A 144,179-nucleotide genomic window follows, 5' to 3' on the forward strand; every position below is an offset into this window, starting at 1 on the left:
CTGGTAATAAAACCAGAAGGAAAACCAGTCCCTGACCTCAGGGAGCTTATGGTCTTCTGGAAAGGATGCAGTGTTGACACAGATAATTAAATGCAAAATCATTTGAAGAGGGAGACAACACTACTAACTCAAGAGAGGCTTTCTTTAGGAGGCTAGGTAAAGATTCCAAGAGATGACAGTGAGGGAAAGAATGTATTCCATCAGGAAATGGACAAGGCCAAAGCAGGGACCCAGGAGATGAAATAAATGGACAAAGTTTGGAGAGTAGCCAGTGATCCTACTTTGAATCTAGTGTATGTGATGAGGAACAATGTGAAAAAATTTAATAAAATAAATTAGAGCTAAATTTTGAAAAGACTTAAATGACAAGCTGAGAAGTTTGTATTTATACAAAAAGCAATAGGCAACCACTGAAAATTCTTAACTGTTATAGTGACATGGTAAGACATATACTTTTAGAAAGATAATTAAAGCAGCTTTTTTGAAAGATGATTAGAGAGGGGAAAGACTTGGGATAAGGAAATCAATTTGATGAGATAATAAATGTGAAAATGCTTTATAATTGAAGCGTTCTAGAAATATGACCTATATAGCTAGAGCTAGGTCAGAAAGATAGCATATACTTAGGTTAGACTCTTCCATTCATTTCCTCAGCCCTTTTCCTTCTTATCCACCTTGGCTATAGACTACTTCTCTCTGCCCACAATTGTGGTTCTTAGGCTCCCAGAGAGTCCCAAAGATGGAAGGGAGCTCAGAATTCAGCTAGGTCAACCTTTTCCCTGAAGAATAATTCCTTTTATAGCTTCTCTAAGTGGTTATCTAGTCTCCACTTAAATACCTCCAGCAGCAAATAACTCCTATGCCTCTTGAGGTAATCCATTACATTGTTGGAGGGCTCCAAATTTTAGAAAGTTTTCCCATTCTATGGATCCATATGTCTCCCAGTAACTTCCACCTCTTGTTCTTGGTTTTGTCCTTTGAGTCAAGCAAAATCACTAATGCTTCCCATGTATAACTGTCCTTCAATTACTTGAAAACAGCAGATCATGTTTCTTCTAAGCCTTTTCCTGAACTTTAAGCTAAATATTCCCAGTTCAACAATAGTATGTCTGGTCACCAAGCCTTCCACCATAGTTGCTGCCCCCTAGACACATAATTCTATTCATCATTGTCCTCCTTTGTATGTGAAGCCCAGAACTGAACACAGAGCTTCAGGTGTGATCTGGTGCCTGAGACAACATTTGCTTTCTTGACTGCCCCGTAACACTGGTGTTTCTATTGCTGCTAATGATTGTTTGGGCCTTACTCCTGCATGTCCATGGCCTGTTAGGTAACAGGCTATTTTTATGAGAGACATCTAAGTCTCTGATCAGGGCTCTTGAGTCAGGGACTGCTGAATGGATTGCTTCTTTCAGACTTACAAAGCCCCTTCAAAAATAGGAAAAACCCAAGAACAGATGCCACCCCCCCCAGTTGCACTGAGAATTTTCAACAGTTTAACAACTATTCTCTTCTAGTCTTCTACTCATCAAATTATTGGTGATATGCAAATAAAGAATGCTCCTCTAAGAAGGAAATGACATTTTCTCTCTAGTTTTATTAAAGAATGCCCTCTGGTGTTCAGTCTCTTAATAACTACAAAAGGAACAAGGCAGAGTGGAATAGAAGTACAAGGACCTCTTGAAAGGCTAGCTGAGAGGCAATCATAACCATCAATAAGCCATTAAGGTCCTCAGAACTTAAATTAATTCCACCAAGTTCTTAATCCATTCATTATTCTCTTATAGCATCCCTGACAAGGTCAGGGAGGGAGTCATCCAATCTCTGCTCTCCCACCTCCAGTGGAATTGAGCTCCAGGGAGCTCATGTCATTACTAGATTGCACTAAGCATTAGAAAATTCTTCCTTATTCGTGTATGTCCTATTCATTGATTATTGTTCTATTTTCTGAAGTCAAGCGGAAGCATAATTCCTGAAACAACACTTGGCAAAGTTGGGGAGTGGGATATGTTACTAAATGAGGCTGGAAGGTGGGAGGGATGAGGGTATACAGGAAGTAGATGATAGTTGTAAGGACAGGAGAAGATAGTAGGGATTAGAATAATAAAAGGCCCTTTCAAGGCAGTATGACAACCAGTATCACAGATTCATAGGTCTTAAAGATTGCCTTTTCCCTCAATGGCTCCCAAAGAAGGGGTATCTAGTGCCCTGTGTACTTAAGGCTACATGTATCTATTCTGACTCCAAAAGGCCAATACTTCCATCTTTCTTCCCAGGGCTTAGCACAGAAAACTCTCCTTGGAGCCTGCTGTAAAAAATTTGGCAATTATGACTGCCGCAGAGGCTCCCTAGACAAGTATGGAGGTCTTTTCTACAAGAAGCTTTCCAAGTCCCTCTTAATTTGAGTGCTGTTTCTTTGAAATTATCTCCAATTTATTGTCTGTATCTTCTCTGTATGTGGTTGTTTGCATGTTGTTTCCTCTATTAAATTGTAAGCTCTCTGAGAGCAAGGACTGTTTTTGCCTTTGGTATCTCTAGCACTAAATACGTGCCTGGCTTATAGTAGGTATATAGTAAATACAGTAAATGCTTTTTGAGTTTTCTTTTCCTTGCTCAAGATTCTTATGTTACCTAAAATTGTCTTGAGTTAAAGTCATATAAAGTGGGGCAAGGGGAGAAAGGGAAAGACTAAGCCAGTTTAAACATTTTTTACTTCAAGCTGGAAATGACTTGGGTATTAATTATTTCTGGCAGAATAGCCTTAAATTGCAGAATATAGTAATAGTATTAATATTTTTTCCTCAATATTCCTATGAACCCTGCATTCCAGCAAGATCTGTCTCCTTCCTCTTATCCATATTTCCAGACCTAGTCCAGGGAAGTATAGGCCTTTGTTCTGTCATTTTGTTTCCTCTGCCAAAGTCTTCCCCCTCACCAAATCCTGCCTATCATTCAAAGAATAGATCAAGGAAAAAGCTCACATTTCTGCAGCCCTTTAAGGTTTACAAAACATTTTCCTCACAACCCTGTGAGATATAGGTATGATTAATGAGGAAAAGGGACTCATCTGAGCGATCTTTAACTTTTCATGTTATAGCCGGTTAGGATTACAAGGTGATAACTCAGGTTGTCTAAACAATTCTCTAGCTCAGAGTTCACACCTTTAGGAGTCTACACCTTTAGACTTCTGAAAAGGAGCTTGCACATTTAAAGGAGTTTACACCTTTAAAAGTAGTTCTGAAAAGGAGTTTAACACAACCTTTAAAGGGAGCAAGTTCATTGGTTGAAGGAGTTCCCACAAGCCCTGAGTTCTCACATGCCCTTTCTCTGGGAGCATAAAAGAAGACAACATTGGGCCTGGACAAGCAGTCTGGATTGGGGAAGGACAAGAGCTTGAGGAGATTCAGAGCCAGAATTCAGGAAGAAGAGGATTCAAGATTCTACCTTCGCTCTGGCTGGAGGCTCCAGAAGCTTGCCAAGAAACCTGCTTACAGAGGAAAAGATTTTACAGAAAAGAGATCTCCTCCCAGAGGAGGATTATAATTGAAGAGACTATCAGAACATTACAATAGCCCACATACATATTTCCTCTGATCTATAGGCTTTTTTTTTTTTTTTTTTTTTTTTTTTTTTTTTTTGGTGGGGAGTGGGGAGGCAATTGAGATTAAGTAACTTGCCCAGAGTCACACAGCTAAGAAGTATTGTGTGGAAGGCCAGATTTAAACTCAGGTTCTCCTGATCCTGGGACTGGTGCTCTATTCACTGTGCCATCTAGCTGTTTCTCCATAGGCTTTTAGATTTAAAGCTTCAAGGAATCTAGAGGCCATCTAGTACAACTTCATTTCAGAGATAAGGAAATTGAGCTCACAGATGACATGCTCAGTTTCACACTGATGCACAGTGAGCAGAGCTGAGACTCCAACTCCAAAGCCAGCATTCCTCTCACTGTGCCTCTCTGCTTTGTTCATTGGGCACTACCAGAAATTGTTTCCTTCTCATGGATTCATCTGCTTGTGTCCCTAGTGAGACTGTAGGCTATCTGAGACTATAAACTGTCTTTTCCTATTGCCTTCCCCCATTGAGGGGGCAGTTAGGTGGCACAGTGGATAGAGCTCCAGGGTCTGGAATCCAGAAAACATCTTCCTGAGATCATATCTGGTCTCAGACACCTCTAGGTTGTAGAACTCTAGGAAAAATCACTTCACCCTATTTGCCTCAGTTTCCTCATCTGTAAAATGAGCTGGAGAAGGAAATGGCAAACTCTTCAGTATCTTTGCCAAGGAAACTCCAGATGGGGTTACAAAGAGTCAGATATGACTGAAGTGAACAACATATCCCCCGTGGAACTTGGCACAAGTTTGGGTCCCCAGAAAGGCAATGTTGGTCAGATTTCAGGTAAGATAGTATAGTCCAGTGGAATCTACATCATAGCCCTACCAAGGAAACTACATCGTGTTTGCCAAATACCTCTCACATACCCTCCCACCAACCTCACTCATACCAGGCAGGAAAAGCCAAGGAGTTCCAGAAAGTAAAATAAAAGTTCTCTTTTATTGTAAAAAAAAAATCCATTCACACCAGTCAGCATACACACTCCCACACGCCACATCCATTCCATCCCGAGGTAGACTCCCACAGATACACAGCAGTCAGTGCAAGATGCTCTGTGAAAGTCCCCAATTTTCTTCAACTCCAGAGACGTGACACGAAAAGGCAGTGGACCCTAGCGAGGGATGGGGAGGTGGGGGGCAGCCAGGGGCCTGAGTCCCCATCCCCACTCCGTCTCCCAGCTATATATATATATCTATATATATATATTTATCAGACATATATGAACAAATGTATGCGTGCACACCCACACTGACACCTCCATGCATGGGTGTGGCATTATCTCACAGAATACTGGGGCAGGCAGGCCTGGAGTAGGGTTGGGGGAATGGCGGGGAACTCTGGGGAACCACCAAGGTCTCAGAGCATTGGGCGGATGTGAAAACTATTGGTAGATCCCGTGTGGCCATTCCTGTCCCAAATGGGTATTCCAGACCCTGTCTTCATGAATGGGGCAGACCCCAGAAACTAAGGGCAGAGAGATAGGATTCAATATGAAAGACTATCGTTCTGACTTCTCGGACTCTTCAGGAATAGCTAGGAAGCAGGGATAGTGAGGTGAGCAACCCCCAGCTACCTATTCATCCCCAAGTCAGAAAGGCAAAGTTTTCATACCGATCATAGATTTGGGACCTCTGGGAGTGGCAGGCCATCTAGACTCCTGGCAGCTGTTGCCATGCACCCCAGGGCCAACCCTGTCCTTGGAGAGTAGGCCTCTAATGGACCTTGGTTTCTCAATGCCCTTCACCATGGCCCTGGAGGAATGATCTTGTTAGGGTCATGGATCATCTAAAAGTGTAGACCTTGTTAAGCTAAACTGGAGACCCAGGGCCAGTCCTGTCTGCCTTAATCACTGAGGAGAAAAAATAAAAAACTAGACAAGCCTTGCCTCCTCAGCTTGAATTCAAGACCAGTTTCTCCAACCCAGGCAGGATTCCTGGGCAACTGGCCCGTGCTCTCCTGGTTATGCAGGGGCTGGAGGCCGTCTCTGGAGCTGTCAGACATAGTACCCGCAGGGCCACCCGTATTCCCAGGGGAAATGCTGTGGCTCCTGAAGAGCTGTTTGGTTATCAACAGGAGGAGGGTCATGGTGACTTCTCTCCCATGTTCTCCCATGAGAAAGGAAGGAATGTGTCCAAAGGGCCAAGTCCCTTTCTCCCTTCCTGTCCTGTTCTTGTCCTCCTCTGTGGCCCTGCAACTAAAACATGACCTCCTCACAGCTGCCATAATCACTCTCTATCATGTCAGATCCCTCATAATGCAGTGGACGACCTGGTGGGCAGGGTACCACCTCACAGTCTGCATAGGAGGGCTGCGCCACACTGAGCCGTACGCTCACCCGTTTGTAGGCCCCCTCGGTGGGGTAGAGGGGACCCCCGGGCTGCAACAGATGAGAGGGGTAGTAGCTAATGGCTGTGTACTCATTGGGGCATGGACTATGTGGATGTTCCCTTGGGTCTGGGTTGGGGGGCGGCAGAGGCAGGAAATCCTCCAGGTTTTGGTTGCTGTATCTTGGTGGGATGGGGGCCCGCTTATTGGTTGACTCCAGTGGGAAGGGGAAGCCTCCATACAGGGTAGATGGCTCAGGTTCCACAGGCGGCGGTGGAGGGTGGGGTGAAGCTGGCAATGGGGCCTGGACCACCTCATAACGGGGATAATCCTGAAGCTCAGCTGGTGCATATGCAGGGGCCCAGAAGGTGGCTTCTGCTGGGTACACTGGAAGGAAAAGATGAGACATTCAGTTCAAAGCCCCCTCATACTTTTGTGTGACTAAGATAACCCAGATTTCCTCACTAACTTTGACTACTAAATGACCATGAAGGATGGGATGGAGGAGAAAGGTGAGGAGAGCACAGTAGAGAAGGGATAGATGCTTGTGAGAGTGTGTGCTGGGGAGTGCGGGGTTTGAGGGAGAAGGCAGGTGGGCCAGACAGCTTGAAGTTAATGAATCTACTTTAGGAAATCAGGGTTTGGAATAAGAAAGGACCACAGAACTAGAAAAAACTCACATTTAGTAGATGAGGAAACTGAGGCCCAAAGAGATTCCCTAAATCACAAAGATACCAAGGAACTGGCCAAAGATCTAGAGCTGGTCCAGCTCCATGCCACAGAGGCTGCCAGAGCAGCCAGGACAAGCACTCCCTGGAGGACCAGGGCCAGCCCAGTCTCCTGGCATACTTCCCTTTCTCTTCTCTATAGGAGTAAAGCTTTATAAGAACTATCTGAGCTAACTTTGGAGCAAAGGAAAGGAGAGTGAGAAAACTGCTGTCCTTCCCCCAGGCAGGGCAGGATAACAATGTTCTAGGAGGAGAGGTGGTAATCAAAACCACCATCATCACCACCACCACAGTGAGCAAATTCAACAAACCCTAGCAAGGAAAGCCAGAATTTTCCATCAGGCTTCTAGGAGGAAAAAAACCCTGCTCCCTTTTCCCCAACCCATAAATTATCACTATCTCATTTTGCATAGGAAATAGTAAGGGGCCAACGGGAAAAGGAACTCTCCAAGCCAATGAAGCTGCCAGACTCTTAGATAACTTCTCCCACTAGCTTCTGAGGCATAAATGTCCCCTCCCTTCCCCATGTTCCTCACCACCCCCTCACCACTCCCATTTTCCAAAGTCCCTGACCCAGACAGTAAAAAGTGGGTCAAGCTACTAACCCATCTCTTCTCCAGCCCAGGTGCTCTTAATGACAGACTCGTTGTCTGAGTTGGAAGGGGGTGCTGCAGGTGGAAGGTTGGGGGCCACGCTGCAGACAATCATGCTGCGCTGCCGCTGGCCAGGGCCAGGCCCGAAGGTGAGGAACTCGGGAGTCACGGAAGTCTTGTGTGCCTCAGGCCCCACACAGTCCAGGTTGTTGTGGGACCCACTGTCCAGAGGGTTGAGCTCAATAGGCATCGTCTGGGTGTCCACCCCAACACTTTTGGCAAAGAGGTCAGGGTCATCCTTGGCCACAGGTCTGTGAGTCTTATCTGGGTGGCAGTAGTAGCAAAGGACCATGAAGGCGATTATGATGACCACAATGCACGCTACTCCAACTGCTATTATCTTAATCTCTTGCTGTCCATAGCCCCACTCTTGGTGGGCCGTGGTCTGTGTCGTGGTCTCACAAGGCCCATTTGAACACTCAGCCATCTCCTCACACCTTGGGAGAAGGGAAAATGAGGTCAGGTTGGAAATTTTCTGCTTACTTTAGTGAGACCCCATACCCTCATCTTCTATGCACTGTGCTCTCAAAAGAAAGGCTACCTCCTCCATGAAGCCTCTCTGATCATTCCCAGAGTGAAGTGATCTCTCCTTCATCTGATTTCATTGGTATAGAATGTAGAAACTGATTTCATTAGTATCAGTGATTTCATGGAAAAGAGGAAGTTTTTCTGCCAATGTAAGGAAGGTGTCATCTTTTCTGCATTCTGTGGTCTTAGAGTATTGCCTAAAGTCCAGCTTCTATAACTTTGGGTCAAGACCACATATGGTGTCTCATTACCAAATGTAGGGGCCACAAAATTATGATTTATTATCAGTAAATGTTTGATTTGGATACCTATTTTATATACCTATATGCCCAAAATCATATAAAAATGTCTTAAGCAAAAAAGGGTTGCAAGAGAAAAAGTTTAAGGAGGCTGGCCTAAAATATTGAGTAAGATTAAGTGAGCTGTCCAGGGTCACACAGCCATTATGTGTCAGAAATAGGATTTGCACCCTTGTTTATAGAACAGTCATTTCAATTGTGTTGAACTCATGACTCAGGTGGGATTTCTTGGCAGATATACTGGAGTGGTTTGCCATTTTCTTCTCCAGTTCATTTTACAAATATGAAAACTGAAATAAACAGGGTACTTTGCCCAGAGTCACACAGCTAGTAAATGACTGAGATTGGATTTGAATTCATGAAGTCTCCCTGATTCCAACACTAGTGTTCTTATCCACACAGCTGTCCTTAAAGCTTTAATATTCTGCTTTTGCTTTCATGTTTTCTAAATCTCAGCACAATGCCAGGCACACAGTAATTACTCAGTGACTCCTTGTCCCAGGTCCCCCATCTAGATTTACAAGAATGCCAGTATTAAGTAGAACCTCATACATGCTATGTTCGCTTCTTTTTTTTTTTTTTTTCTATTTTTAATCTCTCCCATGGTTTTTCCCCTTTTGCTCTGGGTTTTCTCTCCCAGCATGATTCATAAAGCAATGTATTAAAATAAATAATTTGAGAGAGAGAGAGAAAGAGAAAGAGAGAGAAGAACCTCCACTCCTCAGAAGACCCGCCCCAGGAAACAGTTGCAAGTGCTCAGTAAACCACTCCTCAGAGATTGGCCAATTTGATGGATTTCCCTCATGCCTCCGACCTCATAGCAGATTCTTTCAACCCTCTAAGCTGCCCCTGGTGCAAGTCAAAGGATTCCTGTCCCCCTGCCCCTGCCCCAGGGAGTTACTTGAGAGAGAGAGAGAGAGAGAGAGGTATCTGATCCCACTGGACTTACCTGTCTCCTGTATATGGATAGAGGCAACTGCAAGAGGCTCCTCCAGCCTTGGGGACACAGTTTCCCCCATTCAGACATGATCTAGATTCACAGCTGCCTCCACTCAACTCACAATGAGCCCCAGAGAAAGATGCTGGACACATGCACTTGTAGCCTGTAGGAAAAGAAAAATAGTTCAATGGTCAAGAAACCCACGATTGTAAACCTTTCCAGGAGGCCTATATGTTGTCCATCCCAGTCAGACCCCCCTCTACATTTAGTTCATGGATCCATGTCCAGATGTACAATTTGTCTCATTCTTGCCCTGTCCCTGGCCTCTCTTACTTATAAGTGGAATTTTAGCTCTATCTAAACTTACACAAAATGATCTCTTTTCTCCTACATCTCTCCTGAGAATCAGGAAGATTCCCCTTCCTTCCCTCAAATCTGGCCACAGATTCTTACTGACTGGTTAAGTTACTTTGCCCTGATTATCTCAGTTTCCTGTCTCATCAGATCAGTATACTAAAATGGCACACTACCCCAGCATCTTTTCCAAGAAACCCCAAGTGGGGTCATAAAGAGTGAAGTGTGACTAAAAAATTATTGAATAATAACACTAGGAATTAGGGCACTCGGGTTCTTGTTTCTAATCCACTACTTGTTAGCTATCTGACACTGAGTGTGTCACTTCCCCTCTCTAGGCCTTAGTTTCCTATTTGTACAATAAGAGGGTCTGACTAGACCACAGGACCATGTATTTTTAGAAGTAGAAGGGAATTGAAAGGTCATTGAGTCCAACACTTTTTTTTTTTTTTTTTTTTTTACAAATGAGGGAATTGAGACTAAGAGAGATTTAAATGATATTTAAATCCATTTCTTTCTTAACTCTCTTCCAGCAAAGACTCTCTCTACTACACCAGGTCTCCTTATAACTTTGGTTCCTGCAGAGCCCCTTCCAGCTTTAACATTCTGTATTCTGTAATCTTTTAGGAGTCTTTCATAGGCCTTTTTACCAATTTGATAAAGGCTATTGATCCCTCCTTAGGATGATATTTTTAAATGAACAAAATAAAATGCATAGGTTTGCAAAACAAGACTTTATATTTGGATCCAGTTACCAAAATTTTTTTAAAAACAAGTTCATAGACCCTCACATGAAAAACTCTAGATTTAGGGGAAACCTGATATACTTAGGATACTGTATGTAAGTGAATCTTGCAAAGAGAGCAAGTCCTTACCTCCTCTGGAGGTCTCTGAGCACTGGCCACCATTAAGGCAGGGGTTCAGGCTGCAGACATTGCCCTGGGGGCAACACTGGGTAAGAGATACCCCCTTCAGAAATCCTGCTCTCTTCTTCTGGTTACTAGACAACAGTTCCAGTTCTTCTCTGTTGACCATGACGTCTTTCACACATCCTTGAAAAGCTTTGGAAATCTGCTGAGGCAGGTGAGGGCGAATATGGCCACCCAGAAAAATGTCTCCCCCAATCTGAGGGCTTCTACAATGCTCTGGGAGTACAGTGGAAGTATTGCCCTTGTTATCAATCTGCAGACGGATGGACATCCCTGTCACTTCCAACAGGACTAAATGCCACTCTTGGTCACTCACATAGAAAGTGGAAGAGAGGTTCCCTTGGAAACCACCCTGACAGTGGTACTCCAGATGTGGTATCCCATCAGCCAGCTGCAAAGTAAACCCAAAAAGCCATCAATGGAAGATCACAACAGTTGGTTCCACTGTCCAGTTTTGCAAATAGCTATCCAGTTAGAAGAGAGGAGACTATATGATTGCCTTTCTATACTTCCCTTGTACCGAAAGTAGAAGCTGGAAGGGAGATGACACATAGTAAGTGAATAATGCCTTTTAATTGAGGCTACAGGTTAAGCATAAATAGATGGTTTTTAAATCATCTTTTAATGGTTTTCAGAATTAATTTATATTCTGAATTTTGTATATAACAGAAATGAGAGCTTGTTTCTATGATCTTGTGTTTCATTCACTGGTGACATTACATTCATTTTATTGAGCTCCAGAAGATTATAATATTTCTATAGTAAAAGTATTAATTACTGGAAAAACTTTTAACCATTTATGCTGAAAAAAAAAACAGCATTTTTTATATGTAATTGAATGTATCCATTTAAAGTTGTTCAACCGCTATTATTATCTTAGGAAAGTAATATGGATAGAAAATTAAGAAGGCCTAGTACTGAATAAAAGAAGATAGGCTTGAACCACATTTGATAAATTACACAGTAATGGTCCCAAGCACCCTGATTCTGCAAAAGCCCAACTGATATGTCTCTGAATCATAAAACACCACAATTTCTAAATAATCAAAATTACAAGTAAACCAATGGGTGATAAAATGATATGTGATGAGTTGCACAGGTTTCAAGCATATTATGCATAAACAGCAGTCCAAAAAAAAAAAAGACATAATTATCCAGGACATATCAGAAAAGAAGGTAGCTAGGTTACAACAATGAAAGGCAAGAAGAGTTGGACAGTTCATGTTCCTAGGTTCACAGAGAAGGCCTCTAGTACAGTAAGTGGATTGTCTGGGGAGGATTTTATGGAAAGATATGGACCAGAACCAAACAGAATGAGAAGAGGGCAACAATTTGCAATCCGTACTGGAATAGGAAACTACTAACACTTTGGAAGTCACAAATTTCTTCAATGTAAAGTACTTTTATAACACTTCATAATTTTCAAAATACTCACACACATCATCTAATTTGATTCATACAACAGTCCTGGGAAAGAGGCAGGGTAGGGATTATTACAATTTTGCAGATGGGAAAGCTGAGGCCCAGAAAGAAGTGACAAGTCCAGAGTCACACAATAAATGATCAGCAAAGAAAATGATAGAATTCATGTGTCTTGATTCTTAATCTTCCACTGCACTATACTTCTTCCTAATATAATACAATCCTCCAAGAGTACAATAAGTGGTAGATTTCCTTTGTGCTTGAAGAGGACCAATAGTAAATGGTAAAGCCCTATCTATGTAAATGCAAACTCTTATTCTCGTTTGAATTCTTGAAGCACTGTTAGTCTTTGTGAAGGATTTATGAGAGGAACATGGACACAAATCATGCAAGGTAAGGAAGGTGGCAAGGTAGGTTGGTTGATATGTATATCAATGGAAGAAGCATGTGTCTTCAGGAGCTTTTGTCTTTGCTCTTTAGGCAAGAATGTCACACCTGAGACCATGAAAGAACTAGGTAAAACGGCACAGAATAGAGGAAGAGATAGTAATGGCTCTAGGAGATGAAAGGGGGGTGGGTGTTTTTTGGATCGAGAAGTCTTCCTGGAGGAAGTGACTTTGGAACTGAGCCTCAAAAGGTGGATAGAATTTAGATTGGCAAGGAGGAGGATCAAGAATACATCCAATAAAAAACATAAGAAACACAGTGAAAAAAGACATTACCATCAAGTAGGGAACTTTGTTACTCTCAGCCAGTTATATCTCCAAATGGGGTTAGTCATCAAGGGTTCAGATAATTGAAGAATAACAAAATTATTATCTCAACTTATTTCTCTTGTTATGGCACAGCACAAAGAACCCCAGCTAGGAGATAAAAGATCTCTGCTTAAGACTTAGCTGTTTATTCTTGAACATGTCACTTTATTTCTCTGGGCTTCATTTTCTTTCTCTGCATAATAAGATGGTTGAACAAGATAATATTGGAGCAACCTTCTAGCTCTTACACTCTATTCTAAGACTCCCTTCCACTTATGGCACTGAATTTTCTATTTTAAAGTCCCCTCTAACTCTCACACTCTATCCAGCTCTAACAGTGTTTATAAGATTCTCTTTGCCAGGAAGCAGAAAGCCAGACAGGACAGACCCCTCATCCACTGTATTCCCTCCCACCTCTCCCAAAGATTGACCCCTACCTCCAGGAAGGCCACCGTGGACCAGTTGAGGAAGAGCAATGAAGCATGAGGCTGCTGGGTTTTCATCTGGAGACGGACATGCCAGTTCTGGGCAAAAGGATGTTTGTACTGCACGGAGCTTTGACTGCCAAACCTGGCAGCTGTGTCTGCAACAACAAGCTTTGTTACCTTAATCCCAGTCAAGTGAATCAAGACTTTTCTTCTCTGTTCTCTGGGAAGTAGAGACCCCTGGAAGTTATAGGCTTTCTTGGGAGCTGGAGTTAGGACTTATATTAGAATTAGGGATAATCAAAGGCAAGGATCAAGGCTCAATGAGGGGCTTTTAATAGGATATTTCTTAGCAAGTCTTCAGGATCAGAGATAGGAATCAGGTAGGGGCCATGGTTAGAGAGAAGTAACCATTCTATAATGGCATTAAATTGTGGCCTTTTCCACAGGGGATAATCTGCCTACAGTCAATGCTACCACTTCTATTTCTATCTCTTTTTAGTCTCCTGCAAGTTAGCTTCTGTACTCATCCTTCTTAAACTCTATGCAGCATTGGACATGATATCCTTCCTAATCTAGAAACAGTACACTCTCCTGTTTATCCTCTTGCCTCATTAACCACTCTGTTTCCTTTGATGGTTCCTCATCTCCTTCCCAACCTCACAGAGAGGGATCTTCTCCAATGTTCTATCTTTGATCTTGTTCTTTTTCTTTACATTTGTTCCCAAGGTCATCTCATTCCCATGGATTCAATTTATATATATGGAGATAATTCCTAAAGCTATATCTCCAACCTTAAGCTCTTTCCCTAGAACTCCGGTACCATTGCCAGTTAGATACCTTCACTCAATCTATTGTCATTTAAAACTCAACATGTCCCAAATAGAACTATGCATCTTTCCCTCTTCTTAAATAACATTTCTATTTTTGCTTATGGTATACCACCCATCTTCCTAGCTACCCAGTTTATAATCTTGAAGTCATCATTGACCCCTTTTTATTTCTCATACCCCTCCCGATTTCACTCCCTTACAATATTCTCTTCATGCTAGAAATAGAAGATACAAAGATGCAATGTTAGTTTGAAATGCCAAACTCAGCAAGACTTTTAGATAGTAATGGGGGGCTAGAGTTCAGGAGAGAAACTAGGATGAAATATATTGATTTGGAAGTTGACTACACAAAGATTATTGAATCCATGGGAACAAATAAGATCACCAAGGAAACAAGTGAGAAATAGTAGGTCTGAGACACATACGAGGAAATAGATGATTCAACAAAGGAAACTGAGGAGGGATAGTCAAAGAATTAGGGGAAGAAGAAACTAGGAGAGAGAAGTGTGTTGTGGAAGCTAAGACAGGGAGAAAGAATATGTAGAAATGAGTGGGTGACAATGTCAGAAGCTGGCGAGAGGTCAAAAAAGAGAGGGGCTTAAATGGGCTTGAGCAGTTAAATAACTATTGGCAGCCTTGGTGAGAGCAGTTTCAGCAGAGTACCAGATTGTCATATTCTACATACATCTATTCTTGCTTTTGCACACACTGTTCCCTCTACTTGGAATGCCCTCCCATTCTTTGCCTTTTCTATTTCTGTTCATCCTTAAAAGCCCACCTTTACCAAAGTGGCCTTTTCTGATTCTCCCTTAAAGTAACCACTTTTCCTAACTTAGATCTCACTCAAAATACTGTTTTCTATACTTTTCTGATATATTGTTTTATTGTTATCTTTGTATTATGTATCATATCCCTCAGCTAAAACTTAAGCATGTATCAGGGCAGGGACTGTAAACTTTGTATCTCTAAGTATCCAGCATCTATCTCGGGACTTTATATGTAGTAGGAATTAATTCCATATCCATTCAGTTAAAATGGATTCAATTTAATCAATAAACTAAAATGCAGGTGCAACAACCTGGGACCTAAAGAGATTAAGATTAATGACTGTCTAGGATTTAATCCTGGGAAATTAGGACAATGTCAGTCTTGCCCCAAGGACAAGGAGGTTTCCTTACCATTGCAAGAGCAGTTCAGTTTCAGGCTATACTTAGGGGTCAAGATGCTAATTCTGGCTGTGCTGTAGGTAGACATGGCTCCTGAGTTCAGTTGAAGAGTCTCTGTGCAGATGTGTTCCTGACAACCTGGGCCCTGGCATAGCACCACAGGAGCTACTTTGGTCATGTGGATTCCCACGGAGTGTTCCATTTCTCTGGCCCTACGAGCAATGGAGTCTGCAAGGCTTCGGGGTTCATGGAAAGAGCCCAGAGCTTCCTCAAAGGCAAGGAGGAGGTCTATTCCCACTGCCTCCTCTGCAGGTTGCAGGCTCACAGGGTAGATGTGCTGACGCTCAAAACCCAGGACACTGCCCAGGAACCTCTGCAGGTTGCGCCAGTGGTCACCCACAAACTCCTCTGGGGAGAGATGGCGGAACTGCAATAGGACCGTGTGTGCCTGGGCTTCTGGGGCTGCGTGCCACACATGAACCTGGACTCCAGCAAAGGTCACAAAAGTCCCGTCACTGACACTGATGTTGAGGATATAGTGTCCATGGGGCAGCCCCTCGCTGGCAATGATCTTGCCATCAGCCATCCCCACTGAAAAGTAGCCACGGGTAGGCTTTTTGTCCATTAGTCTATATGTTAGTGTGTCATGAGGATCCCGGTCAGTAGCATGGATCTTCCCTACCACACCTCCCTGAAATGTTTGCTCCCCCGTGGTGATGAAGATCTCTAGAGGGAGGGCAGAAGGTGGATACTGGCTTTGCTCTGTGACTTGGGCATTGACAAATGTTGAAGAAGAGAGAGGAGGAACTCCGCTGTCTGATACCTGTCAAGGAAGACCATAATAATACTCATTAGTAATGCATCTGATAGATATAATGGCTTCAGAGAAACATGGGAAGATGTATATGGAAAAAATGCAGTGATATAACCAGAGCCAAGTAAACAATATGCACAATGCTTACAATGATATAAAGGGAGAGAGCAGCAAAACAACTAAAATTAGATGCTATTAAATGGCCAAATTTGTCCCAAAAGAACAGAAATAAAAACACAGCTTTCTCCTTTCTTTGGAGAGGTGGGAAACTATGGATATGCAACAGTGCAGAATATCAGACTTATTTGAAGTACTGGTTCATTTTGCTGAATTTTAAGAGTTCCTTTTCCCCCTCTTTATTGTTCGTTATTATAAGGAATGGTTCTCTGCGAGAGGAAGGGTCACATTTAGAAATATAAGAGATATAAATAGAAAATATATGAATAAAATTTTATTGACCATTTCAAGAAAAGAATAAATACTTCCTGAATATCCAAGTACTTTTGTTCTATGCTGGCCCAGACAAAGAGAAAATGTAGTCCCTGCTCTTATACAATCTCTCAGTGGTTTCTACTGAGATGACTTGTTTCTCCATCCACATTTGCAGTACACTAGCATGGGCCCAGCTTTGACTTCATTATCTTAGAGCTGCACATGCTTCTTTCTAGATCCAGAAATTTGAAATTCCATTTGCTGGCCACAACTTCCCTATCCATCTACCTCACCTATTTTCTCACACCTCACCCATATCACTTTCATTCCTATTTTTTCAGTCCATCTTAACAACTCTGATTTCATTTGTCTTCCTATTCAGAATTGGCCACATGTCCACCTAACCTTACTAGTTACTACATTTCTGAATATCTCCTTCTTCACACATCATCATCCAACTATCTCCTGTTCACATGCTATTGAGCATTGATTATCCATCTTTGAAAAAGGCTTTTCCTTGATCTTTCTATACTATCTCCCACTTTACTTTTACTGATATACTTCTTAAAATGTTATCTATGCTCTACTTCCATATTACTCACTCCTACCTCAATTCTTATAACTGACTTCCTTTAATTAAATGCCCCTCTGTAACATCATATTTGTTGATCACTTCTCCCATTAACTTCTCTCAACTTCAGAGATACCATAACACAACTCTCTTGGTTATCCACCTACTTCTAAATGCTCTTTTAATTTTCGTGGCTCTTCATATTCTTACTTTCTTAATGTGAATGCTTCTCAAGATTCTGGCCCTTTTTTCTCTATATTCTTTCTTCTATTTGCAATCTTGACCCATAATTTGCCTCTTTGCATCTCATTTTAGGGCCTCTCTAGCTACTACCCTAGAATTCTTTGCTTCCCTGACTTCCCTTCACCCAATCCCACCTTCCTGGTTCAACTACGATTATTGTGCAGGTGATTCATAAAATCTATATTCCCCAGCTCTGACTTTTCTTTCTCAGCTCAGGATCTGTATCTCCAGCCCCCTACTGGTCATCCTCATTTGTATCTTTCACCAGTACCTCTTTAATATATCTAGCAGCATTCTTACTCCCTCCCCACTGAAAACTGCTTTTGCTTCTAACTTTACTGTATCTATAAGTATAATCTCCATTCCCCAATTTCCCAGTTCATAATCTTAGGTTGTTTATCTTTTTCATTATATGGTGTCAATCATTTCATTTTTTTTCATATTTACACTTTACATTTATATTTACAGTCAGTCATTTCTAGACATATAACTTCTCTCTCCCGCTATTTCCCTGATCCATGATAGCCTTCATATTTGAGTCTTTGTTAGCACTTAATTTTTTCCTCTCAAATAAACTTATCATGTATTAATATATATTAGGTTTACTTGTATCTTCACTCAAATCCTTCTCTGACTTTTCATCTTGTGTCCAGAGAGAAGAAGCTATTGTGAACCTCCAAGTGAGGGAGGGATTTTGGGTCCTTAAACAATAAGACATATTACTATCTCTAGCTTTCCTTCTTCATCTCAAATTTCTTCCCATTCCCCAATAATAATAAAAAACAATTCTTGTAAGAAAAAATCAAACAAAATAAGAACACATAAATAAAAACATAATTAGGCAAGACAAATCTACATATTTGCCATAGTCTAAAATTTATATCTCATTGTGGACCTTGAGTCCAGTAACCCTGTGTTTGGAAGTGGAGAGCATGTTTCATGATTACTCTTTTACAGTTGGGATTGGATATTGTATTGATCAAAGTTCTTAAATCTTTCAAAGTTGTTTTTCCTTACATTGTGGTTGCCTAGTGCTTCTAATTTCTACTTTCTTTCCAGTTCAATTTATTTCACACAGCACAATCAGACTAATCTATTTTGTGTCACTTTTTGGCTCAAAAAAATTCAGTGACTTTCTATTTCTACCAAATAAAAGCTCTTAAGTTGCTTTGCCTTGCATTGGAAAACCTTCACAATCAAGAATTACTCTCATTTTTAGCCTTATCTCATATTATTACCCTCCAAACATTCAAGTCAAACTGTTCTCTGTTCTCTAAACATCTGGCATCTTCCTACCTCTGCATATTTTGCTCATGCTACTCCCAAAACCAAGTTTCCTCCCTGCCCTTTCTTGTTGAATTTGTATCCATTCTTTATTTTTTAAGTTTCCTTTTAACTTTATTTAATATTTTATTTTTCCCAATTACATGCAAAAACAATTTTTTTTTCAAATTTTGAGTTCCAACTGTTCTTCTTCCTGCCTCACACCCTTCATTGAAAAGCAAGCCATTAGACATAGGTTATACATGTGTAGTCATGCAAAACACATTTTCAAATAAGTCATTCTGTGAAAGAAAACACAGGCAAAAAATCCTAAGAAAAATAAAGAAAAAGTATCTTTGATCTGTATTCAGGCTCTACCAGTTATTTCACCGGAGATGGACAGCACCTTTCATCATAAGTTCTACATATTTGTCTTGGATCATAGCAGTATTGAGAATAACCCATTCTTTAAAGTCCAAATCAAATGCCATCTTCTCTTAGAAAGCATTCCCCGCTATTTCCCTGATCCATGATAGCCTTCATATTTTAGTCTTTGTTAGCATTTAATTTTTTCCTCTCAAATAAACTTATCATGTATTAATATATATTAGGTTTACTTGTATCTTCACTCAAGTCCTTCTCTGACGTTTCATCTTGTGTCCAGAGAGAAGAAGCTATTGTGAACCTCCAAGTGAGGGAGGGACTTTGGGTCCTTAAACAATAAGACGATTTTTGCTTCTCTCCTTGTGATGTCTATACTTTGCTACCCTTAGATATAAGATTGGAAATAGAATGACCTTGTAAGATTTGAAAAGTTGATGGTCTAGAGATCTGCAAATTGGAGTCCATGACAAAATAGTTCCTGCCAAGACAACAGCAAAGACCCAGCTTAGCATTTGATGGACCCCACAGCCAAGATGTCAGGATTTACAAAAAGTAGCAACTCTCCCAGCATCTGATAAAATGCAGCATCCAGAAATGATCTTTGAGGGGAAGAGGGAGAGAGTGTTTGAGAGCAGCTATTTTAAAGTAGTTGCTTATTCTTCACAGGAACTGATGTGCTATAAGGAGAAAATGTACTTTTTTCATTGCTGTATCTTCTTAATAAATATCCTTTTTAATAGCTAAAAATAAAAATTCTCTTCTGATGTCTTATCCCATGGAGATAACCTTGGTTTTTCAAAGGTTATGCTCTCAATGTAAGCTATGAAAGTTAAGCTGGAAAAGCTTTGGGTATGGGTATGTTGACTGACTGCATGTTTGTTTTCTTAGTTTAGCTAAGTTTGGAATCTCATCATCAAAATGACCATAGGATGGGAAAATTTTCAGCCTCAGCAACTCTTGAAGACCAATCATTAAATTGCAGAGGAGTTGTGATATACCTCAGTAAACCTACATTGTAAACTCACAGATCCTTTAAATATTGACATTAAAATATAGTTTTTATGTATGTCTTGTCTCATTACTGGATTGGAAACTCCAAGATGATAGGGTTGGCCTGGATGATACCTAAGTTCTCTTCCAAGTCTTCTAAGTTACTTTACTATACCTGAGTAGGTTACATAAGGATGACTGTATCCAGTTCTGAGGACTATGTTTACGTTTCACTAACAAATTGGGATGCATCAAGGAGAAGGGATATGACACAACACTATAAGGATGAGATGAAGAAACTGAGTATGCTTAGCCTGGAGAAGAGATAATTAAGGGAACATCATCCCTATTTCTACTTATATGAAGACCTGTCATGGGAAAGAGGGATTCCATTTTTCTAATCATAGAAAGCAAAAAGTAAGAGCATTAGGGGAGAATGTAGGGAAGCCGATTTTAACTTCATATCACTGACAATTAAATCTATTCAAAAAAGAAATGAGCTCCACTGGACATTAGGAAACAGTAAGGACTGTACACAGAACACACATATACACACACACCCCCTCAGGGGATTTTTACCTGAATCTGAAGCAAATACTGCTCTTTGAATCTTCGATTCAAAGCTGCTGCTGTCACTAGCCAACCATCCTCTGTGACCCGGAAGGCAGAACCATCATTGCCCTCAGTGATACGGAATGAATATGGTGGCCCATTCTTTGGGGAATCTCGGTCACTCAAGATCAGCTCCAGAACTCTGCTACCAAGTGGAGCACTCTCCTGAAATAGTAGGAAATGTGCAATTAAGAGAATGAGGGCTTATTTTTTGAGTCTCTCAGTTTCCATTTTTGGATACTAAGCCCTATCTCTTGACTGACCCCCATCATAAAGATACTGAAAAAGACAGTGAGTTTATGACTAGTAGAAGTTCAGAGTATTTTAAAATTAAATAATATAAAAATATAATCAATATTTATAAATATGTAGTTACTATGTAATAAACACACACATGATAACTCACTATATAATAACTCACCTTATGACATTACATTAATAATTCTAATAACTTTTACATGATAACTCACTATGTAATATAACTTATCTTATTACATAGTGTGATAAGTGCTTTATACTATCTTTATAGTTTAAAAAAATGATTTACTGCCAGTTGCCCAAGAAATGGGGGTTTAAAATAATAATGATGGCAGTAATATTCATATTGCATTTAAAGGTTCACAAAACTCTTTTACAAATATTAAGTTATTTAATCCTTGCAATAATCTTGCGCAATTCTATGGTATTATATGCTATTAGAGAGACTTGGAAATGTAAGATATAAGGAAAACTTGGAGTCTTACACATTATATTCTTAAAAGAACAATTAATAAAATTAATAATTATTCACAATAATATAATAATTAATACTAACAATTAATATAAAACTTGAAGGTACTTTAGAAGTCAAAATGTCTCCTGCCTCATTTTACAAGTAAGACCCAGAAAGGGTAATGACTCAGTAGAGGTTGTATAATGAGTAATTGGGGATTGGGGTGAGAGGGAGAGGTTAATACTTCAATCCAAGTTTTTTATCTCCCTGCTGAGGGCTCTTCTCCCATTGTCCCACCCTACCTCTTTATAGAATACTTTCATATTTATTATTTAATTTGATCATCATATTAGTTCTTAGGTCTTTGAAGTAGACACATTTTTATCCCCATTTTATAGATAAACTGGGATCCAGAGAGGGTCTTATAGCTAATAATTATCATGTGTGAGTTATTATATAGAAATTGCATAAAATAAGTAAGTAAGGGTTTAGGTGGTTGGAGGAATAAAAAAAACCACATACAACAGTTTCCCTTACAGGCATAAAGCTGATACAGGAACTGATTGGCACATTAATTGAGAAATCTACTTAACCAATGGGCATTAGACCAATCCTTTTCACAATGGCTTGTGTTGCCCATAGGTATTCACAAAACAAAAATCATACTCCTCATAAACTGTTGGAGCTGAAAACTCTACCTTAATCCCACATGATATATAGTAAAAAAATGTAACTGATTTCAGTCAAGTCAAAAGATCTGGGTTTGAATTCTCACTTTGATCCTTTCTAGCTGTGTGTTCCTGCCAGTTTTTTTCAACTTTCATGTGAAAGAGGAAGGTAATGACGACTAGCACACAGAGCGTAGGACTTTGAATTGGGAAGACCTGCATTCAAATTCTGTCTCAAATACTCACTAGCTGTGTGACCCTGGTCAATGCACTTAGCTTCTCTCAATCTTAGTTTCCTTGTCTATAAAATGGAAATAATAATAGCACAAGATTTTTGCAAGGATCAAATGGGGGTTTGAAAATATTATTTGCAAACATTTTTGTAAACCTAAAAGTGCTATATAAATATTAAATATCATTATTATGGTTGTTATTATTATTATCTCCCATCCCTTGGGCGACTGTGAGTAAATCAGTTTTTAAACTATATAGTCGAAAGCAATGGATTTGCAATCAGAAGACCTGGCTTCAAATTCTAGCTATGCTATTTACTAACTGTTTGAAAGTCTGCTACTGACACACTACATTCTCTCTGGGTCTTCCTTATTCATTTGTAAAATGATGAGGTTGGCTGAATTGAGACCTAAGATCTCTTCCAAAGCTAAATCCTACCCTATTAAACCTGGGCATCTAGGTAGTCCTAGTGCACAGAGCACTGAGACTGAAGTCAGAAAGACTCAGTTTCTTGAGTTCAAATTTGGCCTCAGATAATTACTAGCTATGTGATCCTGTGCTAATCACTTAACCCTATTTGCTTCAGTTTCTCATCCATAAAATGAACTGGAGAAGGAAATGACAAACCACTCCATTAATCTCTGCCAATAAAACCCCAAATGGGGTCATAAAGAATCAGATCCAATTGAAAGTACAACAAAAACATCTGGGCAGGTCATATCTGGATGATTGTATCCAGTGCTGAGGACCAAATTTCTTGTTTGTGGATGAGATATCTGGGATTAAATGACTTGTCAGAGCTGGAAAATATTAAGTGTCTGAGCTGGATTTGAACTCAAGTCCTGCTGACTTCAAGACTAGTGCTTTAGCCACTGTGCCATCTAGCTGACCCTGAAGGCCACCTTTTACTGGCAAACTGGGATATGTCAAGAGGAGATTGGATAGACTGATGAAGGGATATGACATCAATAAGACAAAGGAACTGGATATGTTTAGCCTTAAGAGGAGAAAACTTAAGGAGAACATTATCTCTGTATTCAGTTTTCTGAAGACCTGTCATTTGAAGAAAGGATTCTATTTATTTTTACTCTAGAAGGCAAAAGTAGGAGAATGCAGGAAGGAGGCAGAAATCAGCTTCATATACTCTCAGATCTGTCCAAAAGACATATGGGCTTTACTAGGACATTAGGGACCAGTAATAAACTTCCACTTTTGGAGTTATTTATAAGAGGGCCTTGCCTGGGCATATTGAAGATATTATAAGAGGTTAATTCCTGTGTCAGGTGAGAAAGGGTGAGAAGAGATGACTTCAGAGAAACTTTCCAGATCTGTGATCCTGTGATTCTATCAGGAGATGAGATGGTTGGGGTCCTGGAATCAGGCTAACTCAGAGGTTCATCCTTACCTGGACCACAATGCTGTAATTGAGTTGGAAGAAGCGTGGGGGATTATCATTGACATCAGCCACTTGTACATCCACTTCCACATCCTGGCATAGTGACGGCTGTCCACTGTCTGTGGCTCGAAGTGTCAGGGAATAGCTAGAAGTCTGGCCCAATGGAGGTATAAGATAAGGAGTATTAGCAGGGGGATAAGATGCCCTGCCAAATGCTCATTCTCCCCTCTCTCTCTATCTCTCTGTCTGTTTTTCTCTCTTTCTCTCTCTCTCTGTGTCTCTCTTTCTCTTCTTTTTTCTTCCCTATCTGTATTTGTTTTTCTTTCTGTCTTTGTTAATCTCTCCTTTTTTCTGTTTCTCTTTTCTTCTCTCTCTTTCTCTGTCTATTACTTTCTCTCTGTTATCTGTCTTTCTTTCCTTTTCTCTCTCTTTCTGTCTCTCTGTCTCTTTCTGTGTCTGTCTGTTTCTCAGGTACAATTGAGAGATTGGGGGCCAACTTCTGGGAGTTTAATATTGGGTAGACTCCTGGAACTGAAATCTGGAAAATGGGGTTTTATATGGTAATTGCATCAAAGGACAGAGCTCCGTAGATATTATGCAGTTTATCCTCTTGTGTTCCCATTACCCTTCTAAAAGGCATGATGATGAATTGAGTGTGGCTATGATTTACCATTGTTCAAAGAGTAAGGACATTGTACTTGGTCTAGATACTTTTATAGCTTAGCTCTAGATGTGTGATGTTAATTCCTCTTTTTCAATTTCCCCAAGGGATTTATTCCGCTGTGTAACTTACCTCCTCCCAGTCCAAATGCTTGGCAATTTGGAGCTCTCCCTTCTTAGGATGGATGGTAAAGTGGCCCAGTTGGTCCCCTGCCACCAGGCTGTAGGTAATGGCACTGTTTAGGGGTCCATCCCCATCAGTTGCTGATACCTGTAAGAAGGAAATGACCTTCTGCGATGGAAGAGACTGACCACTTATCACTGCCTCAATTTCCTCAACTGTAAGATGGGACTCATAACAGCACTTACTTCATAGAGTTTTTGTGAGTATAGAATGAAAAAATATTTGTAAAGCACTTAAAAAGTTCCGGTAGATTAATAGGCACTATATGCTGCTTATTCTCTTCCTTTTTCCCTTTTCTCAAGACTGCCATAAAAGTTGGGCTAGTTTTTCCTTAAAAGAAAGGAAGGTTGTTCCTGAAACGTGATTGGTTCAGTGTTCTATGCTTCAATCCTTTGGCATGGCTTCCTGGCCACATAGGACATAAAAAAGCACTCCCAGGGAAGCTGGTGTCCTTCAGATTTGATAGTGGTTCCATGATAGTGTGAGTCAACACAACTTTCCATGTGGAGAAGAAAAGGACAGATTCTACTTAAATCAGTGCTGTATCCTTGATGGGGATCCCCACCACTCTATGGCTAAATAAATACTCTTTTGTTATTAGTCACATGGTCTACAAGTGGCTCATTTCAGTCCTGAGCATGAAGTACTAAATAGGCCTGAGTCAGGCCCATTCTACAGATGTGGGCTTCCTAGCATGATGCTGCACTGAACTACACTGTATTCTTTTATTAGAAAAGAGTTTTATCAGAAGGAGAAACAGCTAAAGGAACATATATAATCAACTTTTAAAAAGCATTAATAAAATATTTTAAAGGAAGAAAAGTCAATGTAATATCAATTTATTTTCCTTTATATAAATGAAAATGACATAACTGGTTCTTTCTGTATATACTGTTCTTAGCCTGGTTACATGTGTTCAAATGCATACACATTTAAGAAAAGAGCTGATGTTTATATAATACAATTATCAGGTGAAAAATATTTTGTTGTCTCTAGGTACTGAGACTACTAGATAACATAGCGCTGGTACAATGGAAAGAAACCAGTGGACAATAAGACAGAAGGCCTGGGTTCGAGTTCTAGATCCATTCACTGCTGGACCTTTGGCTATGAGCAAGTCACACTTAATCTCTTGCAGCCTTAGTTTCTTCATCTGTGAAGTAGGGATACTAATTGCCCAAACAGAAGTATTTGTATAGTACTTTAAGATTTACAAAATGCTTTAATGTGTCTCATTTGTCTCATTTGACGAAACAATGCCGTGTGGTTGACATGTTTTTAACAGATGAGGAAAATGGGTTTGAGAGAAGATGTGACTTGCCTAGGGTCATATGTTTCTGCCCCAAGTAAGAGAAGTTACCATCATCCTTCTTTGTCTAGTCTCCCTTTTTTTCCTTTCCCCCACAAAGCATCACCACTCTTAGTCTCTTAGCTCACTCCTTGGTGCTTTGGACTACAGAGTCAAGTTGCTATTGACTGGGCCAGTGCAAAGAGAGCACCCAACTTTATGCTACCATGTGGTGCTAGATGCTGACCAGACATGAGACGTGCCATCTATACCAGCTCCTGTCTACTTTCTCCTAATCAAAGGTTAGGGTCCTTTTGCTTTTTTTCTCAGGTTCTCCTTGTCCTCTGATATGCTAATCCACATGGAGGTGTTAATGACTGACACAAGGAGGGAATCTGGCTCTACACTAGTAGGACCTAGGTAAAGGTCTGGAGGAGAGGATTGGGGGAGGGGGGCTTACCGTGAGGATGGTCTCTCCCACAGCAGCATCTTCCTTAACCTCCACACTATACAGATCCTGGAGAAATTTGGGTGGATGATCATTGACATCAGTAATGTTGACTATAACCATGGTTCCATCATTGAGGGATGGAGAACTCTTTCGGATGCATTCAATGGACAGATAGTACTCTTGGCTAGTTTCAAAATCCAGACTCCCATTGACATATAAGATCCCTGTTTGGGGGCAAGGGGAGACCAGGATAATGAGACAAATGGAATTATGCAGAAGCAAGAGAGTGATTCACCTCTGAGGATCAGATCAGCAACCTCTAGATGCAAAGATGGCATAGTAGGTCATTCTAACCATTTTTTAGCTGGCTTCAGTTAAGCTGGTCTAAATATAGATGTTCCAGTCCCAACTTAGAAGACCTTCAGAGAGTGTTTCTACATTTTACAGATAAAATGGCTGTGAGGCTCTTATATACATCTTCTCTTAACTCCTCCAAAGGGAAGGATTTCCTCAAAGGCTTTTAACATGTGGGCAAAATCCTTCCATCTGCTCTCTCTGTCTTGCTACGTGATTAAGCCACATCTTTTTCCAGTCATGCATCTCTTGGATAACATTTTTCCCTTTTCACAGGATTCACCTCAAAAGGCACTTAATTTATTTTTAACAATAATAGCTTTTTGTTTTTCAAAATATATGCAAAGATAGTTTTCAACATTCACCCTTACAAAAGCCTGCGTTCCAAATTTTTCTCCCTTCCTTCTCTCCATCTCTCTCCTCTGGATAGCAAGTAATCCAACATAGATTGAACATGTGCAATTCTTCTAAACATGTTTCTGTCTTTATCATGTTGTACAAGAAAAATCAGATCAAAAGAGAAAAAAATGAGAAAGAAAAAATGCAAGTAAACAAGAAAAAAAGTGAAAGTACTATATTGGGATCCACATTCGGTCTCCATAGGTTTCTCTCTGGATGTGGATGGCTCTTTCCATCACAAGTCTATTAGTCTATTATTGCCTTGAATCACTGCATGTTGAAAAGAGCCAAGTCCATTATAGCTGATCATTACATAATTGGATAATATTCTTAATGCACTCTCCTATATACCCATTGTCATTTTGGTGATAAACAGCCTATTTGTGTTCTCCATACATCTCTCCATTGTCTTACTCTAGGACACAGAAAATATTCAACACATCTATATCAAATCCCCCCAGCTTCAGCTAAAACCTCATGAGGAATGGAAAACAGGCAGCACATTATAACAAAGAGAATCCAGACATGGAATTGGAAGAGACCTGGATGGGTTTAAGTCACTAATTAGCTATGAGATCTTGACCAAGCCCATGAGGAACCTCAGTTTCTTCATCTGTAATGTAGAAAATAATGTTTGCACTACTTCCAGCTCAGGCTATACTGAAGGACAATTTTTTGTAAATATTAAAAGGGACTTTCTTATGTGTTCTTTTGTCTACCATGTCACCTCTCTTATACACACTGGCTGTGTGAATGATTAAGAAACTTCCTAAGATTTGGCAGAAAAGGTAACCTGCACTGGGAGAGGAAGTCTCCTCAACAGAAGATATCTAAACCACTGAAATCTCAAACCAGTTTCTCTCAATCTATATGAATGTGTTTTTATGATTATAACTCTTTTTAAAAATAGTATTTTATTTTTCCAAATACATGCAAAGATAGTTTTCAATATTTATCTTTGTAAAACTTTGTTTTCTAAATTTTTCTCCTTTTCTTCTTCCTTTCTCCCTCCCCAAGACAGCAAGCAATATAATGTAAATTAAACAGTGCAATTCTTCTAAACATATTTCCATATTTGTGTAACTCAGGCATTTATTAGCTGAATGATCCTGGCTAAATCATTATTTATTCAATTTTCTCAACAATAAAATGGAGATTTAAAAAATCTACCCCCCACAATTGTTTTGAGGATGAAGTTAAATAATAATTGTCATGTGCTTAGCATAGGGTCTGGAACATAATGAGAGCTATATAAATGTTAGTTATTATCATTATTTTTTAATAACCCTCTCTCTAAAGTAATGGGAATCTAAGGTAATAACTACAAATTTTAATAACTGATTTCCTTGTAGACAGTAGTCAATTGTCCCTAGTTCAATTTTGGTTAAGTTCAGTGTATACTCACAGGTTAAGAGGACCTTAAGTTACATAGATGGAAGACTAGTATCCAGAGCAGAAGAGATGATAGTCCTGCTCACCATCTGGATGATTACACCACATTTTAGGAAGGACATTGACAAATGGGAATTCATCCAGAGGAAGATGGTGAAGGGTTTCAGGATAATATCATATGGGAATGTGAAGGAAGAACAAGGGCTCATAGAGAAAATATGAGATCTCTCCCCTCAATTCTTTTGCAGTGGAATATTATTGTTCTATAAGAAATGATAAGCAGGCTAATTTCAGAAAAGCTTGGAAAGACTTACATAAACTGATGCTGTGAGGTGAGCAGAACCAAGAGCAACAAAATTATGTGATGATCAACTATACTTTCTTTGCTCTTTGCAAAATGAGGTGATTCAAGGCAATTCTAATAGACTTGTGATGGAAAGACCCACGCACATCTAGAGAAACTATAAAGACAGAATGTGGATCAAAGCATAGAATTTTAACTTTTTGTTGTTGTTTGCTTGGTTTTTTCCTTGTTTTTTTCCTTTTGATTTTTCTTGTGCAGCATGATGAATATGGAAATATGTTTAGAAAAATTGCACGTGTTTAATCTATAGCAGATTGCTTGTACTTTGGTGGGGATATTACATAAGGTTATGTAAAGGTGAATGTTGAAATCTATCATCTTTGCATGTATTTTAAAAAATAAAATACTATTTAAAATTATGATTTCCCCATATCTGGAAGTCATTAAGCAGAAGCTATATAGTAACTTTTCAGGATGTTATAAAGGAAATTCCTGCCTCAGTATGGGCTGGACTAGAACCTCTAAGGTCTCTAAAATTCTGAAATTCCAGAATTCTTTACAAGATGAAGGTCATAAAGTATGAAATGATGGGGGAATGGATGAGAAAACAAAGGCTGTTCTTGGAAACAGGAAGAATAATTCAAGGAATAGTTCAAAAGATAAATATGAATAGCTGAGCCACTCAGTAATAAGAACATTTAAATCAATATCAAAGGACTTATGAAGGAAATGCTTTCTACCTTCAGAGAAAGAACTGATATTTGAAAATATGTGTTATATGGTTCCATATATATTAAATATCAAAATATATCAAATGTTGACTTTCTCTAATATGGAGTAGGGAGAAAGGAAAGAAGATAATTCAGGACCCAACATGCTACAGAAAGTAATATTAATAAAATTTAAAAAAACAAACATGACAAAAAAAATGTCATGAGAGAGGACTATATTGTAGAATCTTACTTTGGGTAAGGAGGAACTAGAGAAGAGAAATTGTGGAAAGATTTCCAGATGAAAGATTCAGTGAAGCAATTACTAGAAATGAGTTTGTACCAAAATCCCAGGCAAAAAAGAAAGGCAATTAACCCAATACTAGAGATTAAGAGAAATATTAACAGGGAAGGGTTGGGGCTGAGAATTAGACATATGTCCAGGTACACAAAGCTGGACTCTGTGACTATGTGAATGACTGTGCTTTATAGAATGTCAGAACTAGAAAACATGTTAGGCCAAAAGAGTCAAAGCTATTCTGATCTTTTCATGTTACAGATGGATGTTCAGGAACATTTTGAGCATAATGTGAATTTTGAGTCTCCTTCCCCAGAAACAGCAAGAATGCAGAAAATTACACACTTCACAAAATAACTCTTGTCTATGATCCTTCCAAGACTCACATCCACAAGCATACTTTGAGCCTTTGTCAAGGTAAAATTTCACATTGACTATCTTCTATTGCAGGAGAAGCTGGGATGCTAGAGGAGCTAATCACTCCCTCACTCCTACCTTCTTTTCTGCCTTGACCTCCCATATGCGCAGAATTTCAGCCTGCCCAGAATGCTTGTAGACAGGCTGAAGAGCACCTGGAGGCTACAGATGTGATCACTATTTATTATACTTATTTCTTAACTATTTAGCATGTATAAAACTATGCTGCCATTTTATTAGGTTCTTTTTTATGTGTGTCCTATGCCTTGTGCTGCAATTTCATTTTTTCTTATCAGCCCTATGTTTTTTATTGGATGATTTTGTATAGTGCACTCCTATGGGGGAATGCATATGTTGTGTTAGAACACCTCAAGAATCCTCTTCATGTTAATATAGCATCTAAACTTTAAAGGGATGGTGGAGACAGATTGTACTCACCAGGAAACAGTCCAAAGAAGAAAAAAAAACCCTAATTTCTCTGATGTGGGGACAACATTAATAATAATAGCATATATACATATATGCCATATACATTTATATATAGTTATACATGCAAACATATGTATATAAGATTATAGTTATACATATAAACACATATTTAAGGTATATATATGTATGTGTATGTGTTTATATATTGTACATATAGTATATATGGGACATATATATATATACATGATATATATGCACACAACGTATATATGTAGGTATATCACCCACATGCATGTGTATACATGCACACATACATACACCTCACATATCCGTGTGCATGTATGTAGATATATATATCTGTGTGTGTGTGTGTGTGTATATGTGTGTGTGTATTTGCCCCCTTAAGGTTTTTTAATTGCTTTACATATATTATCCCATTGGATGCACATTGGTGAACATGAGAACCTTCTGTTTGGGGGTTCTCAGAGTGACCACCCTGCTTTCTATAGAGGGGACATTTGCTGCCAAATCTGGTCTAGAAGTTTAGAATGTTAATTCATATCCTTAGAATCACAGAATAATAGAATGGTAAGCTCTACAAAGAACCTTCTATTCCAACTTTCTCTCTTGACAGTGGAAGAAACTGGGGTCCAAGGAAATTCAATTAATTGCCTGAATTTTCACATTGAGCCAGCAGAAGAATTGGCATTAGAACTCAGGCCTCTGCATTTCCCGATCCTTCGTTCTTTCCAGTCTTTTCCAGACTGTCATCCCCAGCAGGAGTAAAAAGGTGAAAGGTACAGTGGAGGTGGAGGGTATCTGGGCAATATTCATATGAAAAGAACATGTCTAACGGTACCAGAGTGATGGTTTAAGTAGCTTTGCAAAAAAAGACCTTGAGACGGAGCAGATTGTGAGCCTCTTCAGGAACTATTTCTTTGTTTTGTCTCCGGTGATATTTAGCACTGCTTTTACACAGCAGTAGATTCTTGGGTGTTTGTTGAACTACTGACAATCTTCAGTGTGGGGGGTGGAAGGGGGTTGTGTGGGGTGGACCACAGAAAAGAGGTTATGACATTCAACTTCAAAGTGGAGGGGTGAGGAGAGGCCCAGCTGCAGGAGAGGAAGAAGAGTCTTGGTGCCCCTAAAGAAGGGGCACAGGAAGAAGCCAAGAGTCAGACTTCAGTGATGTACTGCTAGGTGCTAGTGTTCATTTTCCCCAGGCCCTCATCCTTAGCGCTTGAACCCTGTTCCTCTGAGGGAGACTAACAGGAAAGAGTTAATAGATCACTGTACCCAGTCCCTCCCACCCCCAAATGTGGGCAGAAGGCTTCTCAGTTACTTTATTGTTCTAACTTGTTCCTCCACACTCAGCCCTCAAGGCTCTCTCTGTTCCCAGAAGATTCTATAACTAAGAAAGCATCCAGGGCTGCCAAGAAGATGTCCCAAGTCTACAAAAGATCTACCTCCTTTTCTCTTCTCTCAAGATCCCAGGAATCTCTTCTCTTTCTTCCTTCATTCCAAATCCCTTTTCCTCACCCTTTTCAGGATAAGAAACCTAACATGAAGCCAAGGGACCATCTATTTTCTTAGGGAGCCAGTTAAACCTCTGTGGCCTGGAGCCCAGCCTCTCTTTCCCCACAAAATAGCTTCACACCTTCCTCCCAAGGATAGTGGCTGTGGCACTAGGGGAGCACGAATACTATATTTAGAGATAAGAGGATCTGTATTTGAATTCTGATAGTCACTACCTATGTGAGACACGGGAGGGTATTTACCTCTCAGGGACTCATTTTTTTCATCAGCAAAATAGGGGACTGGGATAAATCTTCTCTAAAGTCTCTTGCTGCTCTAAATCTGTGTTCCTATAATTAAGGAAATCCATGCTGTGCCCAAATCCTTACTTGAATGAGACCTGCAGATACCTGCATTTATTGTGAAATGCTCTATACTTCTTGAAACCTCTTCAAAGTTACCTGGCAATTTCTACCTATCATCTCCTTTTCCCCAATCTATCTCTTATTTTCACCTTTCTCCAAGCACATTTGTCTTCACTTCCTTATGCTCATTTCCTTGTTGTTCTGATTACAAAGTCTTATCAGTGCTGAGCAAAATAGCACTGGAGGGGTTAGGAAGAGGGAGTGCCTAGTTTATGAAGACAGACTACCTTAAAGGAAAACCCCAGACCATCATAAAAGAAAACAACAACCAAGTAAGATACTCTCTCATCTCTGCAGAGAAGATGATCAGTAAAATGGAATGGTTGAGAAATGCTAATCTTGGAATGGAGAAGAAATCAGATTTCCTTCCACCACACCTATATGTAGCTGGAATTTCTTTCCTTTCCCTCATCTCTCTCTTGACCTTCCCCCCCTCTATTTTTCCTCTTTTTGTTCCACTGCCTTTGGTCTTCCTTCCCCCCATCCACCTCTAACTCCCTTCTTTTTTGCCTTTCCTTCATCCCTCCCCCTTTTCCTCTTTTTCTTCTCCCTTTATTTCTCCTCTTCCTCTTTTTCTCCTCTTCTCTCTAGGTCAGTGGATAACAAGAGATCATCAGACCCAGAGAAGACTTATAGATCATCTAATACAAATTGCTGATTTGCAGGGGAAGAAAATGAAGAAGCAGGTTGACCAAAATCTCACATTGAGTTAGAAGAAGAGCTCAGGATGAAAAGAAAGCCTCTTGATTCTCAGTCTGTTTTTTTCACGTCCCTGCCATAGAAAATTGAGCCCTCAATGGGATGAAATCTCTAAATTTCTATTAAGTGCTCCCATCCTAGTGTCTCACCTGTGTGGTAATCCAGTCGGAATTTCTCCTGCTCATTCCCACTGACAATCTGGTAACCTGTCTTCTCCGCACCTTCACGGGTGAGCGGTCCTAAATGGAGGACCTCAGTGCCCGGACGAGCATCTTCAGGGACCTGCACGCTATGCTCAGTGCTCAAGAACACAGGCAGGTAGTCAGCCAGATCCACCACAGAAACTGTGACTGTGCCCAGGGTGGACAGCGGGGTTGGGGTCCCCTGATCTGAAGCCCTGACTGTCAATTCCAGGACCTCTTGTTGCCTTGCCCGCAGTGGTTTCTCCAGACGGATCACCCCTGTAGTGGCTTCTATGGAAAAGTGACCATCAGCTGAGCCCACCAGGGAATAGGACACCTGGGCATTAACACCTGTTGGGAAGAAAATGATATTTACATCAGATGCCTAAGCTTGGCCTTCCAGGCCCTCTGTGAAAGATACATTTTTCCAGGTTCAAAGAATGGAAGAGATTCTTATTTATGTAGTGACTATATGAATAATAGAATCTTAAGAGTTGAAAGTGACCTCAAAAGTCATCTGGATCGACTCCTGTTTGAACCACAAATCTCCTCTAAAGGATCCCAACTAAGTGATTTTTGAATCTGAAGATTTCCAGTAGGGGCAGCTAGGATGCACAATAGACTAGGATGCACAATAGACCAGCCATAGACTCAGGAGAACCTGAATTCAAATCCAACAGCAGACATTTAAAATTTATTAGCTGTGTGATACTGGGTAAGTCACTTAACTTAGTTGTCTCATCAAAATTAAATAAATTCTCTGAACAGTGAAAATTGTCAAGAAGTTTTTGCCATATTGAACCAAAAATTATTCTTCTCCTAACTTTCACCCCGTAGTCTTATTTCTGCTAATGAGTATTTGAGCAGAGCAGATTTAATCTCTTTCTGGAATAGAAGCCTTTTAAATATCCCCAAAAGTCACACTACAGTGAGTTTCAGAGAGGCAGAATTCGAACCCAGATTCTCCAGATTCCAAGGCTGGCTTCTCTATTCACTATTCTACACTGCCTTGCTGGTATAGGCAGGTTTTTTTTAATTGTTCAGTTGTTTTAGTTGTGTCCAGCTCTTCATGATTCTATTTGGGGTTTTCTTAGCAAAGATACTGGAGAGTTTTGTTGTTGTTGTTGTTGCCATTTCCATCTCTCCAACTCATTGGACATATGAGGAAATCGAGGTAAATAGGATTATGTGACCTGCCCAAGGTCATACAGCCAGCAAGTGTCTGAGGTCAGGTTTGAACTAGGATTGCAAACCCAGCACTCTGTGCATTATGGTGCCACTTAGCTATCCTGGTATGACATACTGAGGAACAAAGAAAAACTCAGAGATAGACTGGGAATTCAACTATACTATCCCTCTTCTTTCTGGATTATTTCTTCATACAATCAAAGCTCTTCTTCCCTCTACCCTGCCCCCCACCAGATGCCTGCCATTTCCTCCTTTTCATTACTCCCCACTAAGGTCCCTCTCTTCCAAGTCAATCTGCTCGTTATCTCCCATACTAGGCTTACTAGTTCCTGTCCCCTTGCCTTTGCACTAGCTAGGTCCCCTATTATAATGCTTTCACCCTTCTACTCTGATAATCCACACCTCTCTTCCAAAATCTAGCACTTATCTCCTCTGGGAAGCCTTTCTAGACTAATCCTATTTATTTCCTCTATCATTCCTTTCTTTACAGCCCATTTGCAATATGTTCTCAGGTTGTAGAACACTTTTTCCACTTGTAGGTAAGCTGTTAAGGTAATGTGTATGTACACTTGTATCTGTCTTTTCTCAAATATTACTGTGACCTTCTTGAAGGAAGGGACTCATTTTGTTGGCGTCTATTTAGCACAGTGCCAAGTAGTACAACTTCAGGCTCTTCTCTCTACTTGTCCAGAGCTTTAATAACACAATTAAATGATTCAACTATCACCTGGTCCTTTGAATAAAGGATAAGCCTGCTACTTGTTCATGTTGTATTTAAGTTGTCTAAATGTAAGTCTTTGGTTGTTCTTAGAGATTGGGACCAAAGGTCTGCTCCAAAGGAGCAAACCCACAGTCGCATTTACACTTACCTTCATCTGGATCTCGAGCAAAAACAACAGCTACGGGAGTCTTCACAGTGGTATTGTCAAAGACAGCCACAGAGCAATGGTTGGGGAAGAATCTGGGTGCATTATCATTCACATCCTCTACCCGGATAATTGCATCTGCTTGACATGACCGGCCTCCTCCATCTGTGGCCTTGGCCACCAGATGGTACACATCCTTCTCCTCACGGTCCAGAGGCATGAGAGTGGTCAGCTCCCCTAGCAGGCAAAATGAGAACTGGTGAGCTTTCCCAGTAACCAACAGCACTTGTTTAGGAAAATAGAGGAAATAATAATCATCCCTATTGGTCTTTATATAGAATAGATAGGACTAGCTGCAAGCTCAAGTATCTTGCCTTTGGGGAATAGGCCTGGATCACTTTAAGAACATCATTCTCCTTCCACTTTCAAGACTCTGCTGGCCCACCTTAAAGCAATATATAAAGGTCAATTATCATCACATTATATGTGATGATGATTATAAATAACTAAGTCCTTTGATCTTCAAATACAGAACTCAAGAGATTTCTAAAAAGGTAAAAAGAAATCTTGAGAACTATACTTCTGCCATAAAAATATGTAAACAACGTATGTATAATTTGTCCTAGAAACTAGAGGTGGAAAGGAAATTATATCATAAAAAAGGGTAAAGTGGTGGTACTACATCTCATGAAGAGGCAAAAGTAACCTATTATATCTGAGAGAAAGAAAGGAGGGAACAACAGTTCATGCAAGCATGAACTGTTGGTTCAGTATTATTATGCATAAAGAAGATGAGAAAATATAAATTCAGGTCATAGAGTGAAATTTTTTTTTTTATTTTGGACATGGCCAATTCAAGAATTAGTTTTACTTGACATATATACATATATATATATACATATATATGCATATATATGTATATATATATATATATATATATATATATATATATAAAATGAAGGTTTTGTATTCTTTTTTAGGAAAAGGGATGAGAAGGAAATAAAATTTTGTTACTGAAAAAACTAAATAAAATTTTTAAAAAATAAGTTACTAAGCTCCAACTGAGAAAATAGCAGCAAAGAAAGGTTAAGTTATTTAGTCTAGATAGCAAGCCCATGGGGAAGAAGGGAAGAAGGGAAGAGATATCTTCCTGTTCTGATAATAGAACGTTAGAGCTAGTGAGGAACATGGAGGTCACCTAGTGCACAGAATCAGAAATTGGAAGTTGGGAAGGCCTATAGCAGTCACTGAAGTCAATCACTTCATCTTATAGATAAGGAAATTGAAACCAAGTGAACTTATGTAATTTGTGGAGGGCCACAGTTAGTAATTTGAACCCAAATCTTCCTGGAGCCAGATTCAGCACTCTACTCATTATATTCATCTCATTTGATAGATGAGAAAATCGAGGCACAGAAAGATGATCTAGCCTGTCTGAGGTGATAAAGCTAGTAATTGGCAAAGTTTAAGACTAATGTTCTTCCTGCTACCTCACATCATAAGAATTTGAAATCAATCCTTGTTGCCTTCTGGTTTATCATAAAATCAAACAATTCTGGGTTATCTGAGCCAAAAGGGAATTTAAAAATGATCTAGTCCAATTTTTAAATTTTATCTGGTAGGAAACTGGGACTAAAAGGGATAAATTGAATCATCACAAAGCACATAGTGAGTTATTTATTGATAATACCTATCCATGCCCTTCCTGGCCTTCAGGATCATTTCAAATACCATTTTTTTCCATGGAGATTTTCCTTACTATTCCAGGATGCATTTACCTCTGCCTCCACTGCATCCTATCTCGATTTCCTCATCTGTAAAATAGCTGGAGAAAGAAATGTCTTTGCCAAGAAAACCCTAAATGGGGTCACAGAGCATCAGACAAGACTGAAACAACAACAAAAAAGCAACAAAGGCACTGATTCTTACTGAACATAAAATCCATACCAACTTGCTCTTAATGTTATCTTTGTCTATCTTATACTATTAGGCAGATTGGTGGGTGCAGTGAATATTGATAAGCAAGAAGAACTGAATTAAAATCTGACCTCAGACAAGCTCCATGATATTAGGCAAGTCACAAATTTTGCCTTAGTTTTCTCATTTGTAAAAATGAGGATAATAAAGAATGCCTACCTCAAAGAATTGTTATGAGAATCAAATGAGATAATATTTGTAAGATGTTTTTAGCATAGTGCCCAAATATAAAAATACTAGTATTTATCATAATAATTTGTCATTAACACATTCTTTGTTCATGTGCATTTCTCATCTGCCCAATTCAATAAATATTTATTAAGGACCTACTACATGATTCTGCATTGTTTTGGTTTCTAAGGTTAGGTTGAAAGTAGAAAACCAAAGTTTAGATAAGATAGTTTTTGCAAGGACTTCATGGTCTAAATAAGAATATAAGGTAATGCATGTAAATGTGCAATGTGCTAATCTAAAAGTGCTATGGAAATGAAAACTCTATTTATGCTTATTATCATCACTATATCTACATCAAGGGATAGAATCTCTATAATAGTAGTTCCCTATAATAATAAAACCATATTTCTAGGTAAAATTTTTTGTTACAATTAATTATAATGAAAAAATATTATGTGGCAACTGTATAAGGTAGCAAAGTAACACAAAGAATACAGTGCTGGAATTGAAGTCAAGAAGACCTAAGTTTGAATCTGTGCTCAAATACTGATTAGCTGTTTGATCCTAGGGAAGTCACTTAACCATTCAACTTCATTTATCCTCATCTGTTAAATGGGCTGACAAGGCTGTTGTGGGGATCAAATTAAATAATATGTGGAAAATTCTTTGCAAACTTGAAAATGCCATGAAAATGCTAGTTCTTCTCTCTACAATTATTAATATACAAAAAGTAGAAGCAAAGAAAGATTGTAACTGCCTGGGGTGGCAGTAAGCAGGGAGGTCAAGGATACTCAGAAAGAAGAGCTAACATTTGAGATGAGCTCTAGAAGGATGGAGAGGATATCATGAGGTTGGGGAAAAGAAGAAGTGTCAAGACAGGCATTTTAAAAGTAAGGTCTAATATGAATAAAGGTACAAAGATGACAAAAGTAGAGGAATTTATTGGGGAAAAATTAGTAGTGTGTGATTCTGAGTAGAGAGCAGAATGAGAACACTGTAAATAGTAACAGCAACATGTGCGATAATCAACTTTGAAAGATTTAGTCCTTCTCAGCATACAATGATCCAAGACAATTCCAAAACAGTCGTAATGGAAAATGCTATCCACTTCCAGAAAAAGAACGATGGCATTTGAATTGTTTGTTTTCCTGGGGTTTTTCCCTTTTGTTCTGATTCTCCTTTCATAATATGACTAATGTGGAAATATATTTTAATGTAATTGTACATGTATAATTTATATTAGATTACTTTCTGTCTTGAGGAGGAAGAGGAGAAGGAAATATTGAAAACTATTTTTACATGTAATTGGAGTAAAAAAAATACTAGGAAGTGGAGAAAATAAAGTTTGCAAATTGTAAAGCATTAAAGAAAAAGAAAGGAAAAATAAGTAGTGTGGTTTTCTGGGAATATAGATGGATGAAGTTAATGAAATAAGTCCAGAAAGGTAGGATGGTAACAGATATGAAGAGCCTTGAATGCCAAACAAAAGACTCTGAACTTTACTTGGTAGACAATAGGAAACCGCTGATCAGAGGAGTAATAAGACCAAATCTGGACATATATCTAGGACACAACTATTTAAAAGCAGTGAATCTTATTTTCCTTTTCTATTTTCCATGAAAGCCTCAAATAGTATGTGTTCAATAAGTTTTGGTTCAGATCACTTCCCTCGAAGACAATGATCTTACCTGTATAAGGATCCAGCTTGAACTCATCAGCACCAGGACCATGAAGAGAATATGTGACCTGAGCATTAACACCAGCATCCAGGTCTGTCGCAGTAACTTGCAAAATAAAGTGTCCTGGGAGCATATCTTCTGGAACTTTGCTAGAGTAGAGAATCTGGAATAGAGACAGAGAAAAAGGAGGAAGAAGAGGATAGAGAAAAAGAGAAAAATAAAGGAGAAAATACAAGAGGAGAGAAAGCAGAGAAGAAAGAGAAGAGGGAAAGAAAGAAAAAATATTTTAATGGGAGAGAAGAGAAAGAAGGGGAGTAAGGAAAGAGAAAGAAAAAGAGAAGAAGGAAAGGAGATAAAAAAGAAAGATGAGAGAGAAGGAAAAGAAAGGGATGAGAAATAAAAAAAGGAGAGAAAAAGAGGAAAAATAGAAGAACAGAGAAAAGAGCAAAGAAAAGAGGATAATGACAAAGGTAGAAATGGAGAAAGAGGAGACAGAAAGACAGAGATGATGAGAGATACAGAGGATAAAGAAGAGGAGAAATAGAGAATAAGGATCAATTCAGAGAAAGAGAAATGAGAGAGAGAGAGAGAAACAGAGACAGAGAGAGAGAGAGAGAAAGAAACAGAGAAGAGAGAGAGAAAGAGACAGAGAAGAGAGAGAGAAAGAGACAAAGAGAGAGAGAGAGACAGAGACAGAGACAGAGACAGAGACAGAGAGAGAGACTTTCATTACTGGCTCAGCCATTATGTCATGATGAACACATGACAGAATGCTCTGTCCAAGCATGGGGAACACCCTCCAACCTACCCCACAAAAGGCCCTTTGAGAGCTGGAGAGAGGAAGGGAATATAGGCAGTACCTATAAGGTAGAGATGGAGATGGTATTGAACTATACTTCATGGGAGTAGGAATAAAGAAATTCCAAACCAAGCAATACCCCTCCCCCTCATCTTTCTACCCTGTAGTTAATCTCTCCGCCCACCCCATCCTCACTATTTGAGAAACTCACTTGCTCAGGTCTATAGCTTTCTCTAGGTCTGGTCCTCAATAGTGCCAATATGGCAAAGCCAAACACTTGGCTGGCTGCACCTGAGTTCGTTCTCACTGAACACTAGGAATTGGCAATGCCCAGAGAGATGCAGGTGACATCAGTATGGGATGAGGGCCAGACTTGGGCAGAGCCCAATTTTCTCTTGGACATCAGCCCCTTGGCACACATAGCCTGCCAGCCAGGCTCCTCTCCCATCTGGTAGGCATTGGGTGGGCACAAGGTGGACACCACCACTGCCTCTACATGCCCTGTGGTTGGCAACTCCACGCCCAATAGGCTAGAGGTAGAGGCTGTTCATCAACAATAGCTCAACAAATAAATCAACAAGTCCATGGGGCCTCCTTTCCCAAAGGAAAGATTGGATGTCTTCCCCAGGTTCCATTCCCTTATACCCAAAAAATATTGTGTTTGTTTTTCCTGGGGATGGCTGAATGGGTGGCCTTGGAATCTCCCCACCCTCCAGTCACAAAATGCCCCAAATACAGGGAGCAGGTGAGACACTCAAAACAAGGCAAGGATGGAGGACTTATTTAACATTTAACATTCCTCTTTCAGGTTTGAAAGTTTAGGCACCGGAGTCAGGATTCTGAGAGGTGCAATATAGATAAATGGTTTGACCAATAGAAAGCTGGATAGGATCTGGGCTAGTACTACAAAGAAGGTCCTCACTCCTCATTACCCCTGCTACCATTATCCAAGTATCCTCTCCAGTCCCCAGGTATGTCCCTAAATCTAGTTGATGAACAGGGAAGTAGCTTTAGTTTGTTCATGGGCAAAGGAGCCAACAAATAAGGCCTCTGGACAACTAATCCAGCAGATGGGTAACGAAGGAGAGACTCCAGAGAGTATAAAAGGCCACGATAATTTTCCAAAGATCTCCAAATGCCAAGATGGCCCATTAGGTCTGATGAGAACAAGGAATAATAGGAGAAAGATTGAGTGATAACTAGCCTCTAAGGAAGAGAAGGCCTAGCTACTTGTTTTGTTCTTCCTTTTTATATTCCTTCCCCTTCTATTTTACCTTCTTTCATTCTTGTCACACTCTTTTTCCTCCCCCCTTCCCCCTCTCTTCCCTTCTCCTTTACCTTCTCCTCTCAGTTTTTCCTCTCCTTAGTACCCTTTTTCCTTTTTTCCATCCTATCCTTTTGCCTTTCTCTCTTTTCTCTCCTGCTCTAGCTCTTTTTCTCTCTCTCCATTTCTTCTTCTCTATTGTCATTTTCTCCTTCTCTTCTTCCTTTCTCTCTCACTCTATTTTCTCTTCTGCATTTTCTGCTCTTGTCCTCCCTCTTTTCTATCCATTACAATCACAAAACCTCTACATTGGAAAGGACCCATCTAATATGTATCTGAACAAAAATCCTCTTCATAGTATTTGTATCCAGAAGAAAATTCACTTCATCTGTTCCAGCAGTTCTCAAAAGTGTGGGCTTTGAACCACTAAGGTCCTCCAAGACTCTTTCAAAACTACTTTCATAATAATACTAAGACATTATTTGCTTATTAAAATACTCCTTTTTCCAACTGCATTTCCGTGTAAGGCCAGATATTCTTTATACATATCACACAATCAATGCAGAAGCAGCATGAGAATCTGTCTTCTATAAAGCCAAATATTAAAGATATGCAAAAATATGTAAAACAATGCCACTTCCCCCTCATTAAATTTTTTTGGTTCATGAAAAAAATAATTATTTTTCATTAAAAACATACTTATGTTAATATGTAGTGGGTTTATTAGCTATTTTTAAATGAGTTAATACATATTTTAAATTATCAGCTTTGTTTTCTAATACAGTAAATATCAAAATGTAATTCACATAAATAAAAGCTCTTTGGGATCCTCAGTAATTTTTAAGAGTATAATAAGGGGCAGTGGATAGAACATTGGCCCTGGAGTAAAAAGGACCAAGTTCAAAGCAAGCCTCAGGTACTGTGGGATCTTGGGCAAGTCACTTAACCCTAATTTCTCCTTCCCCCACCTCCATCCCAGCAAAGAGTGTAATGGGTTCCTGACACCAAAATTAGACCCACTGCTCTAGACAAAATCATATGCTGCAACTTTTCCCTTATATTCAGTCAAAACATCTCTAGGATCCCACCTGTTAGTTCTAGTTCTGCTCTTTGGCATCAAGCAGAATGATTCTTATTCCTCTTCTTCCTGAAAGCCCTCCAAAAACTTGAAGACAACTGTCATGTCTTCCTTTACTCCTAATGTCAAGTTTTCTCTTCTCCAGAGTATTCTCAGTTTCCTCAATCTACTTTTTTATGTTTTAGTGTCCAAATCTCTTACCATTTTGCTGTAATCATCCTGGTCATCTTTTTCTACATCCATTCCAATTGGTCAATTTCCTTCCTAACATGTGGTAACAGAACTAAACACCAAGGTATGATATGGCCAGGGTGGAGAGCAGGAGGCTGATTTGTTCAGGACAAATCACTTGCTCTGGAGAATTTTTTTTTAATGTGTTAACATTTTGGTTACGATGTCATTTTGTTTGGGCTTGTTCTTTGGTAGCATGCTCACAACTTTTCCACATGAATTACTGTTTACCCACACCTTCCTGATCTTGCAGTGATCTAATGATCTATACAATTGATTTTTTAAACCAAAGTGAGGATCTAAAATTTCCCTCTATTAAATTTCATCTTTTAACATGGATTGAATGTAAATCAAAACATGCTTTTTCCTCTCCCGTGGTTTTTCCCTTTTGTTCGATTTTTCTCTTCCAACATGATTCATAAAGATATGTATTAAAATTAACATACATGTATAACCAGAAAAATAAAACAATGAAGCAAATTTTTTTCATCCTTTTAGATCTGATCCATCATTTTAGGCTGCTGAGATATTTTTGAACCAGAGGTGTTATCCAGCATGTTATCAACTCTCCCAGCTACCTACAAATTGGGTAATCCTAATGACATCTTAGTCTCCCATCCAACTCATTGATAAAAATAAAAAATAGAACACAGCTTGGCGCTCTTACTAGAGTACAATTTCTTCCCTACTCCTATTCCTTCTTCTCCTATTTTATTTTCCCATCAGTTCTCATATCCCCTTAGACCCCCTCTGCCCATTTCCTCTTCCATCTGGAGATTCTCACCTGTGTGCACTGTGGGCTGTTGTCATTGATGTCTAGGACAAACACCTCCACAGGGATGGAGGCTTGGAACTTGCCATCAGATGCTGTCACTTTGAGCAAATACTTAGCAATGTGTTCTCGATCCAGGATCTTCTTGGTGGAGATCTTCCACTCATCTGCAGTCTGGCTAATGTCAAACTGGCCCAGGGGATCTCCCTCTGGAGAGACAAGACAGGACCTCATGAGCTAGGTGACAGTGTTTAGTGGGGGAAGAAAGGAAAGCTATACCCTCACTTTATGAAGGTGGCCAATTGCTCAGTGCTATTTTTAGGGTTATATCACCATGCCTAAACTTCTACTATTAGATTTTTATTCATTTGGGTCTAAAAGTCTTTTCCAGCTTCAAGAATTTCTATTCAATATTATTGTTCTGTAAGAAATGACCAACAGGATGATTTCAGAAAGGCCTGGAGAGACTTACATGAACTGATGGTGAGTGTAATGAGCAGGACCCAGGAGATCATTGGATACTTCAACAACAATACTATATGATGATCAATTCTGATGGACGTGGCCCTCTTCAACAATGAGATAAACCAAATCAGTTCCAATAGAGCAGTAATGAACTGAACCAGCTACACCCAGTGAAAGAACTCTGGGAGATGACTATGAACCACCACATAGAATTCCCAATCTCTCTATTTCTGTCTGCCTGCATTTTGGATTTCCTTCACAAGTTAATTTTACATTATTTCAAAGTCCAATTCTTTTTGTACAGCAAAACAACTCTTTGGACATGGATACATATATTGTATTTAATTTATACTCTAACATATTTAACATGTATTGGTATCGGGGGAAGGGGGAAGGAGGGGAAAAATTAGAACAAAAGGTTTGGCAACTGTCAATGTTGTAAAATTACCTATGCATATATCTGGTAAATAAAAATTAAATAAAAAAAAAGAATTTCTATTTGAAACTAAGGGGAAAAAGGAAATTATTCATCTAAATACCCTTAATATCCAGAATAATCAAAGTGGAATAATGGAAAGAATCCAAATTGATTGAGTTCAAATATCACCTACAAAGCTTACTATGTGACTTTGGACAAATCAACTTCTGTGAACCTGTTCCCTTGTCTTTAAAATAAGGAGTTGGATGAGATGGCTTCTGAGGTTTCTTCCAGCTTTAGATCTATGTGTTCTGGGACTTTTTTCTCAGTTACCATGTAGCTAAAATTATAACAAGGACCAGAGACATTCACTCAGGTTAATTTTCATCACTTTCTATACTATGGCTGGCTACTATGACAAACAGATTCCTGCTAATTGGAGGGCTCAAGAGAAGGCCAAGTTTCTAACCAGGGACCTTCCCCTTCTTCTAAATACAAACTTCTCTGCCCTGTTCTTTGTCTAATCTTGGAGATGGATTTGAAGAGTGTGAATTCCAAATCAGATAGAAGGCTGTATCATATCAAATTAATGGAGACAGGAGTGAAGTAGCCTTAAGTCATAGGTCTAGATAGAGCCAAGTTGGTCTGAGGTTTCCTAAGCATTGAATATGCTCTCTTTCTTCAAAACCTATATAATGGTGGGAAGAAGTAGGAGGAGACTAAGAAGAATATCTTCAGGTCATGTTTGGTGATAGGCCAGGGCTGGTTGGATATCTCCTACTGCTCAGGAGATTGGAGTTATACAGTGGGAGAAGCATGTGCTTAGGGTAATGGAAAGGTATTTTAACTGAGGCAGCGTGGTGCAGTGGTGTAGAAAATGTCATGATCTGGGAATTCAGGAAAACTTAGTGTGAGTCAGAATCACTAATTCACCATGTGACCTTAGGGTAAATCAGTCCCCTTACTGGGACTCAGTTTCTTTATATCAATGAGGGTACAAAGAGAGGATTGTGGGAACTAAATGTGGATCACAACCTAGTATTTTCACTTTTTGTTGTTGTATGTTTGCATTTTGTTTTTTTTTTCCTAATTTTTTCCCCTTTTTGATCTGATTTTTCTTGTGCAGCGTGATGTTGTTTATTTAACATAATGAATTATTTGCCATCTAGGGGAGAAGGTGGAGGGAAGGGAGGAAAAAAAATTTGGAACACAAGGTTTTGTAAGGGTGAATGTGGAAAATTATCCATGTATGTGTTTTGAAAATAAAAAAGAGTGGGGATAATAATGTCCCTTTTGACTTGTGTAAGTGTTATAAGGATAAATGAGACCATGAATTTAAAAAACTATACATATCATGCAACAGAAAATTCTACTGTAAGAGACTGTTGTTTAAATCTTAAAGCTTTTCTATGATGTTGATTAAGTATATGACTAGTCTTTTGCTAGAATACTGAAGAAGATATGGATCCTGAGGACTTATTTTATGAGACAGAAAAATCTCTAGGAATTCAGAAATAAGAAGGACCTAAAAAGGGCAGGAGGAAGAGAAAAGGAACAAATTAGAGAGTGGAGAAAAGTGGAAGTAGAAGAGAAACAGGATAGCAAGTAGAAGAAACATCATAAGTAAAAACAGTAATGACTATGAGGGTGAGAAGTGGGGATGTGCTGTGTATATAGGATCTGTCCTAACTAGAATGAAGCAAAGTGCTCTTACTTCCATTAACTGATTAGTTCCTCAGTTGTACTCCTGTAAAAAAAATCTCCAGGGTAGAGATCAGTTTCCTATTTTACAGCAGAATAAAGTGAGGCTCAGAGACTTGCCCACCAAGGTCCCATTATGAAGTAGTAGCAATAGTAGGACTAGAACCCTGTCACCTCTCTCCTAACCCAAGGCTCTCTCCACCATACTGCTCTATAATCAAGCTAGCTAGGCCTGAACCACACTTACCTGTGATGTAACAGGTGACCTGCCTGTTCTGCTCTGAAATATCTGCATCCAGAGTCCTTAAGGTGACAACATGTTCTCCAGGATCACCATTCTCGATCACTGACCCTTTGTAGACATCTGAGGCAAACTGAGGGGCATTGTCATTCTCATCTGTGATTGTGACTTCCACCAAAGCTTGGGAAGACAGCTGAATGGTCCGGCCATGATCTGAGGCCACCACATAAAATCTATAGGTCTCCTGCATTTCACAGTCCAGTTCCTGAAGTGTGGTTATCCAGCCATTCTCACTGTTGATGGCAAAGAGCTCAGCAGCAGCATTTCCCTGTTCAAAAGCCAGGCTATATGTTACCTCACCATTAACACCTGTGTCCTGGTCATTGGCAGTTACCTGTATGACTGTGGTTCCCACTGGCATGTTCTCTGTGAGGAAGGCTTTGTATGGATCAGCTTCAAAGACAGGCTTATTATCATTGACATCTTTCACTTGGATGTTGACAGAAGCCAAGGTGATTAAGCCAGTCTCCTTATGGGAACAATTAGCCATCACATCAATCTGGTACCATTTTGTTGTCTCATAATCAATAGGCTTCCTCACTTTCAGAGCTCCTGTTTCCTGGTCCAAGGAGAAGATGCCATCTTTATTACTTTCAGGAGTTCTACCTTTCACCAGACTATAGATGATAGGATCTTCAGCAACTGCTTTAACTAGCCCAACCTCAGAACCCTCAGGAAGATCTTCAGATACTGAGAAAGTATATGAAGGCTCAGAAAATTTGGGCAAAGTTACTTCATTAGGAACTACTTGAAGCCTTACTGGAATAAGGGAGTCCCAGTGAGGAGGCCCACCATCTTGGGCTTTGATTTTAAAGTTAAATGCTTGATTTTCCAACCCAACCAGGCTCTCTTTGACCTTGACTACACCAGTAGCTGAATTGACCTCAATGACTTCCTCACCCAAGTCTTCCATTGAGTCCACTGAGTAGGTGACATCTGCATTAGCACCCTCATCTGCATCGTACGCCAGCACTTGAATGACTGGGGAGCCCTTGCTGACATTGGACTGGATGGACACAGTGTAATCAGAGGCTTTGAACTGTGGCGGGTTATCATTTTCATCTGTGAGGATGGTCTTCACAGAGCAGAAAGCCACTTTGCCCCCACCATCCCGGGCCATGACTTTAATGGGCATGAGTTTTTCTGTTGCATTTTCTCGATCTAGTTTCTGAAGAGTAGTTATCTGGCCCCTGGAGTTGATGGAGAACTTTTCGCTAGCCAGTTTGTTGATGATGGTATAATCTATGGTGCCATAGGGCCCATCATCGGGGTCAACAGCCAATAGCTCAATCACTTTAGTTCCTATTTCAGCATTTTCTGCTAATTCAACCTCATAGATGTTCTGACGAAACTCTGGGCTGTACTTGTTGGCGTTCGTGGTGTTGATGTACACTGGGACAGCAGTCCTGAAGACCCCATCTGAAGCAGCCACCCTCAGGCGGTAAGCAGGATCCAGGTGCTTCCTGCAGAAGTTAAACATGGAAATAATTCCAGATGTACGATTGATAATAAAGTGCCGGTCCTCGTTGCCTGAGAGAATCAGATACTCCAATCGGGTGGTGTCCCCACTGTCAGGATCCAGAGCCTGAACTTTAATCACCAGGTGTCCACAGCTCGCCAGCTCACTTACATTGGCTTCATACTGAGGTTGTCTGAAAGCAGGTGGGTTGTCATTGACATCTGATACGTTCACAATGACAAGAGCTTCTGCACTCAGTGGAGGCAGCCCATCGTCCACAGCTCTTACCTTCACATGGAATTGTTGCTGGGTTTCATAATCTAGCTCCTGAGCTGTGGACATCTCCCCTGTGCTTTTATCAATCTGGAAGAATGAAGAATCCTCAGATTCATCCTCCACAATCGAGTAAGAGACATCCTTGTTTCGACCGGAGTCCTGATCAGAAGCCAAAAGTTTGATCACAGGGGTCTGAGCGGGTAAACCCTCTGAGACCAAAGCAGTGTAGACTAACTGGGTGAAAACAGGAGGGTTATCATTGATATCTTCTACCTGGACTTCCACTGTAGCTTCAGAGAAGGACCCCAAAGCTGTGTCAGTAGCTCTGACAGTAAATATGTGCTTGGTCTGGGATTCATAGTCCAATGGACCTGTCACAGTCAGTACACCAGTCTTGAAGTCAGCAGTAAACAGCGTCAATGACTCTTCTTCCATGATGTTATAGATCAGCCGTAGTCCCTCTGGACTTCGAGCCTGGGTGTGAAGGATGGGAGTATAGAGTGCAATGTTCTCAGGTATTTGGACTTTATAATGAAGACTCTGGAACAGTGGGTTGGATTTATTCCTCACTGTGACAAGCACATTTTCCTCAGCCTGGAGGGAAGGATTACCTCCATCCCGAGCAATGACTCTCAGGGTATATTTATTTAAGGCTTGATAATCAAAAGGTTTCTTGAGTGAAATGTCTCCAAGATAGGGATCAATCCAGAAATACACATAATCCTCTGCAAATGCATAAGTGATGGCCCCATTGTCTCCCAAGTCCAGGTCTGTGGCAGACACCTGGAAAAGGACATCTCCTGGTTCTGTACCATCTTGAATAGCTGTATAATATGGCAAATGCTTGAATTCAGGGGGATTGTCATTGACATCTTCAACAGAGACCTTAACTGTAGCTTGAGCCACCCTTGGAGGATGTCGATCATCCCTTACTTTCACAGCCACTTCATAGGTGTCCTGCAGCTCACGATCAAAAGCCACGCCCTTTGTTTGAAGTACACCCACTGACTGGATCATTCCAAACATGTCTGTTCCATTTAAGACAGAGAAAGAGAGGGTATCATTGAACTGACTGCCATTAACCCCCAGAATGATCAAAGCCTTCGTGTCCAAGGAATTCTCTTTGACAGTTACCATGTAGACATCACTGGCAAATTTTAATGCAGTAACAGGAGCTTCAGTCAAGTTAATTTTCACCACGGAGATATCATGATATAAGCCATCAAAAGCCTTCACAGTGAGGTCACAAGAATGACCTAGAAGGGCCACATTCACCACAGAGATGAGACCAGTGACTGGGTGAAGGAAAACAGCATCATTGGCATTTCCAGCAATGATGCTATAAGTCACCTTTGAGTCAGCATCAACGGCTTGAACTTGGAGGAGCTCCATCCCTGGATGGACCGGCAACAAGACCGTCACCTCATATATAGCTTTTGAAAATACTGGAGGAGAATCGTTCACATCTTTCACATGGATTGTGACCCTGGCAGGCTTGGAGGCAAATAAGATGGGGTTTCCTTGATCATGAACATGAATGCTGAAGTTGAAAGAGGAGATATGTTCATAATCCATCTCCGTCACAGTGGTGAGAGTCCCCATGCTGGGATCAATTCTGAAAAACTTCAAGGCTTCCCGCTCTAGAATCTCATAGACCAACAAGGCATTGGTGTCTGTATCAGCATCAGTTGCACGAACTACAAGAGGATGGTTGTATTCATCCAGAATCATGCTGTGGATTGGAGCAGCTTCACTGATATAGCCTACGAAAGAAGAATTTATGAAAACGGGAGTATTGTCATTTTCATCAATTATGTATACAAGCACCATGACATCAGCAAAGGCTCCTGCCATGTTGCTCCCACGGATTTTTAGCTGGTAAGAGGAGACCTTTTCATGGTCTAGATTCTTCTGTGTAGAAATGAGGCCAGAATAGGAGTTTATGGAAAAAACACCATCTTTGTTTCCTTCTCTCATCTCATAGGTAACTTCAGAGGTACTAACAGCTGAGACTAGGAGGAGAGGAGAGCCAATGGCAACTGATTCAGGGATCTCTGCAAAATACTCAGCCATGGAGAAGACAGGGGCACTGTAGTCAGAAGGGTGGATGTGAATTGTCACTGTGGCCATGTCATGCAGTGGGGGGGACCCTTGGTCTTCAGCCCTCACTGTTAGCATGTATTGGTCTTGTGGCATCAGGTCAAATTTTTGAGCCACTGTGATGATTCCCAGGTGAGGGTCAATATTGAAGAAACTCTCGCTGTTCCCTGAAACAAAAGATAAGACCACATGAAATTTATTGTACCTCCAAAAGGTACTTCTCTTTACAGAGGATGCCATAAGTAAACTGGGCCACTAAAGCATTCCCAGGTCCAGTCAATATTCTGAGTCTTTCCCAGTTTCATAAGTCTGTATCACAAGACTCCGCCCCCTCCCCCCCAAAAGAAATGTCCTTTACGTGGCTGCTTTCATGCCTTTGATGAAAACTGTTTCCTATTCCTAGAATGTCTTTCTCCCTCTTCCTATCATTTCTGGCTGGAGATGATGAGTATTTCTATCATGGCCCAGCTCAAGGGACATCCTGCTTCAGGATACCTTTCATATTTCTTATATGTATTATTCATATTCTAATTTATATTACATTTATCTGTAAACACTCTTTTTTCTACTTATAAGACTGAAACCCTAAGAAACCTAAGTATTTTTCCATTCAAATCAATATGGTGTAATTTAATTTTATATATATTTGCTAAGTATTATGTACAGAGTATTGTAGCTCAATGAGACTGTTAGGGAGTATAATGGATACAGCATTGTATGACATGAGTTCAAATCTAGCCTTAGGTATTTACTAACTGTGTGATCCTGAGCAAGTCACTTAAACTTTATTTACCTCAGTTTCTTCAACAGTAAAAATGGAGGTAATAATAGCACTTACTTCCCAAGATTGATGTGAAGATCAAATAAAGTATTTGTAAAGCATGTTAGTTCAATAACTGGTATGTAGGAGGTGCTATATATGTGCTTATTTCCTTTCTGTTTCCCTTTCCTATACTGGATGGTAGGAGAAATACAAAGTTTAGTAGAAAGGCAGGACACAAACCTAATATAACCATCATACACACATTTGATAGTGTCTGTCATATGTAGAATAGGATGTGATAAGGGCTTTGAGGAGGTAAAAAAGGCAAAAAATTATGTGAAGTTCAAGGAGAAAAGGTTGCTAACCAATGAGGAGGAAAAGAAGGTGGATATTCTAAGCAGAGTAGTATTATAAACAAGGGTAGAAAATGGGAAAGGCCAGAGTATATCTGAGATAGAGCCACTGACTTTGCTTCGATAATGGGATGAATGGAGAAAAGATATATGAAGTCATACTGGAAATGTCAAGTGCCACTAACTTATAGAAGACCTTGAATGCCATATAAGGAATTTGAACTTCCCATGCCTGGTATAATTTCCTGCATGAAATTGGTATTTAATAATAGTTCCTTAATTAACTAATTAATATTGAAAAACCAAGGCTGTCATGAATCTTTACCGGAAAGAAAAGAAACTTATTAGTATGAAAATCACGATAACATTAGCCTTTCAAAGGAAGGGATTAAGCATTTATATATTGTCTACTATGTGCTAGGCAATGTGCTAAATACTTTATAAATATTATTTCATTTAATTCTCACAACAATCCTGAGAGATAAGTGCTGATGTTATTCTCACTTTACTATTAAAGAAAGTGAGGCAAACAGAAGTTAAGTGATTTTGCCCAGAATCACACAGCTGAGAAGTATCTGAAACTAGATTTGACTTAGTTATTCCTGATTCCAAGCCAAGTGCTCTATCCACGGCATTATCCTGTTGCCTCAGTGATACCTACCATTGAAAGAACTCCAATGTACATATGTGTATATGCATGTTTTATGTCTATATTTTATACTTACATTTCAAATACTTCAAGAATCTGTGATTCTATGACTGACGGTGTGGTATTCTCTCTTTATCAAGGTAGCCCATAATTTTTCTGAACTAATATTGAATTATCCCTTAAGATAACTGATACAATGTTGTCAGCAGACCTATATTCATGCCTTCCAGGTGTTTTGGCACCTACTAGACCTTGTGTTCCCCTGAAATAACTTTCAAGAGCTCAAGGAGGTTGCAATGCCACAAGATGGTGGTGGAAGAGGATTTCAATATTTATGTAAACCTGTGCCTATCTTAATATTTCAAGAATTTGTGATTTTATTTTGTAAGAGTATTAATTTAAGTCCCTATGGGTATCAAAGACTGCCTTAGTGTTGTAATTTACTATTGGCTCAGACATGTACTGAGTTGCTCAATTCTGGCTTTAATACCCATGGCTCCCTTTTGCTTAAGGTAATTCTAAACTTGCTTCCAAGTCTAAGATTCTAAAGCAAGCATTTAGCTAGTTAACCAGTGATCCATCCACTTATAAACCTTCTACTAAGCTGCTCACCTGCCTGGAGAGAGTACTGAACTTGGCCATTAAATCCTCGGTCGACATCCAGAGCTCTGACCTGCAACAGCTCTGTGCCCAGAGAAGCTGTGCTGGAAGTAGTTGTCTCATAGTGGAGTTGGGTGAAGCTAGGTGGGTGGAGATTACGATCTTCTATTTGTATAGTCACCCATACAAAATTCCTCTTGATAGGTATTTCTTGATCCCGAACCTATGAGTCCAAAATAAGAGGGTCAGATTAATAGCAAGCAGCATGAGGAAAATTTCTTTCTGCTGGGCCACAAGAAAAGCAGGGAAATTAAAAAGGCTTTCTCTCTGAAAAGATATAAATAGACAACTGAAAGTGTATATTACTAGAGAGAAAGGTCAAAGTCTGGATAGAATCTACTTATAAGAGCTTGTGATGCAAAGTGTTTTAAGTAGTTCTTCAGGCAGCAACGAACAAATCTTAAAGAGACTAAAAAATACATAGTGATTTAGAGCTATTACAACTAGGTAAAACTTGGATTAAATTAAGCAGTGATTGATAACAGTGAGAGGTTGGTGACAAAAGCCCTTATTTGTTCCCTAGAATTTTATTTTTTATTCCTTTAAAGTTTACTCTAATTATTGTACTATACTTCTCTGCTCATATAATTTTTCTGCTTAGAAATCTTCAGTAGCTCACCATTGACTAAGTACTTTTTCCTAATGTTCAAGGCCCTTTATAATTTGCCTTCAGCCTCTTTCTTTTTGAACCTCCATATTTTGCTCACTTTGACATATTCTACAGTCCATCATAGCCTATATGCAGAAGCATAATACCACAATGCTGAGACTGGATGGGGGGGTTACTTCCAGAAAAGGAACAATGACATGAGCTAGCCTCTAGGGTAGGGGTACCTCAAAGTCAGATTACATTTGAAATACTGGGAAGGCCCTTGATGCAGAAAGAACCCCAGCAAGGAAAAATAAGGGCATATTTGAATCTGGATTATTTTTTTTCTCCTCTTTCCTAGATCCCTCATCTCATTTATATTTTTATCACAATTTCCCCAATCTGTCCCCTGGAGGAAAGGAACAGATAGGCAATATGGCATAATACAGCAATTTTCAGCATGTGAATTGAAGACCTCTTAAGGGTCCCCAGGTTCCTTTCAGGGGTCCATAAGATCAACACTATTTTCATAATGCTAAGATATTTTAGTTTCTGATACAATAAATATTGATAGATATAGCTTACATAAACTAAACCTAGTTGGGAGTGTCCTCAATAATTTTAAGGCGTATAAATGGATTCTGAAATAAAAAAATTTAAGAATCATTGATGTATGGGAAAAATACTGGCTTTGGGGTTGAAATCAAGCTCTGCTATGAATTATCTATTTGAACGTGGGCAAAATACTAGCATTCTCTGGGTCTCAGTGTTTTCATTTGTAAAATAAATGACTTCTAGATGACTTCCAAGGTCCCTTCTAGGCAGTTGGATGGCTAAGTGGATAGAGCACTGGGCCTGTAGTCAGGAAGACCTGAATTCCTTTTTTTTTTTAAATTGTATTTCATTTTTTCCAAATACATGTAAATTTAGTTTTCAACATCTGTTTTTTAAGACTTTGTATTCCAAGGAAGACTTGAATTCAAATTTAGCCTGAGACACTTAGTAAGCTGTGTTACCCTGGACAATACACACCACCAATCTGTTTGCCTTACTCTACTATAGAAAGGAATGCAAACTGCTCCAGTGTCTTTGTCAAGAAAACCCCATGGACAATATTGGTGTGATATGGTCCACAGGGTCATGAAGAGTCACACATGACTGAACAATAAAGATCCCTCTTAGTTCTAAATCCTATGAGACCTATGAAAAAGTCTCTCCTCATTCAAGACTCAGTTCAGGTGTCAAGCATTCCCTGTTTCTCCCAGCTAGAAGTGACCTCTCAGACTTCTCAGAGCACTGTCCTGGGCCCTCCCCGCTGTACTCCTAAAACTGCATCTGATTTGTGCACATGCCTCAGCCCTTTATTAGACTGAAGGCAGGATCTAGTCTTTATTTAAAACAGTGCCATGTACACTTCATTAATGTTGCCTAAATGTTATTTTTATAAATATGCTAATTAATGGTTATTACAGAGGCAGTAGGGTGTAGCAGACAAGAGAGTCAGCCTCAGTCCAGGAGAACATGACTATAAGTTTCACCTTTGACACATTCTGGCCATGTGAACCTGGGCAAAGGTGAACCTCTTGGACTATTCTCAAAGAAGATTTCTTAGTAGGTGCTCACCTCCTTTGATAGAGGATGATTCTTCATTCACGAGTTTCCTCTACCAGTGAAACCAGATGGCTAGTCACCCTCCATCACCTCTCCCTATGCCCAGCTGCTTTACTAATTCTGTTTTTATATAAAAAGCTGTCAACACAGTATAAAGATGTAAAAATAATACATCTGATAAGAAAAGGACCAAATAAGAAAAGGATAAGAAATGCAAACAAATTGTTGCTAGCATTATTTTAATAAGAGTTATTATATTACTATTTTCATACTAAAATGGAAAAGTTTAGTTTTTATAATTTTACTTGATATTTACCTCATTCTTTGCTTGCTTCTTTGCAAAAATATTAATATTTAAGAATAAAATTTAATTTTAAAAAGTTGAAATGTGTTTCAATATTTGGTTATTGCCTACCTTGTCGTGATTTGTCCAAATTATAATTATGATGACTTAAAAAATAGTGGAAAATTTGTCCTTATATATGTTAATCTATACAATGACAGCAAACATTAAAACATTTTAGAATCCCTAAAGTCTTTTTCTCTCTTCTTCAATTGGGAAGTTCCTGGTGGGGGCTAAAGCTGACTCTACTTCACTTGACATAAACAATAGTAGATGACAATAATAGCTAGCATAAGAGATAGCACACTGGGCCTGGAGTCAGGAGGACCTGAGCTCAAATCTGGCCTCAGATACATACTCAGCTATATGATTCTGGGCAAGTCACTTAACCCTGATTGCCTCAAAAATAAATAATAAATACAACCTTGAATTTATGTGGCATTTTAAAGTTTGCAAAGAACCTTACAAATATAACCTCAATGATTCTCAAAACAACGCCAGAAGATAGGTGTTATTATTCCTATTTTACAGATAAAAACTGTTCAGTGGTTAAGTGACTTGCCCAGAGTCACATAGTATCTGAAGCTGGATTTGAACAGAGTTCAAAATTAAAGGCCACCAAAAATTAAAGGTCACTATTCCAAGACTCACTGCCTTGAACTGAGCCTGGTTCAGGGCCCTGGGCTCAATTGTTGCAGTTTCTATTATTCACCTGAAAGGATGAAGAAAGAAAAATTAACTGTGGGACAGAAGACTCAGGCTTCCACTCTTCTCCATCACTAATTCATCATTTCACTTTTATTTGCCTCAAGTTCTCATTATTAATTTAAAGACAATTGTACTTTTCTTCCTATTGAGGTTGCAATAGGATTAATATAAAGGATTATATATATATAATAGGATTAATATAAAGAGAAAAGAGATGTGAAAACAGCAAGGGATAAAGAGGTTCAGCAAAATAATGGATCATATTGTTATTACAGTTATTACTATTATTAGGAAACACATACTTCGAGGCTCCCTTCGAGGCACATTGAAATAAACATATCCTTAAATGAATGAATGACCACTTTCCCAGAGGACTTACCATGACAGTCAGTACGTGGCGGCTAAGCCCTGAGTCTAGGTCCAGTTTTCCCACAGTCACTAGAGAGCCACTGCTGGGATCAAGCTGGAAAAGCTTGGAACTGCGGGCATCCACACTTCCCTGGATTGTGTAGACAAGATTCTTGCCCTTATCTTGGTCTGTGGCTTGGACTCGGAGGAGCTCCAACCCTGGAGGAGTGTCCTGGGGTACCTTCACCTCGTACTGAGCTTCCAGGAACTGAGGTCTGTGCTGGTTGATGCTGATCAGGTGTATAAAGACCTAGGAAATTTAAGGAGGGGCAAAAATAGAAACAAATACACATTAAAGAATCTTGGGAGCCAAAAGAAACTTTAGACAATTTCTATCCCAACCTTCCAGCTGATGGAGGAATCTCCCTGCAGGATCCCTGGCAGGTTAGGTTGGCCCTCTCAGCTCTGCCTGAAGATCTTGAAAGGTGGGCATCTCTACCTCTCACAGGAACCTATTTTGCTATTCAGTGCCTCTGTTATAAAGTGCTTTCTTAAATTAAATTGAAAACTGCCTCCAAGCAATATACATGCATTGGTCATAGTTTTGTCCACTACAGACATCCAGGATAAGCCAAGTTCCTTATGAGTTAGATATCTACCTGGCCCCAATACTAGCACTATCTTGGTAGTCTCATAATGATAATATCTCCAACAGCTACCCTCGGTGTAGATAATATTATAATTTATTCACCTAGAAGCAAGCAGTTGAACTAGATCACCCCTTGAGGAATGCTTGTTCAATTGGGGGACTCCATCATTAGGCACATTCTTCCCCATGCTGACACTCCCCTTGCTCCCGCCAAGTCTTATTCTGGGAATTTCCATCTGTGGCCACAAAGTTGTTATAGCTGTGGATTCTAGCCTAGTGAGTCACTCCCACAATCCCCACACTGCAGTGGCACAGAATCTCTGCCCATAGACAGGTGGAAAAGTGGGGCCTGAGCTACAGGTTGGAGGAGGGGCAGGGTCAACCAGTAGCCTTGCTCCTCCTAAGTTTTCCACTGCCATATACTGTTTCTGTTTCTATTTGCCTTCCCATTAGTGCCACCTCCCCTTTGGGAGTTCAGGATCCTCATACTTTCTCCTGTCTCCTGATCAAATCCTGATCAAAACACACGCATGGACAATTCTTCAACGTTAGTCCTTGCAAAACTCTGTGTTCCAATTTCCACCCCCTTCCCCCACGCCCTCCCCTAGATGACAAGTAGTCCATTATATGTTAAATATGGTAGAAATATATATTAAATCCAATATATGCATACATATTTATACAATTATCATGTTGCACAAGAGAAAAAGTGAAGCAAAAGAAAATGCAAGAAAACAACAACAAAAAAGAGTAAAAATGCTATGCTGTAAACCACACTCAGTTCTCATAGTCCTCTCTCTCTGGGTGTAGCTGACTCTCTTCATCACTGAACAATTGGAACTGGTTTGAACCATCTCATTGTTAAGAAGAGAGCCACATTCACCAGAATTGATCATTGTATGGTCTTCTTGTTGACATGTATAATTATCTCCAACTCCGCTCATTTTACTTAGCATCAGTTCATGTAAGTCTCTCCAGGCCTTTACGAAATCCTCCTGCTAGCCATTTCTTACAGAAAAATATTCCATAATATTCATATACCATAATGTATTCAGCCATTCTCCAGTTGATGGTCATCCATTCAGTTTCTAATTTCTAGCCACCGCAAAAAGGGCCAGAAACATTCTTGCACATACAGATCCCTTTTCCCTCTCCTCAGTATTTCTCTGGGATATAAGCCTAATAGTAGCACTGCTAGATCAAAGGGTATGCACAGTTGATAACTTTTTGGGCATAGTTCCAAATCGCTCTCCAGAACGGCTGGATCCATTCACAATTCCACCAACAATGTATCAGTGTCCCAGTTTTCCCACATGCCCTCCAACATTCATCATTATCTTTTCCTGTCATCTTAGCCAATCTGAGAGGTGTATAGTGGTATCTCAGAGTTGTCTTAATTTGCATTTCTCTGATTAATAGTGATTTAGAGCACCTTTTCATATGACTAGAAATAGTTTCAATTTCTTCAGATCAAACCCTATTCTCAAGAAAACTTCTTGTGAAATCAGAAAATGTCAGAGAAGGAAAAGATGTCAGAGATCAACAAATTCAATCCCTGCTCAAGCAGAAATTTACTCTACAATATGATTGTTTCCATTCTATCCCAACTTTCCAGCTGATAGAGGAATCTCCCTGCAGCATTCCTGGCAGGTTGGCCCTCTCAGCTCTGCCTGAAGACCTTGAAAGATGGGCATCTCTACCTATCACAGGAACCTATTTTGCTGTTCAGTGCCTCTGTTATAATGTGCTTCCTTAAATTGAATTGAAAACTGCCTCCAAGCAATGTACATGCATTGGTCATAATTTTGTCCACTAGAGCCATCCAGGATAAGAAATGGGAATAGTCAATGTTGGAAACTTTATGGGAAGATGGATACACCAGGACATTGTTGATGAAGCTGCTAATTAGTGTAATGTTTTTGGAAACCAATTTGGAATTATACAAATAAAGTAACTAATATGACCACAATTTTGGACCTAGATATTCCCCTTAGTAGGTTTATGCCCATGGAGGCTTTTGATAAGAAAATCTCTATATATACCAAAATATTTATAGTAGCATTTTTGGGAAGACCAAAGAATTGGAAACAACACAAATATCTATTGATTATAAAGGGGCTACACTTGAACGTAATGGAAAATTACTATTCTATAAGAAACAATAAATATGATGTAGATAGAGACTTATGAAAAGATTTACATAAACATTAGGTAGAATGTTAATAAAAGGAATATGGCCTCCAGATTATCAAAAACATCCAGATCTAAACATCCAAGAATAAATACTGCTAGACAAGAGATAATGACTCAAACACCTGATCAGGTAGAGGACGCTATGAAATTTCAAAAGAACATGGGGACCACAGCAGAATTCTCCCAAATGGCCCAAGAAAGAAATATAAATCAAGAAAACAAAGTTTGGGGCCTGCAGAGTATAAATTTGGCAATTAAGATGGCACTATTGTACATAGAGTGATAGGCATAGAGTTGGGAAGACTCAGTTTCCTGGGTTTGACTTCAGACACTTAATAGATACACTACTACTAGTATGATCCTGGGCAAGTCAATCCCATTGGATCTCAGTTTCCTCATTGGTAGAATTAAGGGACTGGACTTTATAATAGACTCTTGGGCTCCTTCCAGGTCTAAATCTCTAATCTGTGATGCTATTAGTATTTTACTACTTCCTCCCTCACTTTCTTCTTCCTCCTTTTCCTCTTTTCTCTAATTTCTTCTCATTTTATTCCTACTGATTTTATTCTTCATCCTTTTTCTTTTCTCTAACTGTCCATTGGATATTTAAAACTGGATATCCTATAGCATCTGCCCAGAACTAAGCTCGTTAGTTTTCTCCCCAAATATCTTTCCCTTTCCAAACTTCTCTATTACTTTAAAGGATAGTATCATCACCTTCCCAGTCTTCTAAGTTCACAATCTGGTATCACCCTTAACTCTTCATGCTCTCTCACTCTCCATATCCAAACTGTTGTCAAGCCCTATCAATTTTACCTTTGCAACATCTCTCAAATATTTTCTCTTTTCTACTCTGACACTTGCCACCACTTTGATGCAGGCCTTTATTACCTAATAGCTGGACTATGCAATAGCCTCCAAGGTTTAACATAGTGCTTAACACAGAGTTGTCATTTAATATGTTACTCATAGATTATTGGTTGCCATGCAATAAGTTTCTCCCATTGTGGACTATATTCCACTCAGCTGTTGAAATGATCTGCTAAAATACAGTTCTGACACAGTCTGGCCATCCCTCTTTACATAATAAATTCTAGTGATTTTCTACCATTTACGGGATCAAATATAAAATGCTCTGTTTGCTATTTGAAACCCTTGATATTATGTCCCTGGACTTTCCTTCACCTCCAATGTATCCACTCTAGCTCAGTAGAGCCTGAGACTCTTAATCTCAGGGTCGTGGGTTCGAGCCCCATGTTGGTCGCCAAAATGTAAAGTTCTTGAATTGTGAGGGTCTAGTCGTCTGCTCAATTATAATCCTTCTCTGGTAGGAGATCTGTAAAATCTTTTCCTCTGTGTGCAGGTTTCTTGGGAGCTCTGACTCTCCTCCAGCTCTTGTCCTTCATGTTGGCTCACCCATAGACTGTGAGCTTCTTGAGAGCTAAGACTTTTACCTTTCTCTGTATCCCCAGAGCTTAGTTCACTGCCTGGCACATAGAAGGCACTTGAATTTATTGACTGATCCTCACTTTTCTTCTTCATAGTCCTGGTTTTTCTTCCTTCATCTGTTCCATCTTCATTTAATCAATATTAATTTAGCACCTTCTTACTAAGAAGTTTTTTTTTTGTTTTGTTTTGTTTTGTTTTGTTTTTGTTTTTGCTAAAAAGGTTTATTTCTTTCAAGAGAAATCATAGGTTATGCACTAGGATCCCTCTCCTCACTGTTTTCAATTGGAAAAGTGCTAAGTTGCTTGCTGATTTGGGTGTCATTTGTATTTGATTTGCATAGTCTTAACTTATCAAAACCCACAATAATACCCATAGTCCAAATTTTAGTAAATTAGTAAAGACCTGAAGCAGGATCAGAACTCCAAATCCATATTTTATCCACTGCAATATGGGAGGAAGAAGATTGATGGAGGGAAGGGAGGAGGAGGAACAAGAGGTATCAAAGGGAGAGGGGGGAAAAAAGAGGAGAAAAGAGGGGAGAAGAGGAGATGATTGAGAAGAAGAAGACAGGATGAGAAGGAAGATGGGATGAGGGAGGAAAGAGTGATAGAAAGGATTACTCAGTTCTGCCTGTTAAGTGACCTGGCCAGCTCTTACCTGGGTGGTGATAGTGCGGGAGCCATCCGTCACCTCTACTGTCAGATTATAGCTTGCCTTCCTCCTGGAGTCCAAATGTCTGGCAATGACCATGCTGCCTGTGGTCATCTCAATGTCAAAATCCATGTCTTCATCACCACCTAGGTGTAAGGATAGAGTGGGGAGTGAGACAGAAATAAGATCTATGGGCTTTTAGTCAAGGAAGAGTAAGGTTCTTCACTACCACAAGACTTCTGCCAACAAGCCCCCAAGGGTGTGTCTATTTGTGTTTGTGTATATGTGTGTACATGTGTGTGTGTGTGTTTTGTTGTAAAGATGTGGAAGTAGTAAAGAAAAGGAGGGCAGACATTTAGGAAACAATCTTTGATAGGGATTCTTGGTGCCCCCAAGGAGGCATTATAACACTTAAGTAACCTTCCCAAGAGTCCAGAAAGCCACAAGTTTATAAAACTGCTAGTTTGTACAACCCTGTCCAAATGAGGCTGAAATAATGGGACAGGGAGATGGCAACCCCACTGAAATCCCTTGGGAATGAGAGAGACAAGTCCCTTCCTCTCAAACTGCAAATTTATACAATATCTCAGCTGAACCTAGAATGGGGTAGAAAATAATAGCTCCAAGAAGTATGAGATTAGTCTGTATAAAAGAGGCCCAGATCCCACCTTACCAGAGATGTTGAACCACAACAGGCCTGGGGGATCCTCAACACTGACCATGCCCACCATGTGGTTCACAGGATCAGTCTCCATGGCAGCAAAGTTGTAGTGGGGTTCATCAAAAACCCAGAACTTTCCTGAAGGGCTGGGTCGAGGGATCCACTCTATATGAAGTCTGACACTGGAGAAGCGTGGGGGCTGCCCATTGTCTACTGCCTGGATCTGCAAATCGAATCATTCATTAATCAACAAATGTTTACTAAAGCCCCAATTATATACCAGATGTGAAGGATATGAGTCCAAAGAGTAGAAAAATCCCTAATTGAAAGGAGCTCACATTCTAATTGGGGAGACAACAAGGCCATGTAAAAACATAAATAACAAATAGAAAAAATATATACAAGTTGGTTGAGGAGAAAGGACACTTGGAAGGAGTAGGGATCCACAAAGGCAGGCTTCTTGCAGAAGATGGTGCAAAAGTTGTTATCTTAAAGAAAAAGGGGTTCTCTGTGAGACAGAGGGAAGGAGTGTGTTCCAAGCATGTGGCACAACCCAGGCAAAGACACAGAGATAGAGTGTCAGTGGTCAGTGTGGTTGTAAAGTACAAGAAGGGGAGTAATGTTCATTAAGGCTAGAAAGTTAGGTGGTTTAGGCTTAATAAAGGAGTTTAAGGTTTTCTTTTGCTTTGCCTTGTTTTGTTTTCCCTATAGGCAAGAGGAAACTGCTAGAAATGGTTGTGTATGAAAGAGAAAAAACAAAGGAAGCTACTGGGAAAATTTTGTAACTAATAATGGAGATGGGGGGGAGGGACTCCTGAACTCCTCAGAGAGGGCAAGAGCCCTTATGACTCTGTCTAATCCTGGCACCAAAGACCCCTGGTTTTTCTGTACCACAGTTTCCTTTTCAGTAACATGCGACCAATCATAAATTAAATGGATCATTATTCTCCACAAGAATATCAAAACAGCTGAAAGAACCAGGTATATGCAATACCCCTAAATCTTTAATATCATATTTACTTTTATTGGGATCTTTGGTCCTTTAATTCCTTTCTGTTTTCCCAGTCTATCAAGACTGATTTGATCTTACTCTCCTCTATAACCAGTTTTTACCCCATTGTCAGCTATTTCAATAAGGTCTCCTCTTCCATCCTTGAATCTCTTGTCCTTAAGCTTCCTGCCTTATTCACTTCTTATCTTCAAATCTGAGAAATTCCTACACACGATCTCTCTCAAAGTGAGGAATATTGATGGAGTCATTCATAAAATGTTACTTGCCTAACCCATACAAATGGACGTTGTCTAATCTCAACTAGTCTCCCATTGTTGTACAATTATATTTTTCTTTCATCCCGTATTGGTTTTATTATACTTCTACTCCAGAGATTCAAAACATTCTCTTCCTCCCCAAGTCTCCTAAAACTCCACATTTCATTCCTTTCTCCTTAAAATATTCAGCAGAATACTTCAATAAATACTCTACTAATGCTAAAACATCTGAAATTGTCTTCAACTTGCTTTCTTTCCATCTCATAACTCGAGTTCTTAATTCTTTCTCTCCTATCAAGTCTCAGAGGCTATGGTCAAGAATTATAGGCTAGAAGGTACCTCAGACGCCATTCTAGCCCAATTCTCTCATTTTGCAGGCCCTGAAGGATGAAAGCCACTTGTTGAAGATTACACATGTAGGGAGTGGAAGAAGTGGAATTTGAACTCAGTTCTAAGATGGCATTAGAAATTCTTTCCATTGTATCATATTAGTATCCCCTGAAGCATCCTCCCTCTTGCCTATTCTGTGACCTTCCTTAATCAAGCATCCTTTCTCCTCCGAATCTTTAATCTCTTCCTTTTTTCTAGTTACTTTTTCTCAAGTATCAAACATCTTTGGGTCTCCCCATCCTAAAATCATCTTCTTCTGATAGGTCCTTTAAGCAAAGGTGTTAAACACATAGCCCACAACACTCATGAGTTCAGTCTGAACCAGGTTAAAATATAAGTCCTAATTGATTGTTATGTCCAGGTGTATTTATACAAAAATAAATATGTAAATATGATTTTCTAAGTCAGTATTCAGTCCACAGGAAACTTTATGTGCAGTTTAGCAGCTCCCATTTCTATTTTAATTTTACTCCACTGCTTTAAGCTATTATCCTATTTCTCTCTTCACCTTCATTGTCAGATTTCTAAAAAGAGTAGTCTATACTTGTTGCTGTTTTCTTTCCACACCACCCATTCATTTCTCAACATCTGCAGTCTGGCAAATGTCCCAACTGTCCTGTGGAAGCTGCTTTTCTTCAATCATCAATGACATTCCTGAAGGCATTCTTCTGCCCTGGTTTTCTTTTACTTCTCTTCAGCATTCAGCACTTAGAATCACTCTTCCTTCTTGATATACTCTCTTTTATTGGTTTCAGAAACAGCATATCCTCATGGTTCTCCTCCTCTCACTGCTCACATTTTCTTTTGCTGGCTCCTCATATTGCTTCTACACCTGGGTGTAAATTCCTCCAAGGTTTACTTCTTGGCTCTTCTCTCCGTATAATCCTTTCTTTGGTGATCTCATCCACTCCCATAGATTCAATTATCACCTCAATGTAAATGATTCTCAAATGCATAACATAACTCTAATCCAGAACATTCCCCTGAGCTCAATTTCCATAATTCTACCTGGCCTGCAAAAAAATCTCCACCTGTATTTTCCACTGACACCTTAAGCTATTATTGCAAATGAAACTTAACATCCCACCAAAAACTTGCTCTTTCTCCCATGCTCCTTATTTCTGTTTATGCATCTGTCTATGGAATCACCTAAGCTCAAAACCTTGGAGCTGTCTTTGGTTCTTGTCTAACTTTCACCCAAACAGCCAATCAGCTATCATATAACTGACATTCTAACTAGAGGGTGTAACTCCATACCATCTCCCACATTCATACCTTCCTTTCTACTTCCATTACAATCTATCTCCTAATCTGACTTTCTGACTCTACTTCTCCTCGCTTATTCTTCACTCTGCTGTCAGAATAATCTTTCTAATACACAACTCTGAAAATGTTACTCATTCACATGTTTCCAAAGGCTCTCAACTTCCTACAGAAAAAAACATAGCCTTTTAACTAACAATCAACAATAATAATAGTTGGAACTTAGATAAAATAACTTACATGTGTATCTTTTTTGATCCTCATAAAAACTCTGGGAAGTTGTTGCTATCAATATTTCCCTTTTACAGTTGAAAGAAAACAAGGCTTAGAAGTTTAATTGATTTTCCCATGGTCAAACAGTTAGCTAGTCTGAAGTTAGATTCAAGTTTTCCTAACTTCAAGTCCAGATCTCTATGCACCATCTAATAGATGTTCAGTAGATATTTTAAACTAAACATATCCAAAACGGAACTCATTATTTCCCCCCAAACCATCTCAATTTCTATCTTCCCTATTACTACAGAAAGCAACAACACCCTCTCAGTTCTTCAGGCTGGCAACCTAGATGCCATTCTTAATTCTTTCCCCTGTCTCTATCCAAGCTATTGCCAAGTCTGTCGATTTCACCTTTGCCATCTCTTGAATATTCTGCATACACACTTCTCACCTCCAGTACCACTCTCAATCCAATATCAGGATTATTGCAGTAGCCTGCTAGTGGCTTGCCTGCCTCATTTCTTCCTACTCCAACCCATTCTCCATTCAGTCACTAAAGTGATTTTCCTAAAGTGCAGGCCTGACTGTATCACCTCCTACTCCACAAACACCAATGGTCCCCTATCACCTCCAAGATCAAACAAAAAATCCTATGATTGGCATTCAGAATCTTTCATAATCTATCCCTCACCACATACTCTTTTTTCAGTCTTGTTATATCTTATTCCTCTCACCACATACTCTAATTCAGTGACGTTGGTCCCCTAGCTATTTCATGAACAAGACACTACATTTCTTGTTTCAGAGATTTTCATTCCCTATACTTGGAATGCTCTCCCTCTTCATTCCCACCTGCTAACTTCTTTGGCTTCCTTTAAACCCCAATTAAAATCCCATCTTCTACATGAAGTCCTTCCTAATCCTCTTAATTCCAGTGCTGTTATTTTCTCTTTATCTTGTATATGGTTTGTTTGCATGTATATTTTGCATATTGTCTCCTCCATTAGATTGAGAGTGGGTATGTCTTTTGCCTCTTTCTGTATACCCAAATTAGTATAGTATCTGAGTAGGCACATAATAAATGTTTACTGACCAACTATTCATGCACTACCTAGTTCTTTTTTTTTTTTTTAAGATGTAACTTTTTGATCTTAAAAAAAAAAAAATCTTTATTTATTTTTTTAATTTTTAAAAATTTAATATTTTTCTCCAGTTCCATTCAAAACATTTTTTATATTTGTTTTTAATTTTTTTTGTGTGTGTTCTAGGGTATCTCCATTATCCCCACTCAAAATTAAGAAACCACTTTATTATCTAGCTCTTAATGCCCTCTACAATTAAGTTCCAAGCTCCAAGCTGTCTCACCTCTTATTATTTCCCTATCTGTACTTTACATTGCCTGCCACATAATAAATGTTTAAATGCTTGTTGTCTGACGACATTGCAACCAAACTAGACTATTTCTTTTCTCTCTCATTATCCTCTAGACCTGCTTCATTTAGTACCTTTATTCATTCAGTCCCCACCCCTTTTCTCTAGAATGGACTCTCCCTTATCTCTTTCTGTTGAAATCCCTTCCTTCAAGGCCCAAATTAGGTGCCACATATTCCATAATATGGGCAGCTAAGTAGTGCAATGGGATAGAATGCCTGATTAAAATCAAGAATACCAGAGTTCAAATCTAGACTCAGATATTTACTATCTGTGTGACCCTGTGCAAATTGCTTAATCCTGTTTGGTGCCATTTTCTTATCTGTAAAATGAGCTGGAGAAAGTTTACCTTTCTTTTCTGGATTTTTTTTTCCTTCATGATTTTCCCCTTTTGTTCTTACTTTTCTCTCCCAACATGATTCATTTTATATATATATATATATAAAGTTAATGTATATGTCCAAAAAATTAATAAAAAATGAGCTGGAGAAGGAAATGACAAAACCAATCTAATATCTTTGCCAAGAAAACTCCAAATGGGATTAAAAAGAGTCAGATATGATTAAAACAACTGAACAACTCTGTGAAAGCTTCCTAGACCCTTCTCAAGGAAAAAAGGCTCTCTACTTTTGTTTTTCCACCTCTCTTTGCTTAGTCTTTTCCTTTGTGCTTATTTCATGCTTCCTCATGTCTAGTTTATTTTTGAACATGTCCTTCCCACACTTATTACACCGTAAGTTCCTTGAGGGCATGATCTGTGGCATATCTGTCTTGATAAACCTAGCTCAAGGCCTTGCTTTTTCAGAAAGATTTGTTCAATGAAATCTGGGAGATCAAGTTCAACAACCAAAATTCTTTCACATCTAAAATTCGGCAGGAAAAACACTGTGGAAATTAAAAGGGTTCAGTTCAGGCTCCCTTCACCTATTTATCCAATCTTTCTGGGCTTCAGCTTTTCAATATAAAAAATAGGGACAAAGATACTCTCACCTCATCTTACTGCCTACCTATGAGAGTACTGGCAAACTAGTGGATAAGTCCAATTCTCACTAGTGGAATTTGGAGACACAGAAAGACATCCTATCCTGGATAGCCAAGGGTGACACTGGGAAATGAGGGTGAAGAGACCCTTCTAATAATCATGAGTGTAATTCTTTCTATCTTTCTTATCATATCTGGCATGGAAGGGATTAGACCTCTCTGAGTGCTAATCTCAAAGATCATCAAAGACCCTTACAACTGGAAACCAGCTACTCTAACTACTGCTAATTTTTAGGAAAGAAAATCAAAACCCAAATCTAGGATGAGATTTGACCATGACCACAAAGCAAATTAATCAAAAAATGAGCACTGGTATCCTAGTCTCAAGATTCTTAATGGAAGGCTGGGATGAAAGGTACATTCTGTGTTAAAGTTAGAGCCGGAAATAGCAGACTTCTTCACTTATCAGTGAACCCCAAGCTATGCTCCTCAAAGGTAGCTTTTATAAAGACATATGCATGTAACAGCAGTTCACTGAGAGCAGGATATGGAGAAGCTGGTCATAAATCACAAAAGACTGACATTTGAGTCTTGCTTCTGACACAAACTGTGTTTCCTTGGGAAGGTCATTCAACTCTTTTATACTCTTGGCAGTTCTCTAAGACTGAAAGTCAGATGGAAGGGGTTTACCTGTTTTGGGAACAGGATTTTACTCCTAGGATGTTTTCTAGAGTATTGTTATAAAATTCAAGTAGAAAACAAGGGTCACTAAATTGTAGTTAAGGATTCCTGGGAGCAATATATTAATTTAAAATATATTTGAATTATCTATCACATACATTAACATTATATATTTTCTATTGTAACTTTATTTTGTTAAATATTTCCCAATTATATTGCCTTTGGTTTCATGCCACATTTGGGAGTATTGTCACTGCATTTGACACTTCTGATTCAGGGCCAATTCTGAAGCTTCATGGGTCCTTGCTGTCTGGGCAGAGCATTTGACCCTTTTGCCCTGGACCAGTGAAATAGGGACTAGACCCTATTTCTAATTTTAATGATAAAAGGTCACATTATTTATATAGCATCCTATAATGTAGGCAGGGTAATATTATTATTTCCATTTTACAGATGAAGAAATTGAGGCTCAGATTTAAGTGATTTGCCAAATGTTATACAACTAATAGGTGACTGAGCCAGGATTTTTAACAATGAATAAGACCAATGGTCAACAAAGACAAACTTGTGAATCACATGTGGTTTTTTAAATACACTTAGACTAACCCAGTCTGTCTGGTATTTACCTTATTTGTAAATAGTTGTTTGCTTATTGTCTCCCCTAGTAGAAGGTGAACTTGAAAGCAAGAATTGTTTTTGTCTTTCTTTGTATCCCTAGAGCTGAACACAGTGTCTGGCATGTAGTAGGTGCTTAATAAATGTTAATTAATTGACATATATACTGCCTTTAGCCAAAATACCAGCTTGTTGATTCATTTTTTTAATTTAACAAATATGCTATAAGTTGCTAGCCTAGGCCCAGAGAACGAAATCCCTTTGCCAACAAGCACTGCCCAAAACACAAATTCTGATTTGGGCTTCCTCTCTACAGTCATCTCTCAACATTCAGCAACCATTTCCTGAGGGTTTATGGCTGAGTGCTTCCCTCCTCCCTCTTTCACCCCCATACCTATTCATCTCCCCAGGGCCATGTTCTCATAGCCTTTCTAGATAATAAACAGCTAATCTGTTCCACTTACTGTACAAACATGCCGACTAAAAAGGCAGCAGGAGTGCCTCATTGCCCCTTTTTTCACTTTCTAGATCAAAAAGGAGCTTCAATTGTATTAGACTAGAAAGGTCTGACTCCAACATTTACTAACTATGGGAATTTGGACAAATCATTTCCTTTCTTTTAAGTGTCAATAATTATTATTTGTTCCTACTATATCACTACAATCTCCAAAATAATATATTAAGTGCCAACTTGTATAAAGGAAATAAAATGACTAAGATGAACTAGTAGAAATGGAATCTGTATAAAATCTTTTGGATATTCATTAAGAAACTACTAAGTATAAAGTAGAATATGGCTCCTTTAAGAATATATTCTAATTTTTTTTTTAAAGAAAAAGGATACAAAAACATTTATAATAGTTCTTTCTGTGGGTGACTAAGAATTGGAAATTGAAGGGATACCCATCAATTAGTAAATGGATGAACAAATTAGAGTATGTGATAGTGATAGAATATTACTGTAATATAAGAAATGAGAAATACGGGATAGTTATTTGGCACAGTGGATAGAGCATCAGCTCTGAAGTCAGGAGGAATTAAGTTCAAATCTAATCTCAGATATTTAATACTTCCTAGCTGTGGGACTCTGGCAAGTCACTTAACCCCAATTGCCTCAGGAAAAAAAAAAAAAGAAAGAAAGAAAAAAAAAAAGGAAAGAAATGAGAAGGAGAATGATTTCAGAAAAACCTGGAAAAATTTACATGAACTGATACAAAGTAAAGTGAGCAGAACCAGAACATTGTACACAATAATAGCAATATTGTATGATGAAGATCTATAAATGACTTGGCTTTTTTCAGCAACATTATAATCCAAGATAATTTCAAAGGACTCATAATGAAAAAGGACTCACCTCTAGAAAAAGAAATGTCTGAATACAGACTGATGTGTACTATTTTCCCTTCCTTCTTTCTTTCAAGTCTTTTTCCACCAAAATAATAAGAAAAAGTTTGCTTACCATCTCAGGAAGAGGGAGGGGAGAAGAGGAGAGATAGAATTTGGAACTCAAAACTTAAAAAAGTAAAAATTATTTTTACATATAATTGGGGGGAATTAAAATATTATTTTGAAACAAGTATATTTTAAGAACATTTCACAAAATGGTTCTTTTCCAATAAAAATATATATGCTAATCCTGCCTTAACCCAAAGGAAGAAGTTTAAAAATGTAATTTCAGGTTTTGAGATACATTCAAAGAAAAATATTTGTGGGCTTTGGATTTAGTCTATGCACAAGATTCTTTTTCTCCCACTTTTAAAACTCTTTCAGATCTAATTGGCTAGGCTTCCCTCACCATCCCCCCTCAGGTGTTTCTTGTAGTTAGACTAAGATTAGAGTCTGTAATCATCTCTCCTATAACCAACCCTCCCACCTTCCTCTAACCTACCATTCCCCCTGTAACCACTCCCCATCTTCCTGCAGCCATCCCTCCTATCTTCTAGTCATCCCTTCTGTGAGCAGCTCTCTTGTCCTCTCACCGTGAGGATGTTGTACACGCCAGCAGGGAAGTTGACATTGGTAGACACCACTCCTGTCTCGGGGTCGATGGTGAAGGCCTCCTCATCATTCTCCTCAATGCTATAGGTCACTTGGCCATTAGAGCCTTCATCACGGTCTGAAGCCACTAGTCTGTACACAGGCCCTGGTGCAGTGGAGCTATGCCGCTCTGGGAGACGGATTTTGTAGCGTTTGTGGGAGAAAGTGGGTGAGTTATCATTGACATCCAAAATGCGCACTACTACTCTGGAAGTGGACTGCAGGTTTGGTTTGCCATTGTCTTGTACAGCTACCTGGAAGCAGAGAGTCATATAATTACTGAGTATTTGTGATTCAAAAATAGTAAGCTTAATCTTACTCAAATCTACAATCACTCTTTTTAACAACTTGCAACTAACTAGGAGGCACAGAATCAAAGACTCTCAGACATGCAAAGCGTCTTTGAGGTCACCAAGTAAAACCTTCCAGCTACCAAATGGATTCCCACTTCCACTTGAAAAATGGGGATCTCTAGGAGCAGCTAGTTGGTGCAGTGGATAGAATACCAGCCTTGAAGTCAGGAGGACCTGATTTCAAATCTCGTCTCAGACACTTCTCACTTCCTGGCTGTGTGACCCTGAGCAAGTCACTTAACCCCAATTGTCTCAGAAAAAAAAAAGGGGGGGGGGGAATCTCACTGTTTCATAGGGCAAACCATTCCATTGATAGATGGCTTCATTTTTAGGAAGTCCATCCCTTTATTGAGCCTCTCTGCTTTACTAGAAGAACTCCAGTGGACAGAAAACATGCTACTTTCTAACACAGTTCCAGGCTTTTCTTCTGTTGATTACCAATATATCCCTTCATATTTTGTCCCTCATTCTACTCTCCAGAGAATTTGGGTTCAAGTATTGGTTATATCTTACCTGTGTGACTTCAGGAAAGTCCCTTTACATCTGACCCTTAATTTTCTTATCTATAAAATGAGAGAGTTGGACTGAATGACCCCTAAGATTTACTAATGCTAGATTTACTATACTAAATATAATCTCTCTTCTAAATGAATTTTTTTTAACTTGAAGACAAATTATGTTCCTCCCTTATCCCAAATTTTCTCCAGTCAAATCATTACTAGTTCTTTTAACAGATTTTCACAAGGAATGATTTTCAATCTCTTCACCATTCATCACTTAGCATGGTGTGTAGTACATAATAGGTGCTTATTAATATTAAGCACTTGTTGAATTGGACATCCTGGCCACTCTACTCTAAATATCTTACACTTTTGTTGATGTCTTTTGTACAATGTAGCACCCACCCAAGAACTAAGCATACAACCCTCCCAATGTGTTCTGACTAAGAAAGAAGAAAATGATACTATAATGTCATTTATTTTGGATACTATATTTTCAATTCAAGCAGCCTTAAAAAAAATTAACTTTTTTGGCAGTCATATCATACAACTGACTGACTCAGTGTCCTTATAGCCAACTTACTATTTCTTGTATACCCACGATTACTAAAAACAAAAAACTGTTTTCTATAAATGAAGAAATGTATCAGTTGTAGCGTTACCACGCTCATTTTTCCTCCATTGGAGTCAATTTGCTCTTCTATGAAATATCCAGGTAGGACAAGATGACTTTCAAAGTCGTCTCCAAAGTGATATCCTATACTTAAGAATTTTCTAAAAGGGCAGACCAAAGGAGGAGTAGCTTATCTTTTTCTTTTTTGTCATCTCTTCAGTAGTCAGCTGCTAACTTTTTCCCATTTTTACAGTTTAGCTTTATTAATGTGCTTTGGTTTTATATTACAAACATTTACATATTATTTCCACTTTGTGAGCAATTTCTTGTAACAAAGTAAAACAGTAGAAACAGTGCTCTTATCTGAAAATGCATGCAACATGTCATCCCCACTTCTCTATTTTATTTAATTATTAAAAAGCTATCTTTTCTCCTTCCTACCCCCCCTCTACCCCACTGGAAAAAAAAAAAAGCAAATTTCTTGTAACAAGTATATATAATGTTAATTGCTCATGGATAGGGCAAGCCAGTATAATAAAAATGACATACTACTTATATTAATTTGCTTATCTGATGTTTTTTGAACTGTTTAGCTCCCCATCACTGTACATATTCAAGCAGATAGATAATTTATTTTGCTTTGGTAGCAGGTGTTTTGCTCATACAAGAGTTGAAATAGATGACCTTTGAGGTCCCTTCCAACTGCATGATTTTATGATTCTAGGAGACAGGGTGGTAGGGAGGAAAAAAATTCAACTTACTAAAGGGATCACAGAATATTTAAGGTCAAAGAAAAATATCATTATGGATAGAGAGGGAAAAGAAAATCAGTAGAGATTGAATGCGGATGGGGATATGCTTCCCTATCAAATTTTCCTCTCCCAGAGCCCCATTTATATATGTGGGCTTTCTTACCCTTCCAGGGCACCTGGTCTCAGTCCTTTCCCACTCCACTCTAGGGGCTGCTGAGGATCTAGCCTCATTTTGATGATTCAGGACCTGTATGACCCCACTCTGGTTCCAACAAGTCCTAGCTTGGCCCCTTTCACATCCCCTGGTGAATCCTACAAATCAATCCTACATAATTACTCTCCTGCTATTACCCACCTCGAGGATATGTTCAGCCTTGTTCTCACGATCCAGCTGCCGAGCTGTGGAGAGGAGACCTGGTAGGGAAGAGATGGGGAAAGAGAATAATCTTGTGAGCACTGGGACTCCCCAGGGACCTTTATAGAGGTACTGCTGAGGGACCAGACCAAGGTCTAATGTGGAATTCTACTGGTATGCTAGTGTTGGCAAGGAGTGGAGAAAAAAAAGAAGGAAAAGGGGGAAATGGGAAACTCCCCAAGGAGTCCTGATAATACCCAGGAGCATACATTTAAAAATCTATACTTTCTTTCCCTAAACAATACACCAAAAAGAAGGCAAATTGTTGAGATTGTGAATTCTGAACCAGAGAAAGGAGAAAATACCTCATGAACCACAGGGTGCAGAAGAAAGAGTTACTATATCTCTTTGGCTATACCCCACTGTTGAGGGGACCTTCATCAGCAGAGAAGGAATGAAGAGACCTGAAATTATGGATATGGCTACATATGTATATGAACTATATGTATTTCATGTATATATTTTGGTATGCATATGTATTTATATGCACAGATGCATATGCTTTGAAAGATCTCCAGAATTTGTTTTGATGAATATAAATATTTGTATTGTGCTTTGTTTTTCCTGATTTTGCAATGGATGGGAGAGGAGACGGAAGAAGGAAAGAATTTTGAATCAAAAATAATTTTTTAAAAATCTAAATTTTTAAAAAAAGATACCAAATTTCCTTAGTTCGAGACATCTCCCCCACTGGTACAGATTTCATTCTCAGTCTACCTCATTATTTTTATTGTTTTTCTGAATATGCTCCACTGAGAATCCTTCTAAGAAGATGGAAGTATTTCTTCATCTTGGTGTTTTAATGACCCAGGATTATTAGTTCAGCACTTGGTTATCAATCTGCTATCTCTCACAACATGAACTGTTCATCTCTGCATTCTTGATCCATTTCCAGTCAGAGATGGCATTGGCTTCTCCCAGGATATTATTTCTTCCTCCCATTTCCTAAGAACTATAGTTTCTCCTGGAGTGACTCAGTGGTACCAGTTCTTCTCAAAGCCCATCCAGACCTACCTTCATAGTCATGGCTCTGCCTCTTTGCATTGCACTGCTCCTTGTAATCCAACTAGAGACTCCAAGGCTCTCAGAAGATCTTTCTTGATCCCTAGAGTCAACTTGGTTCTCTGATTAAGGAACCTATTACACCTAACCATAATGGCATCTTTCTTCTTCCATTGTCCTCACTCTAGGTTTCCTTTCCTAATACTCAAGAATTTTTAGTTTTCATTCACTCAAAGCCAGAGGACTGAATTCTCTAGGCTTTAGTTACATGAAGAAAGACAATGCATAAGTTCAGAATGAACACACTAGGAGGTCATTAGAAATACATATATTAAAAATTCTACTTAATTTCAGATCATGCAACCCCAGACTTTCTAATGATCCTCTGTTAAAGGTTTCCTAGGCTTAGCCAAGAAATCTTGATTTCCTCTAGGCCAGGATTAAGCCACTGTGACAGATATATTTTCTCTTCTAAAATAAAATTAAGATTTACCCACCTAGGCTCTCAGAACCTCAGGTCATTAGTCCAATGACTAATTCTTCCAAATGAAGGCAGATGTTTAGCCACTCAAGAGGGTGTGTAGATCCACCCCAGATTTCTAAGCAAACCCTTATCTAACTAGAAATCTAACTGCAGCTGCCATACCTAGGGACAAAGGAGGAAATGCAAATGATAAAATCATTTTCAAAGCTATTTCCCATGACCTCTAAATCAAAATAATGCAATCTAACCCAGTTAACTTCTCAAAGTTCACAAAAGAAAGACAGTCCTATTCCTTACAAACTCTCAGTTTGTTCTATGGCCTAAGCCCAAAAGGATGTGGTCAGCTATTGAAAATCACTTGTGAAGGCCTACAAGTACTTGGTGGTCATTCTGCTCTTAAACATTTTATATTTATGAGAAACATACCTGTGAATAGGGAGTTGTTTCTATGCCTTCCTTCTTTTACAAATTTATTGATATTTTTTGCTTTGATATAGCAGAAAATCCCCAACAAGCAAACAAATCTCTGCCCCTCCCCAATCTATTCCCCAAAGGATTAAGAAGAGATATGTCTTTTGACTTCAATAATATGCTACTAATATTAACCATGCTATTCAATTAGAATACTGTTGCCTTTTAATACTGACTATATTTAAGTTATTTGGTTTTAGTAATCTTACTGGAGTATTGTTTTGTAATTTATTAAAAGCACTAATTATGATTTTTTCCATTAGTTAAGAATCTTCCTTCTTTGAGAGTTTTCAAATATCTAAGTGTCTTTAAAGTTTATTGTCTCCAACACAGATTTCTTCTGTAAGCAGGTCCAGACATTTCCTTCTAACTTAATCTTCTTAAATGTGTCCTAGTACGTTTGCATAATACTCCTTTATCAGTGCATAAATGTACTGTGTACTAGTACTGTCTAGGTACTCATACATTGCGTATATGGGGATGCATAAGCACATCACATGAATCTATCTTTTTACACACATATGTGGGTATCTCTGTGGATGTATGTATTTACAAGGTGTGACTATAAAGTTCAATGTTAGTTTCACATACATGTATATTGTACATGAATAAGGCAGCTAGGTGGCATAATGGATTGAGTACTGAATGTAGAGTCAGGAAAGCCTGAATTCAAATCCACCCTCAGAAACTAGCTATGTGACCCTAGGCAAATCATTTAATTGCTGTCTGACTCAGTTTCCTTATTTGTAAATTTTTTAAAATAGCATATACATTTCCTAAAATTGTTGTGAGAATCAAATGAGATAATATATATAAAGTGTTTAACATACCTAAAATTCCTATTTAATTTTAGTATATATGTATGTATATAGGAGATAGTAAATATGTGTATATGTATTTATATATACATATATATTTATATACATACATACATATATAACTTCAGATCATAGATTTAAAACTGGAAGGGACCCAAGAGACCATCTTGTCAAACCTTATTTTATAAATAAGGAAACTGAGGCTGAGAGGGGTGATGTCTTAAAGTCACATAGCTAGACATTTAATTGAGATGAGATTTGAACTTGAGGTGTTTGTGTCTCCATTATCTTCCACTTTATAGACTATGTCATTTAGCTTCTAATGATCTTAAGATCATAAAGTTTGGATGAGTTCTATGTATAGATTTCATGTACACATGGACAAACAGAGTTCATTAAGTATGACTAATCTTTTTTGTATTGAGGGAAAAAAGATGGGGCAGAATGCCCTCTGTTACCTCCAGCCTGAAAGTGCTGATTCTGTGAATAAATGAGCCTATTTCCTTATTTCTCCAACAGAACAGTGGCACAGACTGTACCACTTCTCTGTCCCTATCTCCAAGCGTGCTTTGTGTGCCTGGGTGTATTTAACTGTGAGTATGAATGTTAGTGCATGCATGTACTCGCTCAGGCAGCATCAGGCACCCAGGGTAAAGGCCCTAGGGAGGTTGGCTCAGTGCTTCCAATCCTGGCCTGTTTTCAATACAACCAGCCCAGGCAATTTGCAACCCCATTCAAATGCCCTCAGAGCAGCAAGGAAAACCTATAAAAGTGTTGAACTTGGGAAATGTTATCTTGGTCAGTGAAGAAAAGGGGAAAATATTAGGATATTTCTGGGCAATAGAGGCTGTCTGTCCTCCAGAGAGGCCTTTGACATAACTAAAGAATGTCTGTTTTGTATGGGGCTTGGAACTAGTTATTCCTGATTTCTGTTCCAACTCTGAGAGTCTATATTTGAAAAATTCTGGTATATAAGCAGTTCCTTTGATCCCAATCAGAGTTGATATTATTTCCCAAGACAGATGTAATAGAAATCATGGGAGGAAAACCATCCACTCATACCCATTTTTTTTTTAGTACAACTGACCTTAACTTCCCTTCTGAACAAAAGTGGTCCATGAACTTAAGAATGGTCAAGATAACCAATGACCCTATGGCTAAGGAAGGAGAAGTGAGCAGGAAGCAGGAATGTCAATTGTTCAACTACAAAATTTTTTTTTATTTTGTAGAGTCCAGAGTACTGAGAGTGGACAGGGAAGTATCAAGGATGAAAGGATTACAAGCTAAAAACAAAGGAAAATTCTCCCAGATGGACAATGATGATAACAGGGGTAAAGGTACTCAGTGAAAAATAATAATAGCTCAAATCAATATAGCAATATTAATTAATAGTAATTTATATTCATTATCTGCTGTTTTATATATACATCCCCACAGCAGTCCTATGCAGGAAATGCTATCATTAGCTCCATTTTACAGATGAAGAAACTGAGGCAGAGAGGTTAAGAAACTTGCCTATCCTTTATCTGCTAAGTCAAAAAATGTTAAAGTTCAATAAATGAGGAGCCAGACCTTGAAGGCTAAGTGTTGAAGCTGAAATTTATTTATATTTTAACATGGGAATCCTCTCATTCTTTCTGTCCTCAAGGCTGAGAGAGCCCACTACCACTACTGTGTTCAGTTTTGAGGGGCTTGTTCTCTCCATACTTGGGTCCTAAGTAAAGGAAGCAGTGGGAGAGGAAAAGTCCTGGTTCCCTGCCAGCCCCATGGGCTTGGGGTCACTGTTAGAGGAGGAGGAAGGAGTAAGGAAAAAGAAAAAAAATTATCAAGTTGAAACAGATCAGGCCCATTGTTCTCACTATCCTAACCAGCCCAGCCCATTTCTGAGCACAGGGGGAGGAGACAAGAGGAAGCTAGGGAAGCTGATAGAGGGATCATGGAAACTACACAATTATAGCCCAGCTTCACAGGGTGGTCACCTATGTCTCTATCCTTTCTTCTCTCCTTCACTTCCCACCTTTCTCTCTCTCTCTTTTTCCTACTCTCTCTCCCTTCATCTCCTCTGCCTAAATGTTTCTAGTCTTATATTTTGGTTATTTTATATACAGCTTATCTTCTCTTCTAGACCAAAGTTTTTTTTTAACATGGGATCCATGAATTTATACACACACACACACATGTATATATATATATAATTACTGCATTATAATTAGTATGCTTTGTAATCCTATGTATTTTATTTTACATGCTTAATATTATAGGAAGGGTCTGAATAGGCTTCATCCTACTGACAAAAACATCCATGTAAAAAACTAAATAAATAAATAAATAAATAAATATCTCCTGTCCTAGATCACGAGCTTCTCAAGGGAAAGAACCATGTCCAACCGATCTTTACATCCCCCTTACAACTGAGGACAGAGCTTATACATGGTATGTATTTGACATAAGCTTGATGGATAGTCAATAAAGAATTTTGAATCATTACGATGATAGGAAAGATGGATGGGAACACTTTCCTTTATGTTATCCCTAGGGGTAGGCAACGAATCTTACAATTCTATTCTTTGGTGGTATATTGGCTGATTCTATTGCATTTTAAACACATACCTCTTCTCACTTTAGTTGGGTGAAAAGAGGAAGACCTTTATCCTTCAGGGAGCTGTGCCAAATATCCCTGTCAGGGAACTGTTGACAATAAATAGAACCTGGCCCTGGAGGGAGCTAAGCATAATGATGAACAGTCTCTACTTCCACAGGTAAGAGAAATCTTCCCTCCAAGAGCAAAAAGAGGTATAGTCCAAGATTGGCAAGATACCTGGCAGACCCAAAAGAGCTTGACTCAAAATTAAGTTGATTATTTTTTCTTTCCAAAACTCACCTATCAAATTTTCTCATTTCTATCCATGGTGGCACTATTTACCCAGGTCTCTCATGTTCAAAACCTGTTTGTTTTTTTTGTTATCCTTTCTTCTTTTAAAGATCTAATATACAGGCAGTCACTAATCATAGTATTTCTATTTTTAAAGTATCTTCAACATTGATCTCCCCTGTATTGATCCTGTAATCATTCTGGCATGGGACCTTTTTTGACATCTGCCTTAACTACTGCAATAACCTCCTTTATAGATCTTGTTTTCTCAAGGTTTTCTTCCACTAACCCCTTTTTCAAGTCATCTTTCAAACTATTGCTAAAGTAATCTGGCTCATACATAGGTCTATTCATATGACTATTCTGCTTACAAATTGCCAGTGGCCTCCTTTTGCCAGTTGAGTAAAATTAAAATATTTTTTGCCAGGATAAAAAGATTGGTTGCTCACTTTCTACCAGTCTTTTCTTATTACTCAGGTTCCTCTAGAGCAGGGGTAAGGAACGGTATTATTTGTATAATCAGCCTCTGGAGATGTTGAGTTGAAAGTTAGGCACAACAGCCTCCCACTGCTTGAATTTTTAAATTGATTATTTTGCATGATCCTTAATATAAATGCAGTTACAAATATTCAAATGGTGCTTGGAAAAAAAATTTTCCCCATCTCTGCTCTAGAGGAAAACATTAAAAAAGGAAATTAATTTGATCCCTGAAATAGTTGAGTCGCTAGAAGAAAATGAAGAGAGTACTTCTGAGTTGTGCTTCCCTTTAGGAGGTAGCATGACATAAGAGAAAAATTTTGACTCTGTCACTTGCTATCTGTGTACTCATGGGCAGGGAAATTAATCTCAATGGACTTTGGTTTCCTCATCTTTGAAATGAGAAAGTTGAATAGGGTGACCTCTTCCCTGCCTTCTGTAAATTTATGCTTTTATGGTATAATCTTCTGATCTGTCACTTATTGACCAAGTAAAATTGGACAGGTCACATTTCAATAAGCCTCAGTTTCTTCATCTGTAAATGAAGGATAACATTTTTTAGCCCTCCTGTATAGAACTTTTTTGGGAAAGGGGACTTTGTAAAGTGCTAAAGAATTACTTATGAGTGATGATGGTGATCATGATGATGAAGAAAACCATACACACTGCTATCCTTGCTATGAGGACCAACATCACAAAGTTCTGAGTTGTCTCTAAAACCAAGGATAGATTACACTAAGCCATCCATACTCTTTAATCTATTTCTGTACTAACAATATCATGTGAAAAACCAGACTGAATGAAGCAAAAGCTGGAATTAAGGTTGCCAGGAAAAATATTAGCAGTCCCAAATATGCAGATAATACCATTATGATGGCATTAACTAAAGAATTAAGAAGCCTCTTGTTGAGGGCAAAAGAGATCATGTAAAAGCTGGCATGAAGCTTAACATCAAAAAAACTAAGATCTTGGCAACTGGTCACATCAGTTCCCGACAAATAAAGGGAGAAAAAATAGAAGAAATGTCAGATTTTATATTCTTGGGCTCAAAGATCATGGCAAATGGTGACTGCTGCCATGAAATTAAAGGATGCTACTTCGAAGGAAAGTGATGACAAATCTGGGCAGCATACTAATAAGCAGAGATAACATGGTATTTCCAGTACTAATTTATGGCTGTGAGAATTGAACATAATGTTTTTGAATTTTGGTGCTGGAGAAGACTTTTGAGCCCCTTAGACAGTAGAGATCAAATTAGTCAATATTTAAAGAAATTAATTCAGGCCCTTCAATGGAATGTCAAAGACTGAAATGGAAACTTAAATACTTTGGTCATGTAATGAGAAAACAGTACTCACTGTTAAGGACTTTGATGCTGGGAAAGATGGAAGGCAAAAGGAAAATGGGATAGCAGAAAATGAGATGGAGAGAATGTGATGAAAACAACAAACATGAATTTGAACAGGCTTCAAGAGATAGTGAAGGATAGAAGGGCCTAGTGTGCTATGGTTCATGAGATCACAAAGAACTGGACAAATCTGAGTAATAAGAACATATGCGAGCACTACTAATGGCCAGGACTGAGGGATAGTCTTTGGCTGGTTTTAGGGCTCAGTCTGAAACAAAGGTTAGGCTTTATTCTGAGATAAGAGATAGGGCTCAATCTTCAGTTCAGTGTAAGGAAACTTTATGACTTAGTCTGGGCTTAAGGCCTAAGCTCAGGCTAGGAAAAAGGTCATAGTCAGTCTGAGGCAAGGATCTGGTCTGATTCATTGGGTTTGGTCCCTTACTTCCATTTACATTTAGACAAGTTATTTAATTTTTCTGAATTCCCAAAGAGAACAAGGCAACGTATCATCTCACCCTCTCCAGGGAGGACGCACATCCTGAGGATCCCAAAGGTTTTAGCTAGGCTGGCAGATATGAGGCTAAATTTCTAGAATTCTTACCTGTCCAAGAGTTAATGACAAAGAATCCTAAATTATTTCCGCTGATGATATGGAATGTCAGCTTCCCTTTGGAGACACTGTCTGAATCCCAAGCATCCAGTTGAAGGACAGAAGTATTCATAGGGGCATCTTCTTTGACTGAAGGGTAGTAGACAGGCCTTGACATCTGGGGTGGATTGTCATTAGTATCCATGACTTCAATATAAACTTCAGTCACAGAGGAGAGGGGTACAGACCCCTTATCCACAGCCAATACTGTTAGCCAATAGTGTGGAATGAACTCTCTGTCCAGAGGCATCCTGGTCTGGATCATTCCTAGGAAACAAGTAAAATTCTTTAACTAGGGATATAGATTTGCATTAGCTGTCATGGAATCACAAAGCTAGGAGGGAACCTTAGATTAAAAAATGTCAGGATTGAAAGGCACCTTTGAATTGGAACATAGAATCTGCGAGAGCCTTTATGTGACAATGTCAGAACTGAAAGGGAACTTAGAATATAGAACATAAAATATTAGAGTGTGGGAGGGACCTCTGATCACACAACAACCGTGGGGAAGTAACTTGACAATGCCAGGCCTCCTAACTTCCAATTCAGAGTTTTTTCGACTATATTGTGATGCATACCTGTGTCCCGATCAATGCTGAAAGTGGCAAGGTCAGTACCATCACGCAAGAAGTACTGGATGACTCCATCCTGACCAAGGTCAACATCCTGGGCAGTGACTGACAGCACTAATGTTCCCGGGAGGCTGTTCTCCTCCACCTGGCCCTGGTATACAAAGGAGGCAAAGCGAGGAGGATGCAAGTTTTCATTCACATCCAGAACTGTTACTTGTACATGGCAAGATGCCCCACGGGCTATGGGTTTTCCACTATCACTAGCCCATAGACTCAAATTATACCAGGTTCTCTTTTCAAAGTCCAGCTCCCGTTCCAGGCTCAATGCTCCGGTTAGTGGATCCAGCCCAAAAGTTCCCTGAGCATCATCCATCAATGTATACTTCACTTCTCCCCCAGGACCCAGGTCTGGGTCAAAGGCCTCCAGAAAGGTTAGGACAGTCCCCAGGGGCAAATCCTCAGGAATCTTCACTTGACTCAGTTCTGGGATGCATTGGGGAGAATTGTCATTGACATCACTTAGCGTCACCACTAAGTTTGTGACAGAAAAGAGCTGAGGACCCACTTTTGCCTGGTCTCGTGCCTCTACCTTGAGCACATATTGAGGCTGTGACTCCCTATCCAAAGGCCCTGTGACCACCACTTCACCAGTGAGAGCATGAAGGGAAAACTGATCTGTGGGGTTCAACAGGGTGTAGCAGACTCTCCCATTGTCATCCTTGTCAGCATCTTCTGCTTTTAATTGTGCAATTGTAGTCCCCATTTCAGTATCCTCTCGGATTTCTACCTGATATCCACCAGTGGGGAATTTTGGAGTGTTATCATTCTCATCCCCAACATTCACTGCCAGCTGTTTCCAGGATGATTTCTGTGGAATGCCAAGGTCATAAACAGTCACATTGAGGATATAGAAACTGGTGGCCTCGTGATCCAAGGGAGCAGCCACCTTGAGCAGTCCTGTCTCCAATTCAACATCAAAACGGCTCTCTTCATTGCCCCCTGCAAGGACATAAACCAGTTTTCCATTGAAGCCAGTGTCAAGGTCAAAAGCAGCCAGATGTGCAACAGTGGTATTGATGGGGACTCCCTCCAAGATATCAATGGACTGAGGGAAGTGGTCCTCAAACTGAGGAGTGTAGTGGTTGATGTGATATGTGCTTAAGGAAGTAAACTCCTCAGAACTAGGTTCCTGGATCTGAGACCCAACAGAGTGGATGATGGTCTCTGTGAGATGCTTCAGCACACCTGTTTCTTCACATTGCACATGGACTGAAGAGCCAGAGGCCACAACAGTAACATTCAAAGATGTAGGTAAGGCGTAGTTATCCCCATCTGAAGCAGTGATTTCCAAGGAATAATGCTGACCAGGAGGAAGGTTTTTAAAGGAACGTTTGAGGGAAACCACTCCAGAAAAATGGTTCAGGTCAAAATACTCCAACTCATTGCCAGATATAATCTCATACCTCAAGTTCATAAGTTCATCCATGTCTATGGCCGAGAGGGTCACAACTGTCTCCCCCACCCGGAGGTCCCAAGGGACAGTACCACTGCAGTTGGCATTCTCAAACATTGGTTGGTTGTCATTTAGATTGTTGAGCATGAGTGAAATGGATACTTCACTCTCCCGGCGGAATGGGGATCCCCAGTCTGTTGCCCAGACCCGGAAAGTATAAAGTCTCTGCATGAGCTCATAGTCCATCAGCTTGGAAGTGGAGATGACTCCCAAATAAGGATCTATGGTGAAAGGGACAGTTCTTGGGCTAGTGATAGAGTAAGTGACAAAGCCATTCTCCCCATGGTCTTGATCTGTGGCAGTAACAGTTAGGACACTGGTCCCAGGGGGAAGATTTTCATCAAATGTGCCATGGTAAGAAGATTGAGAAAAGACAGGAGCATGATTGTTACAGTCAATGATGTCAATGACCACAATAGTGGAAGTCTGGCCCAAAGTAGTTCCAACATGAAGCTGGTATCTGGCTCTATCATGGAAATCCATTAACCTTGTAGTAGTTATCAGCCCAGTTCGAGAATTAATCTTAAACCCTGAGCTCTCTGAGGTAGACTTCAGAATGTATTGCAAACTTGGGAAGGTTGGAGTGACTTTAACTACCACAACACCAGTTCCTGGAGGAGAAACTTCACTGAGCTGGACTCTGTAAGTGGCCTTCTCAAACCTCGCTGAGGCTATTTTGGAAGGCGGTAAGTGGATGCCTCTGATTTGGGAATACAAAGGTGGTTTCCCTCCACCTTTGGCCTGAAGACTAAGGTTGAATCCATGGCGATATTCCAACCAATCAATATCTTTGATGGCTACTAATGTAAACTTGTTGCTCCTGCCATATGATTTGATTACTTTGAAATGTTTCCCTGGATCTCCATCCACAATGTTCACCACCTCAACCCCAGCCTCTGAGCCGTTCGCATCCACTGTGAGTGTAGCATAAGCATTGTCCTCAGTCTCATCCTGTGTTGTCACCACTACTGAAGAAATAGCTGGGGGCTTCTTGGGAGAGGGATCCACCTGGATGACCAGAGAGGCCAGGTTGCCAAAGCCATTGCCCTCAGAGATTTTCCGCATGCGGTCCACAGCCAGTACCTGAAGCTCATGTCTCCCCTTCCAGGTAGAATTGAGTTTTCGAGTCACAGTCACTACACCACTGGTGGGATGGACTGTGAACAGCTCTGACCGGGCATTGAAGGCATAATAGAAGTCAGCATTCTGGCCAAGGTCAGCATCAGTGGCACTTACCATGCAGATGGGACTTTTGAGAGGAGTGTCTTCAGGGATGGCAACTTTGTAAGATGGGGGAGAGAATAATGGCTTTAAGTCATTTTGATCTAAGATGTGGACCAGCACTTCAGTTGAAGCTTCATACCCCAAAGTCTGTTCTGTGGCTTGGATGACAAGTGTGTAGCTGTCACATACCTCCCGGTTCAGAATTGCTGTGTTGCCACTTTTGGTCCTTATCCTCAAAAAGCAGAAACTGCCCACCACATGCTCCTCTGTTTTAAATACATTAGCCAGATCTCCTGAGACAATGCGGTATCTCACCACCATCTGGGGTTCTGCCAAGTAGACACCCATCTTTCCAAGAGTCTCCACATAGGTCTTGGGAGCTGAATTCTCATAGATGGTGCCATTGTATATGGGCTGGGTGAAATGAAGGGATGATAGACTGGGACTTTCTTGGAGCCTCTCACAGGACAAGCAGTGAAGCAGGAGAAGCACAAAAGCCAACACTATGATGGCCATTGTGAGATATCACCTGAGTGGAAACAGAAATAGGTATGAGTTGATGGGAAAGAGCCCCAGTGGGAAAAGAAATTAGCATGAAATTAGGGGCAATAAAGAGAAAGAAAAATGTTAAAGATAAGAACATTCAATATCTGTCACTACAAAATCCATGTGAGCAACTTGGCTCTGCTGTCTACAGAATAAAATATAAAATCTCCAGCTTACCATTCAAAACCCTCCACAATCTACTTTTCATCCACCTGTTCAAATTTATCTCCCAAGTACTCTTCACGAACTTATCTCTGCTCAAGTAACACTGGACTACCCGGTGTTTCTCAGTCTTGATCTGCAATATCCTGCTTGTTTGACTTTGTAGAGAAGAATAACCATGGGAAACAACTGTATTCAACAACAACAGCATCTCAGTTTTTAATGAATCGAGATGTTATGTTCAACCAAACATTTATTTGCTAACTTAAAGTTTCTCTACTAAGGATCCCTTTTTGCCCAGGAAATTTACATACCTAAGAAAAGGTATGTCAAACAAGCATAAAAATCAAACATTTACTGACAACAAATCACAATTTTCTTATCCCTACATTAAGTTACAAGATCTCATATGGTGTCCAAACTATGGTTTAAGAAGCTGGATGCTAAACTATCAGAGGCCAGTAAGGATGCACTAAAGGGAAAAAGAAGAAACAAAGGAAAGAAGCAGGATTGAAGAGACCTGGATTTGAGTAAGGATTCTGTCATTTAATTATTATATGATTTTGGGCAAGTGTCCCTGCTTCTCTGAGTGTGTTTCCCCACCTCTGTAAAATGAAGGGGTTGAATTAATGTCTTCTGAACTTCTTTCAACCTGAGGCTACAATCCTGTGCATATACTCTCATATGCTTGTGTGTGGATATACTTAAAGCACGAAGATGCTTAAAATGCCTGCCTCCATCTTCAACTGATGAAATTCATCTTTTCCTCCAAGGTTCAATTCAAGTTGCCACTTCCTCCAGGAAACTTTCCCTGATCACCCAACTAAAAGAGATCTCCTCCTCCTCAGATTGTCCTCCACCCTTTATCTGAATCTCTTTTTCCCTCCTATCACTTTCTACCTGGTATCATACTTATTTGTGAAGATAGCTTTCCCCCCATATAATCTAATAAGCAACAGTGGCAAAGAATTGGAAAATGAGTAGATGCCCATCAATTGGGAAATCTCGATTTAAGTTATAGTTTATGAAAGTAATGGGATATTAGTGTTCTATTTTTTTAAAAAATAGGAATAGGCTGATTTTAGAAAAGCCTGCAAAGATTTACATGAACCAATGTTGAATAAAACAAGCAGAACCAGAGTTAGCTAGGTGGCGCAGTGGATAGAGCACTAGCCCTGAAGTTAGGAGGAGCTGAGTTCAAATCTGTTTCAGACACTTAATACTTCCTAACTTTGTGACCCTGGGCAAATCATTTAACCCCAATTGCCTCAGGGAAAAAACAGAATCTGAGAAACTTTGTACATAGCAACAAGTTTTATGATGCTCAAATATGATAGATTCTTCTCAATTCAAAACCGTCCCAATAAACTGGATGAAAAATGCCATCTGTATCCAAAGAGAGGCCAGGTTGAGATGTGGATCAATGCATACTATTTTCACCTTTTTTTTTTTTTTTTTTTTTTTTTTTTTTTTTGTTTCTCACTTTTAATTTCTTTTCCCCTTTTATTCAGATTTTTTTTCTCTTGACCTGACTCATATGGAACATGTAAAAAATGAATATACATGTATAGCCTAAAAAATTAAATTTAATTTTAAAAGGACAAAAAAATAAAGGAAGCAACTAGGTAGTAGTTGAGCTTTAAAAACAAAATAAAACAAACCTTTTGGATCTCCTGCTGTCTAGAAGAGGCTTGGCATATGGTGAGCATTTAATTAATATCTGTGGAACTAAATTCCTGAACAATGCCACTTAAATCTATTCCCCAAATAAAATCAAAGTCTAAAGGGAAACCTGGCACACACAAACAAGGCATAATTCTGGGGCTGGGAAATTTGGAAGCTATCCTGCTCCTGTCCCCAGGCAACACTACATCTAATCCTGGGTTGAAAAGTATTCAGGGACAGAGACTTTATCTTTCTTATATGCCCTCCACATCTAAATCTCTGAGATTCTTTCCTTCATTATAATTGTAAGGGGCATCCAACAAGGAATTCTAGTCCTGGATCTGTTGATTCCTCTCTGAAATCTGTGATAAGTCACAGTCTGAGCACCTAAAGCCTCATCTGTAAAAAGGAAATAAAAATATCTGCCCCACCAACCTTGCAGAGTTGCTGTGAGAATAAAATGTGATAACAAAATTATTTTGACAAAGTATTCCAGTATAAGGTGCCATTGTTATTATCTGGCCAAGGTCACACAACCAGTAAGTGACAGAACCAAGATTAGGATCTAGGTCTCCAGTCCTTGGCAATGAGTGTGAGAATAGGGCTAAATATCCCTGGGGCAGCTTCTCCCAAGGTATTTTCAATGGGAATCCCAGAGTGGGTGCTGCTTCTGAGTACAGTCTGACATTTATCCAGGTTGGCACAGAGTGGCCTTCCAGGTGTTAAATGCATTCCTGGGTAAAACAGGAAGGACTTGTTTCTCCAGGTGCCTCTTGTCTTCAGAGATCAGGAAGAGTTAAAACTTTCAGGGCAGAGGCATTGGAGAACCTCAGTTCCAGGAGGCTGCTGACAGTGACCATCTCCCCAAGAGTATACATAGAAAATAGGGGTGGGCATCAGGATAGAGACAGGCCTTCAAAGATGCTCTGGAGCCTGTGGCATAGCTGTATGTCTTATACACATTTTTCCCTGCCCCTCAACTACATACCACCACTGCCACCCCATATTAGTTCCTCTGAAAACCCGCAAAGGGACAAAGTCTATATTCATTATACCCCCTGCATGGCCCAAACTCAACTCACAGCAGCACTGGCTAATCTCTAGGTACCAGGACAGGAGGAGCCTCCCAATTGGAGTTACCGCTCCATCTCATGGAATGATGGAAGGAGATGATTCTTCCACTCATCAGGTTTTGGGGAATGAGGTCCTCAGCCTTTGGGCACCATCCCTCTGCTCCTCAAAATCTTAGGCACATGGTCCCCAGCTCAGAATGGAACTTGAGCCATGTTCAGCTGTTTCTAGAGTTCTTTACCTCCTTGGTATGCAGGAAATCTTCCCACTCACCCAGGTCAGCAGCCGTATAGGGCAGGCTTCAACAGGCTCAGCCTTCCAGTTGCTACTGCAGCAAACCGCTTTTCTGAGCAGTTCTTACCAGGATGGGGGTGTAAAGAGGCGGGGACAAATGAAAAAGGCTCAGTAGAAGATGGGAGGGGGCAAGACGCAGTGCTTGGGACTGCATCTGTGAATATTTATGTACTCCCCTTTAATAACTATGTCTAGGGCCATTGGAAGTAGGCAAAGAGGTATAGCTCTGACCCTCTCTCTGTATAACACATGGGGGCCACTAGCCCTCCATGATTAGAAGGTATCAAAGCAGGAAGCCTAGGGGAGCTCCAGGCTTATCTGACCCTTGGGCAAGGGATGGAGCCAGACTAGTGCCCTATGGTCAAAACTGAAGTTGGCAAATGGCCACCACAGCCATTAGCAACACAGGGAGGCAAAGCCCGCCTGGCGCAGCAACACGCAAAAGCTTGTCAAGGTTGTGCCTAAGGCTCAGTTTGCTTTTTAGACCCCAAAAGAAAGATGAGTGTAGATTAACACGTTTGCCTTTATGTAGGTTTGTAAGTATTTGTGTATGCACGTGTGGAGGTGTTTTATATGACCATATACATATATGTCAATGTAATCTATCTATAAACATGTGTAGCTGTAGGCTTTAAGAACATTCACATGTATATATGTGGAAATATATTCAAAGAATTATAGATTTGGAGATTGAAAAGCACTAATCTAACTCCTCTATTTTATAGATGGACCTTAGTGACCATAGTGACCTTAAGTGACAGAGTCAGTATTCAAATCCCATTGTCCCAAATGCTGATGCTTTCTACTGCACCTTCTCCTTGTCTTCAAAACATCCTTTTTGGCCTCTATTTGTTTAGCAAATAAATGTTTGATTAAACATAGCATCTCAATTTATTAAAATTTAGCTGAATGTGTTTGTTTCTCATGGCAATTCTCAGGCAGTAAGCATAGACAGCTATATACATAAACTGTCCTACAATATTCTCTACTGCACATCTTGAACCCTTTAGGCCCTGTCAGAGCACTAGGCCTGTTAAGTCTCTAAGAGGGGTTACAGGATGATAGGAGTGAGCTAGCACTAGAAGGGACCTTAAAAATATCAGATCCAATTTCTTACTCTACAGAGAAAGAAATGGAGGCCCAAATTAATTGAATAACTTTTTAAGGTCACAGGCAGTAAATGATGGAGCCAGGATTTGAAACCAGTCAGAAGACTCCAAATACAATGTTCTGATCAAATGTTTTAGAAATTATGAATATTGGTCATTCTTATCCATCACTCACATGAATGCCAAGGAACAGCTAGGTCATTCTCAGATTCATCAGTAATAACAGCCTTTCCTCTCTACTCAGAGCTTCCTAATTCTCAGGCATTAATTACTAACCCACACAATACCTCTGGGAAACATCTGACCTTCTTTGCCCATTTCACAGATAAGGAAACTATGATTCTGATGGCTTGCCCAAGGCCACCCATACAGTCACTAAGATCAGACACTTAGGGGTTCCTGAAACCTGGGTTCCTCCAAGTTTCCCAGGCTATGGTATCAACGAGATAAGATATTTGAAGCTTGGTGATAAAGTCATGAAAGTAGCTGAAGTACAAAAAAAAAAAATGCATTACTGGCCTTGCTCCCTGACTGGATAGACCAGGAAAAGGTTACACTTCCCCTCCTTCAATCAGGGTGAACTTGGTCTTCCACAACCTTAGACTTCCATTTCTGTGACCTCTTCTCTCATTTATGCTAACCCAAGGGCTCAGATGTTTCCTATACTCTCTCCCACCCAGCCACTAATGAATCTTGCTTTAGGAAAAAAAATAGATAAATACATTCACACTGAAATGTCACTGACAGATAATGGCTTAATAAGTGACCTCTTCCTGACGTTCAAAGCTCTACAATGTGTCTCCAATCTCCTGTTCTTATCTTATCTCCTTTTCCCTTTAAAAAAAAGATCCAAATATGGCATATTAGAAATACTACTGGACTTGGAGTGCAAAGACTTGAATGTAAATCCCAAATCTGTTATTTGTATCAACAGAAGCAAATCAGTTTTTCTCTCTGAGCTTCAGTTTCTTTATCTATAAAGTCAAAGGACATTGCTCCAGGGGAAAAAAATCATGTTTACCCTACCCAAGACCTCACAAGGTTATTGAAAAGAATGTTGTTAACCTGAAAGTTATGGAAATATGAATTAACAACATAGAAACTTTATGCTCTAATAAAATTGGGTTGCTCATCATCCCATTCTTCCTCTTCCATCTCTCAGCCTTTGTTGACATAATCCACAAAGTCATATAATGTGGGCTGTATGGAACATACTCCAACTATTTTCTGCTGAATACATGTGTGACTTGGCCCTTGAGTTCTTTGGGGTTCAACCTCCTAGGGACAAACTTCTTGGCCGCTTCTGGCCATCTGGTGGCCTAGCACTAAATGAACTTGTCATTTTGGCATAGTGCTGAAAATCTGAGAGGTCACCTGGACTTCCCTTGTCCCATGCATGAGTCTGGTGACCTCATGAGTTCCAGATGTCTAGAGATTGTGGGTCCAATGAGTAGTAACAAGGTAAGTTTCTGCATAAGAGAAAATAATTGCCAACAAGAGGAAGAGGCCAATCCTTTGGTCTATCTTAATCAAAGACATGGACTTTGAAAGAGAAAGAACACAGAATGTAGATATGAAATGTAAACTGCCTAGTCAGCAGTACTTCAAACTGCTTTATGTTTAAATGAGATTAAATAGCCTTTAAGTAGATTATAAAAGTAGTTATGTCAAGTTACTAAATCCAATCTTAAGTCATTCTGTCAACGTGTGATGTCTTTTGTATCTTTTAGCATGTCTTGGTATGTAGGAAATAAATATCTGTCCCATATCTGATTCAAATTGTACATTAAATATCGTTTTATTCTGTCTTACATATATCACCTCCAATGTAGACATGAGCTGAAACCTAAGCTTTAAATCCCTAAGAAAATGGAGTAGGGGTTTAATGTGTCAGGCTCCCAAAAGATTGAACTTGGATATGTGGGTCCACTACAGAAGTCTTCCAATTATGAAGAAGAGAATCGATACATTGCCTCAGATACTCAGGATCAATAGCAATTTTTTAATAGTTAAACTGAGGATCTACATTGTCCCTCCACTGGATGAAATCCAATACTTCATGTCGTATTTGGATTTTCTTTATTTTTTTAAAATTTTTTTTAAAGCCATTTATTTTCAAAACACATGCATGGATAGTTTTCAACATTCACACTTGCAAAACCTTGTGTTCCAATTTTTTTTTTCTCCCTCCTTTCCCTCCACCCCTTCCCTAGACAAAAGCAATCCAATATATGTTAAACATCTGCAACTTTTCAATACACATTTCCACAATTATCATGCTACACAGGAAAAATCAGATCAAAAGGGGAAAAAATGAAAAAGAAAACAAAATGCAAACAACAAAAAAGTGAGAATACTATGTTGTGATCTACACTCAATCCCCACAAACCTCTCTCTAGGTACAGGTGGTTCTCTCTATCACAAAACCATTGAAACTGAAGGCCACCTTTTCCTAAGACAGAATGTTGGAGAAAGGGAGTACAATGACTCTGGGGAAACACCTGAGGAGGGAAATCAACTATGATTCTTAGGATTGGAACTATTGACAGTTCTTGAGTTCTTTGCTTATATTAGGCAAATCTTCTATTCTGACCAAAAGATTAGAAGATATTCTTAACGTTAAGCTATATCTAACAAAGTCATAAGAGAAGTAAGGCCCTTCTTTGATGCTCTTAGCATCCTTTCTGTAGCTCTTTCCCCTTTATATGCAGGACTGAAATTTAGAAGTTGCCTCAAAGAAGTCCTTCCCCTCTTTGGTGGAAGTTGCCTCCACTCAGTTGCCTCATTAGTAAAAAAAAAAAAAAAAAAAAAAAAAAGTTATAATAGTCTGCTAAGCCCTCTCTTTTATCCAACACACTATTTAAAAAAAAAAAAAAGATCCTAAGGTCAATCACACTGAGGTGTGGGTACTAGCAATAGCTTCTAACAGAAGTAGGAGAGATGGGTATGCATTTTAACTAGAATGAAAGACTGAATCACAATAATACCTTACCTTTATAGAATATTTTAGAGCTTTCTCACAGGGATAAGGGTTGTGACTGTTTGTCCTTCATTCTTGAAGAGGACCAATGATATCATAAGAGTGATGTTCTGACTTTCAAGTAAATTGGATTTAAGTAAGACAGAGCCACACAAAGTCATCAGCCTCTCTCTCCTCCTAGAGTCGCACAACTCCCATGAGGTGAGGAGTACAAATATTAAAATGAGGAGATTGAATAAACTCAGAGGAGTCCAAGGTTACCTAATATGTAAATATCTGAGACCAGACAAGTTCAGATATTCCTGACTTCAAGCCCAATACTACTATGATCACATGTGGAAAGGGAGTTGATTTATTCTGCCAGATGAGAGAATCAGAAATAAAAGTGGCAAGTTTCAAGAATGCATATGTCACTCAGAATAATAATAATAATAACTAAAATGTATATAGTGTTTATTATGTGCCATTTTAAATAAGAAACTGAACTTCAAAGAAGTTAAGGATTTGCCCGAGATTTTGCAGCTGATAAGTGTCTGAGCCCAAACTGGAACCAAATTTTTCTGACTTTTTCTGATGTAGAACTATATAATATCATCATCATTTAATTAATGGTAAATAATACATTTGTTTTGGGGTTTGTTTGTTTCCAGCAAATAAACAGTAAGACAGTTCACAAAGTGCAGTATAGCATCAAATGTAATAATAGCTTTTTATTTTTTCAAAATACATGCAAAGAGTTTTCAACATTCACCCCTACAAAAGCCTGTGTTTCAAATTTTCCTCTCTTCCTCCCCACCTCTTCCTTCCAATACAGGAAATCCAATATGGGTTAAACACGTACAATTCTTCCAAACATATTTCCATATTCGTTATGTTGCACAAGAAAAATCATATCAAAAGGATAAAAAAGAAAAAAACAAGCAAGCAAACAACAAAAAATGAAAATACTATGTTATGATCCACATTCAGTCCCCATAGTCCTCTCTCTGAATGCAGATGGCTCTCTCCATCACAAGTTTATTGGAATTACAGCATCAAATATAAAAAGATTTCTCAAATCCTTAAGTCAGATTGAATGAGTAGATTTTCTAAGAAATTTCATAAATCTTTAAATTCTATTCTGAACAAGGCTTTCCTTGGGCTCTTGCCTTGATATCACTGTCCATACCTTTGGCTTTGGAAAATCAAGGGAGAGGTCTCCCAGATCTAGCAAGTTCAAGTTTCCTCTGCATTGAGCTCCTGTTAGGGAGAGGCTGACTCCATACATCCATCCGCCCTGAGCATGTCCCAATCAAGGTGCTCCTTCTAGAGTCAGAGGTCACTACATCATACGTCAAAGATATCTTGAGTTAAGGTTGCCTCATAAACCTAAACTCTTTAGTTTATTCCCATGCACACTGCCTGTCAATTCTCCTAAGTACCAAAATTATGGAATTCAAAGATACCTCAGAGGTCATAAAGTCTGGCCTCCCAACCAAAGTAGGAATCTTTTCCATAGCATTCCAACAAGTTTCATATTATTTCTCCTTAAATATCTCTCAAGGCAAGCCATTCTATTTTTCAGACAGCTTTGAATGTTAGAAAATTCTTCCTTGTACTAGAGTAGTGATGCTAATTACAGGAAGATCTGAGTTCAAATTCAGCCTCAGGAACTTACTAGCTATGTTGCTTAATCACGGTTTGCCTCAATTTCCTCATCTGGAAAATGGATGCAACCTCCCAGGGTTGTCTTGAAGATAAAATGAGCATCAAATGAGAATAATAATTATAAAAGTACTCTATAAAAATAAATTATTATTATTATTTTCATACTGAGTGAAAAATGCATCAATGAGATTTCCCACCATTGCTTTTATTCTTTTCTCTGGCAGAATAAGCCAAATCCTTTCCACATGTGATCACAAGTAGTATTGGACCTGAGGTCAGGAACATCTGGATTTTACTCTTGTTTCAGATATTTACAAACTAGGTAACCGTGTACCTCTCTAAGCTTTACTCAATTTCTTCATTTGCAAAATTGGGATAGTAATATGGCAGTGTATTGTGAGGCTCAAACACCATTCCACATGTAAAGCATGATGTAATCATAAGCATATTAGAGGAACAAGGAAGAAATTACATTCAAATTTATGGATAGAGGTAGAATTCATGTTCAAACAAGAGTTAGAGAGACTCATAGAAAATAAAATAGTTGAAAATGATTCTGAATAAATTAAATAAAAAGTTTTTGCATAAACAAAATGAATGTAAATGATATTAGAAAGAAAATTGTTCCAAAGCAACTCTGAGGCACTACTTCACATCTCTCAGATTGGTTAAAATGACAAGAAAAGATAATGCTAAAAGTTGGGGGGAATATGGGAAAACTGGGACACTGATGCAGTTGTGAAATGGTCCAAATCAGATCATTCTGGAGAGCAATTTGGAATTATGCCCAAAGGACTACAAAACTCTGCATAACCTTTGATTCACCAGTGTCACTACTAGATCTGTATCCCAAAGAGATCATAAAAGAGGGAAAAGGAACCTCACATATAAAAATATTTGTAGCAGTTCTTTTTGTACTGGCAAGGAACTGAAAACTGAATGGATGCCCACTAGTTGGAAGATGGCTGAATAAGTTATGTATTTGAATGCAATGGAATAGTATTGTTCTATAAAAAAAAAATGAGCAGGCTGATTTCAGAACTGATGCTAAGTGAAGAAGCAAGCAGAACCAAGAGAACAATGTTTATACTAACAAGATTATGTGATAAACAACTGTGATGGTCTTGGCTTGTCTTACATATAATACAGTGATTCAAAGCAATTCCAATAGAACTAATAATGAAAAATACTTGTATCCTCTTGAGAAGTTTTAGTCCTCTCATCATCCTGAACATCACACTCTCTTATTGTGGCTTGTCAATGAAAACATGATACATTGTACTGAGATCGATTTTAGGGCAGAGGTCAGTGGGGCTATCGATTTGTCTCATACCAGATATGAAATTTTTACTAATGCAGCCTAAGATCCTTACCACTCTTTTTGGCTTCCTCTTCTCACTACTGACTCATTTTAAGATTGCAGCCAATAAAACTGCCATGTCTCTTTTACGTGAACTTTGTAAGTATGCCTCTTCTATCTTGTACAATTAATTTTAGGGACCCAGGTACTTAGAATTTATCCCTAATTAAATTTCATGTTCTTATAATTGGCTCATTGTTACAAATCCTTTGAGGCCTTTGAGGATCCTGATACCATCATTCAAGGCTTTAGCTAACTCACTGAGCTTCTTGTCACTGGAAATCTGAGAAGTTCGCTATCTATGTCTTCATCTAAGGCAGTGATGAGAAGGTTGACCAGCACTGAGCCAAGTACAGAGAGTCCTGTGATTGTTATTCTCTCTCCCAGGTTGACATCCATCCATTAATTAATAATGTTCTAATTTGACCTTTTAGTTAGTTCTATACACACTAAACATGTGGCTAGCTTAAATTTCTCCATTTTGTATTCAAGAATATTGTGATTCAGTTCCACCCACATATTCTTTTATCTTTTGAACTCCAGGGAGCTCTTCTCCCATCTCAGACCCCAATCCTGCCCTAGTTGGTTGTTTTAGGTTTTCAGAGGCAGAAGGTGAAAGCTAGAAAACTTCTTTTCTCAATTTGCCAAAGACAAGGACAGTTTTATGGGAGTTACCTATGGCAAGGGTCTGAAAGCAGAGGGGGTATAGTAGAAAGAGAAGTCCTCTCTAATCTTTCAGATGAAGATGGAATATATTTTGAGCCAGAGGCCCTCAGGGAAATGGAGGATTCACTCTGGCAGTGACAGTGATATCCCAGGTGTGCTAGATGATCTTGAGCATGAAGCAGAACCAGATTGCTAAGAGCCATCCAGATATCATTAGGGAAGGCTCATACTAGAGATAAACACATGTGCTGCCCTTTCTTCTTTATAACACTTCCCTATACACACACACACACACACACACACACACACACACACACACACACACACACCACACACACCCCCCTAACTTTTACCCTGATGAAATAAGGTTAGAATGACAATCTTTTTTTCTTAGTTTTCTGGAATCACCATATTGCTGAAAATAGCAAGTCATTCACAGGTGATCATCTTACAATATTACTGTTATTTTGTACATACTACATGTAACTTTGCATCAGATCATGATATTCTTTCCAGGTTTTCTGAGAACATCCTTTTCATCATTTCTTATAGCTCATTAACATGCCATTACAACCACATACCACAATTTATTTGGCCAGAACGACAGTTTTGAAGAGCAAAATTAGTCATAAAAGGGAAATTTAAGGAGAGCATGGAGGAGGGAAGCTGTATAGCAAAACTCAAGAAAAATGAGGATTAGCGATCACTAACCAAACCACACTCTCAATGAGAATTATATTGTGCTCTTTCGGATCATAGGATGTTGAAGAGTTGGAAAGGATCTTTGAACACAGCAGAAAGGTACCTTCCAACATAGTGTCAGTTCAGGAATTGTCCTTAGAACACACAACATAAAATACTCCTCTTCCTAGACTCTCCCCAGCCTTGCTCCTCTTCCCAAGCCCCAAACACCTAGAGCTCCAAGCAACATTTCCTTTTCTGCTCTTTGCTTCCACAAGTTATCAAAGGCAAAACTCATGCTGTGACTTGAGACAATATTAAAATTATGAGAATAATTTCTATTCATCTCACTCTTTCCTTTCAAATGGGTTCAGAAAGGTAACAGACATGATCTCATTCACACCTCAAGGAAGGGGTGAAAAACACCCAGGGAATGGAATGGCACCTAAGTCAATGGGATAGAACTCTGCCCCCCTAATCAGTTCAAATACTGGCCTGCTAACAATGGGAAATGTCACTGAAAAGAGAAAAAAATTCCTTCTTCTTGAGCCAGCAATAATTTCACATTACTAGTTCCTACATTTAATACTTTTTTCACCTCCTCAGGCTCAGTTTTCTTTTCAATACAACTGGTAGAATAGGATTTAGTGTAGTGAATAGAGCACCAGCCCTGAAGTCACGAGGAGCTGAGTTCAAATTTGACCTCAGACACTTAATACTTCCTGATTGTGTGACCCTGGGCAAGTCACTTACCCCCAATTGCCTCAAGAAAAAAAATATATTTACATGAAAGGAAGCATATCTTGATAAAAAGCAAGCACCAGAACTGGGAGGGCCTGGGTTCAAGTCCTACTTTTGACATATAAGAACTGTATGGCTATTAGAGGAACAGAGAATAGTCTACCTCTCAGACCTGTGAAGGAGGAAGGAATTTATGACCAGAGGAGAACTAGAGATCATTATTGATCACAAAATAGAAGATTTTGATTACATCAAACTAAAAAGTTTCTGTACAAACAATACTAATGCAAACAAGATTAGAAGGGAAGTAACAAATTGGGAAAATATTTTTAAAAGTAAAGGTTCTGACAAAGGTCTCATTTCCAAAATATATAGAGAACTGACCCTGATTTATAGGAAACCAAACCATTCTCCAATTGATAAATGGTCAAGGGATATGAACAGACAATTCTCAGATGATGAAATTGAAACTATTTCCACTCATATGAAAGAGTGTTCCAAATCACTACTGATCAGAGAAATGCAAATTAAGACAACTCTGAGATACCACTACACACCTGTCAGATTGGCTAAGATGACAGGAAAAAATAATGATGAATGTTGGAGGGACTGTGGGAAAACTGGGACACTGATGCATTGGTGGTGGAGTTGTGAAAGAATCCAGCCATTCTGGAGAGCAATCTGGAATTATGCCCAAAAAGTTGTCAAACTGTGCATATCCTTTGACCCAGCATTGCTGTTATTGGGATTATATCCCAAAGAAATACTGGGGAGCGGAAAGAGACCTGTATGTGCCAAAATGTTTGTGGCAGCTCTTTTTGTTGTAGCTAGAAACTGGAAGATGAATGGATGTCCATCAGTTGGAGAATGGTTGGGTAAATTGTGGTATATGAAGGTTATGGAATATTATTGCTCTGTAAGAAATGACCAGCAGGAGGAATACAGAGAGGGTTGGAGAGACTTACCTCAACTGTTGCTGAGTGAAATGAGCAGAACCAGAAGATCACTATACACTTCAACAACAATACTGTATGAGGATGTATTCTGATGGAAGTGGAAATCTTCAACATAAAGAAGATCCAACTCACTTCCAGTTGATCAATGATGGACAGAAATAACTATACCCAGAGAAGGAACACTGGGAAGCGAATGTAAATTGTTAGCACTACTGTCTATCTACCCAGGTTACTTATGCCTTCGGAAGCTAATAATTAATGTGCAACAAGAAAATGGTATTTACACACATATATTGTATCTAGGTTATATTGTAACACATGTAAAATGTATGGGATTACCTGTCATGGGGGGAGGGAGTGGAGGGAGGGAGGGGATAATTTGCAAAAATGAATAATAATTTAAAAAAAAGAACTGTATGGCCATAAACCTCAGGTCACTCCATAAGTTTTGTACAAATCGTTGGTTTCACCTTTGCAATAACTTTTGAATATTGCCTCTGACACTGCCACTACTCTGCTACAGACCCTCATCTAACTCCTGGCTATTGTAGTAGCTGATAGTGGGTTTGCCTGCCTCAAGTCTCTCCCCACTTCAATAAATCCTCTTTTGAGTCACTAGAATTATTTTTTTTTAATTTTTAATAATATTTTATTTATCTAAATTTATGCAAAGATAGTTTTCAATATTCACCTTTGCAAGATCTTATTACAAATTTTTCTCTCTCTCCCTCCTCCTTCCCTAAAACAGCAAGAAATCTGATATGTTACTCATGTGCAATTCTTCTAAACATATTTCCGTGTTCATCATGCTGTGCAAGGAAAATCAGGTCAAAAAAGAGAAAAGGGAAAAAATGCTAAACAAACAATAACAAAGGTGAAAATAGTATGCTTTGATCCACATTCAGTCTCCATAGTTCTCTGGATGTAAACAAAGCTTTAATTACAAGTCTATTGGAATTACCTTGAATAAAGTAAATTTTGTTAAAAGTCTAATCATCTCTTCCTCCCTCCCTCCCTCTCTCTCTCCCTCTCCTTCCTCTCTCTTTCTCCTTCCTCCCTCTTTCTCTCTCTCTCTCTCTCTCTCTCTCTCTCTCTCTCTCTCTCTCTCTCTCTCTCTCTCTCTCTTTCTCTCTCTCTCTCTCTCTCTGTCTTTCTCTCTGTGTGTCTCTCTCTGTCTCCTCTCTCCCTCTCTGTCCTCTCTCTCCCCCCTTTCTCTTTCTCTTTCTCTATCTGTCTCTCTCTGTCTCTGTCTCTGTCTCTCTCTGTCTCTCTCTCTCTCTCTCTCTCTCTGTCTCTGTCTTTCTGTCTCTCTGTCTCTCTGCCTCTCTCTGTCTCTCTTTCTCTCTCTCTCTCTGTCTCTGTCTCTCTCTCTGTCTCTCTGTGTCTCTCTCTCTGTCTCTCTTCTCTCTGTCTCTCTCTCTCTGTCTCTCTCTCTGTTTCTCTCTGTCTCTCTCTCTCTCTCTCTCTCTCTCTCTCTCTCTCTCTCTCTCTCTCTCTCTTTCTCTCTCTCTCTCTCTCTCTGTCTCTCTCTCCTTCCTCTCTCTCTCTCTCTCTCTCTCTCTCTCTCTCTCTCTCTCTCTCTCTCTCTCTCTCTCTGTCTCTCTCTCTCTGTCTCTCTCTCTGTCTCTCTCTCTGTCTCTCTCTCTCTGTCTCTCTCTCTGTCTCTCTCTCTGTCTCTCTCTCTCTCTCTCTCTCTCTGTCTCTCTCTCTCTCTCTCTCTCTCTCTCTGTCTCTCTCTCTCTCTCTCTCTCTCTCTCTCTCTCTCTCTCTCTCTCTCTGTCTCTGTCTCCTCCTCCCCCTCTCTCTTTCTCTCTCTCTCTCTCCCTTCCTCCCCCCTTTCTCTCACACACACACTATAAATTCCAGTGGTTTCCTATTGTCTCTAAGAACAAATATAAAATTCTCTGTTTGGTATTCAAAGCTCTTCATAACCTTGCCGCCTCCTGCCTTTCCAGTCTTCTTCTATCTTACTCCGTGACACATACTTTTTGATCAAGTGACATTGACCTTCTGGCTGTTGCATGAATTAGACACTTCGACTCTGAACTCTAGCTCTCCTCCATATCTTTAATGCTCTCCCTTTTCATCAATGACTACAGACCTCCCTAATTTCTCTTAAATCCCAACTTCCTACAGGGAGCTTTTCCCTCCTTAATTCTGGTGACTTCCCTCTGTTAATTATTTATTTATTTATCCTATATTATCTTGCTTTGTACATATTTGTTTATATGGTGTTGTCTCCATTAGATTGTAAGATCCTTGAGGGATCTTACAGTGCTTAACACAATGCCTGAAACAGAGTGTGTGTTTAATAAACTTTTATTGAGTGATTGAGACTAGTTACCATATTCCATCAGTGGATGAAACTGCATTGGAAATTCCTTATAGTAATGAAATCACAAGTTTGGATAAAATGATGCTTGCACATCACCAAACTGAAGAGGTTGTTATAAACAGAGCTACAGAAATGATGTCCCTTTAATATTACAAATCTCTACAAATCAATTTACAAGGCTCTTTAAATAAGAGTCTTACATTTCTGAGACAAAGATCACACAAGTATTATTACCCCCTATTTTATATATAAAAGGTAACGGGGGTTCCCAAATAAAGGAGTTGAGAACTCCAAAAGTTAAATGATTTGGCTAAATTTATAGGACCACAGATTGAGCAGTAGAAGGTACCTTAGAGATCTAATATAACCCCACCATTTCACAAGTGTCTGAGGTCAGATTTGAACTCAGGTCCTCCTGACTCCAGGGTCAGTACTCTATCCAGTTCACTGCTTGCCAAAAAAAAAAAAATATTTTATGGAGAACTTACACAGGCCAAGTGTTCACAAGGTGGTCAGGAAAGTGATATTAGGACACTCTCTTAAGAAGTATTCTTTTAAGGTATCTCAAGAACTTTAGAATCAATTGTATCACATAGGAGACACTAACACAGGACCACCCAGCATGCCATGCCCTCATCAGAGAAGGTGCTGGACTCTACGAGCAAAGTAGATTTTAATTAGCTCACAAGAAACTCAAGATGAGAAAAATTAGGAAAACCACCCCCAGTGTTCATAGGGACTATTTGTGTCCAACCTGTGGCAGAGCATTTGAGCTCCTATGGGTTGGATTAGCTACAGTCAGACACGCTGTAATTCAACTTTAACATAGTGATGTCATTCTGATTCTTTTCAAGTATTAAAAACAACAAACAACCATTTCTCAGATGAGAAAACTGAGGACCTGAGAGATTGCTTGACTCTCCTTAGGTCAAGAAGTTAGTAAGAGTCATAGGTAAAATTTGAACCTGGGTCCTCTGATTCCAAAGCCTTTGCTATATAAACATTATACTAGGTCACCCAGCTTATTATTATTTGACCTCCAGTCTAAAGCTCTAACTACTATCCCAGGCTACCTCCACAGCAACTTCAGAGGAAATTACAACAATTTTTAGACAAGGAATTCTGACTCTTCCCCTTCTTATCTGTGTGAACTTAGATAACTCACTCAATCTTTCTAGGTTTTCCTCCTGATAACTCTAAAATGAAGTAGTTGGACTATTAGCTTCCAACTTTCCTTTGAGCTCTATCTATTGTCTATGGAACTCCCTGGCCAGCAGCACCACATTAATATGTGGATCAAGAAAGTCTATGCTATGAGTCAAATTTGAACTAGTCAGCTCCAGCAGAGATTGAGAGGGATAAGCTGCCTCTCAGCTGTTTCTCTAGGCTGCTACCATCTTATGCATCATCCCAAGCCAAAATCATAGCTGAGCATCATAAAACAATAGCACACAACAGGTTGATGGTATGAGGGTGGGAAGAGGGGGTGGAGTTCCATCTGACCCAAAAGAGTCTAGAAGACAATTAAACACAGCAGAAAGGACAGGAAGGTGAGAATATTATTCTAGCCTTACTACTCACTGCTACTTGGATAGTTGGGGATCCACTGCATCCGCCTTCCCTAGAGATAAAGCTTATCTAGCTGGATCTTATCCCCACATACATTCTTCAATAGTGAATAGAACTATAGAATGTCAGAGCTATCAGTTTTGTGTTGTCCAGTCATTTCAGTCACATCCAATTCTTCATGACTCCATTTTGGGGGTTTCTTGGCAAAGATAATGGAGTGGTTGTCCATTTCTTTCTCCAGTTCATTTTATAGATGAATATGAGGCAAACAGGGTTAAGTGACTTGCTCAGAGTCATACAGCTTGCCTGATTTGAACTCAGGAAGATGAGTCTTCCTGACTCCAGGGCCAGAGCACTTTTCATTGCACCACCTGGCTGCCTGTGCCAATTACCTTTAGGACACTGAATAACTAAAGTCCTTAGAAAGTGAAAATAGGATATTAAGAGCTAAGGATAGTCTAGAAATCATTATCTTCTGTGTAGACCACTGTACTTGATAGAGAAGAAAGAGTTTCCCACAGGAGATAATATGGTAGCAGATTCTCAGAAGGGAATCAAAGTTTCATCAAGCAGAGATATTGGATGGTACAGGGAAATCAATGAATGAGTGACTGATAATTTTATTAATAATCTCAGAGTTAGCATGAGATAGTCACAAAATAAAGTGCTAAAGTCTATGGGGCAAGTTTGTTTCTACTTGGGAGGATCAAATGGAGATTCTTGCAGGAGATGGCACTGGAATTGGATTTTAAGGAATTCAACAGATAAAGATCAGGCAGGTGGAAATTTCAAGCATAAAGAACAGTCTGAGAAAGAGGGACAGAAACATTCAAGAGCAGTCAGAGTTTTCCAGTTTGAACATTTCATTTATAAAACACTAGCATTTATAGAAAAAATTTAAGGTTTGCAGAGCACTTCACAAATATTATCTCATTTGATTCTCACACCTACCCTGTGAGTAGCTGTTATTATTACCCATTTTAAAATGAAGAAACAGAGGTAACCAAAGGTTAAGTGCAGGATCACCCAGCTAGCTTGCATCTGAGGCTGGGTTTGAACCCAGAATTTGCTGACTCCAAGTTCAGTGCTCTACCCACGGGGCACCTAGTGTCTCTACCTTACACTGAAAGGAATATGTGAAATAAGATTAGAAAATGAGGCTTGTGTCAGATTATGGAGAGCCTTGAATATCAGGCAAATGAGCTCAAATTTCATTAGGGAGTTGCTGAAGCTTTTTAAGGAGAAGTGACATGGCCAAATATATGAAGATTATTCTGGCAGCAGTAGGAAGCATGTGGCAGTGACAGAGAAGGGAAGAAGCAGATCCAGAGCTCGGTATGAACATTCATGAGTCATTTTTAAAATGTTCTCTCAGTGACCATGAAAGTTCCTGGGGAGAAGGCAGCCTGGTATAACAGAAAACAGTCTAGATCGTGAGTCAAGAACTAAGTCCTAGTCCATGTTCTAACACTGATAGGTTATGTGACTGACCTTAAACTAATCACTTCTCTCTTTTCAACGGAAGAAACTGAGGAATAGAAGGGGCAATCAGTGAAAGTTAGGGACTGTAACTCAGATCTCTTGATTCATGGTCTCAGCTCTTTCATTTCCTGACTCCCAGCGTTAGCCTCGTTTCACTAGATAGTTCTATAGCTTTGGGCTTCCTGCTGCCTCTCCCTCCCCCACAATGTACCTCAGTTCTCAGAAAGGGAGATATGAAAGAAGAGAAGAGGAGGAGGAAAGTATAAGTGGAACCTCTTGGCCCCTCAACCAGTTTTCCCTCCTTCCCCACCTTCCCCCTCTGGCTTTCTCCAGTTCTGCCTATAGGCTCCCCTTTGCCAGGATGTAGCAGAGTTGGGGCAGCTTAGGGCAAACCTCAGGCAAACAAACAGGTTGAGGCATGCTGGAACAGCTTTCCAATCAAGCAATCCTAGGTTAGATTCCCAGCTCCATCCATGTGAAGAGGGAGGAGTAGTAAAACCCCTCTCAATGCTGGCCTTAAGAATTCCCTTCCCAGAGCCTTCTTACTGCCTATGCAAATCCTACACAAGGCCTATCTCACATCCCACTTTTTCGTGACAGCCCTTCTTTAACCAGGAGAGTCCACAGTGATTGCTCCTCTTTGAAACATTTTCTAGGATTTGTATCTAGGAATTAAGCAGATCATTTCTATTTTCATATCTCTCTGATATGTTCCTTTCCTTCAACTCAGTCACAGCCTTACTTCAGACCTTTAACTCCTCTTGCCTGGGCTGTAACAACAGGCTCCCAACTGGTCCTCCCTTCCTCTTCTCTTAAATCTGCTCCCCAGTCAATCCTTTTTTTTTCAGGCAGCTAGGTGGATAGAGTCAGGAGGACCGGAATTCAAATCTGATTTCAGACACTTGACACTTACTAACTGTGCAACCCTCAAAAGAAAAAAAAAAAATCCTCCTTTTGCTTAACTACCACAGTGATTTTGCTATAAAAATGACCTCTCCCTCTCTCTCTCTCTCTCTCTCTCTCTCTCTCTCTCTCTCTCTCTCTCTCTCTCTTCCTGCAGAATCAAACATAAACGCCTCTCTTTGGCATTTAAAGCTCTTAATGGTCCCCTTCCTACCTTTCCATGTTCCTTAAATTTTCTTCTCTTCCACAAACTCTATATTCCAGCAATGCTAAACTACTTGTAACTGCCACACCATCTCCTGTCTCCATGCCTTGTGAAAGCTGCCCCCCATGATGGGAATATTCTAGTCTTCCATTTCCATTTTTTCCCCCTGGTTTCCTTTAAGACTCAGTTCAAATACCACCTTCCTAAGAGACCTTTTTTTCAGCTGTTAATGCATTCCCTTCTCAGAGTAATTCCCACTTCCACTGTATAAATCTTAAATTTATCTAGCTGTTACTCATTGTCTCCCCTAGTAGAATGTGAGCTTCTTGAGGGCATAGTCCATGTTTTTGCCTTTCTTTATACTCCTAACCCTTAGCACAGTGTCTGATACAACAGTAAGTGGAGGAATCTGAGTGGCCCAGTAGTCAAATCTCCTCTCAGATATTTACTAGCTATGTGAACTTGAACAAGTCACGTCACTTTTGCCTACCTCAATTTCCTCAACTGTAAAATGGGGATGCTAATAGTACTTAAGGTTGTTATGAGGATCAAGTAGATAGAATTTTTATAGTGTCTGGTACATTAGGGGATATATAAATGCTAGCTATTACTATTGCTGTTATTAATAATAAATGTTTGTTCTTGTTGACTTAATATTCTCAAAAACTTGTCAGCACCAGAAACCTCATGCTCACCCCCATCCTAGTAATTCCAAAACTTCAAAAAAAAAAAGTTTTTATTTCCTTCAAAAGTCAGGCATTATAGAATGAACACAAAACTACAGTCAGAAATTGTAGTTCAGTCATTTTTCAATCATGTTTGACTCTTTATGATCCCATTTGGGTTGTTTTTTGTTTTGGTTTGGTTTTTTTGTAAATACTGAAGTGATTTGCTATTTCTTTTTCCAGTCATTTTACAAATGAGGAAACTGAGGCAAACAGTATTAACTGACTCACACAGCTAATTTTTGTCTGAGGTTGGATATGAATTCAGGTCTTCCTGACTCCAGACCCAGTGCTCTACACACTGCCCCAGCCAGCTAACAAAAGACATGAGTTCAAATCTTGGCTCCAAAACATATGAAGTTAGCCTGTCTAGACAAATTAATTTTTCTTGTCTGGGCCTAGATTTCCTTATCTGCAAAATGAGAGGTTTGGACTTTTTATGATCTCTATAATACCTCCCAGCTTTAAGTATCATAATCCTAAACCACTTTAGCTACTATTTTCTCATCTCTGAAGAGAAGATAACAATACTTGTACTATCTATCTACATGATGAGGATTCTGTGGCAAAGTATTTCATACATACGCTGTGGAACATTATAGAAACAGGTGCCATTGTTTATAGCCTCACTCATTTATTCTTTCATTCATTCATTCAACTATTCCCCAGACATTTAGTAAGTGAATATTATAGCATGAGAAAGTCATTAGTAGATAATGGGGAAAGAAAAATTTTGGATAAAATGCAGTTCTTGCCCTCATAGAGTTTACAGTCTGGGAGGAGATGCCCTGTTTGCAACAATAATCAATCGATCCTTCTGTTCAGGACCCCAATACTAGTCATGCAGAGACAAAACTGGGGAGTAGAGGAGGAGTAGAAAAAAGGAAATGTTTAAAAATATACTGCAAGTCTCATGACTTCAGAGAACTGTAACCCAGTGGGAGAGATAGAACCACAAACCCAATATATAATGGAATACTAAAACAGTGACTTGATATTACACAGCAAATGAATGGTTGAGCCAGGCTCATAACCCTAACCCACACAGGGTCCTTTTCAATCTACCATACATCATTGGGGATCTTTCCTCTTTTATATTCATGAGGTATTTCACTTATCTATGTGCCCTTTCTATTCTTCAGCATCTCCATCCCAACCAGCAGATCCCTATCTTTTTCCATGGCTTGGATGCCATGACCATATCCATCCCACTTACAGTCCTTAAAATTTAAATTTTCCACCTATCAAGAAATCAACATCCCAGAGTTATGTAACAACACAGTTCTGATCACAACTCTATTGCTCCCAAGATCAGGAAGAACAAACGTTTTAGTTTCAGGAATCAAAAAATTTCAGACCCATACCAAACCAGAACAAGATACCAGAAAAGGGAAGATGATCCAAGCTTTAAAGATCTGGCCTATGGAAGAAAAATTAGAGCTGTTCCAGTGGCCCCAGAAGGGAAAATTAAATGCAGTGAATGGAAGTTGTAAGGAGGAAGATTAGAGTTTGGCAAAGGGAAAAGTAAACTGCTTAATGGGGCAGTGGATAGAGTACTAAATCTGGAGCAGCAAGACCTGAGATCAAATTGTAATTTAGGCATTTATAGCTATGTGATCCTGGCAAGTAACTTAACTCTGTTTGCCTCAGTTTCCTCATTTGTAAAATGAGTCAGCAGAGGAGATGACAAAACCACTCCAATATCTTTGCCCAGGAAACCCAAATGGAGTTGCAGAGACTAAAACTACTGAATGATAACAAAAAAGGGAAAAGTATCTGAATAATTCAAGCTGTTTCAAAGTGGAATGGGATGTCTATAACAATGAGTTTTTAAAAAGTGGAGTATCCAAGAAGCTTAATAGTCACTATGGAATGATGAAAAATAGATCTCTACTCAGGTATTTGTTAAACTCAAGGTCCTCCTATGGACCTTAATACCTCTGAGATACTGTGATTCTAGGACTCCTAACTACTACCTTGGCAGTTACCTCTCTCACTCTAGGATCCCAGGGCTGAATTAGAGTGAACTGGCTTTCTGAAAGACCTGAATGACTTGTTGGTTCTTCAGATAATTAGGAGGGACTGTAGGGGAATCCAACTGCTTGGATACCTATGGACTCATAAGCCCATGTGCACAAGTTAACATCGTCACACAAGTGGCATGAACAGTCCAGTTCAACAGGCATGGAAGCCAACAGTGTGGGCTTCGGAGCCTAATGGGAATTCCAATGAACTCTTTCCTGGGAGTTCTTCCCTCCCCCCCCACACACACACTGTTCCTAGACCTCTAGATAAGGAATTAGCCATATGGACTCTCTAATTTTGTAAGCTCCTACACTTTCCTTACACCTCACTCTCTGGGCCTCAGTTTCTTTATATATAAAATGAGGGGGTTAGAATGATTTCTAGAATCCCCTAGTGAATAGGACTAAGCAGACAAAGATGAAAAATCACCCAGTACCCAGGCAAGTCAACAATCATTTATTAAATGCCAGCTATGTGTTAGGCACTGTGCTACCAACAGGCCCCAGAAATGAAGCCCAAAGAGCTGGTTCAGAATCCTAATTTTACCATTTACTAGTTATGTGACCCTAGACAAGTCACTTAACTTCTCCAAGCCTCAATACTCTCATTTATAAAATGGGGATAATGATGTTTGTATTACCTTCCTCACAGAGTTATAATGAGGATGTTGTAAACTTTAAAACATTATGTAAATGTCAGCTACAATTATTGTCATTACTACCTATTAATAATAATAATAGGAGAAAAGGCATGTAGATAAACAACACATGATAGAATGGGATAAATGAATAGGAGGGGGCAGAAAGGCTGGAAAAATTAAGGAAGGATCACTTTGAACTGAGGGATAGAAACTGGGATCAAGCATAGTCCCATGAAGGAACTCGTATCTGATTGGGCTGCAAAGGAAGAGAAGGAAATCACCAAATAGAGATGTAGGGTGGGTATGGTCTAGGGACAGAGAATGAAATGCACAAATTCGTGGATGCAGGAGAAAACAGAATGAACCCAAGGAATGGTAAATAGTCCAGTTTAACTATGTAGAGTATGCAAAGGAAAACAATATGAGATAAACCTCGAAAGTTAGTTTCAAGCCAAACTATATAGAGCCTTGAATGTACTATGTAGAGGCTGAATAGGCAGCAGTGATGGTGTCTGAACAAGAAATTTTCATTAGGAAAATTATTTTGGTAATATATACAGAATGAATTGGAAATGGGCAGTGTGAATGCATGGAAACTAGTTAGGAGACCTACAGTGAATGTCCAAGAAATAAAAATTGTGCATGCCCTTTGACTCAACACTATCTCTATTAAGTCTGTAAATCAAAAAAAAAAAAAAATCAAAGGAAAAGGAAAAAGGACCTATGCCTACAAAAAAATATTTATAGTAAAGAATGGGAAATTGAGGAGATGCCCGTTATTGGGGAATAGTTGCAGAAGCTGTGGTATGTGATTGTGATATGATATTATTGTTCTATAAGAAACAATGAGCAGGATACTTTTGGAAAAACTTGGAGAAATTCATGAACTGCTACAAAGTGAAGAGAGGAGAACTAGGAGGACAATGTATCTGGTGACATTGAATTATTGAAACAATGATTAACTCATTGTTAGGGTACTCTCCTCTCTCAAAATATCTTGTATTTACTTATATGTTTTTATGTTGTACAGACTATACCTCCCTCCCCAGTAAAATGTAAGTACTCTGAGGTCAGAGAGTAATTTTCTTTTTTATCTCTGTGTGTCTAGCACCTAGCCTAGCACCCTGCACTTAGGAGTCAGATCATAAATCCTGACTGAACTAAATATAACTGGATTAACTCACTGTCAAGCATGAATCTAGTAGATGGATTCAAGAAGAGTTAGAACTGATATAATTGGAGAATGATTAGAAATGGGGGGGGGGCAGAGTGGCACATGGAGAGATGAAAGTTAAGGATGTATCCGAAGTTTTGAACACAGGTTCAAATGGGAACAGGAATGCCCCTGACAGAAGTAGGAAAATTAAAAGAAGAAAATATATTTCTAAAGAAGTCTGTAGAGACTCAGTGAGGAATTTCACTACCAAATCATGGAATCGAATCTTCTTGGACTGGGAAAGTTGTCTAGTTAAAACTTCGTGAAATAATAATGATGAGTATTTGTTGCAAAAGGAAGTAATTCCACATAGTTCCTGACCTCAGCAAACAAGAGTCAGAGGCATCAGAGATGAAGCTGTTCCCCAGCTACAGTGGGGTGACAGTGGAGTGACTCACCTCCAGGATGAACCAAGCCCATTAAGAAATGGGCAAGTGTTGAGGGAGCTGGGTTAAAAAAAAAAAAAAGTGGTTAGAGACAACCCCAGTATCTTGGTGCACACCAAATCTTAAGCTCACTTTGAGAACATCTTAGGGGAGAATTCAGGAAGAGTGGCCACTAGTTCAGCAAGAAGCATGGGAAAAGCAAGACTGCAATGACAACAGCTGTAAGACATAGGACTTAATTTTTTCCACCTTGATTTCACATCCATTATCTTTTAAGCTATACAACTATCCCAGGAAGGCAATGGCAGGTATTATTAATCTCATTTTACAAAGGAAGAAATAAATCAAGGCTCAGAGAGGGGAAGCAGTTTCCAAATGATCATAAAATAAGTCTTTAGCAGGACCTGGATCCAGACTGAGGTCTCCTGTCACCCACTTCAATATACAGCATCCCAGTTAGAATCTCGACATTTCTTCTCTGGTTCATCTCTCAAAGTCTTGTATTTCCCCTTCCATCAGTCTTCATTGCTCTTACCCCAAACTCAGCCTTGAGAATCAATTGTGACACAATTAATCCTCAGTGAGAAGAGTCATGGAGCCAAATCAGAGACCAACATAGCTACGGCTACAGTTGCCTGAGGCTAAAAACAGGCTTCTTTCTCTCTCTAAGTCCCAGGCTAATGATTGGTTGCAATCAAAGCTGTAAAATGGGTACCCTCTATGCCCAAATTATCTCAAGGAGCTCTAAGGCGCTCTATTGGGAAGAGGGAGAGGAGAAACTGATTTGCCCCTACCTACTTCCAGACGGATTCAAGCCATAAAATATGAGAAAGTCTTGAGGAAGGTAAGCAAGGCAGGAAGGAACTGAAGGAAGCTCAAGCTTCTTGATGCATACCAGGCCTTAAACTTACTCTGAGAATATCTGAGAGGAAAGCTTGGGAAGGATAACTATGAGCACATCAGAAAACTTGGGAGAAGTGATTTCCACAGTAACAATAATAGTAATATTTTATATTCCTTATGATTGTGAGACCTTTCTGGATCTCAGTTTCTTTTTCTGTAAAAGGGATTGAATGAGTGGATTAGATAACCTCTTCGGTCTTTTAACCCTGATAATGCAATTAGCCTCCTATCCCAACTCAGCTTTCAAGAGACTGAACATAAAAATAAATTCAATAGCTCAGGATAGATTAAAGACCATCTGAGTATATCCAGTGAGTGTGCCTCTTCTAGGACAGCCTAAGGCACTAACTAACCCAGACAACTAGCCCAGATATCCAAGGACTGAATAAGTCCTATGCAATAATTCAATATTCCCTGAATTCTCACACCTTGGTAAGAAACTCTGCTCCCATGGTTACAGGCTTGCCCCCCCTCCCATCAGACATATAAGAGATACATACACATCATTGCTCAATAGCCAAAATCAACCTTGGTCTAGTTGGACAAGGCAAGCAGTTCTACCTAGAATCACAAGTGCAGGTATTCTTTCTGCATTTCCCCCTCTCCCCACTCCACACAAACCAAGCAGATAGTGTCTTGCACATAGTAGGCACTAAACACATATTGGTTAGATTTATTGGCATTATAAGTCCTAATAGTTTCCAATATGACTCCCACTTGTGTATCAGCACTTAGATTTGATGCACATTTTTCTACTGACTCACATCCCTGGACACTTCCCCTAATCACACTTATTGCAGATAACCCTCTGAGGACACAAGTTGGCAATGTTCTCCCCCCCCCCCCCAGAGCCCCACCCTGACTGCTTGCCCTGAAACACTGAGTTGAGACAAGTAGATTCATGCATGTTCAAACCCAGATCTGGCATTAGAAGTTTCCAGGTTCTTTCCAGGTCTAACAGTCTATGTTCTGTGTTCTAAAGTCCCTTCTAAATTTAACATTCTATGTTCAAATATTCCTCAAGCTCTGATACTCTGTGTTCCAAATTCTCTTCTAATACTGATATTAAAATTTCCTTTTTTTTCCTCATCAGGTATCGAAAGCCTAATTTTAATCCAAAAAGAGTGCCTATTTAAAATATCAACAGTATGTTGTAGATAAATCTGGCTTTAAAGTTAGAAAGACTTGGATCCAAGTCTGACCTCTGAATTATACACACACATACATGTGTGGGGATTTAATATATGTGTATACCTATATATGTGTGTGTATCTATATAGCTATATATGTGTATATATGTATCTATATAGCTATATACATATATAAAGATAAAGATATATATTATTGTATAATATACATATGTATATATGTTATGTGTATATATGTGTGTGCATGTGTATGTATATATATATGTAAATAAATGTGTGATCCTGAGAAGACCCCCAATTTCATGGTGCTCTAGGCAACTCTGTAAGAATATAAATTGCTAACAAGGTCCTGCTAACCTGCATTAGGAGGTTCCTCAAGGGAATTCCCTGTATCAATGAAAGCAAAGATTCAATCTCTATTCTTAATAAAGAACCTATTACTTGCATTATACTCTGTAAATCCATTTGAATATATACACACAAAAACCTCCTTAAAAATCACTAGCTTTTAAGGAGCTCACATCTGCTAAGATTCCAGGTTCTTTCCTACCAAGAAGGCAATCCTCAGCTGTGGGAAGAAAAGGAAAAAAGAAAACACCAAAACCCAGAGAAACAGCACCCAGGACATTGAACCCTTTCTGATCCCAACCACAACCTCATGTTCCTAATGGAGCCTACATTTTCTCTTTTCTCTTAATCTCTCCCCCAATTTATCTGACAGGGACCATAAATTTACATCTGGCAGGGCCAACGCCAGCATTTTCATCTCACAGATGAGGCTGAGAGAAGGGACTTTTCCAGGATCACATGATTAGTGAGTATCTGAGGCAAGATTTGAACCCAGGTCTTCCTAACTTTAAATCCAGTATTTTATAGTACACCCCCCCAAAAAAAAAAATCCAGTACTCTATACTATTTAAGAGAACAATTGCCCTGCGAAATTTTCTGTTTCCAAGAGATAAAGATCTTTGAGACTTCTATCATATCCCACCTTCATATCTTCATAGAATCCTAGAATGTCAAATCGGAAATGATCTACAGAACCGCATAGCGAGCCTTGGAAGAGCCTTTAGATCAGAAGTAAAGTATAACATGCAGTCCAGTTCCTTTATTTTAAAAATGAGGAAACTGAGGCGGGGATTGGGAGTGATGGAGGTGTCTTGCTTAAGTTTACAGAGCTAGTTCGTAACAGAACCAGGACCAGAACCAGAACTCCTTTTTCTGACACCCCCCCGAAACTAGTTCTTTCCACTACACTGCCCCATCCCGTAGGAATGCCTAACTCCTCTTGCTTCTGTGTTACACCCTCCAGCCCCATTTGTTACCCTCGCCGCCCCCCACCCCCAGCCTCGACCCCGCACGCGCACACATCTCGATGGCGCAGGTATGCCCGATCGGAGACTTACCTACCGGCAAGTGCCCAACGTGAGGAAGGAGTCTCCTGGAGGCAGTTCCGTAAGGACCTTTCAGACCCGGAGTGGCGAGGCGGGCCGGGTCGCCTCCATGGGGGTGGATGGAGCCGAGAGCAGAGGGGCAAGCGGAGTAGGGGTGGGGGGCTCTGAGGGTGAGGAGGCGCAGGCAGTGGCTGCCAGCGCGGGGGAGAAGCAAGTACAGGCTGAGAAAGTTGGAGGAGGTGTGTCCCCGCCAGGGAGAAGGCGGAGGAAAGAGAGGAAGGGAGAGGGTGAAGAGGAGGAGACAGAGCTGTTCCCGGCTCCCCGCCTCGACTCTCGGGAGAGGCGAACCGGTTTGTCGCCCGCTGGGGTCCCCAACACCGTTCCCTCCCCCGCTATTCCGAGTTCTCCACCCCCACGCCCCAGCCCGGGACTCGGGGGGGGAGGAGTTAAAATTGGGGATTAGCGTGCCCTTGGGTCCGAGGGTGGGGAGGCTTGGTGGAAAGCCCCGCACCTGTATGGTTCCCCAACCTGATGGCCTACACTTGCCAGGGCTGGACAGATGTCCAAACAGCTTCTCCGCCCGTCAGGACAGGGCTTTAGTGTCATATAGCCCTCCCCTCCTTTCCATTTTACAGATGAGGAAAATGAGGCCCAGAGAATGAAAATTACCCCAAGAGCACACAGCAAGTAGCAGTCAGGATCTGAGTCCCAATTCCCAATCTAATATTCTTTCTACTGCTCTTACCGACGAAGTCTCACCCTCTACTTTTTGAACCCTCCGTTTTTGAAGGGTATTTTGCTGTGGCTAGTGGGACGGGATGAGAAGTGCGGGTGTTAAGTTAGACACTAGGAAGAACTTAGCTATATGGAATTGAAAGACACTGCAAGGGGCATTTGCCCAGGGTTATTTTAGAGGGAGATTTGGAGAGAGGAAAATGGTTTGAGTTCAGTACTCATCAGAGAGTAAAGAATAGTATCTAGCATTCCTATGGCACTTAAACGTTTTTAAATTACCTCATTTGATAAATTACCTCATTTTAGTCTCACAACAAATTTATGAGGTGCTGTTATTATCCCATTTTTACAGATTAGGAAATTAAGATAGGTGTTAACTGACTTTCTCAGAGCCACACAGCCAACGTGTCTGACCCTTAATTTGAACACAGATGTTCTTGAGTCCAGGTCCAGCGCTACCCACTGCCACACTCAGTATACAGAAAAGGTAATTTATATTTATATTTATAGTAAAACAAGTCTATTGAAAAGAGGATAAAAATGTGGAGGTACTTCGCATAAGACATAATGGGAGAGAAAGCAGGGACTGACTGCTCCAGCCTATGTAGACAGAAGAATACGGATTGAGAAGTAGTTCAGACAAACTACCAGAAGAAAATTTGAGAATTTAGAGGTCATTTTCAGTTGGGAGAAATCAGTAAAGGCTCCACTGAGGGGTTAGGGTCATTGAGGGACCTTGAAGGAAGAAAAGAAAGGAATTACCAAAGGATGAGGAAAATCAGGAGCACATTCCAGACATGGAGAATGATCTGTGTAACTAACTCCACTAAGTCAGGAAAGAGTTAAAGGTAACTATTAGTCCAGTTCACCCAAGGTAAAGCTTTTAAATCAATCAATAAGCATTTATTAAGCACCTAGAATGTGCCAGGCACTAAGGATGCAAAGGGGAAGGAAATAAGTTTTTATATTGTGCCTACTGTGTGCCAGATATTGTGCTAAATGCTATTTATAATTATTATCTTATTTGGTCCTCATAACAGCCTCTTGGGTACTATTATAATCCTCATTTTGTAGTTGAACAAATTTAGGCAAATAGGTATGCAACTCAAACACTTACTGATAATAAATTCTAAAGAAATTTATTTTAAAACAGTTTTTGGTATACATATAATTTTACCATTTATTAAAGTTTAAAGCAAATTTGTATACTAATGAGTGGAGTGTGCTTCTTTATTTTTACATAAAGAATTAAATCTTGGCCCAAGGTCACATAACTAGTAAGTGTCTGAAATCAGATTTGAACTCAGAGATTCCTGATTCCACGCCCAGTATTGTGATACCAGCTAACTATCCCTCAAATACAAAGCATGAAAGAGTAGATCTTACACTGTTAAAATTCCCTTTTAAAAAAGTAAACAAGTACATATACACTTGTATGTACACATAAAAATACATAAAGACATATGCAAACAAAACAAATACAAAGAGAAAAAACACAATACAAAGTAGCTTGGAGAGGAGAGCACTAGCAGCTGGGGAGATCAGGAAAGGGCAATTCTTGCACTTCATTTTAAAGGAAGAGAGAGATTTGAGAAAGCAGGGATGAAGGGGGGACACATTCTGTGAATGGAAAACAGTCAATGCAAAAGCAAAGAAATGGAAGATGAGCACATGTATGAGGAACAGAAAGAAAGTCAGTTTGGCCAAATCACAAAGAGGGGAGGGAGAGTAGAATAAAATGAGGCTGGAAATATGGATGTTGGAACCAAATTGTAAAGCTAAATCAATGAGCATTTATTAAGTGCCTATTATGTACCAGGAATTGTACTTATAAATGCCAAATAGAAAGATAACATTCTATCCTAGAGGAAATAAAAGGTCATAGATTAAAATAAGGAGGGACAGCTAGATGGCAAAGTGGTTAGAGTACTGGCCCTGGACTCAAGAAGTTCTGAATTCAAATCTACCTTAGACACAACACTTAGTAGGTCTGTGACTCTAGGCAAGTCACTTAACCCCAATTGCTTCTCAAAACAACAACAACAACAACAACAACAAAATCCCAGATAGACTGAAATAGGTTGAAGCCATACTGTGGAGGGCCTCCAATGTCATAATGATATTATCAGTTAGCAATAGGAAGGCAGTAACAGGTTTTGAGCAGATAAATAATATCAAAGTAGAGCATTTAGAAGATTGTTTTGAAGGGGAGAGAAAAAGAAAGAGAGAAAGAAAGAGGTGGGTGGGGAAGGATGGAGAGAGGAGAAAGGGGGAGAGAGAGAGAAAGAGAAAGAGAGAGAGAGAGAGAGGAAGGAGAGGGAGAGAGAGAGGCAGAGGGAGGGAGGGAGACACAAGGAGGAGAAAGACAGAGGGAGAGGGAGAGGGGGAAGATGAAGAGGGAGAGAAAGATGGAGATAGAGTATAGAGCAGAGCTTCTTAAATTATGGGTTGGGACCCCATGGGGTCAAATAACTGGTATATGGGGGATGTAAAAATATTGGCAACAATAAAAGGTATCAAATATTCTGCCAAGATTTAATTCTTTCTTTAAAAATAAATATATTAATTTCATTTATATGCAAATTTGATTTAATCTTTAATAAATAGCAAACATATCCATATCAAAGAAATGTTTAAAAATAAATTTCTTAAGAATTTATTATCAGTAAATGTTTGACTTGCATGCCTATTTTATATACCTATAGACCCAGGGCTTTTGTAAAAATCTCTTGGAAGAAAAGGGGTTGTAAGTAGAAAATAGTTTAATAAGCCCTAGTGTAGAGAATAAAGTGCTGGATTTAGAATTCTAAACCTCAGGTTCAGGGCCCACATAATTTAGTTATTACTGTGAGACTGTGACCAAATCATTTAATGTTTCCAAACTTCAACTTCTTCATTTGTAAAAAAGAGGATAGCAGCTGGTTCACAGGATTGTTGTGAGGAATAAATGAGATTATTATGTGAAATGTTTTGCAAACTTAAAATACTTCATAAACATGAGCTAATTGTATAAAAAAAGGACAGACAGGAGTCCAGGTTACTTTAACAGTTCAGGTTAGATATGAAGAGGAACTGAACTAAGATGATAGAGGGAGTGGAGAAAAGGGGGCAGGTAAGAGAGATTCTGTGGAAGTGTGATCAGTACAACTTGGCAACTGATTGAATGTAGAGGTGAGGGAGAGAAGAGCCAAAGATGATTCTGAGGTTTCCAGCCTCGCCAACTGGTGGTGCCAAGAACGGTGATGCCACAAACAGAAGTAGGGAAATTGGGAGAAAGCAGTTTTGGGGAGGAAAATGATTAATTCAGCATTTGGAGTATGCTGAGTTGTTTGTAGGGCATCACTGTGAAGACATAAAAACAAACAATTGGAAATGTTGAACTGGAGCTCAGAGGGGTCATTTGAGGACTTAAATGACTATATTTAACTTCACATACTTTTATTCATCTGATGATGATATATACAAATATATACACACATGCATGCATGCACACACATGTAAGTATATACATATGTGCACATGCATGTATGTGTGCCCATAGATGTATTGTGTGGGGGTTGTATATGTGTATATTACACACACAGAAGAAATACAAACAGATAAACACAAATGCAAGTAGTTAATACAGCGTTGCTTGGAAAGGAGAGCACTAGTAATTGGGGAGGTCAAGAAAGGCTTCATGAAGTTAGTGCTTGAATAAATATTAAAGGAAAGAGAGACTCTATGGAGCAGAGAGGTGAGGAGGGGATGCATTCCAAGCATTATTCATCAACCTTGTGAAATTTATAAGGCAAATATTATTATCCTTCTTTTATAGACGAGGGAGGCTCAATAAGGCCAAATGCCTTGCCCAAGATGCCAAAGCATATTTAAGACAGAGCTGGGCTAGTATTGCCATCTAGAGAGGAAGGAGAGAAGCTGGTGTCCAGGGGAAGCTGTGTATTCCCAAAGCTAGAGAGCTGGTCAAATTTGCCAAGAGGGACAAGGACAGGAGAGTCGGATAGTGGTCCCAGGATGAGACCCAGGAGTAACCTGGACAAGAGCCAATGGGGATGCAGCCGCTAGTATGCAGCAGCTAATGAAGTTGCTATACACAGCCAATTACCTGCTCCATTGAGTCCACCTACTGAAGTCCCAGAGTTATGGTCTGATGAATGATTAACCTGCATGCCCCGAGTGTCATGGAGCAAACCCACTGGGCCTTTGACTATTCAAGTGCAGATCTGAGGTGATTTTCCTTCTGGGCTTGCCCTTGTCTGATTCTAGTATAGTAGTTCCTGAAGACTGTCTGCTCTCCTGGAGGTGTTTACTGAGCATGTTTTAGAGATGGTTAATCGAGTTAGGGAATACTTTATAGAATTTCAAAATATTCCAACTGGAAAGGATTTAAGAGATTCCCTAGTGCTTAAGCCATAGAATATCAATGATTTAGAAGAACTTCTGAGGTCCTAGTTAAAACAAATAAACTTGTTGCAAGCACAATCCTAACAGTGGGTCATTCAAACTGCACTTTAAAACTTTCAGTGACAAGGAGCCCACTGCCTCCTGTGAAATATTGTTCTATTGTGGGAATGATTAGAAAATTATCTTTTTAAAAATATTCTTCACTGGCTCTAACATTCTAACATGTTCTAAGCTCCCTTTCAACTCTAATATTGTGTCTGGTTTCTCTGTCCTCTTCTAGTTTTCATAATCTATGTTTCTATCACTGTCTGTCTCCTTCTTTGGCACTGATTAAAACACTCTTTAGTATTTTTGCTTAACTAATTCTTTCATATTCGGGTCCTGTTACCCCAACTAGCCAATGACCTTGAGGGCAGGCACTGCATCTTTTTCTCTTGTCACTTCCAAATTGTCTGGCACAGAGCTATACATATATAAGAAAAAGACATTCAGTTTCTGATGAATTTGAGTTTGTTGTTAAGCCCACTATGTAAAGTTCAATATCTTTAGAGTTCAATATCTTTAGAGGGAAGAATCCAGAGGGAGAACAAAGAGACATTTGGGATTAAAGGGGATTTCCTCCAGCTGAAAGGGTGATCTAGGATAAAGAGAAATTTTCTGATTTAAATAGTAGAATCTAGAGCAGAACTTTAAACACAGGCTGGAATAAATATATATATATATATATATATATATATATATATATATATATATATATATATATATATATTCTTTTTTTTTTTTTTTTTTTTTTTTTTTTTTTTTTTTTTTTTTTTTTTGCTGAGGCAATTAGGGTTAAGTAACTTGCCCAGGATCACACAGCTAGGAAGCCTTAAGTGTCTGAGACCAGATTTGGAAATATAATTCTGAATGGTCATCTTAAGTGAATAGGCTAGTGACTGTTTGCAAGGTAACTTTGGAACTGGGCATCCCTGATATGAGCCGCAATGCCTCAAGGAACAAAATTTCTTGGTAGAGCAAATCCTTGAAGACCTTAGGCTGACTGCTTGAGAGATGGTATGCCTTTAAGGGAGATGAAGTAATAGAGGCTTGAGGCCATCTGGCTGAATCAAAATGTGGGTGAACAGAAGGTGGGCAGCAGGGGCCAAAGAAGGGGGATGTCAGCACTCAGGTTGACAGAAGGCCTGCAGGGGAGGGGAAGGCAAAGCCCCGGGGGGAGGCCAGGAATGCAATCAACCACTCAGCGGACCTGCTGGCTGTGGACATCTGGGCACCTCCCATCCTTCCATCTCATCCGGACCCCCAACTGGCAGATCTGACAGGACAGGCTGTCATGTGCCAGAAGGAGCAAGGCCGGGCCCAGGAACTCAATATCCACTGGCTTGATTCTCCAGTGAGCTCACTTTTGACCAATCCAATAGCTCCATTTTCCCATCTCTTATGGACCAACTCTTTCCAGCTCTCCAACCTTTGTCTCCTGTGCCCCAAAGAAGGTGCGCTGATTCTGAAACAGCAGTATGGTGACCACCAAGCAGATATTGAGTGCATGGGATGGGATCTAAAGCAAAGAGAGTGGTATGTGGTCACCATGGCCTTTGCTGACACTATCAAAGGACTTGGGGCTCTTCCTTACCGGCCTCTACTTCAGGGTGAGGTGTTCCATATATCCACAGACCACAATACTACAGTGATGAGTATGTGCAAGGATATCAAATCTATCCAGATCAGTGGTAACAAGTACACACTATACATGCAGAGTCCCAGTTGGTCCAGCCAAGGCAATGGATCTTGTGATTCTCTAAAGCAAGACTTTGGGAACCTTTCTCACAATTGATAGTATTTGTTTTGTGGTATGTGTAACATGCTTGATTTTTAAATTTTTTTATTATAGCTTTTTATTTATAAGATACATGCATGAGTAATTTTTTTAGCATTGACAATTGCAAAACTTTTTGTTCCAATTTTTCCTCTCCTTCCCCCGCCCCCCCTTCCCCAGATGCCAGGTAGATCAATACATGTTAAATTTGTTAACGTATATGTTAAATACAATAGATGTATACATGTCCATATAGTTATTTTGCTGCACAAGAAGAATCGGACTTTGAAATAATGTACACTTAATCTGTGAAGGAAATCAAAAATGCAGGAGAACAAAAATAGAGGAATTGGGAATTCTATGTTGTGCTTCACACTCATTTCCCAGAGTTCTTTCACTGGGTGTAGCTGGTTCAGTTCATTACTGCACTGTTGGAACTGATTTGGTTCATCTCATTGTTGAAGAGAGCCACATTCATCAGAATTGATCATCATGTAGTATATATGAAATATGTAATGATCTCCTGGTCCTGCTCAAAATGCTTGTTTTTAAATATAACAACTCTTTTTTAAAAATTAAAAACAAATTCTCCAAAATTTTCTAGCTTTAATCATTTGTATTCTAAGTCCCTTCCCAGCTCTGATATTGTTTTGTCCCTATTATTCTATGTTCTAGAATTCCCTCAAATCTGACATTGTTTTATCTTTTAAGCTCGCTTGCAATTTTAACATTTCTACATTTTACTTTCCCATATTAATGAGAGCATAATTAATCCCTGGCTATTTGTACTTTAACTAAGGAAAACATTTTGATTCAAAAAAATAAACAACTAATGATGGCATTGGAGGCAGTATGCTTTCTCAAGGACTTTGTTACCATTTTACTTTTCTCTAAAATTTTCCAACTTGTTCTTTCTGCTGGGTTTTGGACCCTTGTCTAGACTGAGCATCCAATAAAATAGATTTCCTATGGGAAAACCTAAACCAATTACTTCCTGACATAGTGAATTCCCAATTACTAGAAAAGGAAATGAGATAACCGCCAATCCAAAGAATAGTAGAGAATATTCCTGTTTGTGAATTGTTTAGCTTATATAACCACTAGAATCACTTCCAGCTTTGAGATTTTGTGATTCTATGAATTTAACTTCTGTTCTGGTCAGTATTTGGCAGCCTGGCCTGTGCTTTCACCATAGTAGGTGAAGTCTAAGTGCTGGTCTAAGTGCTTTTTCCTGGTCTAAGTGCTCCTCTGAGAATTTGATGGCCCCCTTCTCCTTGCTGCTCCCACAATTAATAACTCTGGGGCCACTCCCTACCTCAGTCCCAGCAGTTAGCTGGTTAGTCTGATGTCATTCAGGAGAGGACTGACTCACTAACTAGCTTCCCTGACTCCTGGGAAGGTGAGTTCCCCCAGGCCCAAAATGGAGCTTGGTTGCTCTAACTGGTGAGTCCTTTAATTTAGGCAACTCTTCCTATTTTGACATCTTAATGCACTTATACAGATACTCTTAGGAATACAGTGTGTTCTATGAAATATAAGGTGAACCATAAAGGTTAAGTAAGATTTGGATAAGCAGAGAAAATCATGATGAATATTGCAGAAGAAGGGGAAAGAAAAGGGAGGAACAGATTAGGGAACTACAAGAATAGAGGGGAAATGAGAATAAGTATGGTCTATAAAGGTTTGGGAGGGTGTGGGTTATAATAAAAAATATAGGAATATGGTGATGAGAAAAAATGTTAACTTGCTTTTTGCAACTGAACAGTCCCTTCTCCTTCTCTAGAACTCATTGATAATAAAATCAAGTTATCAGATTAAATGTTCTAAAGACCCTCTTGCTCTGATACTGCATGATTTGATGATTCTACTATGTAGACCTAGCACCATACCAGAAGCTCACTGGCTGGTGGTGATAAAAGAAAATTTGAGGTCCCTACCAAAGGAAACTCACTGAATGGTGAGGAAAGAGAACTCCTTACAACTGGTACAATTAGAGAACTAGATAGAGTGAAGCTGAAGTTGAAATTATACAATTCAGGATAAGTACTGTAGGAATTAGGGAAAAGAGTTTAGGGTGGGCTGGTATCATGATCACTGAGCATACATTATACAGAGCTGGAAGAGCCCTTACAATGTAGAATGTTTTAAAATAGAACACAGAAAGTTAGGGCAAGAAAGGATGTTAGAAACTGCCTAGTACAATTACCCTTATTTTCCAGAGGAGGAAATTGAGGCCCAGAAAGATAGAGTTACTCTAATTCACATAGCATATTAATGGCAGAGTAGAGCTCAGGTCTCCTGACTACAAACTGTCTAGATGCAGGAGAATGCTGGAATTTACCTCATGCACCACCAGACTATTTCTATTCCTAGAATTCAGTTCTGTTTTTTTTTTCTTCTACTCCCTGCACACAGTAGGTACTTAGTAAATATGTGTTCAATTGAATTAGATGGAAAATTCCTAAGCAAGAATTCCAAATTGCCTGGGGATTTCAGGCTAAGCCATGTGGCTTATATAAGGCTGGTTAAGAGATTCTTTCAGAATTAGGCTATCATTTACGTCTAATGAGATTTTCACTCTTCTGTGGAGTTGGCCCTGGACCCAAATGATAGAAGCTCTGTTATTGACATCTAGCCAAAAGTAGCAATTCCTGGAGGGCTCCCAGAGCTTATAATTCCTACACAAAAAAATGGGGTGCTTTGGGGAGATTGTTTTCCCCACCTCCCTGGAGGCTATTTTATTATTTTCAAGCTAGCTGCAAAAAGTTTCTAAACCTGGGTTCCCTTGTACTTTGGATAAAGCCTTTCCCATGAGGTTATGGGGTTAGTCCATACAGAGCAGCTGGACCAACAAGGAAACCCTTTAAATCAGATTATCGGAATAAGAAAAGACTTCAAGGATACAATCCCTACCTGAGCAAAAATCTCCTCCATGAATGCTCCAATAAGTGACCATCCTCCCTTCACTAAAGCCCCTCTAATGATGTGAAAATTCAAGGAAGTCATTCCAAATTTGAATACTTGCATTGTTGGGAAAATTTTCTTCATATTGAGTTGAAAGCAGTCACCATGCTACTTCCATCCTGACCATATTTTGCATCCCAGGGCAAATAGGATAGAATAAAAGTCATGATGATGATAATGATTTTCCATAAAGTCATCCTCCAATAATAATAATACTTACCATTGATATGACATTTTCAGTTTTGCAAAGCAACTTATATAAATTATTTTTGATCCTTATTGTAACCCTATGAGGTAAATACTATTTATTATCTCCATTTTACAGATGAAGATACTGAGGCAAATAGGGATTAAGTGACTTGCCCAGGGTCACATAGGTAGTAAGTACCTGATGAGTAGTCTTTCTGACTGTCAAGACTATTGCTGTTTGTACAATGACACCTAGTTGCCTCCATTGTCCCTTCTGATTGTCCCTCTATGATAGTGTGGTGGCTCTGAGTTCTCAAAGACTTTATCAGTGAAGTCCTGCTAAGATGAAAACACTTCAGACAGCTGTCTGTCTGTCATTAGAGAGTCTGTCAAACTAAGATGGAAAAAACGTATAGAAGGTTGACCACAGACAGGGTGATGAATTGTTTTCCACTACAGAAACTCGTCAAGACAGTCTGCAAAGAAATGGAAAGCCAGATCTACAGTGATGAGCAGAGCCCTCACACAGATGAGCCACACAGATCTTTCTAATTATTAAAGTGATGATAATGATAATCCCTATGAAGAAGTGGAGTTCCTTTATGAACTTGAGAAGTGAAATTGGTGCCAGGTATTGTTTGTCATAATTTTGGTTTTGAAACAACTGCCTATTAACCACTTTTCATGGAAAAGACATTGGATGTGGAGACAGAGGATCTGGATTTAAATTATGGCTCTTCCTTCGGTGGCCTTGGGCATGACTTCTTTAGACTTCAATTCTCTTATCTGTAAAATGAAGAGTTTGCAGTAAGTGCTCTCAAAGGTCCCCCACAAGCTCTAGAACCTATGAAATAAGATTAGTTAAAATTTAGATTAGGGATCACATAGGTGCACACAGGGTCTAGTCAGAAATGAGGGTGGCTTCTAAATCACTTAGGGGTGTGGTGCTGATTATAAGCCTACAAATGATCTAAACTGAGGGAATTGGGAGCTGAGCCAAACCAAAGTGGGTGGTGAAAAATTTAAGGTTGAGAGTATTCTCAGGAGAAAAAGGAACAAGGTCATTTTTAGGCCTGCCTTAGGGGATCATTGTCCCTAATTTCCTTCTTATTATAATTTTCAAATATCTGAAACCTCAGGCTGTATAGGTCCAAACTGACATCTTCTGTGTATGGATTGGACTAGATCACACTGCCCACAGGTCCTGTTCCAAACCTTCTCATCTCTCCTCAAGTCTTCCCCACACTCTTAAAAGAGGACATCATCTCATATTTCCTGAAAAGAGTGGAATTTACCATAATATCCTTCTTCTCCCCTTATGTACCTCAAAATGCTTTGGTATCTTTCTACATTCTCTTCTTTAGTTTCTGTCTCTTACAAAGCAAATCCATCAGCAGTTTGCCTTCATAATTATCCTTCCACTCTCTAATATGTAATCTCACCCTACCTATTGATTAATTCTTTGTTGCTTATAAGCATACTTGAGCCTCCTCCATCCTTAAAAATAGCATATCTCACTACATCCCACCATCATTTTAAGGTCTCATTCTTCTTTTCATAGTTAAACTTCTAATAAAAGCTATCAGTTATCCTTACTTCCATCCTTCTCCCCTTGATTCTCAAATCCTTTCTATCTGGCTTCCATCCTCATTGCTCAAATGAAACTACTGTCTCCAAAACTGCCAGTGATCTTATTGTTGTCTTATCCTACTGCTTTTCCACAGTGGTTTTTCATTCTTCTTGACCTTTTTGACATTGTTGACCAGTCTCCTTTCCTAGATATCATTTCTTCTTCCTATGTTTCCATCTCTGTTGTCCTTCTGTATGTCTGCTATTCTTTCTCAGTTTTTTTTTGCTATAGCATCATCCATATCCTCCTCTCTAACTGATTGCATGTCTTAAGGCTTTATCCTAGACATTATTTTCTTTCTTGAATACTTCATAAATACCAATTATTTAATTATCAATCTTTCTGCAGATGACTCCTTATTTATTTATTTATTAAATAGTCCAAATACATGAAAAGATTCATGATTCATCTTTGCAAAACCTCATGTTCCAAATTTTTCTTCCTCTCTCCCTCCTTCCCTCTTCCCTTAGATAGCAATTTGATATAGGTTAAACATGTGCAATTCTTCTAAACATATTTCCATATTCATCATGCTGTGCAAGAAAAATCAGATCAAAATGGGGGGGGGCATGAAAAAGAAAAAAACACAAGAAAACAATCAACAACAAGCTAAAAATACTATGCTTTGATCCACCTTCAGTCTCCATAGTTTTCTCTCAAATGGTTCTTTCCTTCACAAGATTATTGGAATTGCTTTTAATCACCTCACTGTTGAAAGAGCTAAGTCCATTCCAGTTAATCGTCACATAATCTTGTTACTGTGTGCAATATTCTCTTGGTTCTGCTCACTTCACCTAGCATCAGTTTATGCAAGTCTTTCCAGGTCTTTCTGAAATCAGCCTGCTTGTCATTTCTTACAGAGCAATAATATTCCATAACATTCATATATCTTAACTTATTCAGCCATTCCCCAAGTGATGAGCATTCACTCAGTTTCCAGTTCCTTGTCACTATAAAAAAAGGCTGCCACAACCATTTTTGCACATGTGGGTCCTTTTCCCTCTTTTATGATCTCTTTGGAATAGAGATAATAGAGACATCTATAGATGACTCCCAAATCTATACATCTAACCTCTCTAGGCTCTTTCCTGAGCTTCATTCCTGTATCATCACTTCCTTATTGTACATTTTAAATTGAGTGTCATATGTGTCTAAAACATAACTTTTCTTTTCTACCAAATTTAATCCCTTTTTTGAACTTCCCTATCAATGTGAAGGGCAATGCCCAATTACCTAAATTCTCAACCTCAAAGTCATTCTTGATTCCTCACTCTCCCTTGTGTCCAATTAGGAAAATGAATAATCAGGAAAGGAGCAAGCATTTATTAATCACTTACTATGTTCCAGATGGACAGCAGGTGTCTCAGTAGATAATGTGCTGGACTTGATTGTAGTCATAGTTTCACCACAGCAATTAGGTGTGGCTCTTTTTAAAAATTTGTTCTAAAACTATCTGTGGTTTTCAAGTTAAATGCTATTTATTTTCAAAAAGAAAGTCTACCTTCTTTCCTTCCTACCTCCCTTTGTCATTCCCACCCTCACTCCCAGAAGACAAGAAATATAAATATCCCTGTTTTAAAGTTTTAAACTTAAGTTCAAATCTGGCCTCAGACATTTAGTAGCTGTGTGACGATGGACAAGTCACTTAATCCTGTTTGTCTCAGTCTCCTCATCTATAGAATGAGCTGAAGAAGAGAATAGCATGTCATTCTAGTATCTTTATCAAAATAATCCCAAAAGAGATAATAAAGAATCATACATGACTGAAAATGATCAAACACAAAAAACGTGCCAGGCATTGTGCTAAGCACCTTACAATAAGATTTTATTTGATCTTCACAACATGCTAGGAGGTAGGTACTACTATGCATTTTACAATTAAGGAAATTTGAACAAAAGTTACCCAGGATTACATAGCAAATATGTATATGAAGTCATATTTGAATTCAGGTCTTTCTGACTTCAGATTTAGCACTCTATCCTCTCTACCATCTAGCTGTCTCTAGTATTAGTTGCCAAGTCTTGTCAAATATATATTCACATTTTCCACCCTTTCAATTAGCAAGCATTTATTAGGTACCTACTATATGCTAGGCACTGGGGCTACAAAGATAAAAGCCAAAGAAACTCTTGATAATTACTTAAAATCCCTTGCATTACTTTACAAAAGTATGTTTCATCATCAAATCTTTAAAACCAAGATAATCTGCATTCTGATAGCTTTTAATGTTGTTTTCATTACATGATTGTAGTCATAGTTCCACCACAGCAATCAGGTGTGGCTCTTTCTTTTATTTGTCTTAAAACTACCCATGGCTTTCTTTTAAGTTAAATTTTGTTTTATTTTCAAAGGAAAATCTACCTTCTTTTCTTCCTACCTCCTTTTCCCATTCCCACTCTTAAAAGGCAAGAAATATATATATATATATATATATATATATATATATATATATATATATATATATACACACCCTCTGAGTCAATTGCTTCTCTCATGGGTAGCATATTTCAGTATTCATCCTCCAAAATCATGATTTATTACTGTGTTGATGAGAGTTCCCAAGTCTTTGAAAATTGTTTTTTACAATGTTGTACCATATACATTGTTCCTCTGCTGCTGCTCACCCCCTCAATGTTATACAAGTCTTGTGATGGAGAGAGCCATCTACATACAGAAAGAAGATTGTAGAAATTGAATGTGGATCACAACATAATATTTTCTCCTTTTTTTGGTGTTTGCTTTTTTTCTTTCTCATTTTTTCCCTTTTTGGTCTGATTTTTCTTGTGCAGCATGATAAATATGAGAATATATAGAGAAGAATTGCACATGTTTAACATATATTGGATTATTTGTTATGTAGGGGAGAAGGTTGAGGAGAAGGGAGAGAGAAAAATCTGGAACACAAGGTATTGCAAGAGCAAATGTTGGAAACTATTTTTGCATGTATTTTGAAAATAAAAATCTATTTTAAAAAGAAATTAGTAAAAAAGTGAAAAATATCATATGTCTTCTCAGGTTTTTCTATCACATACATAAATCATAATTTGTTTAATAATTTTCTGATTTATGTACATCCCCTCAGTTTCTAATCTTTGCTGCCATAAAAGAATGGCTTCAAATATCTTTATACATAATGGTCCTTTCTCTTTTTCTTTGATCTCTTTGAGGATATAAACCTATCCTTGGGTAAAGAATATGCATAGTTTAACATTGTGGGAGACAAAGACATAGTTCTAGCCTACTTTCACCTCACCAACAATACATAAATCTACCAGTTTGCCCACAGGCAATTTCCCTTTCCTTTTTTAGTCCTTTTTCTTTTTTGACCAACTTTGCCAATTTATGCAGTATGAGATAGAATCAAGGGATTGTTCTAATTTGCATTTCACTAATTGTATGTGATTTCGAGAATTTTTCAGGTGGCTATTGATAGCTTAGATTTCTTCCTCTGGAGGGAAAAAACTACCTGTATATGTCCTTTGATTATCAATTGCCTCTTGAGTCTTCCAATTCAATATCCAAAGAGCTGTCATTATTAAATTTCAAGTCTGTCTATGACATTTCCTTTATTTAGTAAACACTAGTAGCTTAGAAACTCCTTTGCCATTTAAAGTCCTTTACAACATGACTCTGACCTATCTTTCCAGACTTATAAACTGTTACTCTCCTTTGTGCATGGTAAGATGCAATTAAACTAGCTTTGCTCTTCTTTATACACAATGTTCTATCTTCTGGCCCTGTGTATTTAAACAACCTATAGTGATGTCTAGAATGCATTACCTCCTCGTTTCCAGGTCTTACGAAATCTAATTTGCTTCCAAGCATCACCTTCTATTTTTCTCATCTTTTCTTGCTGCTAGTGAATCCACTCAAAATTACCTTTTCTAGTATATATTTTATATACAACATACTTATATGTATACATGTTATCTCTTCTAACATAATATAATCTCTTTTATGGTTAGCAACTGTTTCATTTTTGCCTTTGTATCACCAGCATATAACACAGTGCTGAAGAAGCATTTATCAAATGCTTGTTGATTGATTAACTGATCGGTTGAGAATGGAAAGCATTGGCTTTGGAGTAAGGTGATTTAAACCTCACACTCCCCCCCACTCCACCATCTGCTACTTATACAACCTCCCACAAGTCATTTCATTTCTCTACATCCCAGTTTTCTCATCTGTAAAATGGTGATAACAATTTCTATCTCAAAAGTTGCTGTTATGAATATAGAAATAAGTTTTATGAGACTTGACATGCATAATGGGTATTACATTGTCTTTTCAATGAGTAAGAGATGAGCTGGAGGGACAGAGGGTGGGAATTTGAAACCCAAAATTTTTTAAATCAATATTAAAAACAAACATATATTTAAAGTTGCTGTTAGAATCAAATGAGATATATTCCTTAGAACATAAAATCTTAGAATTGGAAGGTACAAAGAACATTAAATAATAATATTATTGTAACACTTATTTAAAAAGCACCTTAGAAGCGAAGGCATAGCATCTTAAAGCTGAGAGAGATCTAGAGATTTTTTAATCTACTCTCCTTCATTTTACTACATTAATAGCAAAAATTATGAAGTACTTTAAGGTTTACAAAGCACTTTTCCCCAAACCCTCTGAAGTAGGTCATTATTGTTGTTATTGTTGTTGCTGCTATTGTGTCATGTCTGACTCTTTGTGACCCCCTATTTAGGATTTTCTTCTTTTTAAGTGATGATTTTTATTTTATTTTAAATACTTTTGAAATTTTTTCCCAATTACATGTCAAGGCAATTTTTACATTTTTTCAAACAAAATTTTGAGTTCCAAAATTTTCTCTTCTCTTCCTAAAATGCTAAGCAATTTGATGTAGGTTATATATGTACTATCATGTAAAAGATATTTCCATCTTAATCACAATTGTGAAAGAAGAAAAGGAACCAAAAAATTAAAAGGAAAAAATGGAAAAAGAATAAAGTAAGTGAAAAAAGCATAATTCAATCTGCATTGAATTCATCAGTTCTTTATCTGAATATGACAGCATTTTTATCATTGTGCTTCTGAGAAGAGCTGAGTCATTCATAATTAATCATCCCACAATGTTTGCTGACATTTTATATAATGTTTTCCTAATTCTGTTCATTTCACTTTGCATCGGTTTGTATAGATCTTTCCAGGTTTTTCTGAAATCTACCTATTCATCATTTCTTATTGCACAGTAGTTTCCATTACACTCATATACCACAATTTGATCAGCCATTCTCCAATTGATGGGCATCTCCTCAATTCCCAATATTTTGCCACCATGAAAGGGATGCTATAAATTTTTTTGCATATTTAGGTCCTTTTCCTTTTATGATCTCTGTAGGATATAGACCTAGTAGAGGCACTGCTACATCAAAATATATGTACAATTTTGTTACCCTTTGGGCATAGTTCCAATCCATAGGATTGGATCAATTCACAACTCCGCCTACAATGCATTTTCCCCACCTCCTCTCCAATATTTATCATTTTCCTTTTTTGTCATGTTAGCCAAACTGATAGGTGTGAGGGAATACCTCAGAGTTGTTTAATTTGCATTTCTCCAATCAAAAGTGATTCAGAACACTTCTTCATATGCCTATGGATAGCTTTGATTTTATCTGAAAACTGCCTGTTCATGTCCTTTATTATTTCTCAATTGGGGAATGACTGGAATTCTTATAAATTTGACTCAGTTCTCTATATAAATGAGAAATAAGGCCTTTATCAGAGACAATTGCTGCAAAGATTTCTTCCCAGCATTCTGTTTTCCATCTATCTTGGTTACATTGGTTTTGTTTGTGTTAAAGGTTATTAATTTAATATAATCAAAACTATCTATTTTTCATTATGTAATGCTCTCTATCTCTTGTTTGGCAATGAATTCTTTCCTTCTCTAAAGATGTGGCAGAGATACTATTCCTTGCTTTTCTAATTTGCTTATGGTAAGACTTTTTATGTCTAAATCATGTACTCATTTTGAACTTAATATATAGTGTGAGATCTTGTTTTATACCAGTGGTTCTTAAAATTTTTCCACTTGCAACTCAACCCCAGTTTTCCCCGCAGTTTTTGTCAAGGAGTAAGGTCTTATCCCAAAGGCTGGGGAAGTGGGGTTTATCAAACATTAAGTTGCTATGGTCATTTACTACTATGTCTTGTGTACCATTTGGGTCTTTCTTGGAAAAAATATTAAAATGCTTTGCATTTCCTTCTCCAGATCATTTTACAGAGAAGGAAACCGTGGCAAAGAGAATTAAGTGATTTGTCCAGGATCATACAGCTAGTGAGTATCTGAGGCCAAATTTGAACTCAGGAAGAGGAGTCTTTCTGCCTCCCTGCTCCAGCACTGTATTCACTATACCATCTGCCTGCCCTTCTTTTTATTTGAGGCATGAAAAAACTGAAGCCCAGAGGGGATTGTATAATAAGTTAATGACAGGGCTAAGATTAGGACATCTTGGTCTCCTGGTTTTCCTTATGCTGATCTTCTTAAAGTGTTCTGCTTTTCCCAGGCCCACCTCACCCCCATCCCCAGCTTCTAGTGTTTTCCCTCTGAATTCTCCTCTGCATATATCTTGTATGAATTTAATTATTTATATGTCTCACTCATTTGAATGTAAGCCCCTTACAGGTAAGGGATGCCTTTCTTTTTATCCCTTTCTTTTTATCCCCCGTTCCTGGCATACACAAGTATTTAATAAATGCTCACTGGCTGACTGATTTCTTCCTGACCCAACCTACTATCATACTTAGAGCAAGAAAGACTAACAAAGTTTCATATCAGTGACAGGGAAGTGCATGGAGAGGATTTTGAAAGGGGGCTTCAGGCTAAGCATACAATTGTCAGTTAAGTATGAAGACTACACATCTATGCCAAGTTGTTTAAAAAGAATATAACAAAATCTCCATAACTTGCCTCTAATTGTTCCATTTAATTCATTAAAGGATTATCTGAGTCTGATAGGGATAAATAGGGGGAGGGAAATGAGAGGCTGGGTGTTCTGGCATCAGTAAGATCTCCTGAGGCACTGAAGAAAAACAATCCCCAGTTGCAGACCCCACAAGCCCTGATCTCAGCTATCAGGAGCAGGGTCCTGAGGAAGAGGAGATGGGACTGACCTATTTTTCTACATATTGCCTATCTAAAAAACCTCAGATTCCTCTACCCAATGTAGCACCTGAAGCAATCCTCTCATGTGAGCTTCCAGAGAAGCTCAGCCAGGTTCAAGATAGTCTTGAAAAAACATTGCCCCAAATCCCTAACGCTGTGTTTATTTTTTACAAAATATCCCATTACATGTTTCAAAATAATCCTCATTTAATCAAACAACATGGAAAATAAAGTGACAGGTTCCTAATTTCTTTTCCTTCCCTATATGCACACTCATACTGGGAGAAGACTTTCTCTTAAAATTATCATACCACCAGTGGAGGACACTCTCATTGAAAACAATTGTGATACTATGAAAGAGTTAAGAACTCTCATCAATGCAGTGACCATCCATGGTTCCAGAGGAAGCCTGCTTGATAAGGAAACACAAGATGCAGAAGATTTATAAATATTTTTGGATAGGGCCAAGGAAGGAATTTGTTTTGCTTAACTATGAATATTTGTTACAATTTTTTTTCTTATGTCTTTTCACTGGCATGGAGTGAGACAGAAGTATGGCTTAGTTGGGGCTAGTGAGAAAAAGAGAAGAGAATAAAAGAGAGACCATGAGGAATCAAGTAATACATGTTTGTAGTTTGTGTGTTGGATTTATCATATGTTTAAAAAGAAAAGCAACCTACATGCAATAAAGGTTCATAATTCCAGTTGTAACCCCCTACTATTCTAGAGTGCCTATGATTATATCCATTTATTTAATGTTTTAATTGTTCAGGATAATAATAATAAACACTTGTGATCATGGAACACACATGTAAGGCACATATCAGTAACGTGTGATCAAGGAACATGAGGAAGAGGCACATATAAGAAACATTTGTACCTAGGATTTAGGCCTGGAGGACACATATGTGGGATTCACAAAGGGAAGACAATTCACAACTCAATTGCTTCAGGGCTAAGCCTCTCAGCTACTCTTCTAAATGTTATATTTCTGCTCTTGAAAGTGAATGGGCATCCATTTCCTTCTCCAATTTATTTTACAGATGAGGAAACTGAGGCAAAGAGATTAAAGTGAATTGTCCAGGATGATCCAGCTAATATGTGTCTGAGCCAGTATTCTTGTCACCAGGTCTGGAGGTTTATCCCACTAAGCAACTTACTTGCCCAATACTTAGCTTACAGCTGGATGTAAATAGCTGTCAGTTTTAAAATTAAGGGTGAAGAATGAATTTTTGTTATTTTCATACTATTTGTAACTAAGGGACAGACAACGTCTATGACAACTTTTTAAAAATCTACTAAAGATTTCCCTTTGGAAAACTTGAAGGAAGACCGATTTATAAAGTTTTTGTTTGTTTGTTTTTGTCTTATTTACTGACAAAATAAATGTCCCTAACAAACACCGAGAGAAAAGGAAATGTCAGCACCTTTGATATCCTAGGCCATTTTGGAGTAGCACATGATTTTCTTTGGCCAAGGAAATAGTTGATTGCCCTCATAAGTTTCAAAGGGGGTAGATTCAGGATAAATTGAAAAAAGATAGTAGAAGTCCATGGTATGTTACCTATTTCCAAAAGTAGATTAAATTATTGAAATTTTGAATTGAATTGAATTGAAACATTCAACTCTTGAAGTGTTTCTGCTTACTATTGTGGAATATTTTGTGATTTAATGTCTTAAATTATGAATTCTCATAATAAATATTTTGTTTGTATATGTGTGTGTAAAAGTTTATATGCAGTGTTTTTTAAGTCAATGATACTTTATAAGTATATACTTGTTACAGAGCACACTGGGCAAATATTTGTGTTTTGTTCATTCAATGTGTTTTTGATCATCTCTTGGGTTTTTTAATTTGATCTGGGGAGTTGATGAAGATTTATGAGCAAAGGAGTGATATCAGAATGGAATGGACATAGGCATCATGCAAAAATCTTAAATAAAATATTAGCAACGAGATCATCTCCAGGATAATACACTATGACCAAGTAGGATTTACACTAGGAATGCAGGGCTGGTTCAATATTAGGAAAACTATTAGCTTAATTGACTATATTAATAACCAAACTAACAAAAACTAACAAAAAAATCATACAATTATTTCAATAGATGCAGAAAAAGCATTTGACAAAATCCAACATCCATTCCTATTAAAAATACTAGAGAGTATAGGAATAAATGGACTTTTTACTTAAAATGATTAGTAGCATCTATTTAATGTGAACATCATATGTAATGTGGACAAACTAGAATCATTCCCAATAAGATTATGAATGAAACAAGGTTGCACGCTATCACCATTACTATCCAATATTGTATTAGAAATGTTAGCTTTGGCAATAAGAGAAGAAAAAGAGATGAAAGGAAATAGAGTAGGTACTGAGGAAACCAAATTATCACTCTTTGCTGATGATATGAAGGTATACTTAGAGAACCCTAGAGAATCAACTTAAAAAACTATTAGAAACAATTCACAATTTTAGCAAAGTTGCAGGATACAAAATAAATCCACATCAGCATTTTTTATATTACCAACAAAGTCCAGCAGCAATAGATATAAAAAGAAATTTCATTCAAAATAACTGTTGATAGTGGGAATCTATCTGCCAAGGGCAAGTCAAGAACTATATGAACTCAACAACAAAACACTTGCCACACAAATAAAGTCAGATCTAATCAGTTGGGAAAATATCAGTGCTCATGGGTAGGCAGAGTAAAAATAATAAAAATGACAGTACTATCTAAATTAATCTATTTATTTAGTGCCATACCAATAAGACTCCCAAGAAATTATTTTACAGACCTAGAAAAAATAAAGAAGTTCATCTGGAAGAACAAAACATCAATAATTTCAAGGGAATTGGTGAAAAAAATGCCAATGAAGGTGGTCTAGCTGTGCCAGACCTAAACTATGTTATAAAGCAGTATTCATCAAAATCATTTGGTACTGGCTAAGAAATACAGTAATTGACCAGTGCAATAGGTTAGGATTACAGAACAAAATAGTACATACCTATAACAAGCTAGTATTTGACAAACCCAAAGACACCAGCTTTTGATATAAGAACTCATTATTGGACAAAAACTGTTGGTAAAATTGGAAACTAGTCTGTAAGAAACTAGGCATTGTCCTACACCTAACATCACATACCAAGATAAGGTCAAAATGGGTTCATGATGTAGATATAAAGAGTGATATTATAAGCAAATTAAAAGAATATAGGATAGTTTATCTCTCAGATCTGTGGAAAAGGAAGGAATTTGTGGCCAAAGAACTACAATTCACAATTATACACCAAATAGATAATTTTGATTATATTAAGTTAAAAAGTTTTTGTACAAACAAAACTTATGCAGACAAAATCAGAAGGGAAGCAATAAACATTTTTACATTTAAGGGTTCTGACAAAGACCTAATTTCTAAAATATATAGAGAATTGACTCAAATTTATAAGACTTCAAGCCATTCTCCAATCGATAAATTGTCAAAGGATATAAACAATTTTAATATGAAGAAATTGAAACAATTTCTAGTTATATGAAAAGGTGTTCCAAATCACTATTGATCAGAGAAATGCAAATTAAGGCAAGTCTAAGACACCACCACACACTTTTCAGATTGGCTAAGATGACAGGAAAATATAATGACAAATGTTGGAGAGGATGTGGGAAAACTGGGACACAAATACATTATTGGTGGAACAATAAATGGATCCAGCAATTCTGGAGATCAGTTTGGAATTATGTTCAAAAAGTTACCAAACTGTGCATACCCTTTGATCCAGCAGTGTTTCTTCTGGGCCTATATCCCAAAGAGATCTTAAAGGAGGGAAAGGGACTCACATATGCAAAAAATGTTTGTGGCAGCCTTTTTTGTAGTGGCAAGAAACTGGAAACCCAGTGGATATCCATCAATTGGAGAATGGCTGAATCTGTTATGGTATATGAATGCTATGGAATATTATTGTTCTATAAGAAACGATCAGGAGGATGATTTCAGAGAGGCCTGGAGAGATTTACATGAACTTATGCAAAGTAAAAGGAGCAGAACCAGGAGATCATTGTACATGGCAACATCAATATTATACAACAATCAATTCTAATGAATGTGCCTCTTTACAACAATAAGATGATTCATGCTAGTTCCAATGATCTTGTGATGAAAAGAGCCATCTGCACCCAGAGAGAGGACTATGGGAACTGAGTGTGGATCACAACATAACATTCTCACTCTCTTTGTTGATGTTCAATTGTATTATGTTTTCTTACTCATTTACTTTCTTTTTTGATCTGATTTTTCTTGTACAGCAAGAGAGTTGTATAAATATGTTTACACATATTGGATTTTATATATATTGTAACATATGTTGGATTGCTTGCCATCTAGGGAGGGGGGTGAGGGGAAGAAAGGGAAAATCTGAAACACAAGGCTATGCAAGGGTCAATGTTGAAAAAATTATCCGTGCATATGTTTTGAAAATAAAAAGCTTTAAAAGAAAAAAAAAAGAAAATGGGCATCATGATTGAATAGAGAATAAAGGGACATATTTGAGTAAAAGTTATCAGAACTGTGGCCAATATGGACTTCAGAAGATTGACAATACATATTTGAGCCCTTTCTGAAGGGAGAAGGATGTATTCTGCCTACTGTTAATTTTTTTTGTTTAAGTATACTATTCAATAAGAGGTTATTGAAAAATGTCAACAATATAAAAATATCAATAAAACTTTATTCTTTTCCTTTAAAAAAATGAATGGCCATCTCCATAGCTACCATGATCATGAAACGTCTTTTCATTATCATCAGCTAAACTGCAATATTAGAGAGCCCCTCTCTGAAAAGGGGTAGCTAATAGTTTTTTTTAATCTACAGCTCAGATTGTGGATTACCACATCTGCCTAAGAACCCTCATCAAAAAAACCAACCCAGCTCAAGATAGTCTTTTTTTTTTTTTTTTTTTTTTTTTTAAGTGCTCATTCCTGGAACTGATTTTTTTTTTATTCATTTTTCCAAATTATCCCCTCCCTCCCTCCACTCCCTCCCCCCGATGGCAGGTAATCCCATACATTTTACATGTGTTACAATATAACCTAGATACAATATATGTGTGTAAATACCTTTTTCTTGTTGCACATTAATTATTAGCTTCCGAAGGTATAAGTAACCTGGGTAGATAGACAGTAGAGCTAACAATTTACATTCACTTCCCAGTGTTCCTTTTCTGGGTATAGTTATTTCTGTCCATCATTGATCAACTGGAAGTGAGTTGGCTCTTCTTTATGTTGAAGATTTCCACTTCCATCAGAATACATCCTCATACAGTATTGTTGTTGAAGTGTATAGTGATCTTCTGGTTCTGCTCATTTCACTCAGCAACAGTTGATTTAAGTCTCTCCAAGCCTCTCTGTATTCCTCCTGCTGGTCATTTCTTACAGAGCAATAATATTCTATAACCTTCATATACCACAATTTACCCAACCATTCTCCAATTGATGGACATCCATTCAACTCCTGGAATTGATTTAAAGTGTCTGGTCCTAGACAACTTTATGTTTTAGAGTTAGAAAGGCCCTGATGAAGCTTCTGTAAAACTTATTTTGAGGATTCGACCCTCTTGTCAACCCCTGAAATTGTGTAGGGAGATTAAGGCCTATGAGCTCTCCTCATTCCTGTAAACCTTTCTGATAGACATAAAAATTAATTTGAGCTAAAGCAAAAACTAAGCAAAAAAGACAAGGTCATTTGGCCTCCTGACTCATAATCCTCCCTAATGCTCAGCAAAAAAAACAAAAACAAAAACAAACAAAAAACCCATAGAAACAAACACCTGACTTTTACTCTATTCTAGCTGTCCCCAAACCTCACTCTTTATATTGGCATTTGAGGCCTTCTGTAATCTCATGCCATCCAACTTTCTAGCCTTATCTCCTGTTATTCTCCTTTCTACATTCTCAGCTCCAGCCAAACTAAACATTTCTCTGCCTTCAGAAAGTACTCTGCTCTCTTGCCTTTGAGTCTTGGTATATATTATTTACTGTGAATGTCCTTTCTCTTCTTCTTGATGTGCTGAATTCATACCCAACTCAAATGCCACTCCTTTACAAATCCCACTAGTTATTAATAACATACCCCTGCAAAGACCCCAAATTCAGTCTTATATAGGCCTGTACAGCCTGGGCCCAGCTCTTTGGTACAGACTGTTCTCTGTATTCAACCTTCCCAGAAACACTTGGCATGTCCCAGCTCCTACCTCACCCCTGAGTCCAAAGCTTGAATTCCAGGTGATTGGAGCACATTTTTCCACGAGTAGGTTCTGCGCACCTGCATGACTTGTCAGATAAGAAATTCTAGGTCAGTTAGGGAGACAGACTTAGGTGGAGGTTAAGAAGCATTTATTAGGACAGATGATCTCAGACTGAGATGCCTGGGGCATCTAGATGCTCCCAAACTGAGACTTGACCTGGCAGCTGGCTTGAGTTTTGGGAAATACTCTTCCTTTTTTTCCCCCAATAGGTTGATGGAAAACATGGTAGAAGAATGGCTATGTCCTTTCTCTTACACTCCCTTTGATTTTTTTCTGCCTCCTAGGTGACCACTGGCTTCCCCTCTCTAATCAGTCTCTAATAAACTAAGAGATAGGATCAGGGGTGAGATGGTTTTATTCAGTCCAACCTGTGTGGAATAATATTATGGAAAGATGTGTGTATATAAAATATTATTGAAGTGATCTTAGTAGCCATAGAATTATTGAAGGCTTCCTAGAAAACATGAGACTTGAACTAGATGGAGAGCTAGCTCGGATTAAATGGAACCAAAGGAATCTGGGAAGAATCGGGAATAGGTAGGTTCTCATACTGTCAAACTGGAGGTGTGTGTTTCTGTGGCGGCTGCTTCAGGGAGATCATTCCGGGTAAAAGAAAGATATAGAAGCCTGAGTCTCTTCCCACTGGCAATCCTGAGCTCAGTGCTGTAATGTCTGCAGATAAAGCAAGCCTTGCAATATCAATCAGAGTTTCGCTCACATGGGGACTACATTCCTTAATCTAAGTTCACTTTAAAGACTCAGAAAGTTCTTGGATCCTTGATAGGACCTATGAGCCCTGAATAGAGAATTTCAGAGCTATACTAGAAAAGGATAACAGGAGTTCACTTTTATATATCATATTCATGTTTACAAAGTACTTTAGTATAATCTCGATGGAGTGTCCTCAAAACCCCAGTGAAGATATTATTATCCCTCTTTTATAGATAAGGAAACTGAGGCACAGGGAGGTAATAGTGACTTGCCTAAATCCCTTCAGATAATAAGTGGGAGAGCCAGTGTTTCAATCCAGAATTCCAAAGCTGGATGGGACTTTAGAAATCATACACTCCAAGTTCCTAATTTTACAGAAGGAAACTATATTTCTGGTCCCAAGACGAGAATTTCTCTACATTCATACAACTGGTTAGTGCTTATCTACTCTTAATCACTTAACGGTCTCAGTCAAACAGATTGGGAAAGACCTTAACTTTAAAAGGGCAAGGGTTCCCACTGCAACCAGGGAAATCTCCAGTTATCCTGATCTATATCTGGCCACTGGACCCAGATGGCTTTAGAAGAGAAAGTGAGGCTGGGGACTTTGCACAGCTCTCCCTCACTTAAATCCAATTCATATGTATGTCATGCCATCACCTCCCTGATGTCTTTGGTCCTCTAGTAGAATGAAGGATAAACAACAATGACTGGCTGGTAGTGAAGAAGGGAACAGAATGCAAGACTCCTGACACTTCCCTGTGTTCTTTCTACTTCAACAGGTTGCCTTCCTATCTGTTTCAGTTCATTATTTCACATCTTGAACTTCAACAATAATCACTCACAGTTGTTATAACACTTCATTAAGTCATTTGAATTTCCAGATACCCCTTGAGATTAGTAATGCATTTTATAGATGAAGAAACCAAGGAAGGTAGGAAGAGACTTTTTTCAAAGTCACACAACTAGTAAGTGAAAAGTAAAACCTGAATCTAAATATTCTCATCCCAAATTCAGGCCTCTTTCTATTAATCCAAGCCCAGAAAACACAGTTTGATAATCTGAGTCCTTCAGCTTTGGGATGGAAGCTCCTAAATTGAGAGTATTACTTTTTTGCTCAGACTCAAGTTACTGCTTTCTTTTTCATCTTTTGACCTTTTCTCTACTAGCTGCTTGGTACTCCACCTGAGCTATTAGGCCAAATTACTATTCCCATCAGCAACTAATTCCTCCCTTTTTTTTCTGGACTTTCAGCCTGAATTAGTTACTTCTCCTAATTCTTATGCCCCAATCTGTGACAGTCCAGCCCCATGTGCTGCTTCAGATCATCATAGACTAAATTCAGGCCTCAGAATTTCTGCTGCAATCCAATTCCCTCTTTTATAGAACCAAGAAAGGAACCTTGGAGAGGGCCTGAAATCAGCCTGAAGCTGTCCAGAATAGCTCTTTCCATCTATCAATTGGCCTAAGTCAACAACCCCAGCTATGCTGGAGATTGAGAAATCTCCAGCCTTAGTTCCTATCCCAGTGAAAATAGCCATGTTTAAGGTAGCACAGTAGACAAGAGTTCTAGGCCTGGAATAAGGAAAATCTAATCAAATCCAGCTTCAGACATTAACTGTGGGGCATTGGACAAATCACTTCACCCTGTTTGCCTTGGTTTCCTCATCTGTAAAATGAGCTGGGAAAGGAAATATCAAACCATTCCAGTATCCTTGCCAAGAAAACCTGAAATTATAAGGTCAGACATGACTGAAATGACTAAACAACAACAGAACATATCTCTCATTTCCTCAAGAATAGCATTTACTTATGGTAAATGGCACCTTCATTTAGAATGATATGTCTATGTGTATGCATTGTGAATACAGAAGCATGTATATATTAGCTATTGTATTATCTTATATATCTCTCTCTATATATATATATATAATCTTTGTATTTATATATCTACATATCTTTATATTTATATAGAGATGTATATGGATGCATCTATGCATAAATTATATGTAGGGGTGTAGGATATGTTCAGGGAAGTCTAGCACATTTGGTATAAGGGCAGCTGAGCCCTTTTTAGAGCTTCTCATTCACTGCTGTTGTCCATTAATTCATTCAAATCTCACCTGTGACTCCAGAAAGCTGTAGCCCAAAAAACCGCACATTGGCAAACTATTTTGGCAGAAGGGCTGGATCAGGTTGAGGATACCCAATGGGTTTTAAACACAAATAAGTTGGGGGTGTCTACCCCAAACGTGAAGATTTTCCCCAGTATAATGAGTAGATGAAAACAGTTTGTTACAAAGGCCATGAAAGCGGCTGAAGCAAGTGCTATGGAGCACTTAGAGCTTGCTCAGACATCAAAGATACCAAGGTCATCCATTGCATCCTGAGCCATTGCCAGTCAGTCAACTTGACTTTTGTCTCGCCACTGTTCTTTGATGACTGGAAGAAAGAATGAGGCTGATGACTTCACACAATTCTGCCTCACTTAAATATAATTTATATGAAAGTCAAAAGACATTACCCATACCATTTTATCATTTCTATCTACCTCAAAATCCTGCAGTGACAGGCAAGTGATGAAGCAGCAGGCGCTTATACACTGGGAACTGTAGCCACAACCCTGTATTCAGATAGCCTACATCATAAGGTCATCTTCTCACTGGACTGAAGTAGCAGTAGAATTCAGAAGCTCCCTAGATATCTAAACAGCATTTTATTTTTCTTTTCTTTTTATTATTTATTATTTTTATTTTTCTGAAGTTACATATAAAACAATTTTTCATATTTGTTTTTTAAACCTTTAAGTTCCAGATTCTCTCCCTTCCTCCCCATTCCCACCCCCAAGAAGAAGGCACATGTGAAGTTCTGCAAAATATTTCCATAAAAGCTGTGCGGTATTTTCAAAGGACTGCAGTGCTGACTAAACAAGGTGCCCTAAAATTGTCTGGTCACCTAACTTGGCCCTGCTTATCTGACATGCAGGGATCCCACATTATGGTCAAAACACACAAAAATGTACAAAACCTTTTGCAGAGATGATTCTACTTCCCATATGCATGCTTATGGATAACATGAAATTCAGGGGACTTGAAAGACAAACAACTCTTGTTATGAGAGAACTCAGCATGTTCAGCATCCAAATAACAGCCTTGAGTGAAATAAAGCTGGCAAATGAAGTCCGGCTTCCTGAAGTCAGAGCTGGAGACACATTTTCCTAGAGTGGCCACAGTAAAAGGGAGCATTGTGAAGCTGGCCTAGGCTTTGCAATCGAGACTATTCTAGTCAACAAGGTTGTATGCCTACCAAAAGGAGTGAATGACAGGCTCATGACAATGTGATTGCCACTTGCAGGAAAGCTTCACACCACCATCATCAATTTATATGTTCCCATCATGATGATCAAAGAAAAACCTGGAGACCCTTATTATCATAAGGGTGCTGAAAGAGGACAAGTTTATAATTCTGGGTAACTTTAATGCTAGAGTAGGAAGACTTCCAGACATTCCAGGGAATTCTTAGGAGGAATGGAGCAGGAAACAGAACCAGCAAGTGTCACTACTGAAGACGTGCATCTCATGACCTTCTCATCATCAACACTGTCTGCTGTTTATCTAAATGCAATAAATTTGAAAAGGCAACAAGCCAAGACCAAAGTGGAAGGAGGTGCATGATGTTTTGTTCACAGATGATTAGGCACTCAAAGCCGTATCTGAACCCAAGATGCAACAAAGTATGGATCGATTCTCTGATGCTCGTGCTAATTTTGGTCTAACAACACCAAGAAAGCCACAACCAGAACTATGCCATCCATACATGGAACCGTAGATCACAGGAAAAGGAGAAATTTTCATCTCTATGGATAAGTTTACTTACCTTGGCAGGATACTTTCCAGGTATGTACATATAACTGATAAGGTTGATGTGAGCATTGACAGAGCTCTGAAAGAAAATGTGAGAGAAAATACATATTATGCTACCTACCGAACCAAAGAGTTACAGATCCATTGTGCTGACCTCCTTGTTATACACCTGTGAAACCTGGTCACTCTACCAGTGCCATGACAGGAAATCCCTTCCATCTGAATTGTCTTAGAAAGATGCTGAAGGTCACTGGTAAGATAAGGTGCCAGAAGCTGAAATTCTTTCTCGAGTTAAATTGCCAAGTATTCAAACTGTACTGCAAAGAGCCCTGGTCATGTTGTTGGAATGGCAAATGTATTTTTGCCTAAACAATGATTTTACAGAGAATTCACACTAGCCAAGAGATCACATTAAGGTCAGAAGAAGTGATACAAAGACACTCCTAAGGGCTCTCTGAAGAACTTTGTAATCAATTATGTATCATGGAAGACACTGGTAAAGGATTGCCCAGCATGGCGTATCCACATGAAAGAAGGCATTGTGCTCTATGAGCAAAGCAGAATTGTAGTAGCTCAAAAGAAATGTGACATTGCAAATTTAGAGACGTCTCCATCCAAAAGCTCATATGCACTATTTGTGTCTGACCTGTGTAGAGATATCCAAGCCCAAACTGACCCAATCAATCAGATAGACACGCTGCACCTTGACTCTAACATAGTGATGTCATTTTGTTCTTCTTTGATAGTGAAGGACAAGAATTAAACATGAGTGTGTGTGTTTGTGTTTATGGAAGAAGAGAAAGGAAGAGGGAGAGAGAGGGAGAGGGAGAGAAAGAGAGAAGGGGGAGGCAGAGAAAGAGAGGTAGAGGGGGAGGGGGAGGGAGAGAGAGAGATTCAGAGAGACAGAGGAGAGTGAGGGAAAGAGGAAGGGAGGGAGAAGGAGAGAAGGAGGGAAGAAAGAAGGGGGGGAGGTAGAAAGTATGGGTGTATTTGTAAGCCTGAATATGAATTTTTGACATAAGCGTGCATATTCATGTGCACGAGAATAAATTAGTTTTAAAAAAAAGCACTTATTAAGCACTTTCTATGGCTAAGAACTAGGAATATAAATAGCAAGTTGAGCTAATTCTTACTGGAGAGGAGCTCATATTCTAATTAGGAGAGAAAACATATATAACAGAGTTTCACTACAGAGCAGTTAGAAAGTCCTTAGGGTGTAGAGGCAAAATAGATGATTGTCCATAGTCTTACCAGAAGGATTGCAGGTGGTGACTTTCTGCTCATCCAAGTTGTGTGAGAGGCCATGT

The 144,179-nt window shown here is 38.9% G+C and overlaps 1 protein-coding gene across 2 annotated transcripts; it reads right to left on the reverse strand.

Annotated features, from left to right (window-relative positions):
- Window positions 1-4,532: 4,532 nt before the first annotated feature.
- Window positions 4,533-113,359, reverse strand: FAT2 (FAT atypical cadherin 2). 2 transcript variants are annotated; one of them, XM_074291853.1, is made up of 24 exons: window positions 113,142-113,359; window positions 81,586-84,845; window positions 80,960-81,274; window positions 72,827-72,885; window positions 70,196-70,507; window positions 61,383-61,593; window positions 60,716-60,855; window positions 55,799-56,077; window positions 52,121-52,331; window positions 45,855-49,910; window positions 43,036-43,232; window positions 38,889-39,042; window positions 35,053-35,286; window positions 32,963-33,346; window positions 25,881-26,095; window positions 24,082-24,219; window positions 23,298-23,441; window positions 20,246-20,443; window positions 14,982-15,792; window positions 12,983-13,128; window positions 10,315-10,759; window positions 9,095-9,248; window positions 7,271-7,755; window positions 4,533-6,324 (listed from the first exon to the last, which is right to left on the reverse strand). In XM_074291853.1, exons 2-24 carry the CDS (start codon window positions 84,830-84,832, stop codon window positions 5,807-5,809), a joined length of 13,053 nt encoding a protein of 4,350 aa, XP_074147954.1. In that variant the 5' UTR covers window positions 84,833-84,845; window positions 113,142-113,359; the 3' UTR covers window positions 4,533-5,806. The 2 variants fall into 2 exon arrangements, with proteins under 2 accessions (XP_074147954.1, XP_074147953.1); XM_074291852.1 differs by having other exon boundaries at window positions 113,138-113,359.
- Window positions 113,360-144,179: the final 30,820 nt, after the last annotated feature.

This window comes from Sminthopsis crassicaudata, chromosome 2 (genome assembly GCF_048593235.1).
Source record: "Sminthopsis crassicaudata isolate SCR6 chromosome 2, ASM4859323v1, whole genome shotgun sequence".
In the NCBI taxonomy this organism is placed as follows: Eukaryota; Metazoa; Chordata; class Mammalia; order Dasyuromorphia; family Dasyuridae; genus Sminthopsis; species Sminthopsis crassicaudata.

What these genes read in the sequence shown, in the direction of transcription:
- FAT2 (XM_074291853.1), bottom strand. Translation starts at nt 84,832, where the DNA reads ATGGCCATCATAGTGTTGGCTTTTGTGCTTCTCCTGCTTCACTGCTTG. An exon ending in CAGCATTGATCGGGACACAG is followed by an intron (nt 81,275 to 81,585) that starts GTATGCATCACA and finishes CTTGTTTCCTAG; the next exon opens with GAATGATCCAGACCAGGATG. An exon ending in TCAGTACTCTCTCCAGGCAG is followed by an intron (nt 49,911 to 52,120) that starts GTGAGCAGCTTA and finishes CTTTTGTTTCAG; the next exon opens with GGAACAGCGAGAGTTTCTTC.